General features: G+C 39.0%; 7 protein-coding genes across 8 annotated transcripts; 2 read left to right on the top strand and 5 right to left on the bottom strand.

Annotated features, from left to right (window-relative positions):
- Nucleotides 1-1468: 1468 nt before the first annotated feature.
- On the bottom strand, nucleotides 1469-8174 carry eef1g (eukaryotic translation elongation factor 1 gamma). The gene is made up of 10 exons (XM_040015737.1): nucleotides 8049-8174; nucleotides 7032-7190; nucleotides 6700-6763; nucleotides 6189-6331; nucleotides 5920-6063; nucleotides 5650-5779; nucleotides 4877-5093; nucleotides 3736-3908; nucleotides 2606-2730; nucleotides 1469-1823 (listed from the first exon to the last, which is right to left on the bottom strand). Exons 1-10 carry the CDS (start codon nucleotides 8058-8060, stop codon nucleotides 1665-1667), a joined length of 1326 nt encoding a protein of 441 aa, XP_039871671.1. The 5' UTR covers nucleotides 8061-8174; the 3' UTR covers nucleotides 1469-1664.
- Nucleotides 8175-8429: 255 nt separating this feature from the next.
- Nucleotides 8430-12629, bottom strand: polr2g (RNA polymerase II subunit G). Its single transcript, XM_040015739.1, has 8 exons — nucleotides 12383-12629; nucleotides 12030-12139; nucleotides 11725-11884; nucleotides 10486-10536; nucleotides 10313-10378; nucleotides 10006-10077; nucleotides 8805-8838; nucleotides 8430-8628 (listed from the first exon to the last, which is right to left on the bottom strand). The coding sequence occupies exons 1-8, from the start codon at nucleotides 12392-12394 to the stop codon at nucleotides 8615-8617; spliced, it is 519 nt and encodes a 172-aa protein (XP_039871673.1). The 5' UTR covers nucleotides 12395-12629; the 3' UTR covers nucleotides 8430-8614.
- Nucleotides 12630-12784: 155 nt separating this feature from the next.
- si:ch211-175m2.5 (uncharacterized protein LOC568697 homolog) lies at nucleotides 12785-16896 on the top strand. Its single transcript, XM_040015738.1, has 5 exons — nucleotides 12785-13185; nucleotides 13267-13440; nucleotides 13520-13619; nucleotides 15086-15216; nucleotides 15440-16896. Exons 1-5 carry the CDS (start codon nucleotides 13135-13137, stop codon nucleotides 15725-15727), a joined length of 744 nt encoding a protein of 247 aa, XP_039871672.1. The 5' UTR covers nucleotides 12785-13134; the 3' UTR covers nucleotides 15728-16896.
- An 11093-nt stretch (nucleotides 16897-27989) lies between these two features.
- Nucleotides 27990-61378, bottom strand: LOC120724236 (neuronal acetylcholine receptor subunit alpha-7-like). Of its 2 annotated transcripts, XM_040016326.1 has the most exons (9): nucleotides 60841-61378; nucleotides 45504-45643; nucleotides 42040-42084; nucleotides 41258-41367; nucleotides 33349-33596; nucleotides 32390-32584; nucleotides 31718-31804; nucleotides 29855-29964; nucleotides 27990-29753 (listed from the first exon to the last, which is right to left on the bottom strand). In XM_040016326.1, exons 1-9 carry the CDS (start codon nucleotides 60908-60910, stop codon nucleotides 29160-29162), a joined length of 1599 nt encoding a protein of 532 aa, XP_039872260.1. In that variant the 5' UTR covers nucleotides 60911-61378; the 3' UTR covers nucleotides 27990-29159. The 2 variants fall into 2 exon arrangements, with proteins under 2 accessions (XP_039872260.1, XP_039872261.1); XM_040016327.1 differs by lacking the exons at nucleotides 41258-41367; nucleotides 42040-42084; nucleotides 45504-45643; nucleotides 60841-61378 and adding an exon at nucleotides 38955-39047.
- A 4480-nt stretch (nucleotides 61379-65858) lies between these two features.
- Nucleotides 65859-67430, top strand: LOC120724238 (uncharacterized protein C3orf85-like). The gene is made up of 5 exons (XM_040016330.1): nucleotides 65859-65934; nucleotides 66062-66097; nucleotides 66334-66458; nucleotides 66537-66622; nucleotides 66924-67430. Exons 1-5 carry the CDS (start codon nucleotides 65874-65876, stop codon nucleotides 67000-67002), a joined length of 387 nt encoding a protein of 128 aa, XP_039872264.1. The 5' UTR covers nucleotides 65859-65873; the 3' UTR covers nucleotides 67003-67430.
- A 312-nt stretch (nucleotides 67431-67742) lies between these two features.
- Nucleotides 67743-74817, bottom strand: LOC120724237 (neuronal acetylcholine receptor subunit non-alpha-2-like). The gene is made up of 6 exons (XM_040016329.1): nucleotides 74341-74817; nucleotides 73195-73346; nucleotides 70878-70922; nucleotides 70367-70476; nucleotides 69094-70006; nucleotides 67743-68979 (listed from the first exon to the last, which is right to left on the bottom strand). Exons 1-6 carry the CDS (start codon nucleotides 74405-74407, stop codon nucleotides 68806-68808), a joined length of 1461 nt encoding a protein of 486 aa, XP_039872263.1. The 5' UTR covers nucleotides 74408-74817; the 3' UTR covers nucleotides 67743-68805.
- Nucleotides 74818-81061: 6244 nt separating this feature from the next.
- On the bottom strand, nucleotides 81062-110062 carry LOC120724240 (neuronal acetylcholine receptor subunit alpha-3-like). The gene is made up of 7 exons (XM_040016332.1): nucleotides 109824-110062; nucleotides 96964-97103; nucleotides 96828-96872; nucleotides 96623-96732; nucleotides 96094-96301; nucleotides 93550-94563; nucleotides 81062-83751 (listed from the first exon to the last, which is right to left on the bottom strand). The coding sequence occupies exons 1-7, from the start codon at nucleotides 109879-109881 to the stop codon at nucleotides 83626-83628; spliced, it is 1701 nt and encodes a 566-aa protein (XP_039872266.1). The 5' UTR covers nucleotides 109882-110062; the 3' UTR covers nucleotides 81062-83625.
- Nucleotides 110063-110742: the final 680 nt, after the last annotated feature.

The following is a 110742-nucleotide window of genomic DNA, read 5'->3' as shown; positions in this document are numbered from 1 at the left end:
AAGCGTACTAAATGTGTCACATGTTTGATATTAAAGGGGAGTTAAATCAATATGTGCCTGAATAATCTGCATTCATTACACGGGCTCGTCCAGGTGCCCCGTTTCACCTGCAACCACTTGTAACAGACAATGCTGCGACAAACAAAGAAACGCCGGGCAGCAGGTGTGGGGAAATTTCAACAACAAATGATCAAGTGTGTTCAACAAACTTTCATATGGTTGGGTGTGTCCGATGAAGACAAAAGCTTTGTGCTCACAGTTCAGCGCCAACAGACAAAATTTATTCAAAGCATCTGCCATTACAAAAGAAAGAGTTTAGCTTGGAGTTGGGCATTCAGGCAGACGTTAAAAAAAACAAGTAAATTGATGTACCACACAGGAAACTGTGGATTATGGTTATCCCCGTTTTCTTTTCCTCTTTTTTTACTCTAGCAATACCAACTTGCAGAAGTAGGTTCTGAAACATGGTATTTCAGCATTGGACTGGGGTGTGGCTCTCTCTACATTTTTATATCAGCCCTGCACGCACACTTATCATTGTCAAAAAAAAAAAAAAAAAAAAAAAATCATTTTCCACTTACAGACTACATATTTACATGTGCATTTGGAGCTTTAAACAAGTTATAAATTTAATGTGAAAAATTGCTCTGAACTTCTAAGTCTTAAAGAATTGTTTTACTTTGGAGTCCGTGTGCCTTTTCAACCACTGTCGACTCCAAAACTGAAACACGTTTTATTGATGCTTATCAAGTTTAGTGTTTTCATGCCGTAAACATGGTAACAAAGTACAGATTTTACGTGAATGGCCCTTGCCCTCGTGTATCCAAGAGGAGTTCCTTATAAAGATTTGTTTCAGTCATCTCCTTAGGGGAGCACAGACTACTTCAAAACAAGAACCCATAGTTTAAGGCAGACAACATTCCCATCTTCTCAAACCACAGAGTTCAGCCCAGCCATTTTCTCTACCAGATGTGCTGTATTCAATAGTCTTCAGTGTTAAGTCTTTGCCTGCCCTCTACAGGGACTTGAAGAATCTACAGTTTTAAGTTGGCTTACCATTTGAATAGTAAACCCACATATGGTTTGCAAGAGTTAGAAATTTAAAGACGCCCTATACATGTTCCAAGACAGCTAGCCATTAAACCCGATGAGTCACAAAATCAGCTGCAGAAGTGCGTCACAAAATGCCTACTGAACCCAAGGTTAAGTAATTGGATAAAGCCAAAATGCAGTATTTTACTGACCTCTTCTGGTTGAATTTTTCATTGCATGTTTCAAAACCTAACCACTGCCTATTAGCATGTGCGGGCACTGTTGTACCATAGACTGCAAGGTCATTTTCTGTTTTTGGTACGCATGATTTGAAGTTAAGAAAACCAAAATATTTCTGTTTGCTTATTCTCAAAACAAAACTTAACAGAAATACATTCAGATTGAATTCACACACAATGGACATCAAAGAGAGAGATAGCATTGAGGGAAATGCTTTATTTCGCACATCAAACAACCAGAAAACCACTTTGAAGGCCACAGAGAAACTTCATTCTTGTCTTCAAATACTGTCATTCCTGCAGGTAAGTAAGCATGTGTGGCTCAATGTTCCATTGGTTTTAAGTGTTGGAGAGCAGAAGCGCAGAGTGCTTTTGTTGATTATCAGTGTCCTCTCACTTGAAGATCTTGCCCTGGTTGAAGGCTTTACCCACATGCTTGAAGTCTCCCTCCCAGGCAAAGTACTCTTTTACCATGGTTTTGCACTCTTCACTGTTTGGATCCAGCTTGCGCCAGTCATATGATTCGTAGTCAATCTGCCAATCTCCAGAGAGCTGAGAAGGAAAGTCACAAATTGAATTCAAGTTAATTACCCTCAGCTTTTAATCCAAAAATGTATCATCAACATCACTATCCGATTTTAGATGACACATTCCATCCTACCTATCAAGGCGATAGGTGAACCATAACAGAATGCATTCAAATGCAGACCATGTAGGCTACGGGACACTTTATATGAATGCCAGATCTCAACATTCCTCAAATGTTTTTTTTTTTTCCATTTTCACAACAACTGCATAAAACAGAGTGGTTTTCCGTGACAACAGCCTAAATACAGCAGTATCAATAATTATAGTTTGAAATTTAAATGTAAGGTTTAGTGTGTGCACATGTCCACTGCACAAAAGCAATGTTTTGCTGCCTAAAATAGACATGACAATCCACAGAGTTCAAAAGTCAGCTTAGGTCAGTAACCAACAAATACCTGCACAACTAAATCCGTCTTTATTCAAGGACAATTGTCTTAAACTGCAATACGGTTTGTGGCCACAGCATGAACCAGCCTTTTACTCACTTAACCAGAGATGACTGGGATGAATATGGTCTTGAGTTTCTCTTCCCCCGTTAGATTAAGACTGCGTGTCATAATGGGACACTGCCTTGCCCAAAAACAGGGGTAATTTAAAAACACTGACTGGAACGTTAATCCTAACAGAGCTGCAATCCATGCACTTCACCTCGACACATGAGGAAATGCCCAAATCAATGTGAGAAACACTGGGGATATTATCAAATCAGAACATTGATCAAAGCACGTTTAAAATCTAATACTTACAGTGAAGGCCAGTTCCTGGCCTCTGAAGACCCAGATGCCAGAGATGCTGCTGTCGTTGTTGGTGCCGAACAAGATGACACTGGCAAAGGCATTCTTTCTGAGTTTGTCCAGGCGCTGGAACATACCTGTGAGGTACAATCAGAGATTTGAGACATTTTGATTTTTATCAACACGTCAAGGACATCTTCTATTTGATCCATATCTAAAGGAACTTCTGTCTCTACATGTAGAACAAAAACAAAAAAAACTAATTGCCTGTGGGGCAATTCTGATCCTGTTTAATGTGACCACAGCATGAACCAGCCTTAAACTCACTTAAAACAGAGATGACTGGGATGAATATGGCTTGCAGTTTCTCTTCCCCCGTCTGATTAAGACTGTGTGTCATGACAGGACACTGCCTTGCCCAATGACAGGGGAATAATTGCTTTTCTCCTAATTGTAGTACAGACCCGTTTCTGAAGTTGATTCAAACATGTCCAAACTCCTTACAAGAACGTCACTGAAGACCTGAAGATGACCAATTTAACATTTGACAAAAAGGTACTTAACACTTATTTTTAAAAAAACAAATCATGGTTTTAGCAGTGCCAAGCCCGTTTGTCCCAATTTACACATTCTTTGAAAACTGGTGTAATCAGCTTTCCTGAAAAACTGCAGGATTAAATTCTAACCCAGAATCAGTCCAAATGATTTAAATGAGACTAAAACCTAAATCTACACCAGGACTGAGAAAACCAGCAGTACCCACTGCAGTCAACAAGAACACAAGTTAAGATGCATTTAAAATGATCTGTCCTGTGTAGCAAGTCCCAGCACTGTCTCCTCTAATCCCCTCTTTAAGGCTACATGAGAGCCGTCTTAGAAGTCTACAGACTTTCAGAAAAATTCCCATATGCACACGACTGCCTCTGATCCCAACTTGTTCCTGGGCCATAGGAGCAAACCTAAACAGATGGAGGAAATTCATGCCAGCACATGAAGTAGCAAAGAAAGATGTAAGACCAGGGAAGAAAATAAAGCCTTTTCTGCGTTTGCTTTCCAACCAATAAACAACCATAATAATAAAGTAACTTTAGATACTAATGAGACCAAAGGTGTTTTATAAAATGGCTGCTGCTGAGTCTCACCTGTGATAAGGTTGCAGCTCTTGAAGGTAAGTGTGAGCTCCTCGGGATATTTGTACTGGCTGTGCCAGATTGAGTAGCCCTCACGGTCAAAGTGCTCCCAGAAGTGGGGAATGGCTACGGTCAAGGTGTCCTCGTTGGAATACTTTCTCTTGAACTCATCCATAACAAATGCGCTAAAATGAAAAAAGGAAATGTCACGAGTTATGTGATCCGTGTACATGCAAGGTGAAGAGAACAAGGTGCAGAAATTAGATTGAGATCACTGAAAATAAATGTAGGAACAGTTACTGAATGCCTACAACCATTTTGTGGGTCCTACAGGACTATAAAAGGACGTTTAAAGCCAGGATTTGCCACTGACAATAACCCGAGCTTATAAATACCCACATGACTCCACCATCTTTACTTCAAAGAGAATCTTTAAATACCATAAAGCCTTGATTATATTCTGTTGCAGACATGGACAGCTGGAGACGACGTGACCAAGTAGTCGTTCCTTTTATACTTCTCCAAGTCCACTGCCTGGGGTATACGCGTAGTTTGCAAATTGTAATGTAAATTTCTCTGCAGACAAGTCTGCACAGTCCCCCCCCCCAAAAAAAATAAAATTAATCAGACCTAAGCCAGCTGACACACAGATATACAGTCAACTTTGAAGGGCAACTATGCATCTCAAAGTTACATTCTGTTTGTGGCCACAGCATGAACCAGCCTTTTACTCACTGAATTCAGAGATGACTGGGATGAATGTGGTCTTGATTTTATTTTCCCCTGTTAGATTAAGACTTGGTGCCATTAAATGGGCACAGTCTTGCCAAATGATAGGGGACCATCTTTCCACAGAGTCGAGAGCATAGGAATGTCAAAACTCAACATGTGAAACCACATAACGAGTTTTAAATGATCAACATGCCAAAGACTGCTACAGATGCACAATAGAGAAATAGGCCTTCACCAACTGATTAACACTCTTAAAGGCAGAGAAGCATTTAGGGAAAACTACTGGGGTAAAGGGTCACACCCAACACTTGCAGATTGACTCCACATTATAGATTTTTAATTACCATACAAGGTGTGAGCTTACAGCGAAACAAATTCTGAATGATGAAATGTATACACAAAAGAAAAAAGATCTCTCTACCTCTTTGGCAGGTGTGCAAAGGGATCCTTGGCTTTAGGCTCTGCAGCCAAAACAGCATCACAGTCATCCATTTCCTCTTCAGGATCAGGCTTCTTCTCTTCCTTTTTCTCTTCCTTCTTCTTCTCTTTCTTCTCCTGGGGCTTGCCAGCCTCCTTTCCTCCCTTCTCTTTCTTGGAAGGAGTCTCTTTCTTGGGCTGCATCTCAGCAAATTTCTTGGCTGGAGGAACAAAACAGTGAAAGTCATGTTCCGTCTTTGGTTTTGTATCTGTTGGAAAGGAGCCTGCCCTCAAATCATTTGCCCAACAATGGCTGATTTTAGCTGTGTTAGTATTGGCGTGAATTAAATCAGATATGCAAACTGCAAACTTTATTTTTTTTCTTAACTTCAAATAGCCTCAATGACAATGCTGGAGGGGGGGAGGGGGGTCAGTGTGAAGTATGGCCCAACTCCATTGTGCACCTTAAACTTGGCAGCACGATCGGGTGTAATACTAGATTCTTAAATTGGGTTCTACTCTGAGATCCCTCACCAGCGAGGTGATTGGGAGATAATTACCCACGAAATTCAGTTGTCAAAGTGATACAGTATTACTATTATTTTTGAAGAATCCAATTGTGCAAATAACTCAAATATTAGCAGTGAATGCAGCTTTTCCAACTATCATTTAAACAACAATGGTGTGGAGTTTTGCTTTTAAACATTTCAGACACTTAGGCTACGAGTTCATACTGTCTAACATGTATGCCTTCTGATCTAACTGCTGGTGACTCACCGTCAAACTGGGCCATCTTTTCACACAGCTTGACCTCTCCCAAGACAGCCTTGAACTGTGGCTGGTTGACACAGGTGACAAACCAGCGGGTCACATTGGGATAGGGCTGACGGAAAGAAGGCTCCAGGACCTACAGGGAACAGTGAGGTGTTAATGGCTTCTGGTGCAACTTCCTCCCCAAATTTCATTACAGAGATGAAGTATTGCCGTTAGGCTCCAAGGTGCCGTTAGGCTCCAAGGTACCGCAAGGTGCAGCCGTCTGTGACAAACCTGTTTGTAGAGCCAGAGCATGGAGCAGGCCACGGTGATGTCTGCAAGGGTGACCCTCTCTCCCACAAGGAAGGTACGGGTGTTCAGGTGTTGGTTCAGCACAGCAAGGAACTTTTTCACATCCTCCTTGGCCTGCTCGGTGGCCTGGACAGTGGAAGAAAAAGAAAGAAAAATGACTGTAAATCTTATTTTCTAGTACCAAGGTGCAACAACAGGGTGCAGTCCTCTAGGAAGCCATTGTTTCAACTAAGAAACACTGAGCTGTATACCTGCTTGTTGAACTGCATGATTCCCAGAGTGGGGAAGACCCATGCGCTGGCAGGAGGGATGATCTCCGAGTCAGCGAAGCTCACCCACTGCAGCACTTGGGCTGCCGCCTGAGGAGTGGAACCGCGTAGGGTATCATTGCTCACTACGCACACAAGATTTTAAAAAGGAAAGTTGCTGTTATGGTTTCACAGTCGTTCTGATTTTTAAAAAAAAAAATTATAGTACAACTTCAGCATTTTAAGATTTTCTTAATTATCATACATTGTGCACATCAATGAAATGATACACTAGAGGTAAAACTGTATAGATATAACTAGTAATGTGGTCTGACCCATCTATATGATGATAAACCCTTGAGTCAAGAAATGTCCTGTGAATTTAAATGTTTTGCTGATTGAGTGCTGTATCCCATCACAAATTCTAGACCGAATTAACTGCACCCCTGAGCAATTTTCTAAAACAAGAGTGTAGAATTCAAGTCACTTAATTATTATTAAATGTGAGACTTACAGTAGTGAGCAATGGCATTACTCTCAAACAGACAGAAGCCGTCATCTCCCTGGTAGGCAGGTACCTACAAATGACACAACTACTCATTTGAACATATTCAATGTGTTTTTAGTCAGAGAACAAAGCGGTGCATGTGCAGATCTGTTGGCTACGAAACATAAAAGGGTGTGTTGTCAAACTGGTTAAATCCCAGCTCATAAGTTGCATTTGACAAATAACGAGTCAACCGTATTCGTGTGGGAAGGGAAAAAAAAAAGAGGCTCTAAAAGCAAAGCAAAAATGCATATTTAAGGGAATTGATACATTGAATTGATTAAGCCAGCTGTACTTACCTTGCCCAGAGGGAAGTTGTTGAGGAAGGCAGGAGTACGGTTCGTCTGCCCGAAGGTGAAGGCAGGGGCACTCGTGGCAACTTTGAGGCGAGCACCACTGTACTGGGCTGCAATCTGGGCCTTAAAGGCCCGCCAGTTCTCTGGGTACGTGTACAGAGTCTGAAAGGACAGAAGACAACTGTTTTTAAAAGCAAACTGCATATATATGCACCACACCTTTTCAAGCTGGATGTCTAACCATTTGATTGGCCTATGAATGGCTTTCAGGAAATAGCCTGGTGTTTTACTAATGTATATACTGAGTCCTGAGCAGGCTTCTGTCGGTTTTCTAATTCTACTTAAGGCATGTAAACTTGGATAAAATTGGTAAGCAAGCTATCCAACCCGTTATGAGGCAGCATTTAATTTGTTTTATGGTCACAAATAAAAGGATCCCATCCAAATTAAAAGGGTGGACCAATTAAAATCTGGCTGATTAGGCTATGGAGAATGATGAAGCTGAAATACATGCTGACTTGCACGGAATACCGCATTTCTGTTAACCAGTTACCTAAAATAAATAAATAATTTTCACGTGGCTTAAAACGCTCTCTTGACAAATAAGCTGTTCCTTAACACAGAGTCGCTTAACTTCGGAGAATAAATTTAAATATACGGCAGAATTGAGACTAAACAAAGTGAACTGTAGCGATACCCTCAGGTAAAAAAAAAAAAAAGCGTATGATGTGAGGAGGTTTTCAAAGTGATGAATAGGTAAGGTAACGTGGCACAACCCTGAGCTAAGAGAGCGGAGTCTTCCACTTACAATGCATCGTTAGCAACAGCTAACCTGTGTTAGGAGGAATACTGAATGGTATTGTTTATAAATATCCCCTATAAAAGCTAGAAAACACTCAGAAAGCAATGTCTGTGTGAAAAGCTACTCAGTAAGAGGGCAGATGCATCTGATTTTTAGCGGATTGCAGCAGGAAACCTAAAAGTAAGCACTATAGCTGGCCATCTCTCCATCTTACTCACCCCTGCCGCCATCTTCAGGACGAGAGAAAGAAAGAACGACGGCGCGCTTCACTGACGTATTTACGGCCAAATGACGTGCGCGTTCTTGAAATATCCGCGTTCACAATTCTTCTGAACGGCATGGATAAAGCTGCCTGGTCACATTTCAAAACATCCAAACATGACTTAAAAACTTAGTACCTTCACAAATAGCATTTGTAGCTAACACAGGGAGATAAACATACACTGACACAAGGATGTACACTGACACAAATTAAATATTTTATTACAGCACATGCAAAAGCAAAAAATATGTAGGAATGATGAGCATTCAAAATAACAAACACTACTAATATGGATACTTCTATTCGTTAGCAATTTTTAAGTAAATTTGTTAACACTCTTACAACATTTCCATTAAAAAAAAATGTAGGCTGTACAGCATAATAACATGATGTGCCTATAGGGCTTGGCCCCCATCTCTATACCAGAACAGAAGAAAAATAGTAATTTGTCTGTCTTAATAGTAATTAAGACTGAGATACAACCCAATAAAGTCCCACTGTTTCTTGCTCCTCAGAAGAAAATCAGCTCACAAGACCTGAAACAAAATACAGATGGTAAGTTTAAAAAAAACAAAAAAAAAAACATACACCATTATTTTTGTTTGTTCTTGTTGTTTTTATGTGCAAATAATCATAACCAAACTAAACCAACAACAACAAAAAAAGCAGATCTATGACCCATCTGACAATGTACTGTGGTCTAATAACTTACCCAGATAATCATCCATGAGAGATCCAATGGCAAACTGAAAAACAAGGAAAACTTTGTTTTAATATAGTTTTAAGTATAAAAGATTGATGAAGGCACAATGGCATCCCACATTGATTTGTTGAGCTGAGATTTTTCACTGTTACCATCTTGGCGTCTGTAAACTGGATGTGACAAGTGATCTGACTGTTGAACCATACACTTTAATAAGTATGCCCTGAACAAAGACAGTTGTAGTGCGCTGGCAGTTTGCAGACAGCACATCGACTGGCAAAGAATGTCTGCTGTTGATGGGGACAGAGTACAAAGTGGGTGGTGCAACCCGTCTATGGGCAACTCTTGCCTGCGATGTTGATCAGCCAGTTGGACCAAATTAACATACGAGAGGAAGTGAAACAGAGTTCTAGAGACAATGAAAAAGTGTCCACTGCAGCTACAGTCTGTACTTTTAATGCTGTACTTTTTAATCTTTGACATTTTGAGGGTTTTTTTCCACACTTCTCCTATTCGTGGAGAACTCTGCGGTCGCTCTCTTCCCCATTTTGGCCCACTTGTCAACCAGTCGGCATTCAACCAACACACAGCGTTATCCACATCCTGCAACATGCAGTTGGTATGCTTGTCTGTAATGAAATACATACACAAAAAGACGCAATAGTGCCATCAACTACACACTACACTGGCCCTGATAAACCAGGTGTGATTTTTGTAACCTGGCACACGTGGCATAGCCTGTGCAGCCCAGGTTGAAGACACAAGGGTAAAAGCAGGTCAGTCCTTACCACCATTTTAATAATATATTAGTGCAGGAGCTCAGAGATTCCCCAATTACAGAGAGGGAGATGCTGGAAGAGTTGGAAAAAAGCAAAACTTTCTGGAGAAAACTCAGCGATCGCTTTGCTTTGTGTTTCGATTTTTCCCGTTTCCACACCAGCACTGATGTTGAGGTGAGACATATAATTCAGGAGAAGAGCCACAACCCAGTCATAAACTATGAGTTGGTTGTGGCACAATCAGTCCTGTGACCAAAACTAGGTGTAAGGCACTTCTGCACTGCCTTAACTTTTCAGAGCCTGTAACTATGAACATCTTTTATATTTATAGGAAATTAACTCCTGCTTAAGTTTATATGAAGTACTTAACTAAAGAAGAGTAACAAACTTGGGGTGAAGTAGTTTTTCAAAAAATAAGAACAAACACTTACAATGTCATTCTTATCCACTCTGGTTCCCACAATCTTCAGCCGGATCTCATCATCTTGCTGGATTACAATGTCCTTAAAAATAAGAGGAAGAAACATCCTTAAATGCAAAACTGACACTTGTGTTTTAACCTTTATCTTCACTATAATGTGAACACATGTCTGAGTTTGCTGAAAACTTTTTTTTAAACACATAATAATGATAACTTTAACTTTATTTTAAAAGCCAATAAAGGCAAAGAAGAGAAATGTATTTTAATACATGTTTCTGTAACACAATTATTGTTTCAACTTAACAATGAAACAATACCTCATCAACTGTCTTATAACAGGGTGGATTAGAATTGGGGTCAAAGTCCATTTCTATGGGGATCGACTGCAAAAGAAATGTATCATGAGATTGAATTACAAACAACATAAATACTGCAAAGTGCACTAAATGACAACTAATTAAACACAATTGTAAATATCTTGCTGACTCACGTGACGAGAGATGAAGCAGGACATGGGACCTATTTCTGTGAACAATCCGACCTGTAAGAATTACAGACATATTTAGAAACATTTCAAAAGGAAGACAGAACACTATTCTTTTTCAGCAATTCATGACTTCCTTCTTAAAACTGGACACATTTAGTTTAACAGTTTGGCTGTTAAAATGATTCAGAAAATTCAGAAGTACAATTTTTTTTTATATTTCTACATCTTATAGGATGGATGGAATACACGGTGTAAAAAAGTAACTTTTCGTGCCACTATTGCATTTGCAATGTTTTACATCGCTGTGGAGGAATTTTGGCCCAATTCTCTTTCTGGAATTGTTTTGAATTTAGCCACATTAGAGGGTTTTCAATCATGAATGGCCTGTTTAAGGTGATGCCAAAGCATATCAATCTGATTTAAGTCCAGACTTTCACTATGCCACTCCAAAACTTTCATTTTAGTTTTTTAACCATCCAGAGGTGTACTTGTTTTGACTCATTGTCCTGCTGCATAACCCGAGTCACAGAGAGCCTCAATGCACAGACAGCTGAATGCATTTTTCCATTTGTAGTTAAACGCTCTCACTGTTGTTCAGTGGAGTCCCAAAACCTTAGAAATGGCTTTGTAACCCTTCCCAGACTGACATGTGTCAATGACTTTGTTTCTCATCTGTTCTTGAGTTTCTTTAGTGTGTTGCTTTTTGAGATCTTTTAGCCTACATCACTTTGTCAGACCAGTCCTACTTCAATTCAATTCAGTTTTATATATCTAGTGCCACAGTTGCCTCAAGGCACTTTATTTTGTAAGGTAAAACAAACAAACATAGAAATCCCAACAAGTTACGTGAGTTCTTGAGTCAACAGATTTGACAGTGATCAGGCCTGGGTGTGGATAGTGAAACTGAACTCAAACTTCCAAAAAAAAAAAAAATTAAATTCCAAAATGATTAGTCATATTTAATATAGGATTTAAAATGTAGCAGGAATTATTTTCCACACAGGGCCAACTAGGTTTTGGATAGCTCCCCCCCCCTTTAATAAAGGAATTCATTTAAAACTGCATTTTGTATTTACTCAAGTTAAATATTAACCCTTTCTCTGATACAATTTTTTTTTGATTATCAAGAATGCAAAAAAAACACAAACACAAACAAAAAACTAAGAAATCAGAGAGGGGGCAAATACTTTCCTACAGCATGGTATGAAAACTGTGTTTTAAGACTCTAAACCTGCCCCTCACCTTGTTAACCTGTGTGACCACTGCATCCACAACTTCTCCTTTAAACGGACGGAAGACAATGGCCTTGTATTTGACTGGATAGAGGACAAAACCTCTGCCTGGTTGGATTACGCCAGCACCGATGTTGTCAATGGTGGTAACTGCAATGACGAAGCCATGCCTGCAAGACAGAATTAAACAAATTATTTAAATTGCAAAACAACCTCCATCTGTGGCCCAGTTTTCCAGAAGCCACTGGTCAAATTTCAGCCTCTTTTTAGCCTTTGTTTTAAACTATTTTTAAGTCAAACACAAGAGTCACTCACTTGCCAGTGCAGGTCCCCTCGACCTCTGTGAAGAGCTTCTGCTTCACAGTGTTCAGCAGATTCGGACCAAAATATCTCGGATGTAGTAAGATTTCGTGCTCCAAAGAAATCTGGGGAAAACAAGGCTTTTGTAAATTAGCTTGCCGTGGACAACGTCACTGCTCAAGCTATTCTGCTGCCGTTCAAAAACAAGAGAAAAAACACTTGTAGCATCTCCACACGACTATAAAAGCGCAACAGTGACAACAGCTTTTAAGGGTATATGATAAAGTTTTACAAAGCTACAGTAGCTACAAGCACGCCAGCCAAACTCGTATCAACGACTATATACAGATAGCAATACAAATACTTACATGGTAAAACATTTCTGTCTGTTTACGTTTAGTCCCAACTCAAAAATCGTTTTATTATATTTTCTAAAAGATGTTTTTTCGTGTATTGAATGAAAACCAGCCGCTCGTTTGTTCCTAACAAAGTCACTTCCGAGTCAGAGGTCGATGTGGGAAGTTGTTGCCCTCAGTTCTGTCTCTCAGGAGCGTATCGCTTTTCTTCTCTAATTTTGATAGACACGAAAGTTAAATGTAATAATCACAAGTTAAGTTAAACAATAAATATAATAACAATTTAAATATTTTATCTGCCTTATCTACGCATCGCTTAATTAACTATTTAAACGACCCACAGCAATCAGGCTAACCTTTTCAATCCAGTCACAGACTGACCCCTGTCGGTGAGGAGGACTAGTGCGTGAGGGTGCACACAAGGGTGTGGACGTGCAGCAGGCGTGCCTCCATTACTGGGTTTTGATTGGTTTGTTTTCCACGAGACTGTTAACGTCTGACATATAAACGAAGCAAAAACGAGATATTTTCTAACACGATAGCTGATTAATGGTAAATACTGCTTCAGTTATTGTGACGCACTGTGGAAGTCGACTTAAAGCTGGATAGGTAAATATCCCTGCTTAACTTAGCGACATTAGCTCTAACTTTGTGCCTCTTAAGGATTAGTCTGACTTCCTTGAAAACCACTCCGCCTGGATACAGCAGTAGCTGACTGACGATCAGATTAATCTCACACCAGCCTCCAGTTTCTGCTGACTGACATGGCGAGTAACCTCGTCTCGAAGCTGTTCCGCCCTCATCTGACACAGCTTGTAAGTTGTTCCACACTTTTCCACTTTGTAGAAAGCGCACTTTATGGGTGGTTTTACGTGACTGCGCTGTCCTCCCTGCAGGTGTCTCTCCGTTCAGGTTGCTTGTTACGGGGGAAGGGGGAGGTGGCAGCAGCGATGTGTACCAGATGTTCCTCCAGTGGCTCTCCACCAGAGAAAATCAGCCGATACCCAATTCCTTACAAGAAAGATCTGCCGTATGATATAGTGGAGCTTATGGAAGAAGTGGAATCAAAGGTTTACATATGAGGCGTTCAAGGTCTTTAAGTCTGCTGAATTTGATTCTGCTCCCCATTAAACCTGTGTTTCCTTACAGGGAGGATTTTTGCCCAATGTCTTCAAAGTTCTGTCTCACAGACCGGCAGAGTTCAGAGCCTTCTTTGCATACTACAACGAACTGATGAACAAGGACACAGGTGTGCTTGTGTGCTGTATGTCTTTTTTTCTAGCAGCAGGTGCGTTTTTGTCTGAGATTCAATGGAATTGACAAACTCTGGGAAACGTTAGGCCCCAGAAGGTGCGCACACACTTCAGTAATGGCCCCACTCTTCCCACTGAGAAACACAACACCCAGACTGACATGAACCATGGTGACACAACTTGCTTTTTTTTTAGTAGTTTCAGTAGGGATGAGAAAGTCTTTGGAGTTTATTGTCGTGTGTGTGTGAGCTGTGTGTGACTGTGTGTATGTGTGTGACAGACAGTACAGTGGTGTGGTGGTTAGCACTGTCGCCTCACAGCAGGGAGGTCCAGGGCCTTTCTGTGTGGCGTTTGGATGTTCTCTCTGGGCACTCGGGCTTCAAAGACACCCTTTAGTGAGGTTAGGTTAATTGGTGAGTCTAAATTGGCCAAAGTGTGGATGGATGGATGTTAGATTTGGATGTTGAATTGTTCCTTTCAGAAAAGCATTTCTAAAATTCAAAACCTGCATCCCTTGCAAAACTACACATGTAAATCCTGTCACATTCCAGGATATCTATAGCACTCTGGGTTCAATGAATCCATAAGCCATTATTTGTCTGTGTGCACCAGCCTTGCATTTTAAAAGTAAGGAGAGCTGCAGATTTGGTATGCATTTTTAGCAGCTACCTTTAAAAAGAATGCATCATATTGCCTAGTATGAATGAATACTAGGCAATATGTAAAATGAGCTCTTTTCATACTTGCGTGCACTGCGGGGGATTGATGATGAAATCACAACTGAAATATATTTGTGGAGTATTCCTGTAACAGGGGTTGTTTTGTTTTTCTTGACTTAAAATTCAGTTGTGTTTATTTTCATTTCAGATCATTTTGGTAATGTGTAACCTGTGAGTCACTGTTTGTCCAAAAGAAATGTGTTCAGTAGCTTAGAAATGGGACAGCGCCAGCAAATTATCTTTCACAGAAAGTTAAAAATTCTCTTTTTAATGAGAAGCCTTCAAGATGGGACGTAAACTTCATGCAATGTGGGGAAATGGCTCGTTCCAGCACTAATATTAACAATCGCTGCCATTTGCACTGTTTGGCTATTTTGTTGCTACAATGTAAATTAACTTTTCCGGGTGTAGGTATATTTGTATTAGCCTTTTGTCTGCAAGTCTGTACATCTAAAATAAAATCTGTCCTGAACAATGCACCACAGCCTGAGAGTCTAGCAGATTGGCTTTAATTCTAAACAGAGTTGAGATTGCGCCTAAGATTGTTCAGGTGTCCAAGTAGCAGGTGTACGATTTATTGGTAAAACTTTAGCTAGATCAGGTTCACTTCAGTCTTTTAGTACAGGACTGGATTGTTATTTGAACAGGTTTGTGAGAAGTGTTTGCACCTTTTCCTTAAATGCAGCAAATGTAATTTTGACTCTGTATTTTTCCGATAGTTATAAAAGTCAATTGTTTTGCAGGTAGATTAACCAAGGCAGATCGTGAGCTGATTGTAGTGGCAACCAGTATCTACAACAGGTGTCTGTACTGTGTGGTATCCCACAGTGCTCTGCATCGCATCTACTCAAAGAACCCCACACTTTGTGATCAGGTATAATCTTAAATCCGGTAATTATAACAAAGGTGTTTTAAGGTATTTTGTATATACACTCATTATGTGATGTGCAAAATTAAAACTAGGCTGCCTGTCATATCTTTTTTTTACTTTCTAATACAGATGCTGTTTGCATGTGACCTTCCTGTTTGGTTTTTCTTAATTGCCATAAATCAGCAAAACGCACTTGTAGGTCTAATTGGTGCTCTGTTTTCTCCAGGTCATTGTGAACTATGAAAATGCTGACCTGGCCCCTCGGGAGCGTGCCATGCTGGACTTTGCCATGGCTGTGTGTCGCTGCGACACCATCACAGAGCAGCACTTTAAATCTCTGGAGGAAGCGGGCTTTGACCGCGAGGACGCCTGGGACATAGCCGCCATTGCTGCTTTCTTTGCCATGTCTAACAGGCTCGCCCATCTCACAGACATGAGGCCAAACCTGGAATTTTTTAACCTGGGCCGCATACCACGGGACAAGAGCAAGGACAAGGCGGGCGATGGCAACTGAGAAAGGGAGATGTTACAGGTTGTCTTAGGTCAAATGCTGTATGTGATGTTAAACTGTTCATGGTGAAGGAAATTCTCTTATATTGTATCAACATATGACTGTTGATATTTGAAGTGTGGTTTAATGAGGTGTGATAGCCTGTTCTACAGGTGTACACGCTAAAGGCAAATAAATTGACACTGAAATTAGTCTGAAGGTCAGGAGTGTAGACTTGAGATTTAAGTAGCTTGACTGAGCCTGTTTGTTTTGTTTTTTGTTTTTTTTTTGTTGTGCCAAAATCAAGTTATGCAGTGCAGGCATCTAAATGGGGCTTGTAGGAATAGTTATGTTAAGATTTATTCCGATTCGCTCATGACTCACTAAGTTGTGGTTAATAGAGGGGTTAAGAAGTAGCCTTTTGTTTTTCTGCAGTTAACACATCTCTTACCTTTGAATCTGACCAGTGTGTAAAGTGAGAGAGCTTATTTGGCTCAGGCCTTAATAGCCTCCACTGCCATGTAATTGCAAAAAACAATGTACACGAAAAGCATACCAGGATACACGAAGACATAAATTTCTGAAGTATTGGGTAACTTTGAACCAATTTCGAGTCCCTTCCTATGGCAAAAAATGTCATGAAACTGACTTTTCTGTATGTTACTGACCTTGTTTTAAAGTTTAAATGGAAAATTGCATTTCCTCAGTTTCACACTGTCTGTGGGATGAAGTTCTTGATATTATGTGAGCTTGTATTTTCAATAATTTCTGTGTACAAGTGAAAGATGGGGCTTTACTTGCAGATGTCTCTCCTTTGTCGCTGTCAACAGAAATTACCTAGTCTTGGAAAAGTGCTTCCTATCACCACCAGATGGCGTTGCATTCATGAACCTATTGGAATTTACACTGTCTTCTATATGTAACCTCTGACTCAATAATTCCATATGTGAAAGATGGGCAAATAAAACCTACAAAGAAGAGCTTTAGATAAAGCTTAAAAAAAATGTTGCTGAAAATTATCTCCAAGATTTTATTTTATTTTTTTTGTTAAAAATGCTGCAATCATGCTATCATTTTTCCTGGTGTAACTCTTATCTGTTGGAGTGTCTCACTTCTGTATAATACCCAGCATTTCCTCTGAAAGTTTATCACTTTTGATAGCAGAAAGTAAAGTCAAACATGCATCACCTGAAGATTTGCGCTTTTTTTTTCCTCTCCTCATGCACTAAAAACTTCCCTGCTCACTAGACTATTTAGGTGATATTCACACCAGGGGACATGAGATAGTGAGTGTGTGTGTGTGTGTGTGTGTGTAAAGCTTACAGGAAAGAATTACAAATATAGTTTCTGTATCCTAAACACCCTGAAAGTCAACCAGAGCAGATCCTTATTGTAGCATAATGGGATTATTTATGTATATACACATTTAAATTTAATCCCTGTGCCAGAAGATGATGTGTCATTAAACCATTTGAAACAGAATCACCTGATGTTAGCAAAGGTCATTTCACAGATAGTTTTCTCCTTGTGTCTGTCCTGGGAGACCTATTGATTTGATAAAGTGTCATATGGCTCATGTGCTATTACAGGTTCACATTAAGCACCAACCTTTATGACCCCCATGTGTCCTATGACTGTTAAAATGAGAAAACAGTCTCTTGACAAGACAAGTAATGTGAGGCTGCCCTGCACCATTCATGTTGTAACTAGAAGAGAATAAGATACGATTTTAAATGTGCGGTTTGTTGAGCTTGAGCACATAAAGATAAGAAAAGCCTTCAAAATGAAAGCTTTAACCATTTCCTGTTGTAGTCTGTACTTTGGTGGAGGAATCAAGGTTTTATATGGCAGCTGTATGGGGAGTCTGCAGGCCTGCCACAGTGTCTCTATTCTCCAGAGGGAGATAAAACAAAGCACGACACACATATCAAATGGGGTATGATAAAGAGCAGAAGGAAAAAGAAAATTGAGGTTGGGGGTTATGTGGAAACAAAGGTGGAAAAAAGCAAAGTAGAAAACATTTATGAAACATAACTTAGATGTTTCCAGACGGGGTCCAAAGGGTCCAGATTTACAGCATGAGGCACTCGAGACCACTTAGGCAATTACATAAATGCAGACAAACTGTGAATCAAACAGATATTAGACATTGCATTGATCATAATTTGCACAGTAAGGTTTTCTTGGTGGGAAGTTGTATCTCTCCACTTACTTTAGGCATATTTGATAAATTCTTCAATATATTCCCATATTGAAACCAAGTAATGTGAAATTATTTTCCCGTGCTGACAGATTTCTCTTATTCATTTGTCATTTTTTCATTTCATGTTAATCTGTCATCCTTTTGAGAACAATCTCCAGATCTTACTGCGTTATTACTGCGTCATCCAACATGGCGAGTGGAAAGATGAGAGGGGAAGTTATGGAAGAAGTTGCTTCTCATCTTTTATTTCTCCACTGGGTGTTCAGGCAGACTTGTCTGCTTTTATTTAACACAACTTTCAATGTTGTCAGACAGCTTCTCCAATGTTTCGCACTTCTTGGAGAAAAGGAAGAAAAGGGGCGAAAAAATATAAAGTAGGACAAATTAATTGAATATTTAAATAGATTTTCTTTTGCATCCAAATTGTGTATTCAGCATTTGCTTTTTTTGTTGCTGTGGTCTTGTTACGCTGCTCTGGTACTCTGTGTGCAGTTCACTTGTAAATTCAAACTCCAAGGCAGCTCAAAACCTTTCTGTCCTGTCTTCAACGCTCTAAAACTGAGGATAGGAATGAGGTTTATGCTTTTCCTTTAAGCGAGATGCTATATCTCTACATAAGGGACACATTTGCCATTTGCAGTGCAGTGAACAGAATGAAGACAGGCAGAAGAGCTCATTTCTAGCAAGTGAGCACATATGGGACATTAGCAAATGGAGAGACACATGGATGAGACCATTATCATTCCCGTTAAGAACGTGTCGGCTACTGTTAAGAATACATGTGAGCATGCATATGTGCAGGATTGCATATGCACATACTTCGTCAAGCAAAGTGTGTGTCTGCTTGTGTGTAGAGTAAGGCTGTTCTGTAAGCCTTTGCAGCTGGGGTCATTTGCATGAATTTGGCTTGATGGAATTTCACATTAACTGGCTACTTGCCCCCTTATCTGCGAGTCTAATCCCTACAGACTCATCGTGCAAACCCATCACACAGCTGCTAAACAGAGTGGAGGGAAGAAGCAAGTAGAAATGGCTGTGGTGGAAAAACAGAGCATCTATTTGTTACAGCCCTTGATGGCTTGACATTTCCTCTTTTTGTGTGGCTAACCTTTTTGAGTCCTTATGTGCAAATTTGTGTTAGCAAGATCCTGACCTGGGCTGGATTCATCATCCTTTCTTCCTCACTCCACCTGCCATTGTAACAGTGCCCCAGTCCAATTCCTGACACCTGGTTAATAGTGCATCTAGTCTGTCCATTGAGACGGCTGTTATTTAGTGTGAACAGTTGGCTACTGTGTCTGTTACTAGCTTCCCTGCACTCATCGCCTACAAGTAAGGAGATATTATTGTTTACTGATATTATGAATAACCAAAGACTGCAAATAAATTATGGATGTACCTACATTTTGGTTTCATCAGAAGCAGATATCATCCCTAAGGACAATGTATGCTCATGTGATATTGGCTTTTCTAGCTCACTGTATCAACACCCTAAAGTATACCCTGCTTCAGGGCCGTGCAGAGATGTTTGAAGGGGCGGGTGCTCCAGTTAAAAAGGGGCAGATAGAACCGGGCTGAATAACAACAACCCACATTCATCAGGAATCTAATATGGAATCTCATTATACTACAACTGCGCACCGCCCAGGTGGCAAAAAATGTGCATGCTCTTTGCGAGCTCATTTCCGGCTCATAACCAGTACGCTCTGCCATTAACGGTGAGCATTGGTTAATGGTAGTCATGTGACTGATGCAAACCAGAACCTTTTATTTAGCAAAATTGTGATTAATAGTCAAATGTTATTGTTGAGGGGCACAGGCAGGGCTCCACATACACACACATTAAATAAATAAATAAATAAAAATTTACCTCAAGAAAAGAACACTTGGGGCACCCATCAGGAAAAGGGCAAGTGCTTTTGGTTGTTTAGATTAAGTGCAGGACCCATTAAGTCTTGGAAGCTGTATATGGACTTGAGTAAGGAGTCCACTTTTAGTTATATTTTTTCCTCGACATGTGTAAATCTCCTAATAGACAAGGGTTGGTTTCACTCACTATGAGCAGAGCCCAGTGTGTAGAAAAAAGATTGCTGAGTTGTTGAAAGAAATGATTTAGTCTAAGAAAGAAATAAACTTGGCACAGAAGCATGATGCAAGAAAGCTGCAATGGAAAAGTCAATTTGCACATCTAAAACCTGATCATAGAGCTCATAGACCTTTTGTAGCAGCTGTCACTGTACGCATCACAATGATAGAAGTCGCTGACTCACAGATGAGGTGTGGCAGCAGTCAGAGTTTCATGTTTGATATGTTCCAACAAAGACCTAACTAAGTTTCCCTTTGTAATGGCTCAAAGATTAATAGTAACCCAGTTAAAAATGCTTTTTTTAACAAGCCCATGTGAACCTTGCCTAAATGGAAGCATGGTGTGCTGCAGATTAGTAAGATATCGGTTAATTTGTGATGGTTTTTAATGACTCTGCTTGATGTTCTTTCTGTGCTTTGTTTTTTTTTTTTTTATGATTTTATGGCCTCACCTTACACCACTGAGCCGTGTTTGTCTTAAATTCATTTCTCAGTTGTCTGTACGGTCTTTTTTTCCTTTTCTGTATCTTGAGCTGGTTTGTGACATAAATGGAGATTAAACATAAATATTTAGCCGACTGAATGGGGTAAAATCTGAACAAATATGAAGTGTTAACATTCCCCCTACTTGCACTAACAGATTAACCACAGGCTAAGCAAAGCGGTCATCTAAACAATTGTGACATGTATAATAATAAAAAAACGTGATGATCAGTTCTGATTTGACTAGGAAAATAGGTAATCAGGCAGCATGGCCACCCACTGGTGGTATGATGTTCATGGATATTGGCCCTTTAGGAACTATACACTTCCCTGCACAGGTTTTCCTTCCCTTATCAAATCTAATGAGTGAAATCCAGTAAGGTATCAAGGGTTGTGATGTAAATGGATTCACAGGAAGCTATCTGGAATTGATTTCATGCACCTAAAATGAAAGAGCAAGAGTTTAATGAGACATGTAACACCTCTGAGAGTGAACGGTGAGCAACTGACTAAAATGGGAAAAAAAACACATAGTTGCCGCTTGGTCATGGCTTCCTACTTTAGTACTCGAGGAAGTGTTTTCAAACCGATAATCCACATACTCAGATTACTTCATGCCTGAGGATTATCAGTGATGCTTTACCTAACCTCAAATAAAGCTTTCACTGCTTTTGTGTATCCTTGCTTGTTTCACAGCAGGTAATTTAACAGTGTATGTCTGCATGAAAGAGCCATTTCTGTAAGTCAAGGCATGAAGGCGAGTGCTGTAAAAAATAATGGCTTCAACACTGCATGGATGTCAATTCCATCTTAATGATCTAAGGCTCCATTATCACAGTGTTGACGTTTCAGATTAGGGTTGAGTCCAGCGTTGAATATTGTAAATAACAATACAAGTCAGTCTTCACTCTTGCTGTCCTTGAAACCTGACATGATCTGGGCAGACTACTATATTTGAAATTTTTGCTCAGCTAGATTGATAGCTCATAGCTAGCTAGCTAGCTAGATAAGTTAATTAGTGATAATAAATTGGTCATAAGTGTATATTGTGAGCATGTACAGTTGTGTTGGCCCTGTGACAGATTGGTGACATGTCCAGAGTGTACCCTGCTTCTCACTCTATGACATCTGGCTGCCCATATCACCACTCCATCCCAAATCCTTGACTCAGATAAGCAGAAGAAAATGGAGGGAAATTGCTCTAACCAATCTAACAAATGTGCTGGCTGGACAGGGAGATTGTGTGTTTGGGATTCCTTGGATCAGAGGACCAGGCAGGTGGCCTGGCAACATTTAGGGAAAAGAGAAACAATATTCGGGTATGGCGGCAGCAGCATCCAGCAGGGTTGGATTAATTGGGACCGGAATGAGAAAATGTGAAGAGGGAGCAAGAGGGGTGGTAATGGCCTCTGGTGATGTTCAGTATTTGTGCATTGAAGCTAGTGTGTGTTCGGAAAGCAATAACATTTGGCTTTCAAATCCCACTCACCAAGCATAAACACACACAGTTCCACCCACTCATAATCCACCTGCCACACACAAACACAAAGTGAGAGCTTCATTTTTCTTTAAAATAATAATGCTGGCCCAGCAGTTCAGCAGGCAGAGGTCATTCCCATATTGGATGGTAATAAGGTTGAGCTTCATTCCATAACTTTTTTATGGATTTTATTACTTTGCTGCCCTTTCCTGACTTTTCCGTATAGCTTCCTGAACCTGTTTATGGTTTGGATCCCTAAATTATTCATTTTCAGTCCGTCATATACTGTTGTTGCATTTTTAGGTTCATAGATTTTAATTTATATTCGCAGGAAAAACTGAAATAAAAAAATCTGCTTTGGTTCAATTCTTCTTGATTCCCTGTGACGTATGCATCATTTGCACGCCCAGCTCAGCAGTCTGACATGCAATCTGGCCTCACTGAATCCCCCACCGTGCACAGCATGTGTGATCGAGTTTATGTTGTCGGTGCACCGGCATGCTTGTGTTTATGTGCGAGTGTATTTTCAGAAGTTTTGCATGTGTGTGTACGTGAAGGCGCCCTGACATTCAGTCTTGCTACCACTTTAACTCCATGTTAACAGATCCAGACTTCAAAGCTTCTGTTGCTGGCTCGATATAAAACAGCAACACCGGGGAACACATCAGCAGCAACAACAAGACTTTTTTACATGTTGTGATCCCAGAAGAGTCTTGAAGGTGAAGGTCTGGCAAGTATTTCAGGCACTTAAACATTAACAGGCTGACTTTCTCTCCATCATTGAGAGTTTGCTATACATACCAGGTGGTGCGCATGAAATGGGGTGCACACATCTGTTCTATTGGAACAGTCTGATTGCTTTTCCAAGACCTCCAATTTTTTTTAATGGTGAAAGACATACAACATGATCTGAAGATGTAAAGCATGAGAATGCTTTTGAGGAAGGTTTAAAAATGTAAAACATATTTGCACAGGTTTGAAATACAAATTATATGCCAGAAAACAGAAAGACTTTTTCCACCCACAGGGGGAAATCTCTGAATTTTGCTGAACATCTACTTTCACAGTCCTTGGATCGCTCCAGAGCATGCTGCTGTTGTATTTCTGCTGTATACACTGAGCTCTCCCATATGGAAAAGATATATATAAATCTTATAAAGTTTGTATCTGTCTTGTGTGAAACTTGTATGAAAAGCATACAAGAGTGAAAACAGATATAAGATCCCTTGAAAAATTATATAATGAAACTTGTATGTTTTGGACACTTACTAAAACAATATATGAAAGTAATGAGAAAGTGGCCACTTTCATGAGTAAATCATATAAGTTTTTACTGTTTCTTTTCCATAGGTCTGGTCATGTATGTTTTACTGTAAATCTATGATGTAAAAATCTTGAATTATTAATGTTGATAATAATTAATAGCAACAATAAAGAGATTACAATATAATGTATAAGTGTGTATCACAAACCTACCATTACCTTCCCACCACTGCTGTGCTCTGATCCATGATGATGTATCAGATGAGTACCAGAGCAACCAGACTTCTAATTAAAGGGAGGTGAGTGACTTCTAATTCATTGTAAATGGATTATACAGCATCTCCCATGCTTTCTGTGGATCTGTTGTATTTAAATGTGCGATATAAATGAACTGACTTAACCTGACTATGTTTCCTGTAAATTCATGAATAGGTCCAAGCCTAAAACTGATTTAGAGATTAAAATGTTCCTCCATGACCTGAATGCCCTAATAGTTTTTTACACTTGCATTGTTTTTTTTTTATAGTATTGAATTTATTTGCTGCATGTTTAGGTCCTTGTTATTTTGGGTTTTGCCTGCCCGTTAGGTGTCCTAGACTCTTCTTGCCCTGAGTTATGGTTGTTTGTTTGTACCAATATGGCACCGGTGTCTTTCTGCATTGTTTGATGACAAATAATGACAAAATGTTAGAGATGATAATATGTCAGATGTCGACACTTCGAGGTAGAATTTTAACCAATTTAATTACATGAAGTTGGTGTTTTCTGGTCTTGTTTCAGTGCCAGTTAGTAAAAGAAAAGATTGCAGTGAAACCAGTTGGGAAGTTAAAAAAAAAAAAAAAAATTTTGACAGCACTTATGTGGTAACATGTCACAACAAAATTTACTTAATTTAGCAAATAAATATGAATTCTTCTTATACTGGGGTCCTTTAATGAATGTAAATTAATCATTTTAAGTTGATATGTGTTTCAGCCTTGTATCACTAATATGGAAAAAGGGCTGGCTAGTTATGGTTTATTACTGTTTAATAACATACCTGTTACTAACCTAAAGTCCTGGATTCAAATATAACTTTCCCCTGAGTACTTTTTTAAAATTATTTTTATTTTTTATATTTTTTGTTTTTGCTCCACTATACCATCATAAGTGTGTAGACCGTGAGTGCACACAGACATACAAATATACACAAAACCTCAAGTGTGTAGCTAAGGCAAGCAAAGCTAAACAAAGGAGGGCCTGTCTTGCAGAAACAGAGTGAGGGGGATTAACCTTTAACACAGTATGCTTTATATAGAGAGGCTACTTGTCTCCCAGCCAGAATATCTTAAGAGCTTTTATGCATAACACACACTCACAAAATATATGAATACATGGGATATAGAAGCTCTCTTATCACAAACCTTCCATTTGTAGGATTCCCTCTTTATTCTCATTTATGTAATATTCCCACTGACTGAGTCTAAGTGTCTTTTCTCTAAAAGTGTCTCTGTGTGTGTTTTTTTTAAACCAAACTCAGTTTATGTCCACAATTACACTTTTGCGTATGTTCTCTACCAAAATATAAATTCTAATTATCTAACTTCCACAACCGCAGAATAAAAGTATGTGGGCTTTCGTGTGGATAGATCGATGAAGTGGCACTTGTGAGTCGTGAAATTCACAGACAATTGGAACAAGGAGGTTAATGTACCCTCTTTGTTCTACTTACAAATTTAAACTGGCACCGGTGTTTAATGGTGCATTTGTATTAGGATACAGTTGCATCTCCTGCTTATAGTATGTTGACAAAATTATTCAAAACCTCCACTGTAATAGCTGTTAAACAATGTCTGATCATGCAGTTTCATGTTTTACATCAACGAATAGATTTTAAGTTTTCAAGTTAACGTGTTTCTTTAACAGCTTGTTCATAGTGATGCCGTTGAGGTGCAGTGCTTTCATCTCCTGCTGTCATGGACTGTTTCGCTCATTTCTATTCCCATGCCCTTTTAATAAGTAATTTGAATGCCAACGCAGTGCAGCAGGCATATCTCAGTACAGTACTTTAGTCCCTCAACATGTTCTACACGGACACACACACACGCACACACACACACACACACACACACAAAATAATGTATGCACGAGAATAAACATTGAATAATAGACGTGAATAATAGACCTTCTTATGGTCAGAAAGAAGGAAGTTTTTCCATGAGAGAAGGCATCTGCAGTAATTCTTGCAGTACCCCCTCATATTTTTACTTAGCATTTTGTTATTGTTGTTATTGAAATATATTTAGTCCAAAATAATTTTTTTATGTCTTGGTTTTCACAGTTTTAATCATACAGTATTTAATTTCCAGAGAATTCACTCGACGGGTAACCCCGCTCAAAACAGTCTTATGAAAAATAACTTTATGTGCCTGGTGAGAAATGTGGTTATATTATAATTTTACCATACCTATGAGCTTTAGCTTGGTGGCCAGTGGCATGACATTAGTTACAGGCCAAAATATATTATTAGAAACCATTTCTTATTGTCTCAGTGAAAAGCACACAATGAAATACACTGCGAAAATTAAGGAAATGTTTAATCATCACTGCACAACCCCAAAACAGTTACATTTCAGAGACATCCCGCTGTCCAGTCAGGAAGCATAAACCAGTGTGAATCTATTTCACACTTTCATTTAAATTAAAGTCACAACAGGCGCAGTGCCAAGACAAAAACAACTGATCTCCCCAAAAAGGAATGGTTTTGCAAGTGGTGACCACAGACTAGTGCTCTAGTCTGTTATTTCTCCTGACTGATTTTCCTCTAGTTTTGCTTTTTGTCAGTGCCCTTGTCACTGTGGGTAGCATGAAACCATATCTGCAGCCTATTCAGACTGCACAGGCAGAACTTAAGTTGGTTCTCTGAGCCCATGTGAGGCCTCATGTGCCAGATTGTGTCGGCAGTTATTGGATAACAAAGGCACTGGCCCTCATGCCAATCGTTGCCTTCATCTGAGAACCTCTGGAGTGTTGTGTATTGGTTCATTTCAGTCACAAAATAGTGCCAAGGAATGTCCAGGAGCTAATTCAGATCTGGATCTAGGAGGAGATCCCCAGGACACCATCCACCATCTCAACAGGAACATGCCCAGGTATTATCGAGACTGCATACAGGTAAATGGGGGCCATAGATTACTACTGAGCCACCTTCTGACCTACAGTGGGGCAAATAGTTATTATATCCCCTGCTGAATTTGTAAGTTTGTCTACTTACAAAGAAATGAACTGTGTATAATTTTAAAGGAGAGAAAGATAACAGCAAACTAACAAATTCTGCAGGGTTTCCTATTATTATTTCCCCCAACTGTAAGTTGAGATTAACTTTTGTTACTTTGACTGTTTGGTGTGATTTTGATCAAATCTATAACCCTGAATTTATTAATAATAAAAGACAAGCATGAGGGTGAGATTGGTCACAGTTACATAATACAACAGAAGGAGGAATCTATAGAGTTCTTAATTTTTATAAAAAATAAATAAATAGAAAGTATACATGCCAGTCTGTGGCATCATCTATACATACCAACTACATCAGTATAGATTTTCTTCATAGTCAGAGGCACATAACTGTACAGTATGATATTTTTTTTCAGTCTAACCCTTCAACCAAAAGGTTTATTTTGTCACGTCCACCCCTGCAAAATAAAGCCCACCCTAATTTCTAAGCTTCAAAAGATTTACCTGAACAAAGGTTTTATTTTTCAATTAATGTTGCCATGTGAATCGAATCATTTCAAATGATAATACTTGTAGTTTTACTGTTAACAAAATGAGTTTGTGCTTGAGTTCAGGAAAATTGTGGTTGTAGAAGGAAATGTGCACTTGTAAACTGGTTTTAACACTACTCCTGTCTGCGTACATACAACAGTAAAATCGCATCAAGACTTAAATGCACCAGTCATTCTTCCTGAAGTCTTGGCTCAGTCTTATCAGTTGGAGTTTATCCACAAAACATCAAACAGTTGGGACTTTAGAGAATGTCTTTGTTGGTCTCACAAAAGAAAAAAAGGAAAAGAGGAAGAAAGAAATCAGAGCATGTTTCCTAAATCACAGAAGGAAAACATGCCCCAAATTCTCGGTCATGGTTTTAGCTCAGATTTATATTTAATTTCCTCCCGCATTCAATTTTTCATTCCCCTTCCTTATCTGGGACCAAAGACAATTTTATGCCACTATCTAAGAAAACCAAAGCTTTACTGAAAAGAGAGAAGAATATACAGATCTTGAATAAAATGTTACACTGTATTTGCCTACTCCAGTAAGATCCTTGGACTGTTTGATGTGTTTTACAGCAATTCTCAACTATTATTTGTTGTTTGGGATCATTCTGTGATTAAAAGTATTCAATAAATGCAATATTCACAACAATAGACCAATAAGGATTAGATGTGATTGTGTTTTATGTGTAGACTCTATAGTGACTGTCTCACATAGCAACAAAGCCACACGTTTGCCTCCTTGCACATTATATCCCCACAGATTTATGCAGAGCCTGTTATACGGAGAATAAATAGTCTTTTATTAACACAGAGAGCAAAACACTCACATTTAGGCAGAATGAAAGAGATAAAGACTGTAACTACCAGAGAATGGTGGCAACTGTTCCATGGGTGGGAGGTGGAGGTGGAAGTAAACATTTACAGCTTTCAGTCACTTTCAGTTCCTCAGTTCCTTCAGGAAAACTCATACTGGGATCCTAGCCTGAATCAACACTATATTCTTTGGTGATATGGTGGCAAATGAGGTTATGACATTTTCTGTTTGCGATTGAGCCTCTAGCAAGTGTCAGCAGTGTCAAGGATTCAAAAGTCACTTTGTTCTTCATCCTTAGAAACCACGTATGATTTCCAACAAGTGCAAACTCTTTAACAGCTTTAACAGCTTTCAAGTGATTGCTTGTTTTTTAAACTGGTGCAACTACGTGACCTGTTTTCAACAGTTAAATGAATATTAAGCGCATGTCACATCAGAGCACTTGGTTAAATGATTTACTGTACAGGTCAACGTGATATTTTACAGTACTCGAAAAAGAAAAGACACCAGTTCATCTTGTTTTTACTGGTCAACAACCATAAATACCAGTCAACACAGTGCTGTCAATACAATACACTGGATATTTCATAAACATTATTTTTCACTGTCCCAAACAGCTCTTATTATGTTACAGATTCTATAGTTCGAAATGAAAAGGCAAGACAAAGTGAGAAGTTCCTAAACTGATGAATAAAGAACAATAAAGCAATAAAGTTTTGTTCAGTGCTCTGTTGATCTACGCGGACAAGAAAACATTAAGATTCACAGTGAAACATCTCATTTCAGTAACTACACTAAACATTTTTACAAGGATTTACATTATCAGAAGTAATGTGTGACTTCCTTATTAGCTTAAAAGGTAAACAACGGGTGTATGAACTCAGACTGAGGTGGTGCAAGTGGACAGGAGAATAATATTTAGGTAGAGTCTGTATCATTGGAGAGGTGATTTTAATGGACAGAAATGATGTTTACACTAGTTTCAGGGTAAAGACAGTTGTCTTCCACTTACTTAATGTAAAAAAAAAAAACGTATGCAATGCTGTCCTCTGCTTTCTCACTGCTTTTCTGTGTTCTGAGTATTTTTGTTTGTTTATTTGGTTATATTTTTTTCCTTTTAAAGAAAATCTATCAATCTATTTCTTATATCAAGACAGAAAGAATAAAAATAATTTTTCCTGACCTTTATGATGTAGCATGATGCAGGTGCTTTTGCATTTATTTGCACCACATTTTGAAGCTCGCCTCCTATTCAGTAGATTTGGTTGGTTTGGGACCACGTACATTTATGCCCTCTCCACTGTCCTCACTCTTACACTCTCTCTCTCCCTGTTACACCTTCTTCATTCCTTCTCTCCTGTTGTAACCAGTTATGTGAAGTCTTTAGAAACAGCCTCTATGAAGTTGGGTGCAGACAACAGGATTGTGAAGGTACAAATGATTGAGAAGAGAGAAAACGCCACTAGACACAGCCGGTCCACTACTGCGGCTGCAAACTTCCACTCACTGCAGATCGCCTCAGCCTCATCCTGGTCCCGGAACCTCTGAGCTATGTACGACACCTCCTCCAAAATACGCTGGATCTCTGGTGGGGGGAGGCCCACTCCCATCCCCAGGCCTACAACACCACTGCTGACATGTGGCTCTGCCTCATCACTGGGGGAGCTGTGGGCACGTCCCCCAAGCGTTACCCCAGAGTCACTAGAAGGTGGACAGTGTGGGCTTTCTATAGGATGGTAACTGCCAAAGTAGAGACTCATGGAACCATTGGAGGTGCCTGAAGGTGGGCAGGACGTTTGTGACATCGGCACAGTAAGGCTTGGTACTGTTCCCATCTCTATGGAGCTGGTGCTGGAGTGGTGGTGGGAGGTGTGACGATATTTGTAACCCGGCCGCTTGCGCTCATCGCCAGGTTGTTTCATACGGAGAAACCAGGCACACCAATTTAACAGAACCACACGGATCTGAAAGAAGAAAGGGGAAAATCAACACATAGGCACCGTTAACATATTCATTCAAACACAAACACGATGATTATCTTTTAATATAAGCTTCAGTCACTTACCCACTTAGGCATCTTCCCGCCGTGAGGGTCATGGTGGTGAAATTGTAAGACTATAACTGTAACCACCACAGACATTCCCACAATCATCATGGTGCTGGCAAAGTACTGAGCTGTTTAGTACACACAAACACACACACACACAAAAGAAAATCAACAAGGCTTAATTGTTTTTTCCCCAGAGTTATGTATGAGATCAATCATTTTATTACTTGTGGCATGTTTTTTTTCCCACTTACTCCTCATTTTATTATTAGATGCTCATAATTACTAGCATTTAGAAACAGACAAGACTGAATAAACTAGGCTGATTTCACACTCTATCATGAAAGGAAAGCGATTCTCCTCAATCTACAACACACTATTTTGCTAAAGGGAAGAGATGCACATTTGAACTGAAGCTGGGTGAATAAAAGCAGTGCAAAACAGTGTAACAAAACAGAGAGCAAAGGTAAATAAACCCAAAAACAGAGGCGAGAGAGAGAGAGACTCTTATCAGGAAGCAGTAGAGGAGGGGGTAGGATAAGTGTGTAGGTAGAGTTTCATTATTATTTGTTAGGATTTTTTTTTTTTTTTTTTAAAGATAAAAGAGAAGAGGTTAGGGCCTTAAAGAAAAGAAAAGAAAAGAAAAGAAAAGGACAGAAAAGAAGGTTATAGTAGAAGTGGAGCACGAAATTAGGCTGCTATTAGAAAGTGTATATCTATACGGAGGTAGAATCAATAGAAAAACACAAGATGTACAGTAATTCCAGAAATACGGTAAGTGGACCCAAACCACATTGTTTTTTGAGACAGAACAAACTAAATTATGAATTAATCAAAACACAATTAAAATGAACTAAGCCAAACAAGAAATTAGCACACCTATGTTGTGATTAACGGCTGGCGAGTAATAAAAGACTCATGCCCTGACAGCTACAGTAACTCAGACATATACATACATATGTATATATGTATATATATACACATATATATTTATATGTGTGTGTGTGTATATATACATATACACACACACACACATATATACACACACACACACACACACATATACATATATACACACACATATATGTATATATGTGTGTGTATATATGTATATGTGTGTGTGTGTGTGTGTGTGTGTGTGTGTGTGTGTGTGTGTGTGTGTGTGTGTGTGTGTGTGTGTGTGTGTATATATATATATATATATATATATATACACACACACACACATATATACACACACACACACATATATATACATATATATATATATATATATATATATATATATATCTCAACAGAACAATAACAAAATGTTGCCTGGTCTGATGGATCTTGATTTTTGTTATAACATTTGGACAGCAGGGCAAGAATTTTGCATAAATGCCATGAAAGTATGGATCCATCCTGTTCTAGGTGGTGGTGATGGTGGTGGCACACTGTGGGCTCTTTAGTACCAAGTGAACATAGAGTCCATTCCTTTAATGAACAAAATGTTCTCATCTTCTGCCTGCTTCCAGCACACAAAGCTGAAATAATCTGAAACTGGTTTCTTTAACATGACAATGTACTCCACAGCCACCAGATCTCAATCCAATAGAGCGCCTTTGAGATGAATCGGAAGTAGTACCAACAAGTTGTAACTAATAAAGTGGCAGGTGAATGTAAGTTATCCTGTTATTGCTGCTGTCACTCATTTTTCAGAAGCCATAATAAAGTTTTGACAAAGAGGTATAATCAGTAAGTATCAGGTGAAGCTAAACAAAATCAATGGTATGCTTTATCTTCTAAGGCATACCAATCTCATTTGCTCCCCCTGATTCAACATTCACGCACGCTTAAACATGTTACATGTACTCACACAGACACAGAAATATAACCCACCAATGAGGGGGACAGAGTCTGACGTTGCAGGCATGATCTCAGCTACCAGAAGCATGAAGACAGTTAGCGAAAGCAGCACAGTGATGCCTTGAGACAGAAACCAAGAGAGACACAGTGAGAGAGAACATGAGCATATACATAATGATGCAATCAGGGTCACTGGTGTATGAAATTATTCTTGTAATTACTTATGTATGTAATCAGTTATGTTCTCGTGACTACAACCATTTGTCAGATGGTGCCCTCTCTGACATGTTCAAGGTAGGTTACAGCTTCAAAACTCCCCTACTTTGTAGCTGCTGATTGCTCACAGACAGGTAGCTATTCATCAATGCTCTGCACTGACAGAATGCATTCAGTGTTTTTTTTTAAAGTGTCTTTAAATGCATGAATTCATTACAACATTCATTGTGGACAAATATGCTTGTAATGCATGTGAGGGCACCTTGAAGTTTTGATGTACTGTGCAGGGTGTTTGCATTCTTATTAGTTTGAACACTCTCCTTTATTTAAAAACTTAAAGAATGTCTAAACAATACACCCCCTTTGTTGTTTGTTTTATTTTACTCGACCAATATTCTATATCAATTCTTCTTTTTTGTTACTTATTCACATATGCACCAATACATATCTGCAGTAAGCTAACATGTGTGTTCAGCATGCCTCTCTCACCCAGAGAAATCTTTTCTCCTGAGTCTGCAGGTAAAAGGAAGACCAGCAGGGCCAAGCCAGAGATCAGCACACAGGGGATGAGCAGATTTAGTCCATAATACAAAGTCCTGCGGCGCATGGTGACTGTAAACGTCACATCAGGGTAGGGCTCCTTACAGCACTCATAGTACAACTCATTACGCTTGGCCGGCACACCTGAAGGACACAAATGCAGATCTGTTTCTGTGGACTAAAGAGCGAACTTCATTTAAATGTTTGTTACCATGTAAACCCAAACACCATGTGACCATGCGACCTGCCAATGGGATTGCAAATTAGCTTAAGCTAACTCTGGTATAATACATTGAATGGCAGCATTTATGTTAATATTTTATACAGTCCCTTCTCAAATAAAATTGTATTTCAACCTCATTATTTTCACTCTGTATTTAAATGTTTGGCAAAATAAAAAAGTAGAAAGTAGGTAGGCCATGGTTTTCCTGAATTTTAGAATTTTCTCACCTTAAGGTTCAGCTCTGGGGAAGTGATTAGCTCCACTCACATATGGCTTGGCTACACTCATGTCAAAGTGTCAAACTGTTTCTCTTGCATGCCATCTGGTTCTGTCTCACACCCATTTCAAACTAACCTAAACCCCAGAGCCCTGGAACTGGGATTTCCTTCTACTCTGTCCCAGCTTGAAACCCTCGAGAGGTCTTCCAAAACTTCTTCCATTTCCAGTCTATTCATTATAGCTCATTTTTTTGGCCTGTCAGTCTATTAACGGGCAGTGTGCATGTATATAATGTATAACATCTGCTTATGTCTGAGTATTTTAGCTTTTTATTTACTTAAAAGAGATTCGAAATATTGATTTAAGAAAACCTGATGTAACACCTCACTCTCTGGTGACAGATTGAATTAAGCAGCATTTCTTATTGCAAAGTTCTGCAATGTTCTGATTAAAGAAGCCCTCTTACCCACAAGATCCCACTCTCCATTTGGTATATAAGTGGATGTGTCCACATCGAGCATCTGGAGGTCCAGAAGCCAGCCGTTGTGTGTCCATGAGCCAAACTTCAAATCGCACTTCTGCACGTCGAAGGGAAACCAGCGGACGTCGATGTAACAGGTGCTCTTCAAGATGCCAGGGGGAATATACTGGCAGTTACCCGACGCATTCACCAGCACGTTGGTGTGAAACGTGGCATCAAACCTTTCATCCGCACTGGGAAGAAAGCAGAGGACAGTACTTTTAAAGCATTCATTCATTGCCACATGATAAAATAATCTTGTTGGGGAATGCAAGCGCGGATGGAAAAAGTAACAAGAAGGTATTTCTGTCACATCTGTTTATTTACAGCAAAAGTGGTGCCAATGTGCCTTTATTTGTGTGTTTTTATTCTTGTAGCAGTTCCTACTCTTCACAGTCGCCCTGAAGCTTTGCTGTGCTCTCAGAAATAGCAAATTGCACAATGCCTGTCTCTGTTCAAAAGAAGGGTTTACACCTGAGAGAGGACACCAGTCTACCATGGGGCTGACACCTGATACAGTTAATATTGTTTGCATTTTGTGCCAGCATTTGCAGTCTGAAAACTGAAGCCAAGTGCCAAAAACTGCAATTCTTTTAGTGACTTTTTGAGACTAGGTCATGAGTCAATCCTTATGGACTAGATAATAAAATAACAATCTTTAGCACAGAAACGATCATGCTTAGCAACTGGTATATAGCTTATGTAAAACTAACCCATTACAATTTATCAACGCTTTAAGTTGAGGCAAGGCTGCTTTAAGGGACAGGTGCATGCACAGATAGGGGGTGATGTAGCCAAGAGCTACCACCTACGTTTGGTTGGAGCATTTTAATGCAATTATCATGCCCCATGATAGCATGATAGCAGCCAAGATGCTAACACTGAAGCTTCAAAATGGGGAGATGACGTATTTCATGTATAGTCTGCAGTGACTGCAGTGGCAGCAGGGAGCTGTTGAGTGATATATCTACTGAGCCCTCAACCTGCCTGCAACTATACACCTTGATGAAAACTGTTTAATGCTAAATATGTAATTGCAAAACCAAAACAGAGTAGGTGATCCTTTTTGTGTTTTTTGTAACTCACTAACTGTTGCAATGATTAAACGGCAGTTTGAGCAAAATATGAAACACATAAAAATTATTGGATCTGTTTCACTGACAATATTCGCTGTAATGTACCAAAAACAAATAAATAATTTGACGTTACATCTGCAAGTCGAAGAGTGCTAGCACTTAGGGATAGATGCTTACAGTAAAGAAAATGCATGTGCATAACCTTGATTGTACTACAGCTCTGGTACTCCACTTGAACTCTAATTAAATATTAAAGAAAAGCTCCTCTGGTGTTGGTTAGAATGGGAAGTCCTTAATAAAGTGCCAGAGGCAAAACCCGAACTTTTAGAGAATTAACAGTATATGGCAAAAGTCATAAAGCAAACTAAATTCTGAGTGTAGCAGCTGGCTGGAAGAAAGCAATTTAGATCCTTCTTCAATACGGCATTTGGATAGAAGTGAAAAAATGAGTCAGCTTAGACCAGTGAATACAAAAAATTCAGTAAAATATATCAATTAAGGTTGAGCAGGTGACCATGCAGCAGACAGTGTTTGAGTTTGCTCCATGTCTTTCCCTGTTCACTCTTGCTGCTCTATCAAGTAAAGGGGAAGAAATCTTCTTTTATGAGCTACCAAAACACTAAAAATTAACAAGACAATACAAAAACACACAAAAGTCTGCAACAAAAAGAGTGAGAGAGTGAGAGTTTCTCATATTGCTTCAAATTTCAGCTTCCTGAAAGAAAGGTCTGCAAGAGTGTGAATACAAAACAGAAGTTTTGATCAGAGGACTGAACCTGAAGGAGCAGACAGTGCTGGTAAAAAGTATACAGCAATAGCCCAAAAAATAAGCCCTGCAAAAAACACTGCAGAAAAAAGGAAAAGACCACTGATGCTGTGGACAATATGACTGGCAAAGGAGCAAATGCTTTATTGTACTGTAGTTTTTAAATAATAACACATTTTGATTAATAAGTGTATTTATTACATGAAAATACACATGTGCAAACTATTAGACACATTGTGTATTAATTGTTGTGAGCTATATTGTTTTAGTTCACACTCCAAACAGCTTAAAAAGCCACATATAGATCTTTACATAAATGCACAGTATACAGGCACACACAATGCAGTAAAATGCAAACAAAAAATAAAGCAATAGGCACACACACACACATACACACACACACTTCAATCCCCAATGAGAGCGATAACATCAGCGTGTCTGAAATACCCCACAGCAGTATTGAGACTTGACAAAAAAACGTGGCCTGCATTTTAACCAAAGTTTGTAGATGGCTCCTTTTTCTTTGTACCTGCTTCTTCTCAGATTGAGTGATTGACCTTTTCTCTGGAGGGTCAAGTGTTATATTTTATGTCTCTGCTGTGTGCGTCGCTATTAGCTGTGGATCCTGCAGGTACTCAGGAAGGGATGTGTGGGGTTGGCCAAGGTGGAGACACGCAATGAATTATTCAAGCTTTGGCCTTACTTTATCTGGATGTGCAAGCTTTCTTGCAATCAGCGCTTACACACATCACAGTAGACGATGTCCTGAAGTGTGTGTGTGTGAGTAGATGCCAGAAGGTACACACTTGTCTAGTCGCAATTTTTCAATTTTTACTTAAGACACTTGCCTACCCCTTCAGCTTGATTATAGTTTTTGTTGCATTTCTTTGTCTTATACCTCCACAGTGCTTTCATCAGTGGTCACATGGAATTATTAATTTAAAGCATCATTACATGGCTCTTACACGATGCACAAGTAACATCAAAGATCTACCAGACCTTACAGTTAAACATTTGTGAGCATATTTGAAGTTTCTGAAACCCTTAATAATGGAGTAACCAACATTTTGCCATGTAAAGATTAGAATTATTAAAACAGCATACAGTTGGACACGTGATATCCCTGGGAGAAGGAGAAGCTGTCACGCTCACATACACACATACAGGCTGGCAAAAGGGCGCTGTGGATATGTCAGAGTGCAGCAAGGGGGAAACGGAGACTGACCGACAGTGACAATGGTGGCAGTGACAGGTCTCTGCACCATGGGACATGACTCACCCGGCTTTATTCTCACTAACTCAACACCTGACTCTCAATAATAAAAAGAAGGGAGTCTTTTGGATGTGAGGCAGAAAAAAGGCCATACAGAGTGAACAAATTCTAAATGCAGCACAAGAAATGTGCAAACGGTAAACATGTTTATATAAAATTATGTCAAATATAATCTTATGTATCTTAAATGATTAGTCTGAAGCTTTTTTAAAAAAAGAAATCTGAGAAAGATAAGAATAAAATAGAGATACAGAATGTGTATTTCTCCAGAGGAAACAGCTAACACCTTCCCCAAAGCTTTTCTGAAGCTTTTAGTCAAGCATAGTTGAGAATTACACAAGGTCAGTGCCTCAGACTCAGAATGACTGCATGAAGTACAGACCAATCTGTCCATGTCCATTATGTCATATTCCAGAGATACAGCCCTCTATTAAGCAGCCTCAGGGCATCATGACTTGAGGCTTTCTGTTTGACAGCCTCCAGGCTCCGTGGTTAGCAAATGGACAGAATAGAAGCAGAGTGCAAAGTGACGTTAAATGGATTACTTATAAACTTAATTCAGCTTCAAATCATAAAATACAGAAGCAAACAGGACGGAAGAAGACTTGTAATGTTACACAGTGGTATCTGATAATTTTTTTGGTTTTGCATACAATATGTTGTCTGTAATGTAAGTTTAAACATGTTGTCATCATAAGCATTTTAGGAACTTGCACAGCCTCATAGACATGAATACATATACTAATAACGCCGCACCTTATTGTTACTTATCCTGTCACCACTTCAGCGATTTGTGAAAAAATAATAGATGACAGAATTGGGGTTTTTTAGGTTTCTTATAAACCTTATTATAAACCATCGTGAATTTTGAAAACATGCTCATGGGCAGTAAAGACATTGACTCTTTTCTTTCATTCAAAACTTCATTAATTTTAATGGATCAGAGAAACATCATTAAATCCAGCCATCTGTCTATTCATTCAACTCAGCTATCCGTCCAGGAAAAAAAAGTCCACATCCATCTATTTGATTACTTCTCTATTAATTCATATGGCCTGTCACAATGTTGTGTGCTGTATGTTTACGTTTTCTGCCATAACTGCAATTCAGTCTTTGTCCTACCTGAATTTGACGTCTGTTATGTTCATCGTTGCAGCTTTCTGTTTCCTCTAATGAGAGAAAAGTTAACAGCTCAAATGTTCGGCACGTTATAGTTCTATTTACTTTATATCAGAGATGTCAAACATATGCTCAGCAACCAGAACAGCCCTGCCACTGGGTGGCTTTGAAAAATGTCACAATGGTATAACTATAACGACTATTATTTTATCTGCACCACCAAAGGTCTGAATCATTCTCAGTGTTTCAGCATTTATAAAGGCTTCATCCAAAACTTGGCGTACTAAAACGAAACAAGTAAAAGACAAAGCATGAAACAGAAAATAAAGTGTCTTTTTAAAACTTAGTATTTTGTGAATTAACAGAAAAGTTTTGGTTTTTTTCAGAGAAGCCATAGTAGAAGTAAAGTAGAAGTCTCAGTAGAAGAGGAATATCTTAACGGTCTCATCTGTTAATTAAAGTTTGGTTTGTGTTTTCATGAGGCCAGTTGACGAAAAGCAAGTCATTAGACCCACTGTAATTATTGAACTGGAAGATGAAATGTGCTAATTAAAGACTGAAACTATTGCAAAGATGGAGGATAAAAAACTATTTTCCCCAGGCAGGAATGCACAGATATCTTCTGGATGATAAATCCATGGCTCACTGTATAGATTACCCATGCGTAAAATATAATTGTGAAGCAGTGTGAACAAAACAGGCTGACAATAACAAAAGCAATATCGGAGAAATATGAGATTTCACACTGGGAAAGAAATGAGCTGGCTTATCTCATTTTTTGTCTTTCCATTCAGTCCATTCCATATTTAGACAGAATCGGATCTCAGCACCTCTAAACATCATTATGGTAATATTAATACAATTGAAATGAATAAAAAAATTTATGGTAAGCGTTTGTCTAGTAAGTACTTCTTATTTTCATTCTTCAGCTTACAACTTGTAGGGAGGACACCTATACCAAGCATCCAACAGTGGTAACATGGAATTATTCATTTAAAGAAAACACAAAGTTAAATTGTTATATATTTATATAAGTTATAAATTGTTATATATTTGCAGATTCATTGTATACATGTATATATGTTATGTATATATATGTTGAATATGTTTGTGATGGCATCAGCCACACATAGGTAAAACAAGTCCATCCATTCACTTTATTACTTTGGTTTGCAGTTGCTTATTCACTAATATGATTCTTTAATCATTTTACTTAAACCTAACACTGATATTATGAGGCACACGCATAATAGCATTGTGTGGTTTTTCTAAAAATATTTTCTGTTATATTAATTATGTTTCTCTTTCTTTGAGTTACCTGGTTTGGGGCGTTGGCTGTCTGCTGTCTGGGCAAAAGGTATGGCTGAGGACTTTGAGAACAAAATGCCTGCTCAGCAGGACCAAGCACGTGCTATCAGAAACAGGGGTGTTTTAGCTTTACTTAAAGTTATTCTGTGCTTAGTTAGTGTTGGTGTTTGTTTTTGTTTCCCCCCTGTTGTGTGTAAATGGTTTGGTCAAACTTTGTGATTATAGGTCAGTTTGTGAGTTAAGTTGTGTCCACTTTGTTTATATAAGTTTCTGGAAATTACTTTTTGTAGAGTTATATTTAGTTGACCTCTTTTATGAGCCCACTAATTATATTTTTGAATTTTGTCTTTTTGTACTTTTTTTGAGGGTTAAAATAAAGAGAACCCATTTTGAAGACATTTTTCCCGTGTCCTCTATGCCTTGGCTGCTTGGTCCCTCACAATGTTACTTTAGGTTATGAGTTAAAATGTTATGGAATAAGTACTATTTAGTATGTAATTATTATATTTACCAAGACTGCATACATCAGCCCAAGTGGCACCCCTAAGAGAAGAGGTCGTGGGAATTTTTGTACAGATGTTTGTTGTGCATTTGTGTAAAAGCTCAGTGTCATGCAGTGTAACTATAGCAACCCTACCAATAATAACTGTAATAGTAGCTGTATTATTAATATTTCTGAAAACTGTAAATTTAGATATTTCCTCATGAGGTGCATAAACCCTCATGCTCAACTGTGGACTGGATCTTCATATTTAGCTTCATGTTGCTGTTCATTTTTAGCGAGTTCAACAGATTTTTTGATTTCTCAACAGGATCTGTTTTGGGGTGGTTTTCAGCCATTGCTCTGAAAAAACTGTAAAAAAAAATATTCAGGCCATAATATATTAGAAGTAGTGCTGTAATGGACATATGTTACTATGAATATATTTTGTAAAATACAACAGGGAGACTTTACTTTGACAAACTATGCAAATTTATAGAAAACCCTTAACATGAAACAAAGAGGACAGAACCTTTGTTTTGCACAGACTGATACGTTTCACTATGATTTGATTAGATTTGACAAAAAAAGTCAAACAAAAAAATATGGAGACAAAACACCAAAACAAAGTGTTTGGTAAATAACATGTGTAGCACCTAAGTTTTAGGGGTGTGTGTAGCCTGTTCAGAAACAAGACAAGCGGGCAGAGAGAGGAGGGCGAGGAAACATGCTGACACTTTGACAGAGCAGATGGAGTGATTTATAAAGAGCACTCGATGAAAGATGGGAACGATAAAATATGGAGAGAAAGAGTTGATTGAATGCAATGAATTATAGTAAGACAGTGAGTTATGAAAGAGACGTGGAGGGAGACACAAATGAAATGAAATGAAAAGAGGGATGGTGAGACGGGCTGGCGGTGAAGGGGTAGGGGAGGGTAAAAGGCAGACATGGGGAAAGAGAGGGGTGAGAGTGAAGAGATTAGGTTGGGTAATCCTGGCAGGTCTAAAAGCTAAGCTTTTAAAATTTGGGTTAATACTCCTAGACCTTTGTTTTGTCCTAATGTTCCATGTGATGTGTGTGCTGGAGGTACTAAATTTATCCATCCCTTCATCTTCTCCTTTCCTTTTAGTCTCAAACTGAACATCCATCTCTCACTCAAGCATTGCAATTAGTTGTTTTGGAGGAAAACAACTGGCCTACATCTCTAATTGGACTGAGAAAGCCTTACACAGAAGCATGAAGTGGATAAGCCACCATCATCAGCTTGACCTGAATCAAAAATGCAATGAGCTTGTTGAACATCGTTTATGAAAACAATGATTTTGACCTTAGCTCTTGTGCGGCTCCTAAATTCATTAAAAACTATTATTTTTTAACATTTTAATATTTTTTTAATATAGTGAAAATCAGTTTTAATGACATCAGTTGCTTTTTATCAGCTTTCGTTCATCGTCAGTGACTTGACTGCCACAGAGTTTTTAAAATAACCCGTCTCCTCCTGTTTTGTATTAATGTGTTTGTGCTGCATTTTGATTGAATATTTATCACTTTGACTCAAACTAATCTGCACGGTTTTGTGGAGATTAAAGGTGGAATTTAATTTGAAAAATGGCAGCATATCTAAAGAATTATATAGACGTTTAATTTACTCCTGTCAAAAATACATAGTGCAAGGAAAGATGGCTCTGAGAGGTGAGTTTATTTGTAGCAAAGGACAGACAGTGTTAAACTGCTCCACAAGAAAAGTAGAAAAACATTTTTTTTAAGAAAGATCAAGGTCATAACCTTCTAAAGTAAGGCTGCAATGAGTGGACAAAGTCAGAACTGACCTGTTGTAAAGAAGGATGTCAGGCGTCCAGACCTGGTCTGAAGGAAATCGCAGGTTTTGGACACCGGGATAGTTTTCTGGATTCCAGGTCAGGTAGATGTCTGTCCAGTACTGAGACAGAAACATACATATTTATAGACTCATTCATTCAGTTATAGATTATGTGGCATTTTTATAAAATGGCATAATTTACCCTCATGCACTGCTAAACCTGTAACCTGTCACAATGTAAGAAATTGAATAGCAAAAATGTAAATGGAGCAGACAAGCTACATTAAAAGTCTGTATCTTAAAATAGAAAAAGCATGGGACAGTAAACTAGTGATAACTCTTCCCTTAGCTTTTTGAAAGCTGCTCTATTTCTTTAAATACACCTGGACTTTGGACTTGGGTGTCGACTGTGTCATATAAACAGTATATGCGGGAAAGGCAACAGGACAATGACACAGAGACACTGAATCTGGCTGCTTGAGCCTTTTGTGTTAACAACCTATGTGTTGTGTACCATTAGAAACCTAAACATCAGGTTGCTCCAATGTTTTTTCATTAGACCGAGAATCTGGTGCTTGGGTCCAGGCGCTTTCATAGGTGAGCAGGTTAAAGAAGCCAAATTGTTAGGTGTAACTGAAAAACACCTATAATGCTGATAATAGAGTTGCCGAAATGAGTAAGACTATTCCAACTTTTAGAGCATGCACTATGTTATTTTCAGAGACAACAATTAAGCAAGTATTACAGCACATTAAGTTGATGGTCATGTGCCCCACTCAGACTTTAACTCACCAGCTGCAGCCAGGCATTCGTTATCAGCACTTGGTTCTTCTCGTCCTAAAAACAGAAGTAGAAGAAAGACAAAAAGAGAGTGAGATTTTCTTTTATATAAGAGCGAAGAACCAAAGCAATTCATATTTAATAAACTGGAAAATGCCTTTGTGATCAGCAAGTCATTGCAGCTGTTTTGCATTTCCAAAGAACCAACCACGCTATGTGAAACCTTCTAGAAGTGATTTTTTGCAATAAAGTGTAGCTCAGTTAAAGAGCTTCGTGGTGGCAAAGGACTATTTAGAACTTTTCCAAGCTTTTTTATATAACACTGTCTGTTAAACAGGGGTGATGTAATGTAAAATATCATGCTAGCTCTTGTAAAATACTGCATGTCATGCTGAAATCAAAGAATGACGAACATTATAAAATAATGAACTTCGGAAATGTTTTTAAAGTGTACATATAGCATTTCTGGAAATGACGTTGCTCATATTCTAGCTGCAGGGTGGAAATTAGCATTTCTGCAAGCATCACTATTCCTGCTCCCTGTGCTCCCTTACTTTAAAGAAAAGGGGATATAAGTTAAATGAAATCCAAGCAGAATTCCTGCATCTTTTTAGCTTTTTGTCCTCTTTTTGAAATTGTCAAATAAAAGGTAAATAACTTTGTCTATAAACAATTTAATGAAACAATCAAAATAAAACGGAATATCCTGAAAAGCTGAATTTGCATATCTATTTGATGTCAGACAAAATTCTTGCAGCACAGTAAACAGGGCCATAATGTACAGAATGGCAATATTTATTTATTTATTTTATGGTCTATCATTATTATTATTGCAGCAAAAATCAAGCTTTGGGGGATTCTACTGTATGTTACAGCAATAGTGTTGTATACATTTCCTAGTAATATCTTGGTGTTTCTATCAATATGTGTTCATTTGCATTTTCACGTCATATAAAAATCAGACCAAAGCTTCAGTGAACACAATACACCAGTTGCTGTTTGAAGCACCAGCTAAGATGTTGGAGAACAGGAGCAATGCAGGTCTCAGTGGCATGAACTTGTCCAGAAGCCAAGATGAGAAATCACAAAGTTCCTTAAGACCATCGTCAAAACCCTGCTGTCAAGACTGCTCCCTTGGTTGTTGATTACAGATGAAGTCCACGTCACTCAAGTTTAAAAAAAAAACTAGAGGATGGTCAGATTCATTATTGAAAAAGCATCAGAGACTGCCAAGAGCTTTAAGCAGCTTCTACTTATACAACAAAAATGCCCTGGAACAGCCTCTCTCAGGAATGACTTTTTAGGAAACTGATAACTTTTGAAGCAGCAGGACAGACATTATGTCCATATGAAGCAGCTCAGCGGACAAAAACTGCACTTCAGTTTGCTGACTTTGCTTGGAAGGTGTATGATGGAATAAATGGGCCTGGGCCATGCTCAAAGACACACTTTCGACAAAATCTGAGTATCTATTAACGAAGGATACCACTGAACTAAGAGCAGAAGATGGTGACACGTGTCAAAGTATCTCAGTAACAACATGGATAGTAGAAAGGATTGGAAATCAGACTGTTAGAGACAGGAGGAATAAACACTTTTTCTGAAAGTTGTCTGGAACAGTCAAAAATCTTTGTCAGAAAAGAAACATATTGAGGTGCAGAGAAGTTAATTGACATTCACTCTAAAAAAAATTGAATTCCAAACACATCTTTTGTACACTCTTAACTGAAGACCTTTTATGAAGGAGAGCCAATCTGATCTGACAAATAAATGACTTGTAAGTATCTGAGTCCTCAGTTTTTACATAAAAGCTTTTCAGTGATTTAAGAAGCATCACCACATATAAAGAAAAACAAAAATTAGTGGAAAAACAGACTGAAAGATGATTTTAGAAGGACTGAAAGTTTGTTTGTTTTAGACTACAGCCCTACTACAGTAAACTAGTGTAAAATTCTGAATCTGTCTGAATGTCTTCCTCAGTCTGTTAGAAGCTGTAGATCATCAGAAGAACATGTGGTTCCTTAATTATCAAATAGATTAAACAAGAACAACTGGAAACGCTTTGTCTCAGTAAAAAGGAAGACGTCCTTTTGAAAGTGCACGCTCTCACGCACACAAACTGTTGCATCTGTCATTTCTGACAAATGACAGCAGACACATGGCTGTTGAATCTCAGAACCAGTGCATGTAACATGCTAACACTTCCCTAAACTGTCTCCTCTCTGTGGATGAGACTGACTGATAAATGTACACACAGTCTCTGTCGGGTCTGTTACGTTTTTGATTTTTTTCTGATGGTTAATGAGGCTTCATGTGACAACCTGCTGCTACTCTGAGAAGATAATTTACTATTTAAAAAGTCATTAAAGTTAGTAGAAACCTGATTTTGGGGCCACAGGCCCGAGAAAAGAGGAATAAAATATAATGTTCATAAACTGCAACTGTTTAAAGTGTATTAAGCTCCCCTGTATCGAATATTATCAACCACTGAATTACTTTTACCATTTTTTATTACTCTTATATAGACACATCAACAGTGGTCACTCCACTGTGTATTGGGCAGAGTTCTAGTTTAAAATTAAACCATACAGTAAGATTTGGGTTTGGTTAGATTTACGCACCAGAACAACTTGGTCGAAGGTAAGACAAACCACAAGTTGAGTTTAAACACAACCATTAACAAGGAAAACAGTCTTACCACAAAGTTTAGGAGGGCACCTTTTGGCCAAATGGGATGCATTACAACTGGTAACAGCCATTCAGTGTGCTAATAAACAAGAATTGTATGAGCAATCTCACACAAACTCAAAATCACAATCAGGAAAGGAGATTCTAAAAAATCTCTTAAATATACTCCAGACAACATGGGAAACTGTGGTAGAGAAAATCACAGGGCTTTTGAGGCACGGTAAAAAACTACAATTGAGCTGCAAGAAGGAGCTGCAAAAATTTAAAAAATAAAATGTAATCTACTTTTGGCTCCTCCCTTGCAACAAGTGGTCACCACAGTGGGCCTCACTCTAATCAGTGACCTTTCACTTGCCAAGCAAATAAGTAAACTACTACACAATAGAGCCACCTTAAAATGAAAATAAATAGAATAAAACAGAGCTTTTAAAATTGTTTCATTAACCCAAATCTAGTGTTTGATTCATCAATCACTTCATGGATACCCACATTACAGCTTCAAACAGACACAACAAGAACACATTTGCATATATACTTGCCTGTATTGCGTAATATTTAATGTCACCTGCAAAATTAGCGCAAACCTTAAAGCCACAACTCTTACACGGAAAAGTCTCCATGAATGTAACACTCAGCTAAATACAAAAATGTCAACGTTAAAGTAACTAAAATCCACTTCAGGTTTTCATACAATTACACCTGGAAAACTTCATATTTTTCCACACATTCTTTATTTTAAAATGACCAAACTAGATACCATGCCACACACACACATCCAGTTTTCTCACCACATCTATGATCTGCAGAAGTGTGAGGCCCAGCTCCACCAGGATGGGAGCTGAGTCATTGACCACAGGTCTCTCTAATCGATTGTAGTTAGCCAGCAGCTCCTTGTACAGTCTTCTCTGGTACTCGCCCTGCAAGGACCCTGGAGGACAAATGCAACAGGAAAAGGGGTTTGTGTTGAATACATATTAAACCCAAAGCGCCGTCTGCTGCATTTACAACATATACGCGTGGAGGCTCTGTGAGAATGAAAGCAAGTATGGAGGTCTATGAGTTTTTTACACCTAAGCTCCACTAGTTTGCATAAATGCTCCACTCCTTACATGCCCTCCACTCACTATAAATAGTTTCTGAAGGTCAGCATGTGATTGATAGGGTGTGTTTTGCATTTTAAGCCATAAATCTAGTGGTAGAATAACAATGTTATGGAGAAAGACGTTTTTTTTTTTTTTGGCTTGGACTATCCAATTTCTTGGAACATATTCTGTGGTGCATTTGGGCTGAATTCCTAATCCAAAAAGTATCTTTAAAGGTCTTGAGAACCTTTTACCCTTCATTTGCTGGCACCACTGCCTTACTACCTCATTCTAGAGGCTTTTGATTTCTATAGTTTATCCTGTGAGCTTATTGAAAATGTATAAGAAGAAGGTGTGTATGTTGAGCCATGAGTTTTGATGAATAATGAACAAATAAACAAGTGCTGACATCTGCAGATACATCTGCTGACTGTAACACAAAGAGAGGGTGGAGGGACTGTGAGTTTGGGGATCTCTAGGATTAAGGTGATTAGGTTGATGTGTTTGTTGGCCCAGCTTTCGTCACCGTTATTGATTCAAATGCCCCATACATGTTTAGCACAAGAACAACCTAACTTTTCACATCAGGACACTTTGTTAACCTTGAAGTCACTGTTCTGACTACCTGCAGGATGATACTGTATTTGGCCTTAAAATGTAAAAAAAAATTAAAAATCAGATTTTCTGCCTTTATTATCAAACAGCTGGAATTAGAGTATCAAAAATGACTTAAAATGACATCATATGCATGTCCAATAACTTGATTCAATATAGCATTAATTCTCTACAAACGTGAGCATCTGAGGGTTGGTGTAGATGAATTTCTTAATGATATTGGATTCCAGCTACAATGAAAAACATAAGCTGAAGTTGTGAATTAACAGTCGAAGTGATAATATACACTCACTAGTTCCTTCATTAGTTACATCTTGCTGTGAAGTTGGACCCCCTGTTGCTTTCAGAATTGCATTAATTATTTGTGGCATAGATTCAACAAGTTGCTGGAGTCTTTCATCCACATTGACGCGATAGCATCGCAGAGCTGTGGCAGATTTACTGGCTATTGGATTCAAATTTGGTGGCTGCAGAGACTATTTGAGTACAGCAAACTAATTTTTATGAAAGCAGATTGAGATTTTCTGAGTTTTATCATTTTATCATTTTATTAAAGATAAAATTCTTTCATCTTTAATAAAATGATCAGTGTGGCTGCTCTACCAGGTGTAACAATGAAGTTTAAAATCCAGGCATCCATAAAAACAGAATTTATTCAATTTCACTGAGTTAGAAGTTAGCAGAAAGTTAGCTCGCCTAGTTTCCCACCTAAACATGATATACCATGTTCTGACTGAGGAATTTCTGAAAAAATTAAAACATATAGCTCTGCTATCACTTCTGGCATAAATGAAGACAGGAAACTAAACAGCAGTGACGTTTGAAGGGTTACTGATGTTGGGCTAGCTGGTATATGATGATGTGCTACATGGTGACCGGCGACCTGTCCAGGGTGTACACTGCCTCTCACCCTAAGACAGCTGGGATAGGCTCCAGCACCCCTTGCGACCCTGAAAAGGATAAGCAGAAGCAAATGGATGGATGGATGGATGGATGGAATACTAAATCCCATACATTTTTTATCTTTGTTATTTTTTGATAGTTTGTTTAAAGGATTTCATAGGACCAATATGTTTTGGGAATCACAACACTCTCAAAACATGGTCAACAGCACACAGGTCATTAAATCCACACATTGTTTTCTAGATACCAAATTGCTACTCTTCCCATGCATATAGATACTCTAATGCAAACAGTAAAAGGACTCCCTCATATTAACATCAGAGGGCAGTCAACAGTGAATTGCTGGATGGAGTAATCCAGTGAAACAGAACAAATACATCAGAGAAGGCATGTAGTATGAATGGGAAAAAGGAGAAGGGATTACTGACACAGCCCTGCAAAGCTGTGAAGATGATAGAAGCATGCCTTTGGCTTAGCATGCTGCTGATTGGCCCATTAGGACTATAATGAGAAGAATTATAGGAGGACGGAGCCTTAGGTCAAAGGCAAGAAGCTGCTCAGCACAGCAGATGCCCTCTGACTGCTCCTAAGACTCCTCACACTCTCAGACTTTATGCACCCATCCACCCGAGGCCCAGTACCTTCTGCTCAAGTGGGATTGATAAATAAATGTTTTTCCCACATAACATTTAAACTCATTAATAGCCACACACATGCATGCTGAACCATTATTCACCATCTGTACCATTTGTTTTTCTTTCTTTTTAAAAACGTGTTGGAATTGACTACGAGTATGTTAAAAGTTGGTTTCTTCTGCAAGGTCAAAAAGACATTTTAAAGAAATCACAGCACAACAAAGTTATAAATATGTCGATATACCCTCAATAAAATTTGCATGCACACATTCACAATGACTCAAACACAGCCTCGTCTGCAGCTGTTATCCGGCCAATCTCCCTCCTGTGTCACTTTTATGTGTTATTACTGTGAAATGTGAACAGAGGGCCAAACAAACATAACTAAACCAATCAAAAAGATTTGAAACCTCAGTCTCTGTTGCAGCTTGTATCATAAAACCAAGTTTATAAGGAATTAAATAATCAAGTCAAATAAACCACTGCCAACTTTAATTCACATACAACCGTGTGCAGCGTACATTAGGGAGGAAGGGGTAGATTCATACCTTTTGTTTTGTTTTTTCTTTTTCTTTTTAATCATCTCACTAATGAAGATTATATGAGTAGATGCAATGAAGGAATAATTTCCACCAACACAGCGAGAGGCGTCCTCAAAACAAAACAAAGATTACGCATCCAGCAGAGGGAATGAAAGAAGGAAGTAAAGGGAGCAGTGGGAGCTATTTTTCTTAATCACCTTCACTATTTATCTCAATGTTTTCCAAATCTGCTCTATTGTTTAAATAAGTATAATAGAAAACTGTCTATAAAGATAATCCTCAAAGAAATAAAAAAAAATTCTTTCCTTTTTTAGTCAAATATGTTTTCTTAATTTTTTTTTGTTTGGATTTGGCTTAGATTGAATTCGATTATTGTTAATGTTGCTTTCTTTTTGAAATAAGAAAGTGAGAGTGACACACTTTTAATTAGGAACTTGTATGAGTGTGGCTCACTAACACAGATGCTAATTATTTTCTAGACTCGGATTATGATGGATTTGGTTTCTCACTCAAGTCTTACCAAGGTCAGTACACTATAGGTCAATATATTAAAGAGAGAAAAAATATATAGAAAATATATGACATATATTTATTGTATTAATTTGTGATTTCCATGTGGTAATATGTTTCTGAGGGGGAAATATGAAAGATTACCGTGCATCAGTGTTAGAAGGTATCGTAAAGGAAAAGCATTCAAAAGGGTAAAAGGTTCTCATATACTCAGAATATGTGTAGACCTTGCTGGTCAAACAAGAGAGGTCAATCAAATATTTTCAGAACTAAGAATATTATATAAATAGTTTGAGAGGTTTGACCTTTGAGTTTATATCTCAGTCACCTTTACACAAAGTTCATTTCAATTCCAAATGACTCCATTTACACCACTAAACTAAACCAAGGGAAAAAGATAAATATATATATATATACTTTTAACACATATATGTTATTCTACGAGTCTTCTTAGCAATTTGCACAGTTGGGAAAAAATGTGAAAACTGTTTTAATGGTGATCCATGATAGGTCAACTGATGTAGACCCTCAGTTGGAGCACTTTCTTGGCACTTTATTCACCCATTTGGGCAAATGTGTTCCTGTTGCAGGGAGATAAGAGTGTTCTACATGGGTTAATGTGTGTGTGAATGGGTGGTTGACTGGTTGTGTAAAGCGCTTTGGGGTCCTTAGGGACTAGTAAAGCGCTATACAAATACAGGCCATTTACCATTTACCAGTTAATGTCTTTAATTAAAGAAATAAATTGTAATACTGCAAAATACTACCAAATACTATTACTGAATGGGGTCCTACTTTAATAATGAAGTTCTATTGCCTGTACACTGTACAAATATATGCAAATACATACAGATTTTTACAGAGTCCTGACAAAACAACATTTGGGTTCATAGTATTTACTTCCTTACTCTCTTTCTGAAAATGTATATATAAAAGCGCATCACTGTGTGCGTATAGCATTCACATATCTATCTTGCATACAGCTGATTTAGAATCACCAATTAACCTAGTGGGATAACCCACACAGTAACAGGGAGAACATACAAGCGCCACGTAAAAACGATCTCACAGCCATCTTGCTGTGACATGTCTGCGCTAACCACCATTGCACCAGCAGAAGACCAGCAGGCGGTTTGTGGTTGTTGGGAAGAGAAAATCCTTGTTCTACTCCAGTTCAGGAGTATGTTACTTAAGGCCCCCAAAAATCTCTGCTGGGTTTTTTTTAGGGGGGACTTAAGGGTTGAATGCTGGTGTTATTAATAGAAGAGCCACAAACTTTCCCTAACTACAGTACATGAATAACTTGCCAGTTAAAAAATAACATGTTTATTAATGCATTTACTTTTGACCAAGGGGGTATTTGTTGAAACTAAGCTACATCATTAACATATTTCATTTTAACATATTGTGTCTTTTATACTATGCATGTTATCCCTGCTAAACTCAGGCTAATGTTATACAACAACTGCCTTCAATGCTCAGTCACTCTAACCCCATATAGATCACTACAGGAAATGATCAACCTATGAAAAGGTCACAAAATTATTGATTATTAGCTCAACTTTACAACAGAGAATCTGTTCATTATTTATATGTACATTTAAAAAGTGAAGGTCAGACCATTTATAGATATTAGCAGAGAAGGTCAAGAGACAATTGTCTCAGTCTCAGGAACCAAACTTTGAGTCTATACTGCCACTGGAACAAGTAGTGGCTATCTCTGCCTCCTTCAGAAAGCTCACAAACACTGGTAGGCCACACACTATTGCAGAAAAATGCACTTAATTGTAGATTACTGTGGATGAAAGCACTTTTTTCAGGGTTCTGTTTGAGTTAAATTTATTGTTTATGCGAGAGAAAATTCAGGAATTGTCAGAAGGACGTCTACTTTACTTCAAACAAAATACTTAAGCAGCCAAGTTTTGAACAAAGAAACATTTTCTTCGAGTTTAACCAAATTCTCTTTTCGACAGACTTCTGCTGTTAATACTTCTCAATTAAACATAAAACTTCATTTTATTTGGTGAGCTAACTGCAGCTAGTATGAAGAAAGGGGACCCTACCACATCAGAAGAACCTGGAGCTTTCCCAGAGAGCAACCACAGAAGTGAGTGAGAACAAGAAAGAACGTGGGAGAAAAGCTGTGTTGTCATGCTCAGCCCCACTGAGCCCGCTGCAGCCCATTGTAGTTCTATATTTTGCCTTTCTCCCTCCCAGTTAATGACGTTCGGTTTCATCCCATGGCTCTGATGACCTGTTTACCCTGTGTCAGTATCTTTATCACCGGTGAAACACTGAGGCATCCTCAGTGTTTCTGCTGACTCACTGTATACAAACAACAATAATAAAAGAATATGCGACTGTAAATTTAAAAAGAGGCTAAATTTCATTTTTAAAAAACAGCTAACTCTGAGTCAAGATCAAACACAATGGCAATGTGTTGTTGATGTCAATACAAGTCTCATCCTCATTTCCACATTAGACACAGATTCCACAGAAACAGGTGATTTGTTTTTAACTCAGTACACTCACAGGCTCACAATGATGTGTCCACGTTACAATTCATAATGATTTGGCACTCTGAGCTTACCTCGAGGTGTCTGCATGCATTTAGTTCTAATAAGGAGAGCCAGCCTGCTCCTGGTCACTCCAGGGCACCAGCAGGGGGAAAGTTTAATGCATTTCACATATTCAAATGGTCTACTACTACAGACCATGCCAATTTTATTTGTGTGGATTTCCTTGACATGAAATTTATTAGAAGAATATTGGATGTGCGCTCTAGCTCACAGATGACTGTGGAACTGAATGGAGAGGAAATTAAAAATGTGAGACCCATGGAGATGTGAATTTGGTATGAATATCATTATGTTTTTAGCTCTGTGCTGATAAGACAACCTGTCCAGAAATGTGTCGCTTGTCTCTCAATCAGTCTGTGTTGATGTTGTATGCGAGCAAAAATTTAGAGGTCTTCAAATACTAAAGAAATTAATAATGATATTGGTGCTTTGTGGGATGGACTCTTTTAGACATAGTCTAAAGAAACACCTTAAATCTGCAGTGCAGATCTTATCTTTCTAACTTCTGGTTCTTATTTTTTAACTTTGGAATCAGACGCTGCTCAAAACTTTCCACCACCTCCACCTAGCTGTAGCTTGTTCATTTTCCAGTGCAATGATTTTTACTTCCTTCACCTCCAACAAATTACACATTGCTCTATAAACTAAAAAGTATCACTATAAGATACCAGATTTTAAATTTTGAAAAACTAGGTAATAGAAAGCCAACTTTCATAATATCATTAATGCTAAAAGACTTAATCAACGTTATGAGAACTTGTCTGAGGGCTTAAATGTAACCGAAATTTGTTCCTATGTGATCAGTGAAGCTCAAATTATTAGTTTTAGTACAAAATATCTAAGATATCTAAATTATGTGTTGTACGCAAATGTCACTGACTTAGCTGAAAATGGATGGATGGATGGATTTATGTTGATTATTTCCACAAATATAAATTATCTGAAGCACTTTTGAACGTCAAGAGCAAATCTTTACAAGAAAATCAGAAGTACATTCTCCCCTTTCTATCCTTTTGCTCTTATTTACAGAGAATGAGATGGTGCACACAAAAATATGAACAAAACCGTCCAAATCAGCACTGTCACCTATGCAATTTATTTCCAATCAGCTGCAAACAAATAGCAGAGTCGTTTGAGGTCGAGGTCATGTGAGGCCAAACAAACAGGCAGAAGGTGACCATCGTAAAGTGATCGTGATTTTGGGGTGGCATTTAATCACATTAATCTTCTCTCTTTCATGCTCACAAATTAATATATACTGAGAAATTCAGCTATTTGATTCTGTCCCATTTGGATATTTTTACTAGGTCAGTGTGTTCAGATGAGGCTTCTAAACAGGCTCATCAGACAGGCTATTCACACACAAACAGCCTGAGGGACTCATTCTCTTTCTCGCTGTCACACATACCTCTTAGACAAACACCCAAACAACAGGATTGCTATTTTAAGCAGAGTACTAAATGACCAGCTCTTAAATCAGGGCCCCTGTTGTGGCCAGGTAAACCTATCCACGCTGAGCTGCTTTCCATTGTGCAGCGATGATAATGGCTTTGTTACTCAGTCCATTTTTTCCCTTTGTCAAGATAATCTGCCACAATCATGAATATTAGGTAATCTATTGTGTAGATTACCTATACAGTTAAAAGTGATTTAATTACTCTTATGCTTTGGGCAAATCCAAAATATTATGTAACTAAACTTGCAATATTGACATAAGGCTGAGTAACTTCAGTTGTTTTCACACATGCACAGCAGCCCTCGACCTTTTTCCAGCTCAGCTGCAGGTAAGAAAGCAAATATCAGACACTGGATTGCATTAAATTGTCTTTAACCTGCCATCTCCATAGCAGAAAGAACTAAGACAGCACCCTTACCAAAATCAAACTGAGTGTTTCCTGCAGTGAAAACACATCTACAGCAGACCTACCTGCTATTTACTGCACGTGAATAAAGGACTTCAGGCCTGTTTGAAATTCATGCCTGAAAATTGCTAACTAACTTGAAGTTATTGGAGTGATTAGTTGAGTGAAAACGAATCAATGGGAATGCTGATATTTAACAGATAAGTGGTAACAAATGGGACAGAAATGGTGTGTTTAGTATTCTTGGTGTGCCTGTGCTATGTCATTGTATCAGCCCCGAGGTTCTGAGGACATGTGCTAGCCGGCTGTCTGTGAGTCACATTTTACAACCTGAATCTAAAACTGAAGACGATACTGGTGCTGTGGAAAACATCACATCTGGTTCTTATACTAAACAGATGACACCATCAGAGCATATTGACTATTGACCAGTTACTGTAGCACTGGAAAGACTGGTTCCCAGATCTGGGTGCAATGATGCAATCATATCCATGCTGCAGAGAGTTTAACCCCATCAAGGGGCTGCATAGTGGAGGATGCAGGCCCCTGTGGTGCTCCACTGTGCTGTCTCCATTTATGTTTACTATCCATAGCTCAGACGTTCAGGACTTTTAGACCTTTTACTTAAGCAAAAGGTTGAAATACTTGTGCCACTCCATTCCTTCCTCATCTGCACTTACCTCTGCCTATACCCTGAGACAGTGACACCCATCATCAGCCTTCAAATGTATAACAGTAGTGAGATGATGCAGCAAAATTGCATCTCATGAACATTAATCAATTTAAAAGGACTCAAAAGGCATTATCTCCTAATGTCAAAACTGTCTTCAGTATAATATATAATCCATAAGTGATGGAGCAATTGCTATAGATGTTTTTTTTTCCTGCAGCTGGAGTGTAACAGTCTTCATAAACTGTTATTCACACCAGTGATCTTGCTCCTAGACAGACACTGTTCACAGTTAACCCGGGGACTCTGGTATAGCTGGGACCCCCGAGGTTCTAAATGATGTAACTTTAATCCTGGTGAATAAACAGCAACACTACAAAGCTGTAGTAACAAAAGGCTCGGGAAGATTAAAATACAAATAAAAGGCTTTAAAGACATTCACTTTAGTGTGACTCAACATTAATTTACATGCAGCCAGCAGGTTCTTTCTTTTGAGGTTTGTCCCTAAGAGAAAAGCATAAAACATACAAATAAAATAACTCTACACAAGAAACAGATCTATTATTATTTATCGTAATTTTGTTTCACACAACAAACTTGGCAAATCTCATAAAACCTGATGCAAAAAGCCAGATCTATCATCCAGTATGGAACACAAAAAGGCTCTGAACCCACAGTGCCCTGGGACCAGAGTGATGAATCTGGCAAGGACTATGCTGCACAAAGGAGCTGCTAACAGAATGCCACTCCCTGAGGGCCCGGAGAGTCGACATCACAACAAATGCTACACATCTAGACCCTTTCTCATGCAAATATATCGCATTAGTGCACTGTATTTATGAGTTGTTTGCGGAAGAAACAAATATGGAAAGATTTCCACTATTGAATGAATGTGCAATATATCTGATGCTGAACTCACACCGTGAATGTTTTTAGTCCAAAGATGATACACTTGCTGAATATAAATCAAATCTGCTGGCAGCTGGAAAAATAAACATACCAAATCAGAATGTAAACACAGGCTAGAGTGCAAACTATAATACATTCCTTGTTTGCAGTTAGGCGTAACATATAAACATTTAACAAATACTGTATATTTTGCTTAAATAGACTGGGATGTAACGTAACTGGGTCTTTTTGAAGCAGTATCAATAGACGGACTTCTCAGCTATGAAACATACTGATATTTTTAAAATGCAGTCCGTCCTGCAGATATCAACAAATTATATGTGTAACAGAAAAAAATACTGCTGCAGCATTGGTAATGAATGCGTAACATCACTATAGGCAGGATGATAGGTATACCTTGTGTGATCTCACACATTGTTTTGTCGATTTTAAAGGTTAGTTAGCTTTTTGAATCCAGAAGTCAAGACTAAAAGATGGAAGGTGACTGCACAATTAATCAAATTTTAATCTGAATCACAATTTCAACTTCCTGCAGTTTTAAATGAACGTGATTGACTGATAATGAAAATGTGTGCTACAGCTAGACATGAAGTAAAAGCAAATCAAGCTCTCTCTGACAGCGTGCCTGCATGTGCCAATCACAGCTGTTCCTTGCACCGCAGAGCCTGAAATTTCCTGAATTCACTTGACTGCAGTGATATACTACATATAACAGAACGTCAAAAACAAAAATCAAATGTCTGGCACAGCAGAAGGCAAAGATTTTGATCCTAGAGGCAGATCATTACCTGTAGTTTGGATATAATTCAGATTTAGGGCCAGTGATGTCAACCTAGAACAATTGTCCAATGTCACTTCAGATGTCCAAGATAAGTGACCAAAAATACAATGAGTAAGGAAGGTTTCAGGAAAACGGTCAACATACTAGTAAAAAAGAAGTTATCGCCTCGCACAGTTATTTTTTCAAAACAATAACAGCTGCACTATATGCAGATCATTGCAGGGGAAACAGATTTTCACAGGTTCAAACAAATAAAGTTTAAGACTTTATAGTTTGCTTCTAGGAGATGGGATTAGATCAGGACAACACACCTTGTTTTACACCACAAACTCCTACAACTAACAGTTTGTCAATTTTAAAGTACTTATACAGTACTTCAAAGCTTCTTTTTTTACTCTAAATAAAACAATAATAGAAAGGTGAACAGCATAGATATGTATTTCTTTTGTAGACTGTGGCCAACACTGTAAAGTGACAGTGTGGAGAGATAATAGAATCCAGACACTATAGCGACAGAAACAAGAAATAGCAACATACTCCAGGGATGAAACAGTGTTAAACAGTATTGAATGGCACATTTCACTATATGCTAATTCAATGTGCTTAACCCAGAAGATAAAAACATAAAAACACGTATGGTGTAGGTTTACAATAAAGCAGTAAAAATAACAAATTCAAATAAAACAAGACAAACAAAAAAACACCTATGGAGTGTAAGGCTGTCTGAATAAAAAGGTTTAGAGGTTGTATTTGAATTTACGCACACATTTAATAATATCTCAGGTCAGCAGACAGCTCCTTCCAAAGAACAGAAACACAATAACTGAAAGCACCCTCAGTATAGTGAGACTAATCCTGTCATCTCAGTCTGACGACCTGAGAGTTCTGACTGGTTAATAAACAGTGAGCAAGTCAGAGATGTAGTGTGGGACCTAACCATTGAGCGCTCTGTGATATAATAGGCTTAATCCTTGAAAGGATTTTAAAGGTGATTCTATATTGCACTTGGAGTCAGTGAAGTGACTTCAATACTGTGTTAATGTGGTCAGATTTCTGTATACTGTGATTGCTTATGACAGTACTAAGTGAGATCATGCAAATTGTAAAGAGTAATGGACCAAGGGCAGTGCTTTGAGGAACCCCTGATTTAGGTTTTAGGCAGATCTAAAACTGCTAATTAAAATAAAAACTTCCACCCACCAGATATGAAGATATGATCCAGATATGAACCAATCAAGAATCTGACCCGTTTAACCAACTATGTCATGAAGCAGTGTGGGATCATCTTGACAGAGGACAGAGCAAAAGGAAACCAACATCCAAAGAGCTTTTCTATGTCTTTGAAGAGGCCTGGAGAACTATTCCTGAGGACTACTTAAAGAAATTACCTAAAGCTTTCAGACTCTGTTGAAGAATGAAGATAATCACACCAAATATTGGCTTTCAAGTTTGTTCACATATGACTCTACATGTTTCAATAAGACGCTGGACATCTTTCCCATTTTCTAACAACACATTAAAGAATGAGGGGTGGCTCGAGACTTTTGCACAGTGCTTTTCTGTGTGATTCTGTTTATAAGAATCTGCATGATTCTTATAAACTGTGTGTTGCACTCTGCCTCCAACACCAGGCAAGTGTGCATTCATGTAAATTGAGGACATATCTACACTGGCATGGTCTAGCAGCTCATTATTTTACTATCAGTCCTTTGGCAAGGAAACACATCAGTCAGGGGAGGTCAGCAGTGAAGCATCCAGATGTTCAGCAGCTCTAAACCTACATTTGAACCCAGGTCACTAGCCTATTACCTAACCTGATTCAAAATGCAGCTGGGGAGACTGGAAGAACATGAGACTCTGGGAAATTAGTTGATTTGAGTTAAGCAGGAAGTACAAAAAGAATCCAGGGAGAAAAAATAATTTGTGCTAGATGGAGGTGTAAGAGATGGATGAAAACCAGTCCATCACAGAGCCTTTAAAATCCTGGATTCCTTTACATTTCATCATATTCCTGATCATGCTTAAAGGACTTAAATTAGGGTCTCTGAACCTGTAAACTTCAATAAAACACAAAATATTTTAGTGAGGCAGTAAGACTGTGACTTAAAGTAGTGTAAAAAAAAACCCTAATAAAAGGGTGAAACTAGAGAAATGACCTAGAGCTAAAAATGATGCAAGTAAAGGAGACTGTTAGGATGGAGATAAAACAGAAAACTGTAATTAATATAATAGATTTAACCATCCACATATTCTGTTGCTAACTAGTAATGCTTGTCACTTCTCTGTGCAGCTCTGGGCTTCCAAAGAGCAAGCACACACACTATAACCATTCTGTGTGTGGGATGTTTAAATCAACATCATTTCCAGCATTGTGTGACTGGCTACAGTAGCGAGCATAATCATGTATGATGCAGTTTGTTAATGGACCTCTAGATAGATGAATTTATAGAGGAGAGATTTACAATCTATGGCTTCCTAACACCACTGTAATCCTAATCCAGGAGCTAAGACCTCTGAAGTGCTGCACTGAGTCTGTGACCACCACATCTCGTATACACTGAACACAACCCACATGCTTTTACAGATTTGGAAACAAAAATCCTTCAACACCTACATGGTTAATGCAAAATAAAAATGTTTTAGGTTTACTTTTAAACATTTGAGTTTAACTTAATAGCAGAACAACCTGTTAACTATTTCTGCACAACATGCTGTGTTATAAATGTTTGAGTAATCACAGACTTCCAAGGGTGGTAAAGGATGGGAAAATAATTTGAGGAGAGCTTTACAAATAAAGATAACCAAAACTAGAAAACGTTAAAGAGCTCTACAACATCAGTTTTTTCGGGTCACTGCTCTGTTTTGTTTGACTCAGTAGAGTGGAGGAAACTACCATAAGAACCCTGTTTATACCAAGGCGTTCCCAGGGCCAGCCCGAGAGATATAATCTCTCCAGCGTGTCCTGGGTCTGCCCCGGGGCCTCCTCCCGGTGGGACATGCCTCAATTGAAATCAACCTTAATTAATTTTTTAATCCAAAGTAATCATTAATATTTTTTCATTAAGTATAAAACTCTACTATTTTATTTTACTAAACATATAAACAGTTTTTATAGAATATTTAACATTTATAAATATTCTGCACACACATACAAGTACACACATAAATTTCTCCCACCACTACCACCCTAGCTAGCCATTCTAGACATTAACAATTTAAGAGTGTGGACTTTGCATGTTGTTTCCATGTTTACATGAGTTCTCTCCAGGTACTCAGGCTTCTTCCCACAATTCAAAGGCATGCAATTAGTGAGGTAAGGTTAATTGATCATTCTAAATTGCCCATAGGTGTGAATGTGAGTGTGAATGGTTGTGTTAGCTCTGCGATAGATTGGTGACCTATCCAAGGTGTACCCTGCTGCCAAAACAGAATAGAAGGATGGATGGATGGATGGATGGATGGATGGATGGATGGATGGATGCAACAAATACAACTCTATGGTCAACCAGTATTTGATTTTGAAAACACTAGAAGACTAGAAACACTTGGTAGAAGACTAGTTCAGGTTGTTCTTTTTTTGCTTTGTCTTGTTTTTTCCCTGCTATTTTAAATAAAAACATCTGATTCTGAGTCAGACGTATGCAGTGAGGCTGTTGTTTCAGTAGGATGCCATTGGTGTAGTCAGAGTAGTGTGTGTGTATGTGGGTGGGTGTATGTGTGTGTCTGTGGGTGGTTGGGGGAGGTTACAGTCTTTATATTGGACCCCTGTGAGTCTAAGCATGTTTTCTGGATGTGCCAGTTTACTCCCTGAAGTACTTTAATGGATTAATTGTTTTCCCTCTGCCCCCTTTAACATGGAGAGAGGTAATACCCTTTACTTGGCATGGGGCTCATCGCTTTTGCTTCATCAGTTATGATGCCCTGTTTGAACAGCGTGCTGTGGAGTCGTGTCTGTGCTTGATTTTTGGTAGCCACTTAAAAGACAGTAAAAAAAACCCCAAAAAAAACATCAATGAGTGAAACAAACCGTATCCATTCTGTTGCGCTTCCCTTCATTTTTTGGTTCATGTCCACATATGTCAATAAAGCAAAACTAAGCTTCCAAGACAGTTAAGTTTTTACTCTTGCTTCATGTAAAACAACAAAAAAGAAAGAGGTAAACCACACAATTCTGAGAAGTCATTACATGCTAACCCTGTTCAAGGATAACTAGCGTGCTATTACCAATACATGCCAACAGCCATATGTGACATGTGTTAGAATGTCTTATCACTTGATTTGACCTTGTCTCCTGGTCTTGCCTCCCTTCTGACTGGTGAAGTGGAAGGTGGCAGGTTCGGGTTCACGGTGGACATATGTCTATGCATAAAGCAGTGCTTTGGAAAGCAGATTCAGCAAAACCACTGAGTTAAGTAACCAACCCAGATGTTAGATGATGATGCTGATGATGGGATGGGGCTTAGCAATGCATTATAGAGTCATGCATGCACATCATCATCATTCAACGAAGCAAACATTAATGTAGAGAGTAATGCATACATATGCTCAGTGTTTAAAAATAACTCTTTGCGTTTTTAACTTGTTTTTTAGTCTGGATTCTGGGTAGGAAATTCAAAGATTTATAAATCTTTGAATTTCCTACCCAGGCTATAGCCTGTGAAAGATTCAGCAGCCAGTGTTATTCAGCAGGTGTATGGTGACTGCTAAACAAAAAACCGTCACCTAGTCCTGTACTGTGAGGTCTTAAGTAAAAAAATTCCACATTATATCCAGATATGAAATTATCTAAACGTACTCTGGTTTGTTTATGTCAGACAATTTAAAATTATCCTATCAATTTTGATTGTTTTTTAATGTTAGAAAACTTTCCGAAAATGCCGAAAAGATTCCCTACTAGTCGTTTGAGGACGTAAACTCAGGTCTAAATTACCATCCTCCTCAAAAAAAACAAAAACAAAAATCGTTTTCAAGTCGGTACCCTTCATTAGATCATCTGTATAAACTGGAGGGGAAGAACAACTTTGCCCCAAAACCTACCTCTGAAAAGCATTGCGATCCAAATATAAAATCCAAGCGAACACGGTTTCCAAAACTTGTGGCACCGCATGCTGGCACCGTCCAGTGAACTCCAGCGGTTGTGTCGGCTAGACGGGAACTCTGATCCGGCTCGGCGGTGGAATGAACATGCGGCTGGGGAAAACGAAGGGGACCGGGACGGCGTGAGAGATTTGCAAAAAGAAAAGAAAAAAAAAGACTGACAGACAGGAGTGCGGAGTTCAGATTGGCACGTTCACGCCGCTTCAGTCTCCCTCACACGCACACGCACACAACGCTGCACAGTGCACCTCCTTCCCAGCCTGAGTGCGCATCACAGGTAACACAACAGGATACAGTAAAGTAATAGCCTCTGTCACGGGAGTATGAGCACAGATGAGGCTGATGAGATGCTTGTAACCCAGTAATTGTGTGCTAACCCTGAAAACTAGCTCACATTTGAATGTTAAATCCTACAACATGCTCACGAGACACTGACTAAAGATTACATTAGTGTCTACTTAAACTCAACTAGTCTAATCAAATAAAGGTGCGTGTGCGTGCCGCCCACTTATATTGCTCACATTCTAGGGGTGATAATGTTAGTGTTTGACCTCAGGCAATGATGTAACGAAACCCTGAATGTAAAGTCCACTGAAGTGATGGAAACAGGACTGTGTGTATGCTCTCCCAGTCACGCCTGTATACACTGCAGTCTATTACAGTAAACAGTAGAATTAAACAGGGACTTTTTTTTAGATGTTCATGGAAAAAAAAATCTTATCTTTCTTGCACAGAGTAAGGTATGAAGATTGATTCCATTTGTGCACTGTTATATAAATACAGATCTAAAAGTAAATAAGGAATATGTAACCCTAAGTAAAACTCCAAATGGCATAAGTGCTCTGACAGTGTAAATAAATGTATTCATTAGTGAACTTAGGATAAGGTTATCAGTTGGTAGCCGTATATCACTATTAAGTGTAATAAAAGTTGTATCAATACTCTTATCTACCTCAGATAAACAAGCTACTTAAGCCCAGGAGTAGTATTGTAGCCTGAAAGTAACATCCTGCAAGATTTAAACCAATCTGCTCAGTCCAATCAGTCAAATCATTACATGCTTGATTCTATGCATAGCCTTTTCTGAGCAACTCGTAAAATTGGTAGTTGCCCAGTGACTGACATATATCTTTTTTCTTTTGCTAAGTGCACATTTAAATCAAATACAAGGTCAAAGAGTAGCTATCCAAATACCAGATAAATAAATTTGTCATTTGTCCGTTTTTTTATCTCACTGTTTGTCCCGGACAGGAAAACTTACTCTGACCCAAGTAGCAGGTACAGATCACCAGTGCATACCCTCCATCTCCCACAGCTGTAGATCATCATTTATTGAAGTGCCACGCGTCGCACTGCAATTTCCCCCTTCCCAGCTTTACAAAGAGGTTCATCAACTGCATTTTTGTCATATTTGTCTCCTTTTTGTGCCAGACTGGCTTATAATCAAATGACCTATTTATTCCAGTCCATAAATAATTTCAGTCGGAAATAGAATCCAACAGGCAATGAGGGGGAACATTGCATATTTCTCCAAATGTTCTCGCCGCCTTTGCTCCCTGTCTCTTTCTCTCTTCTTCTTCTCTCAATGGAATAGGGGCGTATTATCTAAGAAGCAGCCCTGCGCCATTGGTATTAGTTATTTTTCATACCCCACATGGAGCTCCATCTGAGGAGATTTATGCTGTTAGATCTGATTTGGTACAGCATCCCATATCTGTTCAATAGGTGGTCCCGAAAGCCACAGTGGGCTGTGTGAAACCTCTGATCCCAACTTCATCCTTTCAAATATCTCACTGTAAAAGAAAAAAAAAACATCTAGGGAGTGAGAAGGAAGTAAAAGTAAACAAATCACACACAGTGACACACCATGTCACAAAGCTTGAATCATCTCAAACTGGTTTCTTGAACAAGAATGCGAGTTCACTGTAATCAAATGTCTTCCAAAATCACCAGATCTCAATCCAATAGAGCTCCTTTGTGATGTGGTGTAATTGGAGATTTGCATCATTGATGTGCAGCTGATAAATCTGCAGCAATTGTTCGAATTGCCATCAATTCAATATGGACCAAAATCTCTGAAGTATTTCCAGAAACGTGTACAACAAAGAATTTGGGCAGTTCTGAAGGTAAAAGGGGTCCAAAACATTACTAAGGTGCATCTAACAAAGTGTTCGTTGAGTGTAAACATTAAGTACATCATTATGCATGCAGTACTGTCTCTGTGTGTGTTTGTGTTTATAAAGCGATTCTGTGGCTCTGTTGCACCAGGAGTATTTTCTTTTCACTTTATGTTTTTCTTTCCACTGTTTTGCCTCCTCCTACACTCTGTATAGCTGTTTGCCCCCACTTAACAATGCACAGTGCACATTACAACTGCACAAACACACAATTTAAAAAAAACAAAAACAAAAAACATCTCTATGCTCAAAGTTCTTAAAATCAATCCTCCAGCAAACTGGCAGCTGATGATACTCTGGACTCTTTCACCCAAATACTACAGTCCTTTTTCAGACAGACCGTTCAGATTTTCCACCCTAAGGACGTGTACAGGTGTAATCCCAACACTTTTGTTTGGCAAACGTATGTAATATGAATGAACATGAAAGATGCCACTGTGCAATTCTTATTTAATTAATGTTTCACCTTTTTGAGTTGATTGTGAGCTTCAGTGCTGAGGTTTAAAATGTCTCCAGTCCAGGAGGTGAACAAGAGAAAATGATAACCACAGAAAGGAGTGTGAAGACTGCAGGGAGCTGTTAATTATCAATTTTTTTTTTATAAATGGAAACTGTTCTGTTTAATTACTTAATGTTATGACGTTACTGGTACTGCTTTCCTGTTTCGTCTTTGTCTTTTCTTCTCTTCAAATCCTTATGGTATTTTTCTACTACGTGAAACAAACTTAGCACACATCATTACTGACAATCACACATCGCAGTACAACTAAAAGCTGATAGTCAGAAAAAATAATCACAGATTTGTCACTATCTCGATATTCTCTCAATGATGAGAAAGTATGCATGAAATTTTCAGTATCGTAACATATTTTGTTCAACATCCATCTTGTCCTTTGCCCTGTTTCTAACTTAAATATTTGAAATATTCCCCATAGTCCCAGCAGGGCGCATATGTGTGCATGTGCATGATAGAATGAGGTCAGATGAGCTTTAGTTTGTATCTAAATCACTACCTTTGATGTGGGAGGTGTGCAGGCATTCGTGAATCTGCATTGTGTCATTTATAATCTTTTCAGAAGTGTGTGGATATCTGAAATGTTTTCAACCCAAAAAATAAAATTCATCTTTTCTGCACTCCAATATGTGCTGGTTTGAGGTACGTGTGAATATCTAGCCCACATGATGAAGATCATCTTGGTCCGCTCAACACAGCTCGTCCTTTTTTGTCTCACTAGCTGCCAGCTTGCCATTTGTCTCTGTTAAAATGTTCAGGTGGTGACAGTTTATTATGGGATGCGACAGAAAGGTCAGACCTCTCATACACACTTAGTAGTTTACTGTAGAAAAAGGTCAGCAGTGTGTCGAGGGTAAAGGACAGACAGAGCGTGTCAGACGAACCCAAACAAAAAGAGCTAAAAGGTTTTGTGTGTTGTGTGGGGGCGAGTGAAAATGTTACACAGTTAAAGAAAAACAAATAAAAAATTATACAATTACGCTGAAAAATAATTGTATAATGTCACATGTGTATGAAACAATCATTAGAAAGTCTTAGGTTCATAAATAGTTAAAATTATTCTCAATAGTTTCTCTTTGGATAACCGTCCCCCTCAGTTCAGCTTTTATATAGTTATTTTCATGTGGCTGCATCAGCGTTTGAGCGAGATCGTAGGCCTAAATATTACATCACACAAAGAAATTCACTGGCAGGCTCCTCCTCATACTTAAAAGGATGAGACCTAACGCAGCACCTCAACAAGTAAAAATGAAAATTAATCCTCCTGGGACCTGCTTTGATTTTTTTTTTTTTTCCCGGAAGTCTAAGCTGATTCAAAAGCAAGCTTTAAATTACCTTCCCTCAGAAAATGCTGCTTTTTCTGTTAATGTTTCCCTTTCATTAAATCCATCACATAAGTTGGAGTTTTTGTTTATTAATTAATCTGCTTCATTTTGTCAGTTTCACTCCTGATTTTATGTTAATAGTTTAATGCATCAACATCTGGCCACATTTATGTTTGTTTTGTTTTATTCTTTAAGTGTGTTTTTTTTTTTTCACGGTGTATTTTCTCATACTTATTTTCTTAATATACCGACACAGATTACAAAAATTATTTTGGAAAAATGGCAGTTGTTTTGCCATTTGTGTCACACAAAGAGTGAACGCTCTAACCAAAAGTCAGTGTGGATAGGACTACACCTAGTGGTAGAAATGTAGACATACACACACAAGCTTTACTTCTACAAGACTATAAAAATAGGTCGTGCGTTCAATAATATATGGTTATTTATATAACATAAAACATAAGGAATTTAGTAATACCATTTGAAACAGAAAAGAATATATATTGCAATATAATGCAATAAGAGTTCAAAGTAACATGAGTGGAGAATCTTTTGTGGAAAAAGTTGATGCAATAATACCTTTAAAGTTCAACATAACTTTTGTTTTTAAGGGTTTTAAAATGCAGCCAAAAAGCAAAGAATAGTTGTGTCTAGAAAAAAGCATTTGTAAGCATCTTTTCTTCGCTAATTGTAATTTATTTAAACCAAACACGTCTTACAGAATAAACGTTTTAGTGACTGTCATGGCCTAAAAATACAGCCGGTAACATCTCTATGCTGAATCTCACAGCCTGGCTGCTGAGGGGGAAGGCCTGCTGTTTGGTCTGCTGGCAACAGATAAATGTAAATGTTGACTCAGAGTGATGGCCTGCCCTGATGCTTGAGTTCTTTCATTCCCTTCTGGTTTCTGGTATTAAAGAAAAAAAAATCTATGAAGGAAAGTGTTGTTCACTTTTCATGATGGATTTTAAGCTGAATCCGAAACACTCACACATTCAGACGAATGACACCGCTGCAGGTAAATCTCCCTTTCTGTCTCGTTTTAATCAAACTTTACAGTATTTACGCCTGACAGCTCAAGCAGTTAGATGTCTACACATTTCTCTCTTTCTTCTAAAACATTTTCTTTACTCATAATTTCACAGACATGAAGTTTGTGATCGTGTTGGCTGTTTTGAGTGGTAAGTTTTCTCCTCTGTTGTTACTGCAAGTATATGTGCTGGTGTTGTAGATTTAAAGTCATGAAACATAGTTTTGAAAATTATAGTTTTAAAATGTAAACATGCAGTGTTCTACTAGACCTACTTAACATCCAGGATTCGCTCATGACTTCTATTTATGTCAGTTTTGTTAGGAATTCTTATTTAATGCATGCGCCTACAAATATTATTATATCCGTCAATGTTAATGTTTTTAGGGGTTCTTGCTGCCCCTTTCCTGAAGGAAGAGGAGGCTAAGGGATTCATCAGGCTGAAGAGACAGGCAGGATATTGGGATCCACACCACTCTCAGAACCAGTGGGGTTACACCGTTCAGGAGCAGGTAAATGTTAGTGAAATGTTCTAAGCATATAGAGTGAGTCACTTTAAGAATCGTTTCATGTAATTGTTTGTTCATTAGGCTAATGAGTACTGGACGGCCATTCGAACAGATGCGCAGTATTACATGGACATGAGCAACCTGATGTTTGACCGCTCTGTGGCCACGTGAGTGACGTAACTGTTTGTCGCTATTAAATTACATTTGAATGTTTCAGAGTCAGACTCTTCCAACTTTATCGAGGTAAGGCATTATCATTTTATATGTATGTTTATCGAGTACATTACTTACGTAACTTTAAATCAAACAAGTTTGCAAAAGAAACAACAATGGTTACTGTTTTAACGGTCAGCGTGCCCAAACCGAAGTAACTTCAATGAGCACTGTAACTTGCTTTTAATATAGTTATGATACTTTTGATCACACAAACTTAAAGCCAATATTCATTATATGTATTTTACTTTGCAGCGAAAACAACAGGATGTATATGGAGATGCTGCGCAATGCACGCGCCCACCTGGACAGCCTCACCGGTCGTAATGGGTAGTAAAGAAAAGAGAAGACTGGGGGCCCAAAATAAAAACAAATTAAATGGAAAACGTTTCACAAAAAGTGATTTACATAAGCATATATACAAAATATATAGTTAGAAAGTATATAAAGACTTACTTGATATGGGATGTTTTTGAATATGTTCTCCATTCAGAGCCTGTCTGAACTGTACTAGATTTAGCGATCAAACGCACTATGACATGAACGCAACATTTGGACAGAAAGTCTTAGAATCTCAGTAATTGGTCAGCTTTTTTACTCAAGTTAAGCCTCTCATTGGTTACGAAGCGTGACCATTATTTCCTATATCAGCATGGGGGAAAATGTTGTTTTCAGCAATTGTGTCAAATTTATTGGATTATTGTAGAAAAATGATGCAAGCATTTCATACAATAAAATCAAATTAAATTGAACTGAACATTTTGCTTCTTTAGTCTTTTGGGATTGTCTATTAATGGAAATAAAATGATTTTATGCCATTAATTAAAACGTATTGAACAGTATTCGAAGAATCAAACGAAATGAGATTTACCACCAGGTGGTGCTGCAAGATGCAGATTTTACTTCACTGATTTCAGCCAAAGCTAAAATGATTCTGTTTGGGGGGGATAAGTCATACCATTTGTGACACTGCAGTGACTTAAATTTTGCACACAACATGATGAGCAAATACATTTTTTGCTGAATTGTAAGCGAGTCTAAAAACAACATTATCTTAAACAGGCTTGTGTATTTAAACCAGCTTTATTGGTTTGATTAGGTACATCGAAACAATAAAAACAACAAACTTATGGCTTGTTTTCATTAATCCAGTACACTTTGTTACTTTAAATGTATTCTTTGTCTGCTGTGAGAAAAATGTATCTGATGAGGACGACACAAGTGACAAATCAGTAAATGCTACTGAAACAGAGCAGCACAATTTTTAAGCTTCGGTGTGGTGATACTCAACATACAGCCCTTAGGGCCAAATCAGGGCTATCATTAAGTTAATGTTAGCAATAAGTCAGTTATTGCTAACATTAACTTTTACTGTTTATTACTTTTATTTCAGGTTTATTCATGCCTTGTCACATGCAAAAAAAAAAACACAGGGAAGAGTAAGTTAAGTATCTTTCCTTTAATACTTTATTTCCCCTAATGTGTGACATCAAAAGTCAAACGTTTTGCGAGGTGGTGGGATCTCTGTTTAAGGTAGTTTAAAGGTTTCTGCAGAAATGATTTTTCTTATAGTTTACTACAAAAAAAGTAGCCTACTGTTAAATAATAGCTTTGACAACGCCCTCATGGGTATTTATTTAATTAAAATTCCCAGAGTAGAAATTTGTTTTGAATTTGAAAAAAAAGTATGTCAAGAAAAAAATATCAAATTAAATATGATGTTGGTTAAAAACATAAAAAATAAGGCAATTATGGGGTTTTACCTTAATCTTGTATATTGATAGCTAAATACCATTTGGTGTAGAGTTTATGAAGCATTTCTTTGTTGTTGTTTTTTATTTTGGCAATTTGCGAACTGAAACTCAACACAGGTGAGACTACTGGTTACTGAGGTTGTCATATATATCTTAAACCAGAATAAAATGCCAATATAATCAGATGAAACATTATGATATTGACAAAACAGACACAGTGACTTGATGACTTATTCGCATGTATATTTTACACAGTGGTTTAACAGAAAGAGTCAGGTAGTCAACAAAATCCTGTAAAAGGTGCCTGCAGTGGGCTCTTCTTGCTCAGTGGTACCATGTTTTGGTAAAATGTTTTCTTTGAAGGCAGATGATCAGTTGCCTCATCAGTGTAACGGCTCTGAAGCTTGTTCCTCACTTGGAGTTGGAGGAGGGATTTTCATGAACATCTGCAGAGCTGGAGTGAAGATAAGGATGGTGCCTAATACTGAGACAGTGAGGAAAGCCCAAAGGAAGATTCTGTCTAACACCTGGGCCACAAACTTCCAGTCTTGTACCACCTGTGAAAAGGCAAAAATAAGACATGGGATTACAGAAAGAGTATGCGCAATATAAACATCAAGTTCTTAATCTGTCAAAAGAATTTAATGTTTATTGATAAATACTTTACACACCTCACGGATGAAGTGTTCTTTACGGATATGTCTGCTGATGTAGCGCACCGAATAGATGGCTTTCTCCAACATAGCACCCCAGGCTTCTTCGTCCTTCCCATCAGAAGTAGTCGGTCCGAGCGAACCACTGTTTGTCTTCTGGCCTCTCCGACCTCCAGAGCGAGACTTCAGCTCAGGGCTTTCGGGAGCCAGCTCTGGGTAGTGGTAGCGGTCAGTGTGCCCTCGCATGCACAGCAATCTGGGCAGTTTTTGAAGAAAGAGGTTTCGAACCCATGGCGACATTGGGTGGTAAGTGGCTGAGGAGCGGTGGTGGACATTGATGACAAAGACAGTGACGATGATGGAGAGGGTGACAAAAATCATGATGAAGAGGAGGTACTCTCCGATCAGGGGTATGACCTTGGAAGAGGAGGGAATAATCTCTTCAATGACCAGCAGGAACACAGTAAGTGACACTAGGACGGAGGTAGAGAGTGAAAGCTTCTCTCCTTCATCTGAGGGGAGGTAAAAGACCAGGACGGTCAGAAATGACAAACCCAAACAAGGGATGATTAGGAACAGCGTGTAGAACAAAGGCAGCCTCTTCAGGATGAAGGAGTATGTGATGAAGGGGTAGGATAACAAGCCATCTTTTCTGTTTCCTTTGGCACCAGTAGCACTGAGTATCTCCCACTCCCCGTTATCAAAGAAGTCTTTCCGATCAACCTGGTTGTCCATGAGAACCAAGTCCACCATGCTGCCATCATAGGTCCAGGACCCAAACTTCATGGAGCAGTTCTGGCGATCAAAAGGGAAAAAAGTGACATCCATGGTGCAGGCAGATTTGTAACTGGCAGGTGGTGTCCAGGTGATGGCCCCGTTGTACTTCACAATAGCTTTGGTCATCAGGGAACCCTCAAACCGCCCATCAGCACTGAAGAAATATGAAACACAAGTCAATTCTCATCTTAAGTCCATTTGCATGAAACTGTTAAATTAATACTACTATATGCAATCGTCCATCTCTTTGATAATGAATTATTTTTATGCACCTGTTGTAGTTCAACTGATAATCACATGAAAATTGAAAATTTATGGACTCTTTGAGAGCATTATGAAAATATTTATAATATGTATATTACAACATGCTGGTTACACTCAAAGAAAGCTTTTTTTTAAAGCAATTAAGATAGATAGCATCACGTTGTGTTAGTGTTTTTCATACAGACAGACTCATGTTTCACATGACGTAATCATCAGTCACTGGATTGCTGAAATTTCAGAGCGGCCTTACTTCTCATACAGGACGATGTCTGGGAGCCAGATATTTTCTGAAGGAACTCTGATGGAGGTGATTCCTCCATATTTATCTGGATTCCATCGCAGCTTGTAATCAATCCATTCCTGGTCAAGGGAAAATGCAGGAAGCCACATCAGCAGACTTATAAACAACACTCAATAATACTGTGATTTGCTTGTATTTGTTGTATACCCTCTATAACAGACTCCTTTATGAATTCTGTCACCCATCATCAGTTATACAAATAACAACTAAATATTAAATTTAAACCAACTGCTCACACATACAGCTTATTTAAGCAAATCAAGGGTCTATATATTAGTTTTAAAATACATTACATTCAAAAAGTCAGTCTCATTTTACCTGCAAACCATGTGTTATTTGTTAATGCATCATGAAAAATAAACTGATTAACATTTATGAGAAAATGTTTATAAATGGTCTCTTGGATTCTGTACAATCTTTCATGCTCCTGCCCAACAACATTGTGTTCATTTTGTCTTACCTGCCAGAGCCAAACATTAGTTGTCATTAGCTGATTTTTCTCATCCTAAAAGACAAAAACATAAAAAATAGAAAAAATATTATTATTTAAAATTGGGAAAATATGTTATGTAAAAATACTTTCCAAAAACGTAAGAAGAAATCATTTTTGCAACCCATTGTTTTATTATTTGGTGGATTTGCACATTAAAATGCAACTATGAAAATGAAATATATTTGCTTGTTTGGCTGGTTTTGGTTGGGTTGTTCAGTTCTGTGCAAAAGACTCAAGACACCCCTGATGTCTTTGCATGTTTTCAGGGAAAATGGGAAATAGGTGCAGCGATTGCATACATAGAAATAAAATAAGGCAAAAACAGAGTTTGTAGAATTCTTAAAAGCTTGAAAGTCAACATTTGGCATGGACACTTTTATTCTTCAGCTGTGTTAGCTGCAAGCTCATTTTCATTGTCATTCAGTATTCTTCAGGAGCAGTTCTCCAGGCTTCTTGAAGGATGTACAAAGCTCTTCTTTGGATACTGGCTGCCCTTTGTTGTGCCCTCTGTCTACATGACCCCACACTGCTTCAGTAATGTTGAGGTTTGAGCTATGGGGAGGCAAGTCCATGACTGATGGTGTTCCACTGTGTGTTTTTCTATCCAAGTATGCTTTTCCTGCAGTGGCAATGTGCTTGAGATCATTGTCATATTAAAAGATGAAGGCACTGCCAATCAGAAGCTTCCCAAATGTTAGTGGATCAAAGTCTGATGATACTTTTCTGGGTTCATAGTTCCATCCATTTTGACAAAGATTCCAAAACCACAGACTGAAGTTCAGCCTTAAATACTGACAGAGCCTCCACTGTGTTCTACAGATGGCTGTAAAACATGGCACTCATTGTTATACCCCTCTCCTGACTTCCACTGTACATACTGACAAAAATGTCAACCAGAAATTTCAGCTTTGGATTCATCACTCCATGAAACCTATCGCCACAGATTTTGAGTCAAATTCTCATGTCATTGGCATACCTCAGCCTTATCCGTCTCATGTCATGATTCTATTAGTCCAAAAACACTATTTTATGCCAATAAACTTTGATATCTTTGGCATTTTTTAAAAGATTTAACTAAAGAAATGAAAACTTGCTTTTGTAACAGAGTTCTAGTAACAAAGTACCTAAAGATACACTTTAAAATTGGTTCTTCGCTAAGGCACCTGTTCAGTGTAGACTCAAAACTGTTTCACGCTTAAATGATTCATAAACAAAGTTTACAAAGAAATCCAAGATCACTTATTTCATTCAAATATTTTATTGTCTGCTACTGTTTTAGTGAATATAAAACCCCCAGCTGAGGTGAACCAAATCATCTTTTCGTTTTCCACTGCATCTGACAGAATCTGATTTATCTGCCACTTTCTTAGTAAACACAAAGAAAACATAGTACCAAATGTGGGTGCAGGAAGCTGTGCTGATAACAAAAACAAGTTCAACAACCTTAGCAGACGTGAGCGAGACATATTCAAAGATGTTCAGCATATCCAGCGCAGGCCTCAGCTGTCAGACTCAGTTGAATGTTTTGGTGATCACATAGACCAGAGGTGAACCATAATCTAATACAGAGCTGAGCAGCAGCCTAGAGAGAGTCAGGGGACATACACAGCATAGGCAGGCTGCTGTTTTTATGTTTAGCTCCATCGCCCTTTCTCTTTCCCAGAATCCAACAGATCAACCTAAACCTTTCCTATTTGCCACAAACAGCTTTATGTAATTCATTTCTGGCTGTGTTTGTTGGAAGGAAGAGAAGAAAAGTTAAATATGGACTGGCTGAGATGAATATTTCAAGCCAAGAAGCATGGTTCCTCCATTAGCGTGCTCAGTTTTCTCCTCCGGAGCAACTAAACCATCTCAACCTATTGCAACCAGCCTCTGAAATATTAAACAAACACTCCAAAGAGAGACAGTGTAGTCACAAATATGAAGAGATAGCTTGAGCTCTATTTCAGCACCACACATAGTGGGACTGATGAAACCAGAACAACCTCTTTATATTTCTTTTATATGTGTTACACGTGTTTTATCTAACTCAGTGTCTTGATACTTTTTCAATAATTGCATTTTCAAAGCAAGTTCATGCTTGCATTTAGTGTTTGCTGTTAAAGGGCAAGGCTTGCAATATTCTTTACTTTGGATGTTGCCAACAAATCTCACAGGAAGACCGAAAGACTAAAAGTTGTGTAAAATTCAAACTTAGTTTCATTCAAACTAAGGAAGCCACTTTTAACAGGAGTTGCAAACTGATGTCAGTCTGTTTGTACGTGTGTGTGTGTCGTCTCACCACATCGACCAGCTGAGAGATCTTGAGTCCAAAGCGTACTTTAATAGTGTCATTGGCACGCTGGATTGGCCTAACCCAGCGCTGATAGCCTTGGAAAAGGTTCTTCAATAAAGCATCCTCCATCTCCGCCAAGGACACAAACTCATTTGGAGCTGGAACAAGAAGAGGGAAGATGGATCAACAATAATAACTCCTACTGCCGCTGCTTTTCACCATCACCAGCCTGATTTTAAGTGGCAGGGATAGAAAGTAGAGCATTTACTCTTCCTCTAAAAAAACACACACTGCATAACAAGATAACAAGATAGGATAAATGGTTAATATGACTGTGCACAGAAGCTGGGCAGTCAGCCCGTCAGTCAGTCTGCAGTGAAATAAAGCCACCAGAGAAACAGAAACTGTAATGTCGATGGAGAGAGACATCTAAAATATCAGACACAAGGGACATCATGTGCAAGGACTAATGTGTGTGTGAGCTGAGGGACCTGGGAGGAAGGGTGTCCACCTTTGACCTGCAGCGTTTTTGCTTTGTTTTTTTTTTCCACTCTGGCTTCACATCTGTCTGACATCATATGACAGGGTAAATGCTATAAAGGATCCACCAAGCAAACATAAAAGCCACATTACAGATGATTGAATCCCACAAGCTCTGGCTGTACTTTCAAGGACAGGTGCAGAGATGCTGATATATGACACCTGTGTTCTTGTTTGCCTGATGACCAGTCAGCTCCAAGAGAAGCAGAGCTAGGGCCATCGCATTACTGCGTTACACTGCTAAAAGGACTATCTTGTTGCACTAAAAAAGCTTAATTCATCCCACAAAAATGGCAGCTTTTGCTGTTTTGTTGTTGTCAACACAATTAGAAGTCTGCATGCTTTCTCCAAGTTACTGAATCTTTAAATCCGAAAATCAACGTAACGGAATGTAAACATAATCCTTTGCTTTATAAGACCAGTGGTGAGTAGTTGGTAGTAGTTTGTGCTTTCCCGTTTGACAAGGTCATCGGAGTTTATGCAGAGTTTAATCAAAGCTATTAGCGGATGTTGCACAACATGGAACAAATCGGTGGAGGCATTACTGAGCATAGAGTATGTATTCTAAAGAAATATTATATTTATATACACATATATCAAGAGTTTTCTCACCGGCAATCTTCGCGGGGGACAGCTTGCAAAAACCCAACAGGAGGAGAAGAAGGACTTCTAACTTCATGGTATTGTCAGCTGGAGAAGAAGGCTATGCACACCGATATGTCTTAGACCCCGAGGTTCCCATCAGTGCTGGAACTAGACGGTATACGGAAAGTAACCCCGTTACTGCTGCCGTGTATCAGGGGGCAGGGACCTGATGTGAGAGCGCATGTGTCCGAATCTGATTCCGTTCGAGGCGTCACGGGAAGCGCCGCTGTCGGTGGACGGGGTGGCTCGCAGGAGGAGGGAGGGAGGGAGCGGGGAGGATGAAGGAGGTGGTGGAGGGATTCCCGGATCGGACAAATAAGTGAAGTTTTAAAGATGCTCTACATCATTGTGTTTAGCTCACTGCTGCTACTGACCTCCTCAGGATGGACTAGGTTATTACTAGCCGATGTTTAAAAAGTACAGCGAGTCAGAAAAGTCCTGCTCGGGATGTAAGTCTTGAGCTTTCACTTTAAATTGTGTGTAGAGTTTGCACATTTTACAAAAGACTTGGGACAAACAAATACCCGCCTCTAATGACTTTAGCTTTTGTTGCATTTTATTTTATTGTCTATAGTTTTCTTTTTATAAAAAGAATATAGGGAATATAATGCAGTGAGAATGGTTGCCCCTCCTTCAGCGTCACCTTTTAGTCCATAGCACAAAGTAATTAAGCCCGTCCTTTAATGCAGAAAGCCCCTGTATGTGCGCATGAAAAAATCACATGAATGATGCGTCTTCATGAACTTGCTTTGAAAATGCAATCACTTTGTGCCTAAGCAGGAGAATGGCCTACCTTCATCAATAACATCTGTTTTACCTGTTGTTATGTTTTGGAAAAGCTTTATTACACTTTATTGCACCATTATCCCCACGATCAAGAATCTGAGTTACAAACACTGTTATATTTAACTTTAAATTACTGAATAAAGTTGTTAAAAAGTGCTTCCGTTAGTGTATGTGAAGGGCACGCTTGTTTGAATTTTTTTGAAGTTTTATTTTGCACAAATAAACTCAAACATACATAGATCAAATTAAAGTAAGGCAAAAAATAGTTTTATTGACATAAACAGGAAGCAGAAAGATTCAAATCAGATTTTGAGACATTTATAGGTAAACCTGCAATGCAACTGGAACATTTCTGTCTCAGAGCACCAGGTTATCATTACATTATCACTGTGCAATCAGTCAAAGCTTACTGAGTATGTCCCAATGTGATTAGTTTGGCTAGTTTCAAGCTTGCTGAGACTCACCCTGGCATGAGTTTGTCTGTTAGTTTCCTCTACCTGATACCAACTATACACGGTCATAAATAGTGTAGTGAAAGTTTATTGTGTTGTGTATTTTTTAGAGGTCAAGTGTGTTTGCAAACATCAGTGTGAATATTTCATCAATATAAAGTCATCGGCTGCTTAAGTGCCAAAGACAGAATATTTGGGGGTCACAACTACATAATTCAAACACATGATTGCACACATGTAAGACACAGAAACAGAAACAATATTTCCACGTTATGAGGCATGCCCTTGCATGCAACTGAACAAAAAGACTGAGGGTTGTCATGAAAAGGAAAGGAAAGGAAACCCAAACTCATGGCATACAGGACAAAAACAGCTGAACATAAGGCCTAACTCGCACACAAAGAAAGACACTTAGAAGAAGCAAAAACAATAGAATAGGAGTGAGAAAAGGAGAGCCAAGAGCAACATAAACTTATTATTATCCCGCAGTCAAAGACAGGCTGGTGGTGAGACGGCAGACATGCTTTACAACTCATAGCTGAGAACAACAACACTTTAGATGAAAAGAAATGTGTGATGTGAAATCAGTACTGCCCTATACCAGCTGACATCTGGGAACTTGTAGAAATGCTTAGCTGAGGTGTGAAATCAGCATCTGATACAAACACATTAGTATTGCTTAGTTATGTACAAACAGACTTTAAAGTTTAAAGTTCCCTGTTAACACAGGTTGAAACCAGGCAACAATCATCTTAAAATATCAGCATATATAAAGCTATTATTTGTATGTTAAAGTTCAGGGATTTGGATGCCTGCTTTGAATGTTGTTGGGCCATTGAAAGGGTGTTATCAATGGTACAAGCTCCATAGATATAAAAAAGTCTCCATAACTCATCCAGGTATATTCTAAGCAGACAGGAACTCTCAGTATTTTTATTTTCTCCTCCTTTTCACCTTCCTCCTCTCTTTCTAGTATACATATGCAGTACACACACACACACACACACAAACACACACATACTTATATATATATATAAATATGTTTATCTCACACTCCCCCTCCCTTGTGTTTCCTTTCCTGCTTCTTCTGGGTTGAAGTAGCAGGGATAACGGGAGGCTGATTATCACAATGAAATTATCCTGATTTTCTGCTCCACTTGGAGCGGTGGGGCGGGCAGCTGCTGCCTCCGAGATCGACCCATCCGCCTCGCCTCTAATCATTCAGAAACATAAATTCTCATGGGCTTGAAACCTACTGGTCTCTTCCCAGATGACTGTGGGCAGCTGTGCAACGTGCTTGCATATGTATGTGTTAGTTGATGTGTGAGAGTGAGAAAGTGAGATAGTGAAAATGCAAAATGAGGAGAGAGCACATTGTCAGCATCTGTGCGTTTACAAAAATGTTGGCGCTTGCTTGTCTCGGCTCATGTGTGTGTGTGTTCTCTTCTTGACTGTGTTGGTGTTGTTTTTGTTTTCTCAGCCGTTGTTGAGCCCGTAATTAGAGTCTGCATAATTTCACTGGGTGCAGAAATATTGAATTAATAAGAGGAAAAAGCCTCGACTACCAAGGCCTGGGGGTTTAATCTTAGTGTGTTTGTTGTTTTAAGGGTTTTAAAAAATGGTCATAAAGGAAGGAGGGGGATACAGCAAAGGAAATCCGATCTCACACAGACTTCAAAGGGAAACACAAAGAATAGTCTAATAGCATCACCCCACCCCATATGCTATCACCAGCACTTCAAATGAAAAATCAGATAACCTGATGGCCTCATAGCAGCTTTGAGATGATACAAACTTTTTTCCAAGTCACTCCAACTTTAAAATGGTCTGATGAAAAAAAATCCAAAACCCATCAATAATATAGCGGTTCAGTCATTTGATATTTTAATCTTCCGAAGCACAAAAGAACTGCAGGGGAAACTAGCTGCAAAGATTCTGGCCAGATCTGAGGAGCAAAAATCTTTCAAATTTATCTCAAACTTACAACAGAGGAATAAAAAGGGAAAGGGGAGCATGTGAGAAAGGGAGGGAGTGAGAGATTAAAACAAATTGGCCATAATACCCTTTGGGGCTCAAATATCAGTTCAAGAGCCAATGCTGGAGTGGAAAAAGTTAGCAGCAGAGTGAGCTTTGTCACTCCACTGACACACAGTCACAACATGACTATTGACCTTGAACATGATACTTCAGTCTAAGAGGCTCACACTGATTTTCCTTTTGTTTTCGTCTGACTGACGTGAGAAAAAGAAAAGACGGAGCAGCGTTTGAAACTCTAGCCGCTCAGACAGGGTTACAATTCTGTCTCCTTCTGATAATGTGTAAAGACGGAGGAGCAAAGATCAAGTGCGGCAGAAATGTTCACAGCATTATAGAAATAAACATCTGTGTATGCCTGCCTCACTTTGTTGGAACATAAAAGCAAGTTCCTACAAATAACTCATTCATCTATATGTGACTACCACAGTAAGTGCAGTGCTCAGTTTGTGGTCATATTTTTGGGGTCTTCTTCTCATATTTATTCAGTAGATGGAGCCACTCACCTTTGTTGCTAAATATCTTCATTATAGGAAAATTATGACAATGCCACAGTTCAGATATTATTAATCACTGTTATTAGTATCATCTGTGACCGCATAATGATCTTGTAACATTGTATGTAAATAAACCAACACTGACTGTTACAGAACTTACCCAAGCAGCTTCAAGCTCAGCACTACATTTACTGGGCTGCAGATACAGCAAGTTTAAAAATGATCTGATTAAGCGTTGTTGGGGAAAGCGAACAGACTGACAGACACAGATTAAGCACAATATTCCGATTTTCAAATGCTATACAGATGTTTGGAGCTGGGACATGTTTAATCTGAAAATCTTCAGATTAAAAAATAGCCTTTTTTGACCTCAACACCTCTAATTTAATTGTGCCCTCTGACAAGTATTGTAGCTTAATACAGCTTCACAGTTTGTTTGCATCAGCACTGTGTCAATTAGATGTCCCCACTAAGATATGAAAAAAACGACTCTGTGTGTGTGTGTGTGTGTGTGTGTGTGTTCCTGTCTAGCTATCTTTGTGAGGACCGAAATCTGCATTCTACTATACTTTTGAGAACCAACAGTCACTTGTGAGGACACACACACCGGTCCTCACAAGTTTGAAGGCCTTTTTGAGGCTCAAAGTGTGGTTTTAGTGTCAGGGTTACAATTAGGTTATGGTTAGGTATAAGAGAAAGTTTGATTTAGTTGACTTTCATTAAAGTTTTTATTGCATGGTCCTAGGGGCCGCTGGATCATCCAGATTTCTCCCTTGAGACTCCTGTTCAACTTCTCTGCTCCTCTTCTCCTTTTCCTCGATGGTCCTCTTCGCATATACCGTATTCGATCCCTTGTGACTGGGTTAGGGTTAGGCATTCATTTTTAATGGTTAGGGTTAGGGTAAGGGATTAGGGAAACCATTATGTCAATGAAGGTCCTCACTAAGACAGCTGAACGGGCTTGTGTGTGTGTGTGTGTGTAGGAGCATCTCCTCCCAGAGCTAGTAGGCAAAGAGTTAATGACTATGGCTGTAGTCATAAGTTGTGAGTCAGTTGTGCTTTGCATATTTGCACGTGTCTGTAATCTGAATTTTTGCAGATATGGTTGTCTATCGTTATGTGTTTGTGCAAGTTTGTGTGCTTGTATGTACTTAATGTGGGTATGAAACTGTGTCTGTTCACCTGTGCTGCTCCATGTGCCAATATGTATGTATGTAAATCTGTATTTCCCTATTTCTGTCTGTGTTAGCTGTCTTCACATGCTGCTGTATTTATGTAGTTATGTTCATAATCACTGAGACAAAAACACTCTCTGTTCATCTGGATTCTGTGTGCCACCGCAGTGGATCTGAAATCAAACAGTCAAAACGTGACTGAGGGCAGACTTTCAGCTTTAATTAAATGGGTTTCACAAAAATATTGTATTAACTATTTAAGAATTTCAGCTATTTTTCTCAAATTTCAGGGCATCAAAATTAACTGAACAAACTGATATAATTTAAATATAAGAAAAGTTGATGGGGTTTTTTTTTGTTTTGGGGGGTTTTCTTCAGAGCAGGTGGTTCAGTTCTGTGTTGCTTCACCAGAAGAAGGTCCTGGGTTCGAATCTACCATCGTTCCATGTGGTGTGAGTCTCTTCTGGTGTGTAACTGGTGATTCAAAATTGCCTGTAAGTGTGAATGTCTGTCTGTCTTAGCCCTGTGACAGTCTGGTAACCTGTCCATGGTGTACCCTGCACAGTGGTAAACATGACCGTGTCATATACATTTTCTCAGTTCAAACATTTGACATGTTTTCTTTATTCTGTTGAAACTAAAATGTAGCTTTATTAGATTTACAAATGCTTGGAACGTTTTTAAAATTTACATTTAAATCCCTCAGCACTTAGTGGTGAAGGATTCCGATAGTTTCTTGATTTATCAAAGTATTGTATGCATTTCTCTGTGATGTTTGCTCACAAGCCAAAAACAACCTTGAAGCATTTTTTGCTGTCGCTGTTCCACCAAAATGTTCTTTCTTTATTCCAAGACAATGTTTCTTCATCCATCTGCAAATATTCATCAAAGAGTAAAATTAGGAGCCTGTGTTTGGTGTAAGGGCGTTGCAGCATTCTACTTCAAGAAGCAGCCATTTGTGTGTGCGAGAGAACCCTGCATGCATGTGTGCGTCTGTGCGTGGGTTCAGAAGGCTCCCATTGGAATGAATTATTTAGCGGAGAGTCTCCTTTACTTATCCATGGTTGACTGGCCACAGGCATGTACCGTTCTGCTCCCAACTACACAAGAGACTACCCTAATTCACCATCCAGCCTTCTGCAGTATGCCCCTGTCTCACCCTACAACCCCGCCCCAGTTCTCCCAAGCATGCTGAAGTGGTCCTCTGCAGATGTCCCTTTTTCGCTCCCTGCAACTCAGTGGGCAGAATCCCTGTAACTAGTGGACAAGGCAAGCATGGAAAGCTAGAGAAAGAGACAGAAGATGAGAAAAGATGAAGAGAAACTCACCTGGGGAAAAAATGTCAAGATCCTTTTTTTATGGAAAACAAATGTGAGCTAAAACTATGATTTTATTTTTATTTTTTTTTATTACGTTAGTCCTTAAACCTCAAACCTGAAACAAAAAACCCCAAAAGCATTTCATCATCCTGGACTCTTCACATCCAGGAGCTGGATGCTAACAGTCGCGTCAACAGTGAAGAATCATGTAAAATATTCATCCATGTAGCTGGCTTAATAATGTATTATCCCTGAATTTACCACCCAGGGCTTTGCTGCACTCTGCTTTAGTCTCTGACTGCCACCAAGTCCCTTCTTGAAGTCCAATCATTCAAGAAAGATCCACAGTGCAGCTGCAAAATATCAAACTCACACCATTACAAATTCAGTTTTGAGTGGCTGCAGCTTTAAGAAGCAGCCAATTTGTGAGTCTTTCTCGACATATTCTATAAGTGGCATCCAAATACATCAAAGGGAAACATCTTCGTCTAGTGGATAAAATTATAGATGAAGGTGTTGTGAGGACTCTTTATTCGTTCCCTATTAAATCCTGCAATAAGATGGGGGAGAGGCTGTTAGGTAAATTGGATGCATACTGTCCAAATATAGCTAGAGTATTTGGTAGTTCTCAGAATGAACTCTTCATTCTGTGGCAACCAGGCACTAAAATGACCTTGTCTGGATGCAGACTGAGACTGATGGGATAGTATGTGTGTCCGCGATACGGTTGCTGCTCATCTTCATATTTATAGCCGGACTCCATGCACGCCATAATCCGTATGTAGGGAGACGCTTGCTACTGAGTGCTCATATGGACTTGCAATAACACTCACTCTGTCACTATCTCCACCCTCTCTGTCTCAGTGTGTGTTTCTCGTTCTCACTTCCTCAGGTGACATGTGTAATCTTCCCCGTCTCCTCTTGACACACACTCTTACCCAAACACAAATGTGTACAGGCTCAGCGTGTAGACACAAGTAGGGATTAAGTGTGAGCAGTAGATCGTTGAGAGCTGCAGTGTGGGCCAATTCAAAGCCATAATCACAAATGTGACTTGAGGGGAAAGGGCTGGATGGCGTGAACCTTTGCTGTGTTTGTGTGTGTGTGTGTGTGTGTGTGTAGGCTTGTGAGAGCTGACAGGGACATTCAGACTCACTAGTGACCTTTGAAAGAGGAAAGAAAAGAGCAGGGAAGTAAGAAAAGGCAAGTTTGTTACTTTTGCTTTAGCGATGCAGCCTTTTTCCTGTCTTCTGCCTATGTGCATCACCGTGTTAGATAACTCAAGACCAGCTGATAACACATTGATTGTACTTCAGGACCTTCCAGTCCTAATTTTGGCTTGAAATTGGTGGCACAATCAGAAAAGGTTAATTTTCTCAATTATTATCTCCACCTGCCGAGGTGGTTATATTTTTGGTAGTGTTTGCGTGCATGTTGTTCAGTCTGATAAAATGACACCTCAAAAAGTTTTGAGTTGTAGAGTGGTTTGTTAACAATCCATTGTCTTCAAAGTCAACTTAATGATGTATTGTCTTGCAAGTGTGGTGTGTATAGTCAGGCTGAAGAAGTCAGCTTTCTGAGATTTCCTTACCTGGATGATCGAGCATGCATCAAGACATTTTTTGACTTGGTATTTATTTCTAAACATGTAAAAGATTTTGACTAAATGAATGAAATGAATGTTGCACATGTACTATTGCCTTTTAAACAAATAATAATGAATATAATTATGCTAGAAAATTTATAGAGCTGGTCATGTTTTTGTATAACTTAAATTAAGGTTCCAAGTCTTCAGACTTCACTGTAATCTGATATTGCTGAATCTTATTATTGTCTTTTGTGTGACACTTGTATCTATTTATATCTCATATCCACTGTATGTATTACTATTTATTAGTGGCAAGTTCATTTTTAGGATTCACACACAGACACACAAGTCCTATAACACACAAAAAGGCATTAACTTCTCAAGTAGGGTTTCAGCCTCTGGGATCTGTATTTCATTTTGACTGAATGACTCAGCTTACAGATCAAGGACTGAAAGTACAAACTCAGTAAATTTGTATTTATTTGTTAGAAAAGACTAGAGCAATTTTTAAATTTATTATTCAATTTATTTCACGTCTTTTATAAGTTTAATCTACATTGTGCAAGTCAAAGTGTATCTATACATTGTAAATGTTTCACCGATTCTGTGAAATTTGGTGCATAATTAGACCTGAAAACCTATGTCTTTAAAGGTGTATAGCCATAGTCAGTGTCATTATCCAAAGCCATGCATAAGACACTTTACAGATATTTACTGGGAAAAATACAGATAACTTCTATTTGACAACAAGTAAACACAAGACTGCAATATTGTTTCTTAGCTTTAAAGGTCATATTGTGCACAGCTCTCAAAAATCTTTACAATGACTAGTGAAAAGTCATTCATGCATTTCCCTTTGAAATTATTCAAACTTATACAGTACTTACAACATTCCCTTAAACAGTTTCCTGACAATTTTAGAATTTTTTTTTATCATTGTTTAAGACTGTACAACAATCATAACAAAATGGACATTTTCACTTAAACACACAGAGTGGTAGAAATGCAGCCTCAACAAGAAACAGGATTACCATGAAAAGACAAGCAGCGATGGAAAAGAAAGAAAGAAATAATGAAAGAAGAGCAGGGTTTTAAAAACAGAGAAAGAGAGAAAGAGGCTGTTAAAGTAAGACCAGACAGCATCAACTGCACATTGAAAAGCATAAGAAGGATGAGGAAATCTGGGTAAGTCGTGTGAGAAAACAGACAGCGGAGTGCTAGAAGTGATGGCTGATGATGGCAATCCCAGCGAAGAGCATGAGGCAGATAAAGGAGAAACAGAAAGCTGGAAAAGGAGGTCAACGGCATCTGTGAAAGACACGAAAGACCGGCAAAGGGAATAATTCTCGAAGTACTCAAAGTGGAGCAAAGAGACAGAAGTAGACAAAAATAAGACGTGGTTCATTTAAAGAAACTGATGAGGGGATGAAGGAAGAGTCCCAGAGTTCCCAGCACACACACTGTCACAAACACCCACAGGAAAATCCTGTCAATGACCATGGCAACGTACTTCCAGTCATCTTCCACCTGAGGAGAGAAAACAAAGGAAATTTAAAGTAAAAAGAATAAAAATAACCAGAGCACATTGTCTTTCTTTCCTCTTCCAAATGTCTTCAAGCGACCTTTGCTTAATGTTAATTGTGAACTTTATGGCACAAACTGTTACATTCACTGTTTTTTGTGCTCTAAAGACACTGTGGTGCCAAACACATTTTGATTTTGCAAGAACAGCTATATAGAACCTTTATAGGCTCCTCTTGTTCATGTGAATCTTTTATCTCTTTATTTATTTTCTTATTTTTATTTGTGTAATTTCAGTTATTCCCCACACAAAGAGCATACTGGAGTATACAGATGAATGTCTTCTTCCTCTCACACTAACCAGTCGCGGCAGATTGCTGCCCATCCCTGAGCCTTGTTCTGCTGTAGGCTTCTTCCTTTTAAAAAGGAGTTTTTCCTTCCCACTGTCGCCAAAGCGCTTGCTCATAGGAGGTCATATTAGGTGTTTCTCAGTTGTATTATTGTAGGGTCTGCCTTACAATATAAAGCACCTTGAGACAACTCTTGATGTGTATTGGCGATGTATAAATAAAACTGAATTGAATTGAATTGAATTGAAGACTATTAGGCAGCACCTTCCCCAGTTCTCTACCTCCACCAACCGAGGCAGACACAGAGACACTCCAAAACAGCAAAAGCTGCTCTCCAGCTCTCAGGAGGCTGCAGACACGCATAGTCCCACAGACCATCCTCATCCACCTGCAAGGCAAATGGGGAAACAAGACTACAGCGACCAGCCCCTCTAGGTAATGGAATTGATCAGCAAGGACCAGAGAGAGACAAATTCACCCAGTTGGTTTTTTGAAGAGACCAAATAATGTGATCTCCAGAATAATGTTATCAAGAAGTAAATTTCTACACTGATTAATAAAAAAAGCCATTTTTTGATTTCCTTTTTGGTCATTTTGACGGCGTTTTAAGCATACATGTGTCCAGAAGTTTTGATCTGGACTCATGGAAAGATCTCGCTCCCACTTTACAGTTGGGAGGGGAATTGATTTGTTAATTTTAAACAATAGCTTTTACATTTTTGATAACCATTTGGGGTTCAGATATTTTTTAAAAACTTGTTAGCCAATTATGTATTTTTAGATTCAGTTGACTGGGATTGAATTTGTCCTGTATGTTGGCTTTACTTGCTGATATTCAAGAAATTTAGCTTTGCTGATTCTGAATTTTCAAATGAAATAAACTTTCCATTTTGTATAACACGTTCTAGATTGTTAATCCCTTTCTCATGATGTCACGATGGTAAATATCTGGATTGTTTCAAATGGGTGATAGTTTGGATAAGTGAAGATTTATACCATGTAGGTTGAAGCTTTGTGAATTAAAATCATTTGTCCTAACACAAGCATTTGGAAAGCTGTACAGTGTTTTAATCTAGTCTATAAAGAATGAACCAAATCCAGATTTATGCAGAACTGCTAATACAAATTTTCAGTTTATCCGGTCAAATGCTTTCTCTGCATCTAAGGAGACAACTGTGGTTTCTAATTTGTTGATAGAGCAATAATGTATTATATTTATTAGTCTACGTGTATTATTCACTGAGTGACGACCCTCGATAAAGCCTATTTGGTCAGAATATATTATGATTGCAGTTGTTTTTTCTAAACTTCTGGCAAGGACTTTGTAAGGTCAACGTTTATAATTGAAATGGGGCAGTGGCTGGATGGGAACACAGGATCCTTGCCTGCTTTAAGAAGTAGACTAATGACAGCAGAGTTCATGTTTAGAGACAGAGTCTGATCATTCTGAATTTCAGTGACCATTCTGAAAAAAGAAGTGGCTTGTAGAGGCCAAAATTCTTTGTAAAACTCTGCTGGAAAACCATGTGGCCCTGGGGCTTTATTGTTTGGGAGATGCATTCATGGTGAATTCAGAACCACAATCTGATCGTCATTTATTTTCGGCACATTTATATATTTAAGAAATTCTGCAAGAGAGATTAACCTGTAGTGAGTGTAAAGCCTCATGAAAGTCTTTAAAATATGTATTTATTTGTTGTGGATCATGAGTAATGTTCCCAGTGGAATCCTTTATAGAAGAAATAGTTATTTTCTTTATTTACATTTAAACAGTTTAGGAAGGAATTTTTTTAATTTACTGAACTTTAGTATTAATAAACGCTATTTATGGCATTGTGGCTTCCTCACATCCTTTTTGTGTCTAATACATCTGCACAGTGCTAAATATAGTGTGAGTGTGGCCTGATCAGTCAGGTGTGGACAATAAGATCATGGATTCAGTGACCATAATGCCATTGTGTGAATATAGAAGGCCGTATGGCTATTCTGCATGCAAGAAGGATCCAAGCGTTGCTAAGTAAAGCTGGAGCAGCAGCAACAATCATATCAGGACCATCCAGAGTGTGAGGAAGGAATGCACAAAGCCCTCTATCTGTGACAAACAAGAAGCTTTACACTCCCTTTGCAGCCCTCTGTAAATGGCTTCCAAGCCATTTACCAAGCTAGATAGAAATTCATCTATTATGCATAGATGAACCACATGTAGTAATGTTTGGTTATATGTATGTGTGTGGTTATTTATGTCCTGCATATATTTGGGGGGGAAATCTGTTCTAAAATCTATAAAAGGTCTAGAAAGCAGACATTTTTATTTTTATCACTTATGTTTAAGACAGGGTATGATTAAGGGGAAGTCATTTGTGAGTTTGTGGTAAACTCTTTGGTGCCTCTCTTGCTGGGAGATGCTGTCGTTGGCTGATTTTTGACTTTGTGTTTGCATCTCCCTCAATTTGCAAGAACGCAAAATATTAGTGAAAACTGGGTGTAGGTGGTCAGACTACGATAACTGATTCTTGGTTTGGTTGTCAAAATGTGTTAAATTTTCCCCAAATGCACAAAATAGTTCATTTTTGGTAGAATTTGAGGTTACAGCTTAGAAACAGCATGGTAATAGGGCAGTAATAATGTCGAAATAAAGTAGTAATGACCACACAATGTCATCTAAATATATGTAAGGTAATAGCTACCACGGTTTTTAGCTGACTTATATTAAACTCAAATGTATATAATGTGCCAATAACTATGTATAATAATGTGGACGCAGATATATATCTGTGCACTTTGTTTAAAATCTGCAATGAGACCTAAATTAAATAGAAATGGCAAAAATAAAAATAAAATAAAAAGGCAATAATGTTTAGCTTCAGACTGCACAGAAATGACTATTTCAGTGCTCACAGGTTAAGATATTGTTACCAAAACATTAATAAATGATTTTGCCTAATAGACAATGTTACATTTAATCCACATTACTCCTCTTTATTACCACATTACAAGCATTATAAACAGTCTATTATTACCAAGGTTTAAAAAATATATAATATTAATTAACAACTAAAACGTGGTTGAGATGTGCTACTACTTGGTTATTAACCTGAAATTATATGTAATTCAATTGTATATCTTTATTGTCTCTTTTCCTCTATATTAACACCTAACCCCATCATGTTATTATCAAGCTATACCATGTAATGTTAACCACGTATATAAATCCTAACAAGGGTACTACCTTTAGGTTTTGCGCCTTCTTTGCTGTTATTAATGTCTGGATATTTATTTTAAGAAGCATTTCAGGGTTGTGCAGGCATCAATTTAGCTTGAGTGCCGCACACAGCTACATAAAAGTTTTTCAACATAGTAATGTAATCCCTGTAATCATAGTAATGTGGAAAAGTTATGTGATAAGATTAAGTAGTGTGGCAAAACATTATTATAAAAATCATTGTTGATGCATAGTCCCTCAACTGAACATTGTTGTTATACCTGCTTGACCTTTTTTTACACTCTTGTCACAGAACAAAAAAAACATAAAAGTTTACACACCAAAGCCTGACGTATTGGCCCTCATTTTACTAACAGCAGATGTGTAAAAGTGTGTGACTACATTGCGCGTACAAATGTTTCATGTATGAATTTTTAATACCATTGGCTTTTGGCAATTATTTCCAGTTTTACAAAACACTCTTACTACTATTTAACCATCATCACTCCAGTGGAAACACTTTGGAAAGATCTGCCTTTTCTTCCTCTTTGGACACAATTTCATAAGCCCAACTGTAATTTTGGGTGCACTCGATAACAGCTTTTCCATGCACATATTAGTAAATGGTCCTTCTTTCATGAAGCCAGGAGACTATATTTTCAACAATATATCACAGCCACTTAAAATATTCACTGTTTGTTTTGCTTGTAGTGACTAATATAGCCACAAGCCTTTAGCCTCAGGCACAGACAAGCAAAAAAGCTTGTTTTTAGCTCTTCTTTAACTGGATTATTTTTAACTTCACACTTGTAGCCCAAACCAGTTTTATGTTGATGTCACTCAGATTTGACACAGCTCTCTCTGAAACCACGGAAGGCTTTTCCCATCTTTTCTTGCATGCATTGTATTGCAACAAACTGTTGTTTCTTGTCCCAGTTCCGGCTGTTCTTGAAAAACGTTTCTGGCTTAAATGGAACCATATATCATTTAAAAATAAATTTTAAAAAAATCAGTTCTAATTTTTTCTAATACAAAAATAGGGTTTGAATGATTTGTAAATCACTGTATACTGTTTTTATTTAAATTTTACACATTGTCCCAACTTGCTAAGACGACTCTATACACCAGGGGTCGGCAACCCTGGGCACGCATGCCACAGCTGGCACGCGAAGGGTTAACTGATGGCACGACCATAGCTGGACTGGCTACCGGGCATTTGCCTGATAGGCCGATGGTGATCTTTCGTTTTTATGGACCACTGATTTTTTTTTTTTTTTTTTAAGGTATAAACAATGAAAGGTGGTGGATTGGCCACATGCTGGCCAATGTGTAAAAATAACTCAGTTGTTTGGTGGTGGTTTCTATGGCGGAGCTTTCACAGAGGCCAGCAGATGGATGAGGGAAAGGAGAGGCAAGAGGAGGAGAGAGCCGAGGCGGCCGCCGGTCCGAGTGTCAGGTGAACTGAACTTCAGGTAAGAAGTTATGACCTGCAGTCTATCTGGGTCAGATATAAACCAAGTTTAGGTGTAGTTTATTTTCGTTGTGCTGACTTTTTACAGTCAGTTACAATATCTCGTACTGTGTACTAGCTAGCATGACGGAGTTTCGATACAGCTGGGTGGGTGCTATGTTACTGATAGTGAACTTTATTTTATTCATAAAGTTAGTTAGTAGAGTTGCAAACCGTCATGTAAAAAATGGAATCGTCCCGTATTCAGAGAAAATATTACACATTTCGTATTGAGTTGAAAAGGAACACAGTTTGTCCCGTACTTCACCTACAATGAAAAAAGACACAAAGCTGGAGTTATTCTGTGTCTTTGCTGCACAGCTGCCTCTTCTTCGCTCATTCTCTCTCCTTCCCTCTCCTGTTGCTACTTCAATCATGAAACTGATCAGCTGATCAGCTTTTCTCTCTTGTTTGTTTATCGCCCACTTTGCACCAGAAAGAGGAAACCAGCGGATGTCACGCTAAACAACAGCAGCACGTTTAAGCTTGATCAGCTGTTGTTAGAATTTATTTAATATTAATTTCTAGTATCAGCTGATGTTTGCTGGAGCCACAGCTGTAAAAAAGCTGCTGGTCATGATGTCGGTTTGGTTATGTGGTGAGAGGGAAACATGAAGATGAAACCAGGAGATGTCCTTACTGAATCACCAGAGCTGAACAGGTGATGGAGAAACAGGTTAACCTTTTAGGTGACATGAATGAGTTGAAGGGAAGTTATGAACTGTTTCTGAGAGACAAATAACACCAGGACCCTTTCTGTGTAGCTGACAGCTGGTAACTGTGCAGGGGCGGGTCTAGCAAAGTGTTGCCAGGGGGCCAGGTAGCGCATTAACAGGGAAAGGGGGGCACAAAGAAATACTTTTGTGTCTTATTCTCATTTAAAATGTCTCGCTTTTAATAAATAATTATCTGAATCTTACAACCAAAGTTTTTATCTGACGTAAAATGTATAGAAATATACATTTTACATATACCAACAAGACAGTGTACATCACTGTCACAACACAAGAAAAACAATGGTGTGCTTGGTTTCAACGTAACTTTATTCTTTCATGAGTTATTTACAAGTTTCTCTTTGTTCACAGCCATTGACATGTCAAAGAGGTTAACACGTGAGGAGTGGATCGAAATTGTGTTGATATCTGGTGAACGCAGTAACCGGGTCATTGCAGCAGATTTCAATGCAAGACACCCTACGAGACCACCCATCTCCCATGCTACAGTTAGCAAACTGCTTGCTAAGTTTCGTGAAACTGGTTCAGTGTTGGATTTGCCAAAATGTGGACGCAAGCAAACTGTCACTAAGGAAGAAACATCAGTGGCTGTCCTAGCTTCATTCAGCAAGAGCCCACAGCGTAGCACTCGCCGCATGTCACTGGAGAGTGGCATTAGTTGAACATCCCTTCGGTGGATATTAGCTACTCACAAATGGCACCCTTACAAACTCCAGCTACTGCAGCATCTCAACGAGGATGACCCAGATCGGCGCACAGAATTTTCAGAATGGGCAAAACAAAAATTGGAACAGGACCCTCAGTTCACGCAGAAGATTTTGTTCAGTGATGAGGCAAACTTTTATGTGAATGGTGAAGTTAACAAACAAAACCACCGCTATTGGTCTGACACTAACCCACATTGGATGGATCCCTCCAAGACTGTTGGAACAACAAAAGTGATGGTTTGGTGTGGTATATGGGGTACAACGATAGTGGGTCCATTCTTCATCAATGGAAACCTCAAGGCCACTGAATATTTGAAATTGCTACATGATGATGTGTTTCCCTCTTTATGCACTGAAGCTGGCACGTTCCCTGAGTTTTTCCAGCAAGATGGTGCACCACCACATTATGGGTGCCAGGTCCGAGCATTCCTAGATGAACAGTTTCCTGGAAAGTGGATTGGTCATCGTGGGCCAGTTGAATGGCCCCCAAGGTCTCCCGATCTGACCCCCTTAGACTTTTTTGAGCAGCTCCCTCTGCAGCTGGATCCTTAGCTTCCTGTCTGACAGACGCCAAGTGGTCAGACTGGGCAGCATCACCTCATCCCCCATCACACTGAACACTGGTGCTCCACAGGGGTGTGTACTGAGCCCTCTCCTGTACTCACTCTACACCTACGACTGCACGGCCACTAACAGCTCCAACATCATTGTGAAGTTTGCGGACGACACTACAGTGGTGGGTCTTATCACCAACAGTGATGAGACAGCTTACAGGGAGGAGGTCAGCGCCCTGACCCACTGGTGTCAAGACAACCATCTCACCCTCAACGTCGCAAAGACAAAGGAGTTGATAGTGGACTTCCGGAGGTGCAGAGAAGTACACACCCCCATCACCATCAACGGCGCTGCTGTGGAGAGAGTGAGCAGCTTCCGGTTCCTTGGTGTACATCTGGCTGAGGATCTTACGTGGTCAGTACACACAAACAAAACAGTGAAGAAGGCGCAGCAGCGCCTCTTCTTTCTCAGGAGACTGAAAAGATTCGGCATGAGCCCCCGCATCCTCAGGACCTTCTATCACTGTGCCATTGAGAGCATCCTCACTGGATGCATCACCACCTGGTATGGCAACAGCACCGCCTACAACTGCAAAGCTCTCCAGCGAGTAGTGCGGTGCTCTGAACGGATAATTGGAGGTGAGCTTCCCTCCCTCCAAGACATCTACAGGAAGCGGTGCCTGAGGAAAGCGGGGAGGATCATCAAGGACTCCAGTCACCCCAGCCATAAACTGTTCAGACTACTTCCATCAGGAAGGAGGTTCTGCAGCATCCGGTCCCATACCAGCAGACTGAGAGACAGCTTTTTCCATCAGGCCATCAGACTGCTGAACACTTCATAGACACCTCAGCTTCACTACTGGAACTTTAACATTATGCACTCCATACTGTACAGTAACACCACTGTTTTGCACATGTCTCACTCTGTATATTTTATTTTATATATTTTATTTATTGTTTCTCTATTTAATTTGTAAAATAGTGTACACCCACACACACACAGAAAATATTTAGTATACCATTCAAAATGCATATGCTATTATCATATGTACAAATTTAGGTTTCGATGTAGCCTTCTTGTATTTTGCTTTTTAATGATTTTGCGCACACTCTGTGCTTGTGAAGCTCGCAACAAGAATTTCACTCACATGTGCTGTACCATGTACCTGCACATGTGAGGTGACATACTGTGATAAAAAAAAGTGCTTTTGTTTTATCTTTGGGGTCATCTGAAATGACCATTGTCTATGGTGTGAAGATATCGAGATGTGCAGCACCTGAACTACGGATACTGGATGCCTGTGCTGGCATGTCCTCCGGGCGTGTTTTTTGGCTATCGTGTGTGAAGAGTGGGAGAAGAGGGTTGCATTGACAATCCAAACACAATGGCAACGACATTGAACACATTTTATAAGTAGTCAGAAAACTTGTAAATAACTCATGAACGAATAAAGTTACATTGAAACCAAGCACACCATTGTTTTTCTTGTGACATTACCAATAAGTTTGATGTGTCACATGGCCCTCTTCCTATTGAAAAAAACAAAAGTTCCATCCAAGATGGCCGACTTCTAAATGGCCACCATGGTCACCACCCATCTTGAGGAGTTTGCCCCCTCACATATACTAATGTGCCACAAACAGGACTTTAATATCACCAACCATTCCCATGTTATTACGGTGTATCCATACAAATGGCCCACCCTGTATTAATAAACATGCCATATTGGCCCAGTTTATTTTTGTTATCATTGTTGTGAGGAGACCATAAATAGCGAGTTCTTGTTATGGATAAAAAGTGTCTTTTTATTTTTTTTGTTTCAAAATAGCTGATAACTATTCGCTGATAGCTGCCAACATCTGCAAACAAATATAATTCTATAAAGTTGTTCTATATAGTGTGTAACTGTTAATATAGAGCGTTATTAAATTTATTGCTAATGCAATCATATGGCACATTGACTTCTGAGGAAATTTCCGATGGCACTCATCATCAGAAAGGTTGCCTACCCCTGCTATACACTTTACAGACAAAGTAATGGACCATCAACAAAGCACACCTACAGCAGCCACTCAGCCTTGGAAACCTACAATGAGAAGCTCTCCGCACAGTTTTTGTGCTGATGTTAACATCAGTTATTGAATCAGCAGAGTCTTGGTGACTTTTATGCATTATAAACACATTTTTTGGGTGCTGGAGGAGATTGCCTACCAACTAGGAGGTTGGTGGATTCCCCCCCCCCAGCTCAGTATTTTGTCCACGTGTTCATATATTAACACATGGACCAACTGAACTGAGCTTCCCCTGTTGCATCCATCGATATGTGCTGGACAAAAAATGCTTAACTATAAATAAAAGCACTGTATTAATGTGTGCAATTTGGCGGATGCACTTTGAGTGCTCAAATTGAGTAGAAAGGCGATATTTAAGTACCGTCCATCCATTTATACATTGTAAATGGATGGTGCTTCAGCACTTGGCAATAGTGCTCTGTATCTTAAGTTGGTCTTATCGTCATGGCTGAGTGTGGTTCTTAAATGCTTGTACTTTGCAAGACTGCCTCACAGTTGACTGAAGAACATCTAGGAGGAAATAAATTTCCCAAACTGACTTGTTGAATGTTGGTATCCTATTACAGCACTACACTCAAAGAGAAGTGGGCCAGTACTTTGTCTATATAGTATAACTTATATCAATTTGAAAAGCATATTGAAATAAATAAAACTGTGTTTTCCACATTGCATACCTCTTTGGCTTTGTTACGAGTCCTCATGTTCTCTGCGATGTACTTTACGCTCTCAATGGCCTGCTTGATTTCGGGAGACACCACAGAAAAGGCGACGACAGCGTTTACCGGCGATGAAGCATTGATGGGCCTCGGCAGCTTGGGCAGCTCTGACTCCTGGGGCCCCTGAGTCTGAGGTGGCTGGGGAGGAGGTGGTGGTGGTGGCACCACTGGCGGTGGGACAGGAGTCGGTACCTCTTTGCCTCTGTAGGGGAACCTTCTGTTCATGTCCCGTTTCATGTCACGGTTCATCTCACCATACTCCACACAGTTCATTGAGCCACCAGCTGAGGACGTACCCCCTCCTCCTCCTGCACCGCTTTCCAGCGGCGGACAGGCTACACCCCCAGTTATGCCTCCAACACTTACACTTCCTGAGCTACTTGTTGCTCCTATACTGTTTTTTCTTTTCTTGCTTCCACCGCTGCTTCCTCCTCCTGTCCCTCCTGTAATTCTGGCAGGTGAGGAGCAGCCCTGGTCAATAGGACGCCTCATCAGCATTACTCTGGGCAGCACGCCAAGGAACACAGCCCTCACCCACTCGGGCATTGTGTGAGTCATAGGTGTGCGGTAGTGAACATTCAGCACAAAGACAGTGATGACAATGCTGAGTGTGACAAAAATCATGGTGAAGAGGAGATACTCGCCAATCAGGGGGATGACAAGAGATGTTGAAGGGATGGTTTCAGTGATGACCAGCAGGAACACAGTGAGGGAGAGAAGGACAGAGATACACAGGGTAACTTTCTCCCCGCAATCAGACGGGAGGTAGAAGACCAACACTGTTAGGAAGGAGATGAGGAGGCAAGGGATGATGAGATTGATGGTGTAGAAGAGAGGCAGGCGGCGGATGTAGAAGGAGTAGGTGATGTCAGGGTAGATCTCTTCGCAGCAGTTATACTTGATGTCATGCTTGTATCCTGGAGCGTCAATAATCTCCCACTCTCCACTTTCCCAGAAATCTTTTAGGTTCACCTGGTGAAGTGTAAATGTGAAAGCTGTTTTTAGAAAAAAATATTATATCTCAAAGTTTAAAACAAGTTCATTTAAAGAGAAATGAATCTGTCTTCGTTATTAAAATAATCTATTTAAATACATTTGTCAATTTTAACATTGTAATAAGTTCATCATCAGTCTTCCCTTTGACAATGGCCACCCCAATTTCAGGTAAAAACACATAGTAAACTTTATCTGAAAGAAAGACAACAAACACATGTTTAAAATTTCCAACTGCTTCTCAACAAAAAAAAGTTAACTTTCTAATTCAGACTATCCAAAGTCTAAGCTGCAATGTACTGCCAAAAGCATTCGCTCATGCGTATGAAATTGAGTAATATTCCTTTCTTAATGCATAGGGTTTAACATGATGTCAGGTGACCCTTTCCAGCTGTAACAGCTTCAACTCTTCAGAGAAGGCTTTCCACAAGGAAATCATGTTTATGGAAATTTTTGACCATTCTTACAAAGACACCAATGTTGGACAAGAAGGCCTGGCTCACAGTTTCTGCTCTAATTCATCCCAGAGGTGTTTTGTCAGGTTGAAGTCAAGACTCTTGGTACAATGTAGTGAGATGAGTAACATTCTCCTGGAAATCGCCAAACCCAGACTCGTCCATCGGATAGCCAGATGATCGATCCAGAAAACACACCTCCACTGCTCTAGAGTTCAGTGGTGGCGCGCTTCACACCACTGCATACATTGCTTTGCATTGCGCTTGATGAAGTAAGGCTTTGATGCACCTGCGTGGCCAAATTCATTCTATGATGCTCTCTACTTACTGTTCTTGAACTAATCTGAAGGCAACATGAAGTTTGAAGGTCTGTAGCTACTGACGCTACAGAAAGCTGGCAACCCCAGTGCATTATGCACCTCAGCATTTGCTGATCCCCCGCTGTGATTTCACGTGGCCTACCACCTCATAGCTGAATGTCTGTCGTTTCCAGTCACTTCCATTGTGTTATAATATAACAGCTGATTGTGGAATATTTAGTAGCGAGGATATTTCACAACTGGACTTGTTGCAAAGGTGGCATCCTATCATAGCACAACACTGGAATTCACTGAGCTCCTGAGAGTGACCCATTCTTTCACAAACGTTTGTAGAAGCAGTCTGCATGCCTGGGTGCTTGATTTTATATACCTGTGGCCATGGAAGTGATCGAAACACCTGAATTCAGTGATTTGGATGAATACTTTTGGCAATATAGTGTAACATTGCAAGTTAGTGTTGCTTTGTTGTGCAACTGTCATCTCTTAGAATGAAAGTGCATTAAGGATACTTACCTAATGGACTGAATAAAGAGGGGGAAGGCAAACATAAAAAATGAAGCAATCTAAGCAAGTTGGAAGATATAAGCACTTACTACTGTGCAGTGCTAAATAATTCTTCTCAATAATGATGCATAAAAATGCTAAAAACAAATAAATAAATAAAACTGACAGAGATTTCTTAATGACGTAACTGCAGGGATCTATTTCCTTTCACCCCAGTTGCTCCTTCTCACCTTTGAGCCAATGAGCACTAGATCAATCTTGGCCTTGTCGTAGGTCCAGGAACCAAACTTCATGGAGCAATTCTGGTAGTCAAAAGGGAAGTAGGTGATGTCCATGGGGCAGGAGGATTTAAAAATAGCTGGAGGGACCCAGGTGATCGTTCCATCAAATTTTAGCAGAGCCTTGGTCTTGTCTTCCACAAGGAAATCACCTACAGCACTGTGAGAGAAAAAGGCCAAAATACATATAATTAACAGATATGTTTGAAATTAGTAGTTGATTACAGTTTTAACACCGCTAGGCAATGACAAGAGGGTACTGCTAGCAAGTGAACGCAAATTGTGTTAGAGAAGTACACAGGGTGCGCATATCTACTGTGTGTGGTTGCTTTTGATGTGAAAATGTACCTTCAGAAGCAAAAGAGAAAATAACATAAAATAGCCCAATATAGACATCTAGATTTCTCAGATAATGATAGATGGAAAACAAAATAAAATCCTCAGTGTAACAACCTCTTAGCATCTATGCTCTAACACTTACTTGTTGTACAAAACTATGTCTGGCCTCCAAATTTTATTGGACGGAACTCGTATGAACTCAATCCCATCAAACTCAGAGGGGGTCCATCTCAATTTGTAATCATTCCACACCTGAAAGACGAGCAGGGATTAAAACAATAAGATCTTAACAAAATCCACAAGTAACAAAAGAACAGATAAAAACAAAGCTCGTGACTGTCACTCACATGTCTCAGCCACAGGTTGGTTTCCATTATTTGATTCACCTCATCCTGAAAAGATAAACGGGGAAAATTTGACGAGCCTTATTATTTATTTATTTTAATCAAACACCTATTTGTTATACTGATTTTACCCTCTTACCACTTTGACAAGCTGAGATATGGACACCTCAAACTCGACAGTAACCGGATCCGACACATTCTCTACTGGTCGGATGAACTGGTTGTACCTTCGGAATAACCTTCGAAATAATCTGTCCTCTGCCTTAGATGAAAAACAGCCTAGAAAAATAGGATGGAGATGTTAATAATGAAATGAAAAGATGATAAGTTATTACCAGGGAAATAAGGGGGGAAACTGTCGCTTCACATTTAGTGAGCTGATATGTAGGCATTGTCCAGCGTTTCTAGCAAACTGAACTTGACTTCAATGTAACTAAAAGCTCAGTCACTCAGAAGGATTAACATTAATGTCTTCTAAAGCAAACACTATAGAAACATAAAAAACACCTGTGTCCTGAAGGTGGTAATATCAAGGGTTTAATTCACCGGCGAGTGATAAAGTAAGAAAGAAAGAAAGTGTGAAGGAGAGAAAATGCAAACAATACATGTGAGCTTTCACAATAAATCCATATTACTCAGAATAGCTTCAACATTTCCTCACTTTCATTATACGGTTACTGCAGACAGACCAAACAACACATCCACCTACAGCTTTATTAAAGGACTCACTCCTGGAGGTATCTAGCCATGCGGATACATGTAAGGAAATATGTTTGCAGCAGTTTGCTAAAGTTAAGCATCACAAATCAACTTCCATTCACCTTCATTGTACTTCTGACAGTGATGAGCAAAAAAGGTAAATCTATGCACCAGTCTTCACAGCACTGGGGCTTTCAGTTTGACTTTCAGTCATTTTTAAGCTGTTTATTCAATGACAGGAGAGAGGGCTACAAATGATCAAAGTGTGTTAGTACAGTTGTATGTTTACATAGTCTCATTAAAGCCTAAAAGCTTGTAGAAAATCTGAAAGCACAAAAGGCTTTAAGCAAAACAGAATGATGTGTCTTTGGCCAAAGTGTCTGCAGACAAGTGACTTAGACAAGTGTGTCTAAGTCTGGACTGAAGGTCATACTGTGGAAAGCTGCCACTTGTAACGCTGGTGCTTGGGATGGCACATGCAGGCCCACGACTGTCCAAGCAGAAAATGTTGCCTCACACGGGACAGCAGGCACTCACGCTATCAGCAAGCCCTCAGAAACACTCTTCTAGTGGCTTCAATGAGCTTCCTCACATCTATTCATAACTACAGAAATGCTTCCATTCCAGATTTTTTTTCACCTGCTCTTTGTCATGTTTCTTTACCCCCTGCTACCTTTTTTTTTTTTATCTTGGTTAACTAAACACAGGATGCCTGTGGTTGGCCTTCTATACCCTTAAATTTTGAACTGTTTAATTTTGTTCAGGCTGAAAACCCTTAAATAATAAATGCTTTAACCTCTGAGGCCAACCTCACGCATCACAGCTTCCCAGTCATGAAATGCCGGACACATTTATACACAGTCTACTAAGAAACCATTAAACCTGCACTTAGTGAACTGCATTTTAGAGATGGGTCTGAATGTATTCAAGTAGGACCCATATACATGCAAACAGCCATATTCACCGAAAAGGTTTGTTTCCTTGAAAACAACTAAATAAAACATAGACCTTTAATGGGACGCTTTCTGTCTGAATCTGTTTCCTCTCTAAAAAAAAAAAAAAAACACAGAAAACTGCTTTGGTTTCTTATTTTGATGCTTTTTTTTTCATGTTTTTGGTCATCGGTGTGTTATTCGTGTCACGTTTTAAACCTATCCAAAACTCCAAGCAGTCTGTTTTGCAAAATCAAGTTTATTTCTGGAGTTTCAGTGCTTGACCTTTATCAGACTTACTGCTGCTCCCTATTCTTTGAATTATTTGGCTTCCTTCTATCATAAGCAATTAAGTCATGGAGAATGAGCACCAACACTTGACAAATAAATGTATTTTTGGAAGTTAAGTGAAGTGCGGCAGGCAGTCTGTTAGGTATGTTGGACCAGGTTTCCCTTGACTTTGACGTGTCTCAAAATACAGGTAACTCAAATCAGTTCAATTCAAATCCATTTTATTTACATAGCACCAAGTTACAACAACAGTTGCCTCAAGGCGCTTTATATTGTAAGATAAAGACCCTGAAATCAATAATACAGAGAAAACAGAAAAAACCCCAACAATCATATGACCTCCTGTGAGCAAAAGTGAGGTGCAACGGTGGGAAGGAGAAACTCCCTTTTAAGAGGAAGAAACCTCTGGCAGAAAATCTGACACAAATTGCTGTTCCAAAATTATGATAGCAGTATCCTAATATATTAAAGCATCAATCAGTGTACACTGTTATTATCAGGTGAATACAAAAAGTAGTCACCTCATAAAAAATTTGAATACACATATTTTATCATTTAATCTTTAGCACATTGTCATATTGTTCCAGAAATATTATTAGACTATTGCTAATTGGTTTAACCTCGTAAGCTTATGCTTGTTTCCACATTATTACCCGTAGTTTCTGCCCTTTTACTCGATAACACAGATTTTAAAGTAATGGCATGATATCAATTTTACCAGCTTATTACCAAGCTGTAACAGAAACTGCGACCAGAAACATGCACCATCAAGCAAATGTGTATTTCAGATATAAACTGATACAAGGCTACTAAACTGGCTAAACTAAGCTAAAGTGAACTGGCATGATTTGAGTTCAGATGGAGCAGAAGCAGAATAAACCAGTGGTTTGCTCTGAAGCAAGCGCTCCTCTATTTCCCAGGGTGCTTAGTTAATTATTATTATTTTCATATGGCTCGTATGTACTCACACCACACAATACCCAACACAATCACCTTAAATAAAAATTGACTTTCAGTGAGGGTATCACTTTAATATAGCACATTCTTGAAGAAACTGTGTGGCAGAACAAATATTTCATAATAACAACCCATAAAGTGAAGTCATAAAGCTGTCCTTGCATTTATTACAACAGGGAGTACACTTAGATGAATATGGTTCAGACTTTTCAGTTTAGCGTCAGTCCATTTTTTCATTTTGGGAGACGAGCTCATTTGCTTACAAAATCTACAGGAATAAATACATTTTCAGAGAATTTATCCCAAGTTAGTTTCTTTGTGAGTCTAAAAGGTTAAAATCTAAATCAGTAAACACTTTTGAAGCCTTTTACCTTTTTTTTTCCAACCTTAGATGCTAAACACAAATTTCCCTGGCAGGCTCAGCTTACACGCTAAAATGATATCGACTTCTTTGCTTCCATCAAACTCAGGATCAGGATTACCTTTACTCATAAAGCCAGTGTTACCAAAACAATCTAAGGCAGTAAAATGGAAAAAGACAACAGAAAACCGATGGTGGGGAGCAGTTATCTCGGCTGCAATCAAGAGGAGAGAGAAAGTATCCCTGAGTTAAGATTGTTGGGGTGCTCTTCTACTGTGGGTGAATCACAGCAGACTTAAAAGAGCCTGTTAACATGGCTACAGCTGATTTTATTCCACAGTAGTGTGGTTGATTTTTGTTCTTAAGATCTTGCTTCCCTGTTAAGTGGGTAAGAAGCTGAAAATTATGTAGTGACTTCAAAACCACTGAAGTTTTCTGAGGTCAGTGGCAGAGGCGATCTAAGTCTTAAAGCTTAATGAAAAGAACTTTCTCTGGGGACACTTGTGTAATTTCTGCTCTCTGTACCTGCCTTAAAAACTGCCCACTGCTCCCTAATTCGTTGCACTCTCAGAACCTTGTTTAAGCCTCTAATTGGCTGAGGGAAAACCAGGGCAATTATAATCAGCCAGTTAATTGGACCTTTTGTTCCTTGTGACAAAAAAAAAATGAAGCGAATATATTTTTCCCCTTCCTCCAATGGCACATTCACTCCTCTAATTCCCTTTATTTGTTCTGGCACTGAAGATGTTAAGAAGCCTTAGTTTAGAGGAAGTTAATTATAACCTTTGCACTAACATGTCAGTTGATTATGCACAGCTTTTACTGCTTTTCCCTGAGAGTCAGCATAAGGATTAAATTTTGGGGGATGTGAGGTTGCTTCCAAAAGTAACGGCTGTGACTTTTTTATTTTCAACACAACAGTTTTGTAAAGTTTTATTATCTTATACATGGATTATAGCTGCTTCTTATCTTTCTGGTTAAGCAAAACACCATTACGGTCAGACTAACGGCTCCGTGTGGCCTCATTGACACTGCAGTCTGACTCAGTTGTTTTCATTATCGATACCTGTTCTGTAGTACTCTTTGGGGGAAGGGGTATGAGCAGGTGCCAAGTGAGCTAAGCTAATATTAAAAGGTAATCTAAAAACACTGAGAACCACTGGTCTGGTAAGTGAGGATGGTAAATGATGATCTGGCATCGTGGTGCCAGGATAACCACCTCCAGCTGAACGTCGGCAAGACTAAGGAGCTGGTGGTGGAATTCAGAAGGAGTCAGCACAGATACTACAAGCCTATTATCATCAACGGAGCTCCAGTGGAGTGGGTGCAGAGGCAGAAGGTTCTGCACCATCCGAGCAAGAACAAGAGGAGCTTCTATCCCCAAGCCATCCAGGTCCTAAACCAGAACATGCACCCCACCCTCCCACAGCATCCATAAGTGACAGAGACAGGACTTATTCCTAACACATCCCAGACTGACTCTTCTAGACACTTTAACACCCATTTGCACAATGTACATTTTTCAGATTTTCAATTTAAAATTTCCAGATTGTCTATTTAATTTAATTAATTTTATGTACCTAATTCACTTAATTGCTGCATATAATGTCCTCCTGTATATATTCACTTAATGTATATAATGTTGCCTCTCGTTTTGCTAAGTCGAGGAGCATGTCAGGATACATTTCACTGCATGTTGTGCTTGTATAACTAATCATGTGACAAATAAAGAATCTTCAATCTCAAACCTGAAATGGAATGGTACTTATAATTTACCTTTCTACTCATTTGAGCACTCAGATTGTTTTCTTACTACAGGTCTCATTCATTCAATCACCTATGGACTTTGTATTATTTATACATACACTCACATTTCAGATACGCTTCTATTGTTTCAGACGGTTCAAACAAAGGTTTGGCATGTACCACTCCACCACTGAAAAAATGTTCCCATGGGTAAAGAAATTTTTAGTTAAGTATCTTTACTAAATTTCAAGTTAGTAGTTCAAAATTCCGACTTACTTTGAAGTTAAAGTCAGTAAGACAAAATTTTGAGATGCTGAACTCATTTTGATTTGGGTCAGCCTGGCTATCTTTTTGTTTTTTTCAGTCATAGAAACAAGCTATTGGTACGATCATTCAGATATGTATATTTTAAAAAGCCAAGTTAATAGCAACAGAAACCACTGGAACCAAGAATACCCTCAAACAAACAAACCCTAATGGTTGTAGCTAGAACTGAAAATAAACCAAGTCCTTTTCCTTTATCGGTTCACCTTACCTCAAGGTTTAGAATGAAGTTACCATAATCACTGTGCCAAAAGAAATCAGCTTGACATTCGTGTTTCATTTCACCGGACATGTGCTCATTCCTTCCCCTCACTTTGTGCTGTATCAAAGTGACAAGCCTTTGTATTGCTGCACATGAAGCCAAGTCAAGCTGTCATGCATTTCACCCTTAAAAAGCCACATTGATTTAGAATTAGAAAGCCAAACACTGAGTCTGTCTTTGTCTCTTGTGGCTACAGGAGCCAAAAGCTACTGGAAGACCCATGGCCTGTGGGAGGCTCTTTGATCAGGCATGTGCTTAACAGGATGAGCCTGGAAGCCAGTTGTGGACACTCTGAAGGAACTAATTACCCTCCAAAAATACACCACTGTCAGAGTGCATAGAAAACAGATACAAAGAGAGAGACAGTGGCAAGAAGAGATAGGAAAAGTGACAGCAAGTACAAGGAGAGAAGAGCTAGATAGTGTGCCTTTGCTCTCCAGGGTTTTTGACGGCCTGACTTTGACATTCTGAATGACGCACAAGAGAAGCCACAATGATTACAGCACGTCCTGACTGTCCCATGAAGCATAAGGTGTTTAATCTAAGTGTAGCTTCGTATATGGGGACTACAGTACATACACATAACTATGTGTGTTACTATTTATGTTCATCCACCTTTGACTTGACCCATTCTGAAAAGTAAAAGATTTTCTTTTTCACTGATGCGTGAAATTTAATTGCCACTTGTCTCCCTGCTTTCATCAAAAAAGATGTGGGAGGTTTGAGGCTGCATTCTCTCTGTATAAGATATTTTAAGTAAGCTTAGGTTTAGGTTTTTTATTTGGGGTTTTTTGGTGGTGTTGTTTAAAAAAAACGGACGAAAAAAACGAAATGCTGAGATAATCCAAGAAGTGATTAACTCTGTTAACAGGAAAATGAGCTTCAGGCGTAATCGCTCATTTTATTTTGTGCATTGTGTCAGAGTGGGCGGGAACAGCACCTGGGACACAAAATAATGAACCCAACGGCGAATCACTCAGAAAAGTAAAAGGTTTGGCACTGTTTTGGCATTTAGACTCGGTGAAATGTGATTTTATCCAAAGAAATAATGATTGATGTGACAAGATAAACACCCAAGGATTTAGCTGGCGTATGGGAAGGAACGAAAACTAGATGGGACCCCCTTTTAAGGGAGATAAAATACAGTATTTAGCCATTCTATGGAAAACGTAAATAAAAAAAGCTCAAGCCATGTCTTTTAATACGACTGACACTATGAGCCTAAATGCTTAGGTCTGCCAAGTATTTAATTAAAATGTATCCACATATTTAAAACTGTGCCTTGTTTTAGCAGAGGCTAGAAATGAATGTGTGCTGTTGCTGTGACACTCTTAAATTCAGAAATGCAGTCTGGGGACTTAGTCTGCCTGGAGTGGGTGGCTGTGATGGTTCTCACAGCACTGCAGTCACAGCTGCAGGTAGTCAGTGCTACTTATCTTTCTTCCAGAGATGCTGAAGCAGGCCTGTCTATCATGCATGTCAGCAGTATTGACTGAATCAGTACGCAGAAAAAGACTTTGACAAACGCTGCGTCCCAAATCCATGGCAGAAGTTTTTGCAGTGGATTAGCTAAAGTTTGAGTTAAAGTTGTGTCCTCATTTCAAAGTGAGGAGTACAGAAATTGGGGGGGAGGGTGGGACTTTGCTAAACTGCTAAAAGTCTTTGCTAAAATATGTAATTCCAATTCTCATAGTAGGAAAATAATGTCATCATTGGAAATTAAATCCCGCTATTTAAGCATCTAGCTAGCTACAGATGAGGAGCCGCCATCATTTCAAACAATTCAACAAATATAACCAAACACACAAACCGTGTCTGTGAGCTACATGTGCACTTGCTGTGTTTCCCAGGAAGAGGGAAAAAACATTAACACTGAGAGATGGAGAAGAAAGAGAGGAAAGGAGAGGAAGATGAAGAATGTTTTCAATGGTAAGCGCTGCTCAGCAAGAGTGAGATTCAGCGTGAATTTAAAGCTTACCTGTCATGTCCAAATTAAATGTGTAGCTTTAAAGTCAGTTATTGGATATATACATGATGTTTTGTTGAGTTTTGAATAATTTGTAGTGATGCACTATGTTGGACTGGTTACATCTACTAGTACCATTTTACATCAAGTGTAACAGATATCAATTTATATTTGGGGTGTTTAGGTGCTGATGAGATTCAGTCATTGAATTCTATCTTTTATGCTAGCTTTATAGCCTCAGGTAACATATACTTATGTCATTTGGCTAAATCCACAAAAGCACTGAACGCTGCAGTAGCTTTTCATACTTTGTGCACAGTTTGTACCACTGTAAATCACCTGATTGAACAGACACCTCGTATGCTGAATGGTTACAAGGGCCATGAACACTTCCTGTGTATGACTGCTGTTCATTACTCCCTTCTGTCTCTTCATAAATAAAGGTTAAATGGGTATTGGGAAAATGTGTTTTGCAGATTTAATCATTTGCACTGGGGTATGTTAGAAACACAGTTACAAGAAATTCCCCCAGTTGACAGATAGTGGTTTCCATTTTGGGTCTAATAGAGGGTAGTATTCCGATCCATTTGGGGAAAACTCTCCACGATTGCTTTAAGCACTGAGTGGGAAGAAAGCAATAAGGTAACTGATACAAGTGGCTCTAATGGCTTCATGGATATAATTATTCTTTAGAGATTATGGAGAACAGAGGCTGCAGGAGCATCTCAGTGTGCAACTACTGCATCATAATATTGAGAGTCATGCTGTACATATCGCTGTGCTGCCGCTCAAAAGACCAACAAAAAGGCAAACCATCCTCTTTCCTCAGTAGCTGCATCAGCTCCAAATATTTGGGATTTTCTCATACAGACCAGGTAAATTCCCAGGATCCATCCAAAGCAAGGAACTTTGAAGTAATGCTGGGCTTCACTGTTGTTACTGGCCGCAAGTTAAACCACTGCAGCAGGAGACCCGGGAACAGCACATGCTTTTGTAGCAGAAGTTATTTTTTATCCTCAATCGTGTGGATAAGTTTGAAATCATCAATCAGAAAAAAGGTAAAACTTAACCTGGAAATCAGTGTCGATGATGCCGGCCTCATTTCACAAAGGTCTAAGGGAAATTTTGAGAGCAGATGAAGGAAGGAAGAAGGATAGATTCAAGTATATGGCTGGAGAAAAATAAAAGCGTCATCAGTCTAAGAAACAGACTTGGGATGGAAAAAACATTAATATTTGGACCTTAAAATTAAAGATGGATCAAAAGGTATTACGGATGACATTCTTTAAAGCTGTTAATCCTGCTTCTGTTCTTCAGCGCTTGTAATCTTATGTTCACTGAGATTGTGGAAAAACGCAAAAAGAAATACAATATAGTAAGAGAAACAGAGGCCACTCAGTAGAAAATGGTGCGTGGTTAGAAGAAGGACTGGGGCACAAAATGTGCTCATCTTCCATCTGGGGCATCTCGGACAACCTCCCCAGCACTTTTATTCTCACCTTCTATCTTTCCATCATGAAGTGTGACTCAATTCATTGCCAGCTCAGAAGACCAGGATGTCCCAGAGGAATCAGACAGCAGGGCTGTTTGGAGGAGGGTGTGTGTGTGTGTGTGTGTGTGTGTGTGTGTGTGTGTGTGTGTGTCCATAGGGGGCGTAATAAGGGTGTCTACACAGCATGTGTAGGAGCTAAGTAACTGGAGTTTGGTGGCAATAATCACATGACAATCGTGTTAAGAGGATCCTCAAGCCACCACACAGCCCTTAAGCCACATACTTACACACACATGCACACTGATTGCCTGTCAGATTTTAATGCAACTATATTGCTTCATGGAGGGAAACCGGAGAGCAGCTCTGTATTTCCAAGGGAATCTCAGATGAGCATTTAAGTCTGCGAGAGGAGCAAATACGCTTGATGATGCTGCGATGCAAAGCAGACAACTTCATATAAGCAGACTTAGATAAGTGCTACAGAGTAGGGTGGCTTAATATAAACCATTTCTAATGCTCAGATAGGGGGAAAAAACTCTGATTGTTGCCACGCTACACTTTTGAATAACTAGTTTTCTGGCTCTCTTGGGCAGAACTGGTTTGAACGCAGATCCTCTACGCTGTCAACCCATTAAAAAGCACAGTACAGTGAGATGAAGGGTCAAGGCTGAAACATAATGCGGAGTGGGTCAGTATAATGCGAGCGTGGCTGGACATCTCTCTCAGCAATTTGTGGAGATGGTGCAGGAGAGATGCTGAAGGGAAATGCATCACGCGGTTTCACTCACCCTTATCACTCAGTCTCTAAAGTATAGCAGCCCATCCTGTTTTAAAATATGCTGATGTGCACCACAATCGATATTCCACAGGCAGTGGCTTTATTTTGAATGTCATAACTCCAACTAAATCCCCATGCCGTACAGATTTCTCATTCCTTACCTCCAAGCGACTTCAACATGATTCTATTTCTGACTAAAATACCCCAATCCCATGAACGGCAGGATCAGCTTTTCCTCTGTTATGAGGGCCGATCCTGGATGGCAGGAAACAATACCTTCTGTAGCTCACTAATCGGACCCCCACTGGGAGTGTTTGTACAATCTGTGTGTGTTTTTAAGGCACTTATCTGCATGCACAGCTCCTGTTCATACCCGTAGAAAAGACCACAGAGCCAGTGAAGGATTGTGGAGGAGAGGGGAGCTGGAGGACAAATTAGGGGGATAGAAAAGGTGAGGCCAAAACCCTCCTGGTTTTCAGGGTAACCGCCTCACAACTAGTAACAATATAAAGTGGATTTCCTCTCACTAGAGCAAAATGTGCTCTGATATGAGAGCACTGACACTGTCATCCTTTTAAGGCACTGTTTTGAAATTCATTCAGTTCAAGGGCAAAGCAGCAAGGCTGCTGGCTGTAGCAAATCTCTCCAGCTGAAGGGAATGACAGGACAGAGGGAGGCATAAAAAGAGACAATTGAGGGACTTTATGTGTCTTACAGAAACACATCCCTTCTCCTTAACTGTGAGTCTGTGTTAGGTTGCTACACAGGATGACTAGAGCATGACAGTACAAAGGCACTTAGTGCAGATCCCCAGGGAGGACTCCAGGTGCCACATGTGGAGCAAACTCCCCACCACACTCAGGACTATGAAATGAAAAAAAACAACAATTTAATTACTCCTCCTCCTAGTGTCTGTAGGAAGGATGCATGTTCAGCAGCCCATTCCCAGGAAAACAATTGGGATATCTGGAATACCTCAAGGAATATTTGGGTGTTTATCACGAGAAATTACTTCTATTAAGGCTGGAGGTGACCAGTAGAAAAAATAAAAATAAAAACCTATTATCTACATATCATTAACTACCTAAGATCTGAATTTGAATTTCTGTCCTCTAACCAACCAGCCAAATGTTGCCTAACTGAAAAAGCTATCTGGCGAAATAGTCCCAGCTAGCTTTAGTTAAGGCTAAAACAAAATGTATTTATAATTTTATATTTCAGTATTTAAAAACATTCACTCAAAAAGTTGCTTCTCAGTTTAGTTTGTTAGTCAATATAAAATCTAATTAAATTAGCCATTAAAACTTTAACTCCAACTAAACTACTGATAGTCATAAATATTATAGATCCTTTAACATTAGCCACTGGTTTCTGAAGTCTCATTTTAATAGTCATTCCAAACCAAGTGGAAATTTCTGAGTTCCCAGCTGGAATGTTTTACTGGAATGGATTTCCAAATCGAAAAGTCGAAAGATCCCCACCAAACCCAACTTAACCAAGATGGCGGCACAGCACATAAACATTATTCAAACTGTAAAATTTTTTATCTGTGCTGCCACTGTTGTGTATAAATGTATAACCGAAAGTGTGTGGCCGAGCCCATAAACTCAGCAGGAAAGTAGCGGCTTCAAACTTTAACAGAATGGATGCAGTCGGATAAAGACAGAAATAACTGCAGCACCACAGCTATCGCCATCTGGTGGCCTTCAGATAGAATGAAGCTTTTGGTTTTAAGATCTTTCCCACTGCCTTTGTTTTTCCAGTCTGGAAACTAAATATAAACCACTAAATATATGATTGTGATTTTTGTGTGAAGTGAAAAAAAATTACCATTTAAGTATGAAATGAAGGCACTGCAGCTTTTTTTTATCATTTATTTTATCCCACACACACATCCCCATTAAAGGTGTTCCCATTGGTGAAGACACTCTCTGAAGAAGCGTGTCTATATTTGTGGAAGTGAATGGGAGAAAACTTAAGATTAAAATAACCATCAAGTTACATGGGAATACGACACAAAGCTTCCTCTTTAGAGCATTTATCTACTCTTTGTTTTTTCTCTGGTTCCCCAAGGAGATACTCAAAGACCCCACTATTCTAAAGCACACAAAAGACTGACAGCCTTACACAACCCAAAGGCAGAAGCAAAAAGAAAATGTGTGCACAGGTGATTTTAAATACAAGAAAATAAAGAAATGGGTCGCACATAGAGAAAAGCAAAGTGCAGACAAACTAGTAGTTTGATTATTATTAAAGCATAAGGAAAATTTTAGTTTTGTTGGTCAATTCTAGTCCATTTTTTAAGTACCAAGGTTACTTATAGTAATTACCCCAGGCAACCATCTGCTTGCCTGTGCAGTGTTGTGGTGCTAGTCTGAATCTTGACCTCTGAACTCTGCAGAAGTCCCCAAGCCCTTCACACCTTGTGAAACCAGGGATGAAATCTGTATGGACACTTACCGAGCAGTTTGTCACCCCTATGTTGCGTCACTTTTGGCACTGATGGTCAATGTGAGCTACATGCTGACATGTTAAGCTCTAAGTCATCAACCTTATATAAAAAGTAACCAAACCCGATGTGTAGACTAAAATCTAACAATTATACAGTGTGCTTACATCCCACTGTTTTCACTCTCTGCAGCATAACAGTGACTCCACAAGTTCGAAAAGCACGGGATATTATATTTCACAGGCACGTGGGATTTGTTATTGGCTGGGCACAATTTCCCATGGACAAATGTTGTGCCCTGTGTCGTGAAGTAGTGTGAAACAAGTACGTTAAACGCAAAAAAAGAGCAAAGCAAAACGGTCTTGTTTTGTAAGATGTGCGCTACTGGTGCCCCAGAGGAATTTGAGAAGAATATGGCTGTTCACTGTTTCGCCATTTCAGCGATTTGACAACATCAGCGTGCATGCGTGTCCAAATACAAATTAACTGGGTTGATAAACTGAGGTAAAGTTTGGGTTGCTCTGCCTTTATCCTGACTGGCTTTAATGGATCTTCCTCTCTGGACTGAAAAGAGATGCAGTTTCTTGTCACTGAGAAGCGCACAAAGGAGTCAACTCGAGGTCAGTTTGGCAGCCAAAAATACTTAAAACTGACATGACAAGTAAGGAAAACACAGAAAGTGATGGTTTAAAAGTACTGAGTAAGAGGCACTTTCAGCGATGCACGGAGCGCCGTGTCCTACCTTGCGCTGCGAGGATCACCAGCAGGAGGATGTTTGTTAGTTTCCCGAAGAGATTCATGGAGACATCGGCGCTTCGCGAGTTTTTTGGATATAAATAGCGATGCTGAACAATGACTTCTCGTAATAATCTGCTGCAGATGTCTGTGAAGCCTCAAGATTAGAGCATCTTTTTCCTTTGCGCTCCCGAACGCGGAGAGGTTGGTGCGCTCTGCCGACATGGACAACTTCTGCACGTCCCGCCTCCCCCTGCCTCCCCCGGCAATGCGTCCCACACGCTTGCGCGCGCACACAAACACGCACACCTAAGGGTCAAACCTTGCGACTCAGAGTGACTCAGAGGTGATAGGTCTGGAATAATTAAATGGTTTCGAATATGGCTCTAGGAGCGTAAGGGTCGTACAGAAAAAAAAAAACATTCATATTAAATAAAAACTCTCCTATTCAGTGTTTGACGCGGGTTTTGTGAAAATTAGGAACATTTCTTTAAACAAAAAAAATCAACAACTCAAATATCCCTACCTCAAACAATTATCCCCTGAGAGAAAAATGCAGCACTCACCTACACGCACTAAAGATCCCACATTTTCAGCACTGAGCTGTAAATGACCTATTTAGTCACTTAATTGATTTTGCAACCATAACAATGTTCAGGCAGCTTAAAGCATTAGCGACTCAATAATAGAGTCTTGAAGGCTGCAGAGTCTGCCCAAATCATATAATGCAAAGCCATTAACGCACAGCAGCACTGCATGGAATTGCACTGAAATTATTCTGGAGCACCCAAGACCTATGATTGACTACTGCTTGGTCCTTAAAGGAACAATAATGGAATGGTTGGTTTTGGATGCTTGTAAGTGAAATTGGGGTTCATTTACTTCTTGAAACAACATCTTTAATTTGTATTTTAGTTTAGGGAATA

This window comes from Simochromis diagramma, unplaced genomic scaffold, assembly GCF_900408965.1.
Source record: "Simochromis diagramma unplaced genomic scaffold, fSimDia1.1 OVJJ01000685.1, whole genome shotgun sequence".
NCBI lineage: Eukaryota > Metazoa > Chordata > Actinopteri > Cichliformes > Cichlidae > Simochromis > Simochromis diagramma.
The sequence above is the reverse complement of the archived record's forward strand: the minus strand, read 5'-3'. Positions and strand labels throughout refer to the sequence as shown.

Excerpts from the sequence above, each read along its gene's own strand:
- eef1g (XM_040015737.1), bottom strand. Across the intron at positions 5,094-5,649 it reads AAAGATGGCCCAGTTTGACG|CCAAGAAATTTGCTGAGATG; the intron begins GTGAGTCACCAG and ends TTGTTCCTCCAG. Across the intron at positions 3,909-4,876 it reads TTTGCACACCTGCCAAAGAG|CGCATTTGTTATGGATGAGT; the intron begins GTAGAGAGATCT and ends TTTTCATTTTAG.
- polr2g (XM_040015739.1), bottom strand. Across the intron at positions 11,885-12,029 it reads GAGGGGACCTGCACTGGCAA|GCATGGCTTCGTCATTGCAG; the intron begins GTGAGTGACTCT and ends TCTGTCTTGCAG. Across the intron at positions 10,379-10,485 it reads CCTGCTTCATCTCTCGTCAC|TCGATCCCCATAGAAATGGA; the intron begins GTGAGTCAGCAA and ends TTTCTTTTGCAG.
- si:ch211-175m2.5 (XM_040015738.1), top strand. The coding sequence starts at position 13,135 with ATGGCGAGTAACCTCGTCTCGAAGCTGTTCCGCCCTCATCTGACACAG. Across the intron at positions 13,620-15,085 it reads ACTGATGAACAAGGACACAG|GTAGATTAACCAAGGCAGAT; the intron begins GTGTGCTTGTGT and ends ATTGTTTTGCAG. Across the intron at positions 15,217-15,439 it reads ACCCCACACTTTGTGATCAG|GTCATTGTGAACTATGAAAA; the intron begins GTATAATCTTAA and ends TGTTTTCTCCAG.
- LOC120724238 (XM_040016330.1), top strand. The coding sequence starts at position 65,874 with ATGATGGATTTTAAGCTGAATCCGAAACACTCACACATTCAGACGAAT. Across the intron at positions 65,935-66,061 it reads GACGAATGACACCGCTGCAG|ACATGAAGTTTGTGATCGTG; the intron begins GTAAATCTCCCT and ends ATAATTTCACAG. Across the intron at positions 66,098-66,333 it reads CGTGTTGGCTGTTTTGAGTG|GGGTTCTTGCTGCCCCTTTC; the intron begins GTAAGTTTTCTC and ends TAATGTTTTTAG.
- LOC120724237 (XM_040016329.1), bottom strand. The coding sequence starts at position 74,407 with ATGAAGTTAGAAGTCCTTCTTCTCCTCCTGTTGGGTTTTTGCAAGCTG. Across the intron at positions 70,923-73,194 it reads TCTCTCAGCTGGTCGATGTG|GATGAGAAAAATCAGCTAAT; the intron begins GTGAGACGACAC and ends TTTGTCTTTTAG. Across the intron at positions 70,007-70,366 it reads GACATCGTCCTGTATGAGAA|TGCTGATGGGCGGTTTGAGG; the intron begins GTAAGGCCGCTC and ends ATATTTCTTCAG.
- LOC120724236 (XM_040016326.1), bottom strand. The coding sequence starts at position 60,910 with ATGCGGTGCCACAAGTTTTGGAAACCGTGTTCGCTTGGATTTTATATT. Across the intron at positions 42,085-45,503 it reads TTCTGCAGATCATAGATGTG|GACGAGAAGAACCAAGTGCT; the intron begins GTGAGAAAACTG and ends TTCTGTTTTTAG. Across the intron at positions 31,805-32,389 it reads AGGAGAAAAGATTTCTCTGG|GCATCACTGTGCTGCTTTCG; the intron begins GTGAGAGAGGCA and ends TTCTGTCTCAAG.
- LOC120724240 (XM_040016332.1), bottom strand. The coding sequence starts at position 109,881 with ATGAATCTCTTCGGGAAACTAACAAACATCCTCCTGCTGGTGATCCTC. Across the intron at positions 97,104-109,823 it reads GGTGATCCTCGCAGCGCAAG|GCTGTTTTTCATCTAAGGCA; the intron begins GTAGGACACGGC and ends CTATTTTTCTAG. Across the intron at positions 96,302-96,622 it reads GACATAGTTTTGTACAACAA|TGCTGTAGGTGATTTCCTTG; the intron begins GTAAGTGTTAGA and ends TTTCTCTCACAG.